Source organism: Macrosteles quadrilineatus, unplaced genomic scaffold (assembly GCF_028750875.1).
Source record: "Macrosteles quadrilineatus isolate MER2022 unplaced genomic scaffold, UCM_ALF_1.0 Scaffold_2__2_contigs__length_208266976, whole genome shotgun sequence".
NCBI classification, from domain to species: Eukaryota; Metazoa; Arthropoda; class Insecta; order Hemiptera; family Cicadellidae; genus Macrosteles; species Macrosteles quadrilineatus.
In genome coordinates, this window is record NW_026542595.1 from 27,767,746 (window position 1) to 27,895,891 (window position 128,146).

At 35.8% G+C, this 128,146-nt stretch overlaps 4 protein-coding genes across 5 annotated transcripts; 2 read left to right on the forward strand and 2 right to left on the reverse strand.

Annotated features, from left to right (window-relative positions):
- The first annotated feature begins 7,322 nt into the window (after positions 1-7,322).
- Positions 7,323-86,767, forward strand: LOC128987591 (uncharacterized). The gene is made up of 8 exons (XM_054408523.1): positions 7,323-7,857; positions 12,614-12,702; positions 20,338-20,536; positions 29,154-29,280; positions 35,325-35,509; positions 45,824-45,940; positions 46,214-46,376; positions 86,692-86,767. Coding segments are annotated over exons 1-8 (1,134 nt in total). The 5' UTR covers positions 7,323-7,604; the 3' UTR covers positions 86,693-86,767.
- Positions 50,109-76,830, reverse strand: LOC128987590 (myosin regulatory light chain-like). Of its 2 annotated transcripts, XM_054408521.1 has the most exons (6): positions 76,618-76,830; positions 65,098-65,418; positions 54,578-54,706; positions 54,000-54,136; positions 50,784-50,832; positions 50,109-50,695 (listed from the first exon to the last, which is right to left on the reverse strand). In XM_054408521.1, the coding sequence occupies exons 1-6, from the start codon at positions 76,639-76,641 to the stop codon at positions 50,534-50,536; spliced, it is 822 nt and encodes a 273-aa protein (XP_054264496.1). In that variant the 5' UTR covers positions 76,642-76,830; the 3' UTR covers positions 50,109-50,533. The 2 variants fall into 2 exon arrangements, with proteins under 2 accessions (XP_054264496.1, XP_054264497.1); XM_054408522.1 differs by lacking the exon at positions 50,784-50,832 and having other exon boundaries at positions 76,618-76,816.
- Positions 86,768-103,790: 17,023 nt separating the features above from the next.
- Positions 103,791-104,735, forward strand: LOC128984017 (uncharacterized protein K02A2.6-like). Its single transcript, XM_054403299.1, has one exon. The coding sequence runs from the start codon at positions 103,791-103,793 to the stop codon at positions 104,733-104,735; it is 945 nt and encodes a 314-aa protein (XP_054259274.1).
- Positions 104,736-116,729: 11,994 nt separating this feature from the next.
- Positions 116,730-123,846, reverse strand: LOC128985607 (myosin regulatory light chain 2). Its single transcript, XM_054405247.1, has 4 exons — positions 123,708-123,846; positions 120,732-120,938; positions 119,483-119,736; positions 116,730-117,120 (listed from the first exon to the last, which is right to left on the reverse strand). The coding sequence occupies exons 1-4, from the start codon at positions 123,708-123,710 to the stop codon at positions 116,964-116,966; spliced, it is 621 nt and encodes a 206-aa protein (XP_054261222.1). The 5' UTR covers positions 123,711-123,846; the 3' UTR covers positions 116,730-116,963.
- Between the last annotated feature and the right edge of the window lie 4,300 nt (positions 123,847-128,146).

Genomic DNA, 128,146 nt, shown 5'->3' on the forward strand with positions numbered 1-128,146 from the left:
TCCATGTTTATCACCTGCGAAAATCCATCATTACATTATTTACTATGGCAAAAGAATGTTTACTATCTATTTTAGATTTTGCCGACGTAAACAAACAAATATTTGGTATTACCTTATCAAATGTTTCAATTTTCCGAAAAGTAACGTTCAAAACACAAGTGAAAGTTGGTCTATACATATTCTCGACCATTTAAAGTGCTCGATAAATCTCGCACTTCAAACATGGTCTCAAATATGTAATGACTCACTTTCTACTCTTGTTATGAAATATACTATTACATGTATGTACAATTTTTTGGTCGTGTAAAAATCGCGTATTACATCTACGATTACACGTCTATCAAAACTATCTAATTGTCCTTTATGGTGGTCAGCCTTCTTGCGTTTTTTTTCTGGGTGTACAGAGTTTTTCATCCGGAGTTTGTTTGCCGGTTTTTCTAATTCGTTTAGTAGTTTTTTCTGAAACTTAGTTCTTCTCTGTCACTTACAATAGTTTGCGGCACGTTCTGATGCCTTTTCTATCGGCACTAATAACTTTTTTTCTTTACATTCATTCTCACGACACTCGATCACCCGTCTAATTAAATCCCTCTCTCCACTATATGTATAGTAGCACCACGTTTTCTTATATCCATAGCTGCAAGGACCGTCCAAAACAAAACAGAACTCAATACGCAAACATACAAGACTGCGCTGAATCAAATGACGTGACCACATGATGATAATCCACTTACTAAAACAAAGATATGAGTAGCCTAATTATGTTTACAACAGTTGTTTACAGACAGACATCGAGACGAGGCGCCCAGATGCTTAGCGCCTGCAAATAGTGCGCGATACCCTCCAAACATAGCTGCGTATCGCTCTGGCTCAAGGGACTTCTTTACTCTCGCGGACAGTAGTTAAGAAATTTATTTCCTGATCAAACCTATTTCATCTTTATTCCCAGGTTATTTTGTAAGAGTAGCCGTTGAGGTTATTTCAATTCATGCCAAATATTGATTATATACAATAAATAAAAATTATAGGCCCTATTATATACAATTATATACATACAAAAATTGATATATACAATAAATCTGAAAATTTAAAATGTTAGTTAATTTACAAAGAAGGTGTAGAATAAATCTACAGTAGAACATGTGTTTTGAAATATAAACAAAGCAGAAGTTTTCCATCTTGAATCGTTAACTATTTAGTCAACGTGGTTATTTCATGTTAAACGTTAAAAATACACAAATTTGAAAAGTTTCACAGTAAAATAATTTACTTCAACATTCTATAACCCTAAAAAGTCTTAATTAATATAGGTAACCTTAACCCTGGTTTTATATAGTATACAGTATGTTGTAGAATTGACTAGCAAATGGAGTAATCCAAATGTAATTTTGCATACTGACTTAAAGATAAATCACGATCAAAAAGTTTTGGAATTTCACTACTGGTATTTTTCCCGCCGTTACGGGATTGAGACCTTTAATTTGAGCCCTCTCCGGTCGTTCTACAACTTCCCAGTTGCCCACAATTTTGACGCAAAGAATCGGCTTACGTCATTAATATATAGTTGTGTCATAATTTAAAAAATCCGGTACTGCAGTAAAGCAGTATAAAAAAATCAGGCTAAGAATCATGAAACAGTCTTGTTGCCCATCCGTGGGGCAGGACTAAAATTGAAGTTTAAATTTTGATTTTAAAATAGCCACCTAAGTAATCATTCTCTAATTGTTATGGAATATGCTCAGGTTCATTGTTAATAAGTATGTGCAATATTTGATATAATACTAAAATTTGAAGGCTTTACTTTCAATGTCCTTTATTTTATTGTTATATTTAAAAGTTATTGCTAAAACTAATATTTGTAATTGTAATTTATAACATTATAGATTCCGTGCTTGCAATTATACAGGTAGTAATAACGTTTAGTTTTTGAAATCCGAATAGAATTAATAATAAATAAATAAACGGTATCAGCATTCTGACACATACTTTCTCCCATAAGTTTGTCAACAACCTTTATCATATTGTGTAAGCGGTGAGAGTAAATATACGGAATTGGGATTAGTATAATCTTGTTAAGAATTTAAAGGACTACATACAAATTTTTTTTTAAATCGTTTTGGGCCAGTTTAGTGAAAATCCGATTTTTCCGTTATTTTATGGGTTTTTTTATGGGAAAATAACATAATTTACAATAACTTTTGAACCGTAATTTTTACAGAAATGGGATTTGTACCATTTTGTTTAGAATATAAAGGACTATAACATACCAAATTTTTATCAAAATCGTTCTTGCCGTTTTGGGAAAATCCCATTTTTCCGTTATTTTATGGGGTTTTATGTGAAAATTCCCATAAAAAATTAATTTTTTTTAATTGAAAAAAACTATCAAAACTTTAAGGACCATAACATACTATGTTAAATTGAAACTGGAATTTTATTCTAAAATCCTATTTTTCGTTATTTTACGGGGTTTTTATGGGAAAATAACATAATTTACCATAACTTTTGAACCGTAATTTTTAGAGAAATGAAATTTGTACCATTTTGTTCAGAATTTAAAGGGCTACAACATACTACATTTTTATCAAAATCGTTCGGGCCATTTTTGAGAAAATTCGATTTTTCCGGTTTTTTATGGGTTTTTATGGGAAAATCCCCATTAAAAATCAAAATTTCAAAAAAATGAAAAAAACGCCTGGAGATACCATGGATTAGAACCTACATACCAAATTTCATCGAAATCGGACCACAGGTGTAGTCCCTAGCTCTGTACACATCCAGACACACAGACACACACACACACACACACACATACACACACACACACAGACATCACTTCGAAAACCACTTTTTTGGGTCCAGGGGGACCCAAAACGAATATATCCACTCAAAACTCAAACTCGAAAATTTTGACGAAAACAATACTTTCTCCATATACTATGGTATAGGGGGAGAAAGTAAATAAACGGTATCAGCATTCTGACACATACTTTCTCCCATAAGTTTGTCAACAACCTTTATCATGTGTAGGCCTAAGAGCGGTAAGAGTAAATGTACGAAAATGGGATTAGTACAATTTTGATCAGAATTTAAAGGACTATAACATACAAAACTTTTGTAAAAATCTTTCGGGCCATTTTTGTGAAAATCTGATTTTTCCGTTATTTTATGGGGTTTTTATGGGAAAATAACATAATTTACAATAACTTTTGAACCGTAATTTTTACAGAAATGGGATTTGTACCATTTTGTTCAGAACATAAAGGACTATGACAAATTAAATGTTTATCAAAATCGTTCGGGCCGTTTTTGGGAAAATCCTATTTTTCCGTTATTTTATGGGGTTTTTGGGAAAATCCCCATTAAAAATCAAAATATCTAAAAAAATTGAAAAAAACTATCAAAGTCGTAAGGACCATAACATACCATGTTAAATAAAAACCTGACTTTTTTAAAAATCCTATTTTTTGTTATTTTATGGGGTTTTTATGGGAAAATAACATAATTTACCATAACTTTTGAACCGTAATTTTTAGAGAAATGGGATTTGTACCATTTTGTTTAGAATTTAAAGGGCTACAACATACTAAATTTTAATCAAAATCGTTTGGGCCATTTTTGAGAAAATTCGATTTTTCCGATTTTTTATGGGTTTTTATGGGAAAATCCCCATTAAAAATCAAAATTTCAAAAAAATGAAAAAACGCCTGGAGATACCATGGATTAGAACCTACATACCAAATTTCATCGAAATCGGACCACAGGTGTAGTCTCTAGCTCTGTACACATCCAGACACACACACACACACACAGACATCACTTCGAAAACCACTTTTTTGGGTCCAGGGGGACCCAAAACGAATATATCCACTCAAAACTCAAACTCGAAAATTTTGACGAAAACAATACTTTCTCCATATACTATGGTATAGGGGGAGAAAGTAAAAACAGTATTTTCTACCACTTGTAGCTACGGGCCACCAGTTCTGGTTACGATAGTACAGTAATAATTCCCTGTGTTGGGAGGGAAACGCCACCGAGCGTCCTTACTCGATATAATGGGGGCGAAAAGCGACGAATTACCCACCCAGCCGTGGCGCGGGGATTTCTGAAGCGTCCGTCCGGGTGAAACACCATTTTGAGGGTGTCCGCGTCAAACACGTCCGGGCTAAACACGGAGCCGTACTTCTGTGCCAATGAATAACCCTCTAGTACAGTTTTGAGAAATTGGTTGTGGGGTTACTGTTAAAGCTGGAATTCCTTGACATGGGGGATGTCAGTTAGTTGTCTCAGCCTTATCAATTACATAAAGTTGTCAATATAATCTCTCTACAGAATGTTAGGTGTAGTGGAATATGCTTGAAGTGAAGTTGGATTTTATTCTTGAACGAACTGTTAGGGGCCTCCTCATTTATATGGTCGTGCGGCTTCATTGGCAACAAATAATGCAAAGGACATGATACAGAAGAAAATCAATTTTAAAATCAGAAAATAACATCGAAAATACTTCTTTTTGACAATTCTAACTCCCAATAAATGTGTGTTGTTTAAAATACAATTTTAAAATTAACAGCTGTTTCATTAAAAAGTATTATCCACATGGCCAAAACGTAAACAAATCTGTCGAGGGACCTTTAAAGGCTTCTGGCACAGACAATGGAAACCAGAACAATTAAAGTATTATATTGTCTGTGCTTCTGGGGCAGAGCCCTAAGCGAATTTACTTCGTTTTTCTTTTGATAACTCATCTACAGACCAATACCTTTCTTTGGACACCTCTACCAAGTTTCTACGCCCAGTCGTTCTCTCAAATTAGTGGGGATAAAGTTTCTAATTAAATATTTAGATTCCCCCATGTTAATCTTATGGGATAAACTCCAACTTTGATGGCCCGTGGGGCAAAGCCCGAGGACCTTTATTACAGGAATTGTTGAAAGGGGGCGTCTACACAAAAAATACTTTATTTTGACAAGTCGTTTGTAAAGATCCGTCCATTATTAACGGAAGAGTAGTGTTTCGTAGAAATCGCCTTCACGTATTATAAGGATTGGGAGAACTTTTGACAAAAATCGAACGAAATTGGGTTTTTGGTGGTTCGTTGTTTTCAAAGAAGCGAGGCCATGTTTTTATAGCTAAAGACACTCTCACCAATCCGGTAAATACAGAAAAATGATTAGAACCTTGATCGGCACTCTAGTTTTCTAGGAGTAGGCCGCGTAAAATGACATTTTGGCGTTACAGACGGAATCACAGAATGGACAAACAGACATACAGACAGAAATTGAGATAAGACTCGTTTCGGCTTTCTTAGGCTATGAAACGTAAAAATAACCAAAAACTGCATGATTCTAAGCAATGTACAGACAAAACTGCAATTTTATTTATATAGATAAAGTGCGAATTGATGATCTGATGTCACCTGTCTGTCATGTTATCTTATGGGACGTCTGTCACTAAACCACACCACTTGTGACGTTGCCAATTCTACAACTCTACAAGGCCAAGGCCGTGGCCTGTAGTTAAAGGTGGCCGTGCGTCAACCCGCCAACTCACACTTGGGCGACAACGTGCCACCCCGACAACCCACCACCACACTAAAGAGGTAGCGGGTTGACGTACACGCATGGCCACCTTATCAGGCCACGGCTTAATAGAATTGGCAACGTGTTTATAATTTTTTTTTGTTAAGTTTATAATCTTATTTATATTTTTTTAAGCAGTTTTGTTTAGCGCCAGACGTCCCATAAGATAACATGGCAGGCATGTGACATCAGCTCACTAATAGCATTAGCATAGGTATTATCTATGGTATTATCAAAACATAGCTGGTATTATTAATTTAAATTTCTAAACATAAAATGATTGAAAATAAAACATATAGAATTGAAAACTAAATCTAAATCTATATGTTGTACAACACCGTCACAGTCCCGATAATTTCATAATAATTATTAGGACAGAAACGGTCCACCATAAACATATGCAAATGACGTCACTGGCCTAATCTTTATGCCTACTATAAAGGTAACACCTGATTTGGACGTTTTTGACAGAACCTAACATTTTAAAAAATGTGTTTATTTTTGGGCCAGTGACATAATTTGTTTATTTTTATGATCCACCATTTCTGTTCTCTTATTCGTGGGTAATTTGAAGTATAACATGCGGAATATAATAATGGAAATAAGTCCATCAATATGAGTATGATTCGTCCCTCTTGTTATGGGATTAACGTGGATTAACTTGACCCATGAGTTGGGCCATAGATTAAACATACTCGTATGTTTAATCTATGGTTGGACCAGCTGGAGTAGACAGCGACAGCACTCAGCAAACGAGCATCGAGCACTGAGCTATAATTCTAACTGGAGGTAGCACTGAATGTCAAAGATGCGTGTCGCCAGCCGCCATGTTTGCGTGAGGTGGGTGTCCATAAGAAGCCATATTATTGCTATAACTATTATTATACTTGGCTTAAAATACCTACTTTGTATGGTCACCATTTCAAAGAAAATTATTAAAGTATTAAAAGTATTCAAGTATGACAAAAATACTCACTGCTATACCAACCTAGTTATAAGAAGCCATGTTATTGCCGGTGGGACACACGGGAGGGACTAAGGCTAACATATCTTGTGGTGTCAGCGTTCACCGCTAGAACTGATAAGTTGAAATAATTTAATTTTTTTTAAATTTTTAGTTGTAAAATTAACTTTTTAATTATAAAATATTGTTTCAAATTATAAAATAAATTTTTAATTTTTTAAATTAAACTGTCATAACATAACCTAACCAACCAGACTTGCTGATAATATAAAAACTATATAAGATAAAAATCTAATTAATAATTAAATAAAATTAATTTTAAAATTTAGTATTATAAAATTAAACTGTCATAACCTAACCTAACCAACCAAACTTGCTGATATGAAAAATTTGTTGACAAAAAGTTAATGCTGCCAGCGGGATTCGAACCCGGGACCTCCTGAACACCAATCCGAAACGCTACCAACTATGCCACGAACGCCGCTGAAATCACATCGTTTCGTTACGGTAATCGTGTCGCCTCAAGAGAAGACATTAGCCACTAGAGATATGACGTCACTACACCTTTAGCCTTAGTCCCTTCCGTGTGCCCATTCCATGTTATTGCTATGGTAAGAAAACTTACTGCTATACCAACCTAACAAAATCAGCGACTCGCTTTTGACAGACTTCTGCCATGGCAGTGCTACCTCCAGTTATAATTTTAGCTCAGTGGCATCGAGCATCCCATTTTCCCATTCGCAAATCGCAACAAGAACGGCAACTGACGGAGGAGGACCAGGAGACAGCGCAGACTGAATGTGATTTTTTTTAGTTGGAGTTGGAATGAATGATTGTTTGTTAGGCCTATTGTTATTGTTGGGATTTGGGAATTTGAAAATTTGAGGTTTATCCTAGTTAGTTTACATACTTTAAATAAATACCAATAACAAATCTAACAGATATGATAACCGAACTAGTGAAGTTTTTAGGCCTACAACAATAAATCAAATGTTGAGTATAGATGCAGCTCCATGCTCCATATTTAGTTATAATTTTGTGATTTGTATAAATGTCAAATGTCTTCAATATTAGCATTTGGTTTCAACAAATTTCAGCAACTCAATTGTCTTCAGTTATTGTTATTAAGTCTACAGGAACAGGAAATCTCTGATCATTATTGCTCCAGAGAATGTTCTTCAGCTCGCCCCTTCAACAAAGTGTTTAATTTAAAGCTGGATTATTGTGAAAGTCCTTATATGATTAGAAATGAATATCCTCAAGTAAATAGCCAGTTCCTGTTTTCGTGGAGCTATTGTCTTGTTATAATTGGTGAGTGTGTGCACATTTTAATCGTAAAAAACCATGGTAAGGCCTAGGCCTGCATATAGTAAAACCATGTTAGACTTCATCATTAAAGCCAGGTTAAAGCCTTTTAGATGAGTCATGTGCCAGGTAGTGATGTGCGTATCGATACGTATCGATACAAGGACCGCAAAATATCGATATCAATATGCCCGTATCGATACACCTATAGCCAATATCGTATCGAATATCGTTGTTTATTTATTAATATAAATCTTATTTTTATGGTAAGAAATTTGTCTTCCCATCTTCCTCCCCTCAAAAGTAGTAGTGGAAATTTGGGTACTTTCCTGTTAAAGGGAACATTCATTATTATCGATCTGATTTCTTTCGATATATCGATATTTTTGTTTTCCTTTACGATCCATTCTTACCTTCTGTTTTAATATCTTCAAACACATTTAAATTACAAATTGACAACTGATCTTGTTTAGGCAAAACATAAATAAGTAAAACTGTTCTAAACTAACCTAACATAGGCTAACCAACCAAACTTACTGGGTTTGCTGTATCATTTCAAAATTTCATTTGATAACAGAAAAGTCATGTGAGTAATATGAAACGATATTTGGAGATTTTACAGCAAGTTTGGTTGGTTAGGTAAGGTTAGCTTAGAACACTTTCATTATAATATTTTTAACTTGTTTGTTGATAGTGAACAATATTTACTTATCGTAGTTGTCAGCTGACATCTCGTTCATTATCGGATCAAAAATAGAATATCGATGTATTGGAATGAAATCATCGATAATAATGAATGTTCCCTTTAACAGGAAAGTACCGAAATTTGATAAGTTATTTTACCCTAGCATCTTCAAAAACACTGATAAAGTATTTTCAGCTATGTTTTATCAAATAGCCTCAAAACTAGGGCCACCATTAATGGAAGTGGGGACCCTTATATATTATACATATATTAACATATATTACATAATATATTTGTTATATATTATACTATTTAATGCATAAGTGGCATACCCACTATAATTATTAGTACTTTTTGGTTCAGTTAATTATCTCTGCGTAAAAACTAGGAAAACAATAACAAAATGATTTCCAATTTTGAGGGTTTACCGGAATTTGGAGGTTATGTATGTATGTTTGATATAAATAACTTAAAAAGACACAGGAAGGAAACAGCTTTTCTGAGGTAAGATTACATTACAAGCACTAAACCTCTTTACAAGCTTGTAAGTAACATAGTATTTACAGTCTATTCAGTTTGTATAGGCTATTTGAGATATTTAAATTTAAAAAATTATAAAATAAACAATATGATACGATATTTTGTCCGATACAGATAAAAATCGATACATGAGGATACGATACGATACACCACGTTCCGATATGTATCGATACGCAGTATCGATACATTGACCCGTATCGCACATCACTAGTGCCAGGCCTATTCCCTCCTAGATTGAGCTAGGCTTACATAACTTAGTCTTCAAGTTAAAAAGTGAATTTGATGATGTAATTAATTTAACCATTAGGCCTATACCTTAAATATAAATGCTCCCAAACGTTAAACGCCTAACTTAGGCCTACTTAAAAGCCTTGTGCTAAAAAAAGTTGCATAATGTAAAGAAGGGTTGGCCTGTTTTAGTATTCAGGTGTCATTTAACCCTAGATCTGGCGCTGGTCGATTATAGACCACTAAAACGCGAGTCCTTAGTGGCGCTGGTCGATTATGGACCAAGAAGACATGGGTCGGGTTTTTCTATTAAAATTATGTAAACTGTTTTAATCGCAATGAATTTTATACCATCAAAAAGATGAGATTCTGAGGATTCATTTTCATCTAACATTATTGAGCGAGTAAGTTATTAACTTATGTAAGTTAGCGAGAAACATAGTTTGAGAGTTAAAAATAGATTGTGGGGGTGGAAAGTTTTGTTTACCTGACTACAAAAACACTCTTTTTTTGCCGATCCATAATTAAATTTTATACAATATTATTAGACATAGGCTATTCTGAAACTACAATAAATTCCCTACAATTCCCTCTGAATGTATGAGGTTTATTGTAAAAATTGTATTTAGTTTTAAAATGTCATAAAAATTATGTTTTTGTAAAAAATCTTCAAAATGTTACATTCCGACGTTTAAATTACTCAGAAATGTTAGAATTCATCTAACTTACATATAGGCTAGGCCTAACTATAGCCTATATTTTCAAAGGTCTTTTATTTTCCACTATGCAGTAAGTTATCATATTATTTATTTTCTGTTGATGCATTCAATTATTTCCTAATACATGACAACAAAAATTCTGTAGTTTTTCAATAAAGAAAATATATGTAGGCCTAGGGCCTACCTATGTAGAATTTCTTTTTCCTACAGTTACCTAACAATGTACATGTTCTCTCACTGATTTGAAAAAGCAAAGTGGCCAATTCGCTCATCAGTGAGACAATGTTAACATTGTCTCACTCTAATTACTTTGTCTCACTCCAGATTTGCAACGTGAAGGCATGAAATAGTGAGCGCATAACATGCAGACAAGGTCGTATGCGCGCAAAATACGTTGGCAGCACTGACTGTAAATCAGCTGGTCAGCTGTTGTACTGTTGTGTCATTAAATGTCATATTAAAAGTCCATTTCCGTGTAAAAATATGTTACGTTTCTTTACCAATTTATTTGTTTTATGGTATCTGTAGGAAAAATATAGCCTAATGTGCAACTCGAGTGCAAAGTGCAATTGCCTCACTCGAGAAACCATTCCTCACTCGCCTACGGCTCGTGAATAAGTATTTCTCTCGAGTGAGTCAATTGCTCACTTGTTGCACAAATAACTATTTTTATCATTCTATTTTAATGATTATTTCAAATACATTGATATTTCTACGTAGGGAATTATATTTCACACAAACCTTTTACATTTAGATAAAATGTGTAAAAAAAAATTTGTGATTTTCTTGTGATGTTGCTTTTGAAATTTCTAATTTGCATAGGCTAAGAAAATTTGCAAACCTTTTGCTACTACCTACGCCTAAATGCATTGCTAGAAAAAATTATTTTTATATCATCATATTCTACATTTATCACTGAAACAGAAAATATATTTAGGTAGGCCTACTTATATTCACAAACAATCCTCTGTGGCAAAATAAATGGTACCAATACATAGGGCCAAAATATACCCGCCACTGGTGAATAAAATGACCCCCAGATCTAGGGGTTAAAATATATATTTGTACAAAGAAAAATTATAGGGCCTACTGTTAGTTATAGGCTAAACTTTTAGACCGCCTTCTTATTGGTTGCAGCCACTTATCCCCACTAGATCTGTAAAATTGCATTGAGTGTCATGGAGCCCTTCACACTATCAGGTCACAGCTACCCCGTCACCAAAGATCTGTGTCGCAGGTTGCTGGCTGCCATAGCCTAGTGCTTTTTCAGCTACTCAACTTGTAGCGGGCTATTGTAATGCATTAGATGGCAACGACCAAGCTTTCGGGGATGTAAGGACCTAGCTCTCGGGGATGTAACAACCTAGCTCAGGTGAGTCGGTAGTGTCACGGACTTCGAGCCCGAGGCAGCGATGTCGTGGGTTCGGATCCTGGTCATTGCCAAAAAAACATTTTATCAGTACAGTTCACCAGTTGTACTGTACCGGCTCACCCCTTGCTTTGCTGGATACTGTACGTTCCACTCATGGACAGTTAGTCTATTTGGACGAGCAAATAATGCAAGGTTAAAAGAGGCAGCCAACCTCTTAAAAAAAAAGAAAACGCTCTTGGGGATGCGTGCGAAGTTTGTTTTGTGGTCGAATGCCTTCCCTGTACAGATCATTGTACAGTATCTGTCACTGATGTCCACGTGTTTGAAGCCGCACACAAATATATGATAGGTACTTTCTTGTTTCGCAGCGGGATCGATTTACTTTTTCATTTTGATGTCTCTTTTTTTACTTGTTTGTGGATATAATTTAAATCAAATTTGGCCATATTTATTTATTTTATAGGCTACCTACTGTAGGTACATTAACATTCAGTCAAAAATACTTACCGGAATTTACCTTCCTCGTAGCAACAAATCTAAGTAGGCCTACCTATCTACTTAAATGGGGAATAAATATGTCATGTTTACGGAAATATGTTAGGAAAAGTCCAATCAGACCAATTTAAATTTGCTTACTCTGCAGATTTGCTGCTGCGGGGTCTTAGAGCCTTATTGCGAGGCGACGTCGACAGCGACGAAACTGGTAGGCTCAGATTGTGATTGGGCATTAATTCTTACGGATGTTATTACATGAGGGTAGCCACACTTTGCGACCGACTGACTACCGAGCCCTGTCGCCACTACGGTTGCCACTGTTTTTAAAAACGGAAATATTCTGGCTACTGAACAGGCTACTAGCATTGACCTACTAGGTTACGTAGCCAGTGCGTCGCCAGCTACTGTTGCTGGTGATGTTGCCAGGCTCTTAAATAGGCCTACTAACTTAAATCTGTCGATAAACCAAAGAAGAAAGGATAAAAGCAAGAAGGTTGATTCCATCTTGAATGAATAAATTTATTCGACACAAAGCAGTACTTTTTGCCAGAAGATCCCAGCCTCTACATGGTAGTCACCCTGGCCTGAGTGAAGGGAAAAGCGTGGCTGCGACCTAGGGAGAAGGCGGCCTTACATCATTTTAAGTTTAAATCTGTATGTTATGGGTACGGTACTTAATTTATTTACATGGTTTTATAGTTGAGTGAGACCTAATTGTTTCAGACAATACACTCTTCTTATGTGGGTTTTTAGGAGGAATAAGCAATTCCTCTAAGTCATTAAAGACTCCAAATGGAAAGACTATTTGTCAGGTAACTTTAATAAACTTGTAAAAATTACAGATAGTATACTATCTGTAATTTTTACAAGTTTATTAGTTTTGTTAAAGATTGCTTAAGGTCAGGATTTTTGAGGATTTTATAATGTATAGGTTTAACAGCAGGCTGATTTTGCTGATGGAAATAGAAGAAAATGCACAAATCATCAAAAACACAGAATTTGTTAAGCTACCTACTAGTTCCTTTTTCAAAGTAGAGCCCTTATTCTTGTGGAGTGTTCTCCGTGTTTACTAGGATGTGAGAACCCCCAAAGCAGAACTACAGGCAACAGTGTGACATTGTCGCAGAAAGACGATGAGGTCAGCATAAAGCCCAGCCTGCCTTATTGGTAGTATTTTATTTATTTATTTTTAATGAAACATTATTTATTGTTACAGGCAAAGTTACGTCCACATGGCCCTTTCTTACACTTAACATAAGTATAAGTTTCTGCAGAAAGTGCTACATGAGTGAAAATTTAAAAACGTACGTTTTCATGTCCCTGGCCTTTTACTTCGTAGATACTAGATTTTTACTTTATTATTATGTGTTTAAATATTTTTTTGGACGGGTGCAACATGTTACACACATTTATTTGGTTTTAAATAGGTTCTAGGTATTTTTTTCGTATTTTTAAAGTCTCGAAACACACGACCATGACGTGTCCCTAGGGTACATTTTCCAACTTTCACGCTGTTTTTAGACTAATTATTCATGCCGAAAAAATTTAAACCAATATTTTTATGTTATCAATAGTTGTTAAACTTACAAAAAAGGAGCATATTATAATTTTATTGTCATTGCAAACTGACTACCATGACAAAATAAGTCTGTCCCTTGATTTGGCGTCACGACCATTTGGGAAAAATTTTCAACTTTGGAGCACGACAGTGGCAAGCCTGGCGTCGATTGCGTCAGTTCGTTTTAGAGACTAGTTCGGGGTGTACGTCAAGTTTTTTGTGCCAGTCGTTTTGTGTTGAAAGAAGTAGTTACAAGATTAATAAAGGTAAGTTTGTGTTTTTTGTAATTTTGGTGTGTCCATGACCGTACGTAGTCATTTGATGAAGTAGACATGGTGTTAATTTTTGTTGATATGATATTTCAATTGCTACATTAACCTAGAAGTCCACTTTGTATCCTCGAACATGAGGTGCAGGGCTACCGCCAGAACAGAGCCAAATAACACGTAATGTCACGACCAAAGATTCACGACCACCGCAGATTTTTTCCCGACCAATCCAGCCTTATGGATTAGGGCCTATACTGTGTTTGGTCGTGACAATAACAATATCATTCTAAATTGAACAGTTTAGTTCAATTTAAACACATATTTTTATTATAACTTACAGTATAATTAAAGGATTGTTTAGAAATATTTAGATTATTCCAGACAATTCACGACCGTACCGCTTGTCCCTGACCATCGCGTTTATGATTTCTATCATAAAAATTTCAAAAATAAAAATATCATCATATTTCAATGTTTTATACACAAAAGAAGAAAAAGTACACCTCTATAAAAAATTACGATTTTTCGGGTCTCAAGTAAGTTTTTTCGGAGTTATACAAACTTAAAAAGATTTTATTGGTTTTTTTCAATTTTTGGAGTTTTTTTATTTTTTTATAGAAAGACCAAATATACCAAAAGCTTAGTGAGCTGTTTATTGTATAATGGTCATAAAAGTAAATTAATTTGTAGCAAAACATAGTTATACAAATAATATTAACTATTTTTAAAATTCAGTTTTATGTCCGTTATGGTCGTGACAAAATTTTGTGTCTTTCCATCAAAGATGGATTAATGGATTAATAAAAAATCACCAAAGATATTGCGTTACCATAGACATTTTATGAAACTTCAAATGTCAATGAAATAAAAAAAATAAAAAAGTTTCAAAAAACGGAACAAAAAATTTTAAAAGTGCTTTTCCTGAAATCGTACGTTTTTAAATTTTCACTTACATAACCAGATATAATATTTTGTTTATAAAATATTTCTATTGTAAATAAATAAATAAATAATTCTTTATTGTCGCATAACGTTTTAAATCATAGCATAGCTAAAAAACAGATGACATTGTCAAGATTGTAGCCTAAGTCAACAACTTTATTTTCTACAGAAAAACTCTCCGTAATGCTATAAAACATCATGCATTACATTAATGAAAGCTGCAACATCAATATTCTGTGCATTGATCTTAAGAAAGATACATAGAATATAACCAAATCCCCGAAGCGATTTGAACAGTAGGGTTTCGAACCGATACGAGCGTTAAAAAAATTATTTATTTCCAAATATTCATTGGAACTATAAAACACGTGGTTAATTTACATGCAACTCAGACGGCGTAAGCCCGCAAAATATTTTTGGATTTTTCCAAGTCCGTTGCAGAAAGTTTAAAAACGTTCTGCTTTGGTGGTGAGAACACCCTACAAGAAAAAAACTCTTTTACTGAAAAAGAAGCTAGTAGCTCCAAAAATTCTGTGTCAACCTGTTTATTTGTGCATTTTCTTCAAATTTTGTCTGTAAGGTAAACCTGCTGTTAACCCTATCCATTACCAGATCATCAAGTTTATGCTTATTTACATGGACTAGTTAGTATGGTTGAAAGCTTTGAATGTGTGAATTGTCCTGTTATTGTTTGTATATCTGTGCTCATGTTCTTCCATTGCAAAAGATACCGACATACCGGTAGCCTTTATTTTGACATACATGTACATTAAATGTATATTTAAGAATTCCTACTTCAAACATCACCTCTTATCTTTTCTTTATTACAGCTTACAATAAATGGTTATGTTGTGTTGGATTGGATGATGTTTGATTTGGTTCTTTACCAAGGGACGTAAAACGCTCTGTTGTATGCATTAAAATTTTCCTAAGCACTAGGTTAGTTACCTCATAAACCCATGCTAAAAATAACTCTACTATAATGTTTATGAGAAACCTAAGCATTATCAATAATTGGTTGTAGCACACTTGCTACTACACTACACATGCTAAAATTCGTTGGTGGGACCTACACTATCAAAGCGGAGTTGGCTGACTCCATTCAAACTTTCATATTACGCAATAGCCGTAGTCCTTTCAAACTGACTAAGAAGGAATTTCCCTTAAAAGCTAACTTTTCCACAACTTAAAATAAGGTAGGCCTACATGGACAGACGCTGACAAAGGAAGGATTGAACGTGCCAGACCCTGTTTTTTTATTACACATTAAGTGTTTTTGGCTTTGTCAAGGGTGTTTTTTTTTGTGAAAACTATATCTGTGTAAAAACAAAACCATCAAAACAAAAATAGTTTATGGCCATATTATTACTTTGAACATGACTTAAATCAACGACGCACTTACTACGCAGAACTGTATGTAACTGTACCTCAATAAGTGGGATTTTAGAAGGATTCAGTGCGAATGCTTCGCACGGGTTGGCTAGTATATTATATAAAACACATATGAATTTGAACGGATGGTGTTTTTTGGCCTCTAGGGACATAAAAAAAAGTATATCAGGTCTTACCAAGAGACCTACAGTAATAGCTAATCCCTTATATGGGATATTCGCTAAAAAGAGGCGTAAAGGTGGTTATGGGAATGGTGGATTGAACATTAAAAAGTTGTATTTTTACTCACAATAATATTTTTACAATAGAACTTAGAACCTCTATTAACTGTCACCCTCGGGACCGGGGGCGTAAGTTGAGCAAATAGAAGGAGAACAGTAAGTTGATTTAAAAGGTTTTTGGAAAAAATTTAACCCTTTAAAAGTGAATATAAAATATTTATATTAAAATTACTTACATACAAAAGCAATACAGGACTGTTATTTTTATGTTTTACTCGTTCAAAGTTCATACAGTGAAATAAAATCATATTTAAAAATAATGTAAGTAGGTACTGTAGAGGGGCGAAGGATAACGGAGATTGAAGGTTAAAAGGGTGATGGTTAGGCTAATCAAGGCTCTACCGTATCTAAATATTAAGAAAACATACAGTACCTATCTCAAATATGTCCTGATCAGGGAAATTAACAGAAAACGGTCAGGGAAGGTCAGGGAATTAACTTAAAAAGGAACCCTGAGTCTAACTGGATTGCGCCTTAGCACGAGAATAAAGTGCTGAAAACGAGCCGGCGCTCAGAAGGCTACTCCCACCAATGGTGGGTCAACGGATGGGCCTTCAGCACTGAAGTAGTATTGTTACCGCAAAAATATCACACTTTTTATGATCACTTTGTCAGTAAAAAGTTTTGAATTAATTTCTTGCTTTTAGCGAATTTCCCATATAAGGAATAAAGCTATAACATTAGGTCTCTGTGAGGCCCCTCACTACAAAGTGTGCCCTGACATCAATACATCGGATGAAGAAAACAGCAAAGTAAGACTCCAGCGGATCAGGAGTAGAGTGGAGCCTATTTTATAACAGGGTACAGAGGGGCCTACAGTTAGTCGCCGTCCAGTGTACTTCTTACTGCTAGAGAAATCCGAGCAGTACCTCTTCCTGCTAGAGAAATCCGAGCAGTACCTCTTCCCTTTAGAGAAATCCGAGCTATACTTCTCCTTCTAGAGAAATCCAAGTAGTACCCACTATCACTAGAGAAATTCGAGCAGTAGCCTCTCACACTAGAGAAATCCATGCAGAACCCACTCCTGCTAGAGAAATTCGAGTAGTACCCACTACCGCTAGAGAAATCCGACCAGTAGCCTCTCCCACTAGAGAAATCCGTGCAGAACCCTCTCCTGCTAGAGAAATCCGAGCAGTACCTCTTCCTGCTAGAGAAATTCGAGCAGTAGCCTATACCTAACGTGACCATATATTTTGGAGTACGAAGCGGGACACCCTGTTCCGGGGGGTCTGGGGGTATGGAATACCCCTCAGCTGAAAGGGGGGGTCCGGGAAAATTTTGAAAAATAATACAGTAGCTGTAAACTAGCGTTTTTATGCAATCTAGACATAATAATTTTTAAAACATAAATTGGTTTTTAATTGAGTTTTTATTATATTTAACCTATTTGTAAGTTCATTGGCAGAAGATATCTTTACTTAGAAATCTCCTTAAAAGTGGATAGCTTCACCAAGTGCACGTAAACAGCGGGAACTGAGCCTGAGCGAAGGACGCGAATTTACAAATGGCGGATACATCACTTTTGTTCGTCTCAAACTTGAGTTTAATAAACGGATATTTTGCTTGTAACTCACTATTCTAATGTGCATTTCCGTTTGGTCATTATCTAATGCACAATTGAACAGTACAATAATCCAATCACAAACAAACCTTCTTCGCACCGAATTTTATCTAAAAGTTAAAGGTTAAGGTACTGTAAACAACTTGACAGTTTAGTTTGCTGACAACACTGACAACCTGCGTCTTTTGAGGCCGTAGTAGCCTACGGCGCTTCAACACTCGCGGGGAAATAAATTGTACTATTATTTTAGTGCAGATTGTTGACGAGTATAGTATAGATGGTTTGAGCTCACGCGATCGAGGATCGATGAATGATGACGTGCTAATTGTACAGTTAACCAAATAGGTTAATAGGTTGGTTTCCTTTAGTTTTCCTTAAAATTACTAACACGATAAATCTTACGATAATTCTTACTCAAACTAAACATTAGTGTGGAAAGGCTAAATTTGATATTCCATATAGTATTTCAATATTTCAAACGCCTGACCTCCAAAGCGGGACATTTAGGCGTCCCCCGGCCAATTGTGGGGACAGCGGGATAACTTGCTGTAAAACGGGACATATGGCCACATTACCTATACCACTAGAGAAATCCATGCAGAACCCACTCCTGCTAGAGAAATCCGAGCAGTACCTCTTCCCGCTAGAGAAATCCGAGCAGTAGCCTCTCCCACTAGAGAAATCCATGCAGAACCCAATCCTGTTAGAGAAATCCGAGCAGTACCTCTTCCCCCTAGAGAAATCCGAGCAGTAGCCTCTACCACTAGAGAAATCCATGCAGAACCCTCTCCTGCTAGAGAAATCCAAGCAATACCTCTTCCTGCTAGAGAAATCCGTGCAGTGCCTCTTCCTGCTAGATAAATACGAGCAGTACCTCTTCCTGTTAGAGAAATCCGAGCCGTACCTCTTCCTTCTAGAGAAATTCGAGTAGTACCCACTCCCGCTAGAGAAATCCGAGCAGTAGCCTCTCCCACTAGAGAAATCCATGCAGAATCCTCTCCTGCTAGAGAAATCCGAGCAGTACCTCTTCCCGCTAGTGAAATCCGTGCAGTCTCGGTATAGAGAAATAAATTTTGATAACATTTGGTGCAAACCTGTAAACCTTTGTTTATTCTAACAAGTTGAGACCAGCTATTGAATAGGACTATGGGAACTAAAGCGTCTATGGGGTAAAAATAGGCTAGATTTTTCTCACTTTGACCTCCAAAACTTATATTTACAAATTTTTTTCTAAATAATCTTGTAGAGCTTAAAAAACTGATAATGAAGTATGCTAAAGCATTTTTGTCCGTGTAATAGTTATGGAGAAAATAAAATGAATAGTAAATTTAAAATCCAATGGTATTCTTATGGAGAATAAATAAACTGAACAACACCTTGTACGGCCTGAAGATGGTTACTTAGCTGAACCAAAACTATAGTTGCCATAAGCAGCAATTTTGACTACTGAATGCAGGTACTTATACCATTATAAATATTCAAACGTAATCCAGAGGCTAACAACGCTTGGAAATAAATAATCTGTTGTAGTTTGCTTGTTTATGGATATATTTTCATTAAACTTGGAAAATAGATTTTTTAATACTAAGCTATTAACATTTCAATGAAATGTTCACACTTGCAACCTTCCCTGTTGCATCAAACCTAAGAAGAAACGGTCAAAACCAAAAATAGAAAATCTCATAACGGTAACTGAAATTAAAACTTAAAAAATTGAATCCAAAATCTCAAAACCCAAGCTCGAAACCTTTCTAGTTCTAGTTGCCCTGTCAAGGCTAGAGGTCAACTGTAAGAAAGAACCATGAGATATCCTAAGTTCGCCTCATTAAAGAAGGATTTTCATTTCAAGGCTACAAAAATACAGGTACCGGTGCCGGTAAAAAAAAACAAAAATATTGATCTTTTCTTAAACAAAAAATCAATATGTTCCTTTCAATTTTATTTTTTCAATGATTAGGTACTCTAAAAAATGTTGTCGTGAAATATTAATATCTGCCATATTTGATATTTTTAAAAACATATAGTTTTTTTACACTGTTTAGTGCTACACAAATAATGTTAACCATTCATGTAAATCTTCCGAGTTTTTTTTTTTTACTGAATAAGTAAAGTGGTTGGTTTAGGTCTTACCACCAAAACCTACAGACCGAGATCTACTGGACCCAGCTGTTCCTGATCATTGGGCTTTAAATAAATGATCCTGGCTAATGAAACAGCTGATCTTAGTCAGTAACAAAGCTACACAGATCATCTCACACCATTCTACACTCATCCTTCGCTCATATTTGGGTTAAAATATGCACCTAAGTGTCGTCCCCATCTTAATGATTGATAATTGATTGATACAGTAATAGCTTATTCCCTATATGGAAAATTTTGTTAAATGTTAAATTTAAAAAAATTGAAAAGGCTTAGCTCTAATTCTAAAAGCTTTATGTTTTTAGGCTAGCTGCAATCGAAGACAGGTGTTGTGTGTGACGGAGGATGGGTGTTGTTGGCAATACAATGTTGAGACTGATCTGTGGAAGGATTTGACCAACATTCTTCTCTCAGACGTAGACATATGTGATGAAGACACCTCTCCAGTCATCATCACTAAAGTTTGCTGTGGAGAGCTGGTTACTGCAATACTCACTTCAAAAGGCAAGGCTTATTTTATCTGTGTAATCTTCAGCTGAGTTGTAGCATAAATCAAAATGTTACATCTGACTGGCCCACCTCTACATCTAGTAAACTTGAATAGGTCAAGAGATCATTGACTCTCATCAAGCGTACTTACATACAGGTATATAGGCCTACCCAATTATTTAGGATAATTGATGTTCTACTGTGTAGCAAAAATATATGATTCAAAGCTAATGTAACCATTAAAAATCCATATTTTTAGCCCCTGAGCTGATCTTGTGACTAAATCAATAAATAAGGTTACCTTCGTCAATCAGCTCATAGAAATTGTAACATTGTTACGGCCGTTTCAGCATATCCATGCCATCGTCAGACGTTCAGCCTTAGTGGCGTCGTTAATATACAAAAACACAAACTGTCACACGCGACGTACACATACATTAACATAAACGGGGGTTTTTGACTAAACAGGCCTGTTGATTACACATATCCGCACAAGAGCAAGTAGCAGACTCAGCTACTTGCTCTTGTGCGGATATTGATTGAAACGGCCGTAACAATGTTACAATTTCTATGAGCTGATTGACGAAGGTAACCTTATTTATTGATTTAATGTAATCAAATTAACAGGTCTGAAATTGATTGTACTTAAGACTTACCTACTTGTAAGTACAGTAGACTCTCTCTTTTCCGGACTCCTCGGGACCGAGGCCAGTCCAGTCTGGATAACAGTTTTTCCGGTTAAACCGATGTCCCCAAAGATTTGTTAAAATGGACTGTTTAAAGGCATACTGTATACAGTATTTAACTTAAATTTAGGTGTGTGTTTGTTTTGTTGTGAACTGATGTTCTTGAAATGATTATTTGATAGAAAAAATGTAGATTAAATTAAAAACACTGTGATGTGAACAAAAGAATGTGTATTATTACTGAAAACTGTTTACAAAAACTAATAATGAATATAACATGTGTTAATAACATCTGTTAAACAAAGTACAAGAGAAAAATTTATTTACAGACCAAGGGATGAAATTTAATGCTTTTAACATAACTCCCCCGCAAAAAAGTGATTTAGTAGGAACTTTTAACAACTTGTTGATTGGTCCAACAAAACTTGTTCCATTGTCATCTAAAAATAGATTTAAACTTGAAAGTTTACTGTGGGTTTCACACATTTCTTCTTCTGCAAACATAATATTTCTTCAGCAAAATGAATTTTTTGAATTTGTTTGACAATACATAGAAGAGCATTGTCTAATTCATTTGGGGTAAGTGGTCCATTTTGTACAGGCTGTTTGAGATTGTTTATAAATCTTTGGCAATAAGCAGTAACTCTGGTGGCTTTGGCGTATGAACTAAATTTTAAATACCACTCATCAGTACTGTTTTCCATGAGTAAAGCACATTTGACGGATCTTTTCTTTCAGGTACATATGCATTTTCATTATGAATAGGTTCACTCATTTTCATGTTTGTATCCAACAGACATGAAGGTCCAAACCACCACAAATCCTGATTGATAAAATTGTTTCCTAAGACACCTCTAGATGCTAGGTCAGCAGGATTATCTTCTGAACAAATGTGATTCCAATCTGATGTGTTGGTGAGGTATTGAATTTGTGACACTATGCTGCTTACAAATGTTTTTTCCTACAGTCACCCGACAAAGTTGGCTTCCTTGTACTTTTTATAGTACAGAAAGCTGCTAATTGCTGCATATTTATACTTTGCCGTACGGTTTATACTTTGTCGTACGGTTTATACTTTGCCGCACATCAGGATTCCAACTGAACAACACAAAACAGCGTGGTTCTATTATGCAAGTAATCCGTGTACGCTTGGAAATAGGTTGGCAACACTTAAAGATAATAATACTATGAGCAGCTGATTGACTATTATAACTACGATTTAACCTGTCATTTCGTGTTTATAGTTTCGGTATTTCTGAACTTTCTGAACTTTTCTTTTAAAAGTTTTTAAAACATTCCTACGATCTTAATAAACAAGAAAATACCTTTACCTACGACCGTTTTTTAAAGTAGCCATTTCAGTCCAGTTCTTAGAATTTAAAAGTTTCACTTTACAGCTGTTTACTTTCATATCCGCATAGTTTCATTTCATATCCGCATAGTTTTCTCATATCCACACAGGTAACGGACCAATGAGGTTCAAGTATTGAGAGAAAAGAATTAAAATTGAAATGCTTCGAACGTCAAACTAATCAGCTGATCAGCTGATCAGTTGACCAATTTAATTGTTGATCCGACTTGTTCAGTGGCAATGACAATACACGAAAACATAACCTGTCTAAAAAGTTATCAATAGTGATTGTTAGTAATTAAATCCAGATTGATAGTAATTAAAAAACGGTCGTAGGTAAAGTAGTGTACGCAACTCGCGTTAATAGTCTTTACGACACTCGTAGAAGTTTTTAAGGCACTCGCCAAGGCTCGTGCCTTAAATTTTCTACTCGTGTCGTAAAGACTCCCTTAACGCAATCGTTGCGTAAACTACTATTAAAGCATTTTTTTAGGCGCGGAAACCTCTTCAAATTACAAAAACATACGGAACTATATTCTCAAAACGCGGAGCACATTTCTTGCCGAGGAAAAATAGCGGAGTGATACGGACCGCGGGTACTACTTTCTCTAGGGCACCATTTGTGTTGCCAGCTGAACCTAAAACCGTGTTGTATAGTGTTTGAAAGACTAATTATTTATATGCTTTATAGTGACTGTAGGAAAAATATAATGTGTAACACGAGTGAAAAAGGCCTTTGCTGCACTCGAGATCATTCCGCACTCGCCTGCGGCTCGTGCGTAAACATTGCTCTCGTGTGCAGCAAAGTGCCACTTTCACCACTAGTTACACAAATAACTATCCATGTGTTTGGGGGTTTTGAAATCCATGCTAGCACAACTGTAGAGTCAGTAAATAAATAAGTGTTTGAGGTAGGTAAGATTGGTTTTACTTTGTCAACTAGTTGAGCTAATAGCACTGCGCCACATAATTCCAGCCTGGGGATTGAAACTTTCTTAAGTGGACATACTCTTGACTTAGCACAGATCAATTGCACTTGTACATTTGATGTTGAAACACTTCTGAGGTATAAGACCGCAGCGTATGCCTTTTCTGAAGTATCGCAAAAACCAAATAATTCATAGATAACTTCAGACCCAAATAAAATCAATGGTCTGGGTGTCTGAAGATTCTTGAGGTGTGACAAATTGTTACAATATTGAACAAATTCATTGGATAAATCATCATCAGAAACTGTCTCGTCCCAACCATTATTGCATAACCAGGTTTTTTGCATGATGAGTTTTGCTTTGGTTATTACTGGACACAATAGACCTAATAGATCGAATAGATGGGCAATTTCAGATAAAATTTTACGTTTAGTTATTTTGCTTGGTAAGTCAGGTAAATTAATTGAATACTGATAAGTATCACTTTCAGGATTCCACAGAAGTCACTTTGTCGTTAGATGACCACTTGCGCAATGGAAACCCTGCTTGATTTAGTGTTTGAACTAGTTCATTTTTTATGGATAAAGCTTGATCTACAGTATTGGCTCCACTTACAAGATCGTCAACATAAAAGTCTTCTTTCAATATCCTAGCCACTTCAGGAGAATGATCCTTAATGTGGTCAGATAGTTGATGTAAACAACGTATGGATAAGAATGGTGCGCATGATGTTCCATAAGTAACTGTGTTAAGGCCATAAGACTTAATCGGTTCTTCTGGTGATGATCTCCAAAGTATTCTTTGATAGCATTGATCAGATTTGCTCTCTAAAATTTGCCTGTAAAACTTCTCAATGTCTGCCGTAAATACAATTTTATGCAATCGAAATCTAATTAGCAAAGTCATTATGTCAGTTTGAAGTTTTGGACCAGTATACAGATGATCATTCAATGAGGTACCTGATGTGGTTTTGCATGATGCATCAAAAACAACTCTGGTTTTAGTTGTTGAACTCGAATCTCTATATACTGCATGATGAGGTAGATAGTAGTGTTTGTTACAGTCAATGGACGATAATTCTGTGGGTGTTTGATGCATGTGACCTAAATCAATGTATTCTTTCATGAAAGACTGATAACTTTCACGTCTGTCAGAAGTGAGTGTAGATTCTAATCTTTTAAATCTGCTTAATGCTGTTGAATAAGAATCACCAAGCTCAGTAATTGATGGCTTAAAAGGAAGACAAACACAAAATCTTCCGGATTCATCTCGATTATGTGTAGTCAGAAAATGATTTTCCCAATTGTCGTTATCTTGCAATTGAGAAGTAGGTTCATGACTGACCTCTTCTATCTTCCAAAAACGCTCTACTGCAGTGTTTATGTCATTGTTTTGAATAGATAATCTGAATGAATTAATACCTTCAGATGATGGATCTGATAATCTTCCTGACAACAAGTAACCTAGTTTGGAATTGATAGCTGATGGAGTGTTTACTGGCCTCTAACTATACCATCTATCAATAGATCTACGTAAATGTCACCTCCTAGAATGATATCTATTTGACCTGATTGGTAGAAGTATGGATCAGCAAGTTCAATGTTTTGAATATGAAACCAATGATCAATGGATGTGTTGAGTGAGAAAACGTTAGTTAGCTTGTTCAAGATGTATGCTGTAACTTGAATGTCTGTATCTTGCTTGGTTTGAATGAAAAGTTACGTTAATCCTTAAAAGTGTATAACCAGCATGGCTGTTACCTACTCCGTGGACTGAAACGTTGAATGGTTGTCGTGATAATCCTAACTTTTGAAAACAGGTTTGAGAAATGAAGCTTCCCTCACTCCCGGGATCTATCAGAGCCCTACAGTATTGATACTCACCCCAGCAGTCCTTTACCTTGACCCTGGCTGTGGACAGCATCACTCTTGTAGGAGAACCAATGCCTGCTGATAATAGTTTTGTACTATTACCACCTTTTGAATTCTTCTTTTCTTCTGATTTGGTGGAATCACTGTTGTGTGAGCTAACTTCAGGTTAGGGCTTAGCTTGAAATCCTGTGTCAAGTTTATGCTTAGAACTAACTTTAGGGTCTAATTCTGGCATATACTCTTTAGAAATATGTAATAAGGTATTGTGAGCTCTGGAGCAGACCTTGCATTTGGATGCTTTGCAAGTGTCAACCATGTGAGTAGCTGATAAGCAATTGAAACATCTATGAAGCTGTTTGATCTTTTGAATTCTATCATAAGGTTTGAGACTTAAAAACTCTGTACATTTAAACAAGAGATGATCTTGTACACATAAAGGACAACTCTGTGTAGTACCTTTAGATATTACAGTTGAATTTGTTCTAATGTGTCTAAATACATTAGTACCTTTGCTGGTATCTTGACTTATTTCTAAAGCTTGAATATACTGATTAAGAAATTGTTCCAATTGTGTGAAAGTGCCTACTTCTTTGGTTGTATTACTCAATTCCCATTTGGTTCTTAAATTTTGATCTAATTTTGATGTTAGCAAATGAACTAGTAATACATCCCACTCCTCAGTCTTGTACCCAAGGTTGTTTAATGCCCTCACATTTACATTGGTGATGTCTAATAAAGATTTCAAATCTGATAGTGAGTTTACATTGGGCAGTGAAAACAAAGCTTTAAGGTGAGTGTTAACAATTATTTTCTTGTTGCAATACCTTTCTTTTAAGAGTTCAATCGCAACTAAGTATTTGGACTGAGTCAGGGGCAAAGTTGAAAGGAGATTTAAAGGTTCGCCTTTCAAACATGACTTGAGGTAGAAAAACCTTTGCACATCTGATAAACATTGATTTGCATGAATCGTTGATTGGAATAGGTCGTAAAATGAAACCCAATTTTCATATTTTCCATCAAATGGTTGTAAATTGAATTTAGGAAGTTTTAAAAAATTTGATTCTTGTGACACATTGCCAATTGAACTACCAGAACTTGAATGATTCAAATCAGGCCTTGAAAGATTCTTATTTGTATCCAAAATTTCCTTGAAAGCTACTTTTACCATGTAGTAATTTTCTTCAAATTCATCAAAACTGTTGTCAGTTTCATCTAAAGTGATTGCAACTATTTTGCTATGAATGTCTGTGAATTCACTGTACAACTGTTCTAACTTTTCATTTCTGATTTCAATATTTAATAAATTACCTGTATTTATGTCAAAACTGTTCACAAAGGTCTTCATTTTTGAGAGAGAGCCTTTGATTGAAGCTCTCTTGTTTTGTAGAAGCCTAAGTTCTGCCATGATTGTTTGAAATAAAAATTAAAACTTACTGTAATGATTCAATGAACTGTAGAGAAATAAATCCGGCTCGAAGGACCATGTTTGTTTTGTTGTGAACTGATGTTCTTGAAATGATTATTTGATAGAAAAAATGTAGATTAAATTAAAAACACTGTGATGTGAACAAAAGAATGTGTATTATTACTGAAAACTGTTTACAAAAATTAATAATGAATATAACATGTGTTAATAACATCTGTTAAACAAAGTACAAGAGAAAAATTTATTTACAGACCAAGGGATGAAATTTAATGCTTTTAACAGAGTGCATTGTATTTAGACACGTAATAACTGGTCTCAAATATTTCCCACGAGAACAGTCGTTTCAGTACCAACTACTTCCTGCCGATATAGTCCGGTTAAACCGATGTCCGGTTAAAAGGTGTCTGGATAAGAGTGAGTCTACTGTACAGCAATTTTACAGCCATTTTATAACTTCCTTAGAATCCACTTCTGCACTTAACCCTTACTCATTGCATTAGGGCCATAACCTTCAGTCATCTGAAGATGAATGACGGCATCGGATATGTTTCTTGTGGTCTAGAAACATTTAAGGCCCAGCGCACACGGTGTGACTGTTTTACAACAACTGTTGCAAACCAGTTGCGTCTGGAACCAGTTTGCAACTGAAACAAAACTTCTGTCCGCACATGGTGTGACTGTTTTACAACTACAGTTGCGTCTATTGTGCAATCAGTGGAGTGCAAATTTAGTACAGTTACGTTATTTTAAGGCCTTAAGTGCGCTTACTACGTCGGACTTAGACGAAGAAGACGTTATTAGCTATTATCAATACCGAAGACAGCAAAGGGTTCTGAGAGAGCATTGGGTCCACCCTTATTTGAGCAAGAATGTTAGTACTAGGCTGTTTGTAGCAGCTAGAGCTATTCGGATAGGAAATTATAAACACTAAAAACACTATACGGCCGTCAAAATTCCACCAAAATACCCCCAAACACCACAAAAACACCCCGTGGTCTCGTGCAACTGAAGTCTGCAACGCAACTGCAACGTCGGGCTCATGGTTGCATGTGACTGGTTTCAAACTTTTTTTGAAATCGCATACAACCAGTTGTGTCGTGTGCGCTTACCCACTGCAATACATTGCCGAGGTCTCAAACCAGTTGCACGTGCAACTGGTTTGCAACGAAAGTTGTAAAACAGTCACACCGTGTGCGCTGGGCCTAACTGACCTTTTATGGCATGCGGCGGGAGATTCAATAATTTAAAAATTGTCTAGCCACTCAGGACATGTCAGCTACAGAGCTGCAAATTGGCAAGAGCACATAAAAATGACATTTAAAAAATGTCAAGAGTAAATTACCTAATTTGGAAACTTAGAGATTTTGTTAGTAATGAGTATACCTTTGGATTACTTAATTTGATTTTTTTTTTCAATCACATTTTTCTTACGGGATTATACTATGGGGACACTCCCCCCACATCATGAAATTCTTTTATTGCCAAAAAAGTTATGTGAACAATCATTTTGGCTGGCCCTGTGGATAGCTGTCGACTTCTTTAACATAAACCTTAAAATTATGAACTTAGTAAATTTGTATATTTTTCACTTACTCCTCTACACTAAAGCTAATCTTCATCAATTCACTTGAAGAGAGAGTATACATTCTTACAATACAAGAGAAAAATTCAATCTAGATATCCCTGCCCATAGATTGGCCAAAACAGATAACTGTCATAAAATAAATTGCATTCGGTTTTTTAATAAATTAGATCTGGCAGCAAAACTGGTTCCTTTTAATAGGTTTGAGTCCAAATTTTTTGAGTGGCTCATTAAAAATCCATACTATTGTATAACAGAGTATTTAGTTTCTAATGTTAATATTGATTTTTAATTTAGAACCCACTATTATTCTAGTTTTAGTTTTTATTTGTGTTGACTATGTCTATTCCTTGTAAAAGGTCAACGACAATAAAGCTCTTGATTCTTGAAATGGTGCCATTTTGTTCACAAATGATGCCAGTAAGTGGCGAGGAGCTTCATTGGCGTACACACAAACTAAAAAGCTGTACGTACAAACAGGCTGTCCTTAGAAAAAAACCCTCATATTTATAGGTCTTTTACAAAGGACTAAATTAACGATTTCACATATTCTGCCCATCATATTTTACTGTTTCTTCTAACGGATCCAAACAATACCACATCCAAATATGATTTAGTTCCAATCAGGTAAGTAATACTGCAGGTAAAGTTAAACAAGTAAACTTTGTGTACCCTAAAGAAATTAGTTTTGAGTATCGGTATGTTATTTTAAATCTTAAACTCTTTTTGTGTAATAGTAGAATATTATATAGTTATTCATCTATGCCTTAATAATAATTTGATGTAGGAGAAGTGTTCAACTGGCCCAATAAGCTGACTCTACCTAGTGTGAAGGTGAAGGACATAGCCTGTGGTAGAGCTCACATCATCTTACTGTCAGACAATGGTCAAGTGTTCTCTGTGGGAGAGGGAAGGTTAGTAATGTTTAATTGGCCCAATAAGCTGACTCTACCTAGTGTGAAGGTGAAGGACATAGCCTGTGGTAGAGCTCACATCATCTTACTGTCGGACAATGGTCAAGTGTTCTCTGTGGGAGAGGGAAGGTTAGTAATGTTTAATTGGCCCAATAAGCTGACTCTACCTAGTGTGAAGGAGAAGGACATAGCCTGTGGTAGAGCTCACATCATCTTACTGTCAGACAATGGTCAAGTGTTCTCTGTGGGAGAGGGAAGGTTAGTAATGTTTAATTGGCCCAATAAGCTGACTCTACCTAGTGTGAAGGAGAAGGACATAGCCTGTGGTAGAGCTCACATCATCTTACTGTCGGACAATGGTCAAGTGTTCTCTGTGGGAGAGGGAAGGTTAGTAATGTTCAACTGGCCCAATAAGCTGACTCTACCTAGTGTGAAGGAGAAGGACATAGCCTGTGGTAGAGCTCACATCATCTTACTGTCGGACAATGGTCAAGTGTTCTCTGTGGGAGAGGGAAGGTTAGTAATGTTTAACTGGCCCAATAAGCTGACTCTACCTAGTGTGAAGGAGAAGGACATAGCCTGTGGTAGAGCTCACATCATCTTACTGTCGGACAATGGTCAAGTGTTCTCTGTGGGAAAGGGAAGGTTAGTAATGTTCAACTGGCCCAATAAGCTGACTCTACCTAGTGTGAAGGTGAAGGACATAGCCTGTGGTAGAGCTAATAACATCTTACTGTCGGACAATGGTCAAGTGTTCTCTGTGGGAGAGGGAAGGTTAGTAATGTTTAACTGGCCCAATAAGCTGACTCTACCTAGTGTGAAGGAGAAGGACATAGCCTGTGGTAGAGCTCACATCATCTTACTGTCGGACAATGGTCAAGTGTTCTCTGTGGGAGAGGGAAGGTTAGTAATGTTTAATTGGCCCAATAAGCTGACTCTACCTAGTGTGAAGGAGAAGGACATAGCCTGTGGTAGAGCTCACATCATCTTACTGTCGGACAATGGTCAAGTGTTCTCTGTGGGAGAGGAAAGGTTAGTAATGTTTAATTGGCCCAATAAGCTGACTCTACCTAGTGTGAAGGAGAAGGACATAGCCTGTGGTAGAGCTCACATCATCTTACTGTCAGACAATGGTCAAGTGTTCTCTGTGGGAGAGGGAAGGTTAGTAATGTTTAATTGGCCCAATAAGCTGACTCTACCTAGTGTGAAGGTGAAGGACATAGCCTGTGGTAGAGCTCACATTATCTTACTGTCGGACAATGGTCAAGTGTTCTCTGTGGGAGAGGGAAGGTTAGTAATGTTTAATTGGCCCAATAAGCTGACTCTACCTAGTGTGAAGGAGAAGGACATAGCCTGTGGTAGAGCTCACATCATCTTACTGTCGGACAATGGTCAAGTGTTCTCTGTGGGAGAGGGAAGGTTAGTAATGTTTAATTGGCCCAATAAGCTGACTCTACCTAGTGTGAAGGAGAAGGACATAGCCTGTGGTAGAGCTCACATCATCTTACTGTCGGACAATGGTCAAGTGTTCTCTGTGGGAGAGGGAAGGTTAGTAATGTTTAATTGGCCCAATAAGCTGACTCTACCTAGTGTGAAGGAGAAGGACATAGCCTGTGGTAGAGCTCACATCATCTTACTGTCAGACAATGGTCAAGTGTTCTCTGTGGGAGAGGGAAGGTTAGTAATGTTCAATTGGCCCAATAAGCTGACTCTACCTAGTGTGAAGGTGAAGGACATAGCCTGTGGTAGAGCTCACATCATCTTACTTTCGGACAATGGTCAAGTGTTCTCTGTGGGAGAGGGAAGGTTAGTAATGTTTAATTGGCCCAATAAGCTGACTGTACCTAGTGTGAAGGTGAAGGACATAGCCTGTGGTAGAGCTCACATCATCTTACTGTCGGACAATGGTCAAGTGTTCTCTGTGGGAGAGGGAAGGTTAGTAATGTTTAATTGGCCCAATAAGCTGACTCTACCTAGTGTGAAGGAGAAGGACATAGCCTGTGGTAGAGCTCACATCATATTACTGTCGGACAATGGTCAAGTGTTCTCTGTGGGAGAGGGAAGGTTAGTAATGTTTAATTGGCCCAATAAGCTGACTCTACCTAGTGTGAAGGAGAAGGACATAGCCTGTGGTAGAGCTCACATCATCTTACTGTCAGACAATGGTCAAGTGTTCTCTGTGGGAGAGGGAAGGTTAGTATTTTGTATTTAACTCTGAAAAATTGCTGTACAAGTTTATTCTTACAAAAAATTCAATTTTTAATTTTTGTTTACTCCCATTATGTAAAATTCAATTTTTTTTTCTTTGTTCAGCCAGTAAAGTACTAAGACCTCCTCAAACCTTTTGCATAGATAATGGACAATACTGTAGCTGGTAGATCCATGATTTTTTATTCTTTTTACAAAATTTTATCAAATTTTGGAGAAGAAAGCTGGGACCGATTAACTTTTTTATTTTGATCTCCATAGACCAAAACACTATTCGCCCAAATTTTAATGTATGTTTGAACCTATAAACACATGTGTATGTTTGAGCCTAGTTGAACACATTTTGAAAAACTAGTATCCTTTTAAATTTATCTTAATCACCAACTAATAGTTTTAACTCTTAGGTCAAATCATGTTATCCTCATCATCTTAAAAAATACAATAAAAGAAAGAGATTTTGGAAACATCAATCCTCCAAATCAACTTGATTTTCCAATAAAAATTATTACGACATCTGGAGTAGCTAAAGTAATAAAAGACAATTTAAACTGCAAAAAAGCCTCTGGTTGTGATATGATAACAGGTATTGTGTTGAAAAGGTAAATGAAAAGGAATAGTTTTCCTTACAGTACTTTTCAATGCAGTTTTATGCCTTGAATACTTCCCAATACAGTGGAAGGTTTCACAAATTGTTGTTATTCCGAAACCTGGTAAAACTTTATTTTACAAAGACTCCAAATTATAATTGATAAAAAATTATTGTTGCCTTCCCATCAGTTTGGATTCCATCGAGCAAGTGCATAGAATAGTGAATGTAATCAAATGAGATCTTGACCGTTTTTGTTCATCTGCTATTTTGGACGTAGCCCGGGCGTTTGATAAAGTCTGGCATACATGATTATTGTTCAAAATTAAAACTTTGCTGCCTCATACTTACTGGAGTGTTGAAGTCATATTTGTCCAAACGCTTTTTTCAAATTACAATATAACCTCGCTAATCTGTCTCCTACGGGACCGGGAGCATGGTCGGGATAGCAAATACCCCCGCCGCAGCAAACCTGCAGACTTAGCGAATTTTCATTTGCCTGATTGGATTTACACTAAAATGTCACCTTAAAAATATCACAATTACTCCCTATTTAAATAGAATTAGTTTAACGAGTACTTAGGTTTGCTGCAACAGAAAAAAAAAAATTTCTTTTGCTTTCTTTCACCTGATAAACTGTGTACCCCAGGATACATGTATCACAGTTTACTATGGATACGTTGAATCCATCTTGAGGTATGGAATCATACTGTGGGGAGTGTCAACAGAAGTCAAATCCCTACTAATTTTACTGAAAAAAAAGTTATTAGAATCTTAACCAAATCAAGAAGGAGAAAATCATGTAAAAACCTGTTTAAAAATCTTAGAATTCACACCATTTTTGGATTATACATAAATGAAATTCTAAATTGGATACATAACACTAAGGAAAATTTGTCAGATGTAGTCAAATTTACACATAATTATAATACAAGGAAAAACCTATTTTTACCCCATAAACCCCCGTTTCCATAGTCCGATCAAGCTGGTTCGCGAACTCATTCAAGTTTATCCCGCTTAACACCTAACTCTTTTCATCACAGCTATCACAGACCTAGTAATCGATGTTGGTTAATGCCTCGATGGCCGAAAGTCGACGTTAGGTAAAATAAACGCGGGCCGAAATACCTAACGCCTATTCTAACCCCGAGCGGTGCAATATACAACTATTGCACCCGCTTCCTAAACGTACGGTGCAATATATAACTATTGCACACGTTTCCCTACCGTTCGCTTAAGTTAGTGCCTCGATGGCCGAAAGTCAACGTTGAGTAAAATAAACGTCGGCCGAAATCCCTACCGCCTATTCTAATCCCGAGCGGTGCAATATATAACTACTGTACCCGCTTCCTAAATGTACGGTGCAATATAAAACTATTGCACACGTTTCCCTACCGTTCGTTTAAGTTAGTGCCTCGATGGCCCGAAAGTCGACGTTGGGTAAAATAAACGTGGGCCGAAATCCCTACCGCCTATTCTAACCCCGAGCGGTGCAATATATAACTACTGCACGCGCTTCCTATGCGTACGGTGTAATATATAACTATTACACACGTTTCCCTACCGTTCGCTTAAGTTAGTGCCTCGATGGCCGAAAGTCGACGTTGGGTAAAATAAACGTGGGCCGAAATCCCTACCGTCTATTCTAACCCCGAGCGGTGCAATATATCACTATTGCACACGTTTCCCCTACCGTTCGCTTTAGTTAGTGCCTCGATGGCCGAAAGTCGACGTTGGGTAAAAATAAGCGTGGGCCGAAATCCCTAACGCCTATTCTAAATCCCGTGCGGTGCAATATATCACTATTGCACACGTTGCCCTACCGTTCGCTTTAATATCGTACGGTGCAATATAATAAAACTATTACACACGTTTCCCTATCGTTCGCTTTAATACCGCACGGTGCAATATATAACTATTGCACACGTTTCCCCTAAACTTACCTTACTCCGTGTTAGCGGTGCCCGCACCGTACGAGTGCTGGGTCTTGACTCTCTTACCACCGTACCCAGAGCCCTTTATATACCCTCCTGTGATGGCAGGAGCAGTGCAAAGGTCGCGAGGTATTGTACAGCGGCAGGTTCCAGCGCGCTTGGACGGGTGGCTCGACGGTGCACTGCTCGCCCGCGCCTTATCGCTCTTAACAACTGATAAGTCTCGATGACAACAAAGCCCGTCTCAGCTTTAAGAACAAAACATTCTTCTGTTTTAAATTAAGCATTTATACTTGACGAAATAATAAATACACCATAGGGTTAAAATCATATTTACATTTACAAAAATAAAGCTATCTTCTTAAGTAAAATAACATTTCCATCAAAATCAAATAAAATCATCTTTTGAATTAAAATAAAAATCCTTTCAAAAATAAAACTCTTACAACCGACACATATATATATATATGTTAATAAAGGAAGAAAAATGTGCGAGCGTGGCTGTTGGTTGAATTAAGAATAGCAGGCCTTGTTTTAATAAATAATTTTACTTGGGTACTAATTTTATTAATGTTTAATTTCTTTTTATATATATATATAAATATATATATACATATATAAAAATTTGAATGAATTGTGTTTTTGGCCTCTGGGGACATCAAAATGAAAAAGTAAATCGGTCCCGGGCCTAGGTCTTACCATGCCACCTACTGTAATAGCTGTGTTTCCCTATAGGGAAATTTGCTAAAAGGTTGAATTATCAGAGGAACGTGTTTATTGACATAAAAACATAGTAAAATTGTGTTTTGAACAGACCACAGATAACTGAAAACCACGGTTTATCCAACAGGACATAAAACAGTCATTTCTAACTCATAATCAACTCCTAATACTGTATAAATGGTCTTTAAAGTGATAATTTGCATATTATATCATCAAAATACAATTAGTAGACTATTGCGCAATCATGATAATTATGTTTTTTAAGTCATTAACTTTGGTTCAGTAATAAAAACTGTAACGTTTAAAATCACAGCTTTCTCAAACTTTTACTCAAAGAAAGTAGTTCAATTTTTTATACATTTTTTGTATGTTAGTGCACTTGTTGGAGTGTAATTAACTCATCTAAAATTGTCATGAAATTTACTTATTGTTTTTAGTATAGAATAGATTGTAAATAAATATTTATTAAAAAAAGTTTTTTCTATTCGAAGTAGGAACACATATATGGCCTAAAAAATAAAAAAAATATATTTCGTTAGATTCTGAATAGTTGTTAGTAATTTTTATAAGTAATTGACAATACACGATTTTAGCCGAGGACAACTTGGCCATGGAGAACTGGAGGCAGAAGAAGAACCTCGATTAGTGGAGGGGTTGGCAGGCCTGACTGTGGTGGCAGTAGCTTGTGGAGGTTGGCACTCTTGTGCAGTGACGGCCGATGGAGACTTATATACCTGGGGTTGGAACATGTCTGGGCAGCTAGGCTTACAAACTTCCAGTAAGTTGTACATATTTAGTATAGGCCTAGTAGAGTCCAACTTATCATAAATAAGACTAAAGATTAGTACAGTTTCACACATTAGCCATACTGTTATTTTTCAAGATGTTCTACCTAACAACAAAAAATTAATTAAAAATAGCCAGCTGCTACCTTCCTACACCAAACCCAAAATTTCAAGGATTTTCAAAAGTAAATATATATAAATACCAGGTATAAGCGTTAAAAGTACCTAAATAAATTCATATCAACATTATATCTTATAACATTAAAATTACGCATGATGATATATCAATAATCTCCAATTATTGATGTACCGTGGTTAATTCATTACAGAAATTTAATAGAAACGTTCTTTTCCCGATACACAAATTATGAGGCCAATGAAATATAGTCACGATAGATAGTTGAGTAATTTTGAAATGATGAAATGACCATGCTCATTATAGTAAATTGAGGGCGGTCTCTTCACCTAACACATAAAAAATGAAATTGTTATGCAAATAACATTTGACATTATAAACCGACAAAACACAAGATCAGGTAGCCACTACAGGAATAAAGAAAACTAGATAACTTGTAAATATAATAAAGAACGAAAACATAAACAGCTAGGGACCTCAATCAAAGCAACCTCTGAAGTTAGTTAAAGACGTATTATAAACATATGAAAATATTATGTTAAGTAATTTACAAGGCTAAGGAAGTGTATCCAATGACGGATCTATATTGGATACGTGTCTAACATTAGTATTAAAAAAACAACTATAAGATTTCTTTGGCTAGGTGGTTCTGCAGTTTTATCTTTACAAATAGCTGCAACCTGTACAGGTCCCCCCGTGCGGTACCGGGTTAGAATAGCACCGCAGCCTTCTCGGGCGTGTCGTAAGAGGCGACTAAAAGGGTGACCGACGAACTCACTGGGAGTCCCTGGGAGTGCCCCTGTTGTGTTGCAGGGGTTGATGTGTGCTCTGCACTGCCGATGGGTTTTATCAGTGGGTCGTGAGAAACCAGCCACTTCGGTCCTTGGTCAGGGAGTGCGGCATGGATGCAGAGGTCGGGCTCTGCATTGCGACGGGCGACCCCCGGCATGTCAGGTATCTGGTGCTGGGCAAACGGAGGTCGGGCCCCGGGGAACCGGGGTAGGGGTTTTTTGTCCCCGAGGGTATACCCGTTCCTGACTGATTCCGGGCCGCTCCTTGCCGCACGATGCGCTGGAGAAAACACGATGAATTTGAATAAAAACCCTACAAACACATCATTGAATAGGAGCTCCAATGAGCAAATAGAAACGTCTGAAGTGGAGCAGAACCCCTTTGATCGAAGCTCCAAGCTTAAGAGGTCGCCACCACCGAAAAACGTAAGGACATCTCCGCCACCTGCACCTCTCAGATATAATTAATAAATGTTTTGAATGTGGTATTTTCCCGGAAAAATTAAATTCTCTCATATTACTCCGATATACAAAAAAGGGGCTAGAACCGATATAAATAACTACCGCCCAATATCTGTTTTAAGTAATTTTTCAAAGATATTTAAAAAAGTTATCAATTTCCGGCTAGTAAACTATTTTAACAGCAATGATTTGTTTTATGAAAAACAGTTTGGGTTTAGAAAGACATTCAGCACTAACAGTGCACTGATTGAATTTATTAATGATGTTACAAAGGCTTTGGACAGGTCTGAAACTACTGCTGGTGTTTTCTGTGACCTGTCTAAAGCCTTTGATTGTGTGGATCATTCAATTTTGCTTTCTAAATTAAAAGACTACGGTATAAAGGGTACAAGTTTTTCTTTATTAGACTCTTATTTACAGAACAGAAAGTATAGAACAATAGTGACCAAAAACGGTGTGAAACATATGTCAAACTGGAATTTATCTAATTATGGTGTACCTCAAGGGTCAATATTGGGCCCTCTGTTTTTCCTGATCTTTATTAATGACCTTCCAAAAGCTATTGGCAGAGATTTAATCTTATTTGCTGATGATACAACAGCAATTATAAGAGAGGATTCAGTAAATAACTTAGTTGTATCAATGGAAAACACTTTGGATTGTATGAAAAATTGGTTTTCAGATAATGGTTTAAAGCTGAATATTGACAAAACTCATATAATCAAATTATTTTCTTTAAAAAACAATGTAATTCTTGATAAAATTCCAAATTTAGTAGAATCTCATAGATTTTTGGGTGTATTGCTTGATACTCATATTAATTGGAAGATTCACATAGATAAGATGAAAGGCAAACTAAGATCTATTTCTTTTGCTTTCTTTCACCTGATAAACTGTGTACCCCAGGATACATGTATCACAGTTTACTATGGATACGTTGAATCCATCTTGAGGTATGGAATCATACTGTGGGGAGTGTCAACAGAAGTCAAATCCCTACTAATTTTACTGAAAAAAAGTTATTAGAATCTTAACCAAATCAAGAAGGAGAAAATCATGTAAAAACCTGTTTAAAAATCTTAGAATTCACACCATTTTTGGATTATACATAAATGAAATTCTAAATTGGATACATAACACTAAGGAAAATTTGTCAGATGTAGTCAAATTTACACATAATTATAATACAAGGAATAAATATAATTTCAGATTACCACATCACAAATTGACGACTTTTAGGAACGGCCCTCAATATATGGGACTTAGATTGTACAATGAATTACCCCTGTATCTTAAAAATTTAAATGCTACTCAATTTAAAGATAAAATAAAAGATAAAATAATTGAGAAAGCCTACTATTCACTTGACGAATTTTTGGAGAACCCTATAGTGTAGATAAAAATTCTCTGATATCCTACATGAGTTTATTTTAATTATTTTAACTATTAATTTTACTATAAAATACATCACTATGACGAAACACCTGTTCTTATGTATGAAATGTCCTTTGTAAAGAACGTTTTGTGTAAATAAAATATGTCTTATGTCTTATGTCACCTTTCAAGTGCTCTACGTTCCCCCCGTTAGGATCTCCTTCGGAGAGTGGAGCCGGAAACAGCACAGAAAATGTTGGCGATGTAGATGTCGAACTGGCATTGCCGGGAACTGTTGTAGGGATGCCGAAGGAAACCTTCACAGCGACGTCGCGGTCGGAAAGCTAGGAGATTGTGCTTCTACGTCAGGAATATCTTGACGCAGATAGTAACATTGAAACCCGGCTCCGTGACATGGAAAAGACAATTAAGGCTATGCTGGACACATTCCGGACCCAGAGAGCCGTAAATCAGGTGGTAAAAAATGGAATGGCAAAACTAGAGGATGACCTTGGCTTCGTCTTTGCCTGCCGTCTGGTAAGCAAGGCGACCATGGAAAAGATTGCCGAAAAGGTGGTGTCCCTGCCCGATGAAAGAGCGCCGCCTTCGAAGAAACGTCGGAGGCCTTCCACATCGGAGAGTCCTCCAAAAAGAGAAGAAGGCGTCCAGACCAAAAAGACCACGGTAAAGGCCAAGGCGACTCAGACGGACCTCTCGTCTGCTGTGCCCAGACCCTTTTCGGACGTAGCTGCAGCTCGAGCGAGGCGCCAACTGGCACAGCAACCCACGACCCCTCTTCAGGGAAGTTCCCGAAAGGGGTCAGTGGTGGAGACACCTGGGGCTGTGTGGGAAAAACGCCTTTCCAAAAAGGAGAAGAGGCAATTGAGGCGGGCGGAGGTCGCCTCCATGAAGAATGAGGCAGTGAAGGCACAGCCAACTGGCGTGGCCCAAACTGGGCCCGGCTCGGTGTCTGCACCTAAAAGGTTGCGGCCAAAAAAGCCCAGGATGGAGGCAATCATTGTCAAACCCTCAGGGGGGAGATCTTTTGCCGAGGTCTTGGGTGCAATTAAGGCCAATGCTAAGCCAGAGCAGACCGATACGGTTGTACGGCCGATTAGACAAACCCGGGACGGGGACGTTCTCCTTGAACTGGGTAGGTCGAAAGACAAAGCAGCCTTTACTGCCGAACTGAAGGCAGCTGTTGAAGGCCAGGGCACCGTCCGTTCTCTTGAGCCAAAGACATCAGTCGAGGTTCGAGACATTGATTGTGTGTCGACGGAGGTTGATGTTGTGGAAGCCCTGAAGAAAGCTATCCCCGAGCTTGGTGGGCAAACGGCTTTTCTTAAGGTGTGGCTCACAAAACCGAATAGGAGAAAGCAGCGGATGGCGGTCGCCGAAATGGCAGACGCACATGCCAATAAGGTGCTGGCACTCCAGCATCTGAGAGTCGGCTGGGTCAACTGCAGGCTCAGACGGAGAGTGGAAGTAAAGAGGTGTTTTAAATGCCTCTGTTCCTGCCATTCCTCCCGAAACTGCAAGGGACCCGACCGAAGCAAGAACTGCCTTCGGTGCGGGGAGGTCGGTCACAATCAATCAATCAATCAAATATTCTTTATTCACAAAGTTTAGACAATATGTCTTGAATAGTGTCATTAAACTAACATAAACAAAAAATTATAAACTAAATAATTAAAATCATTCACAAAGGATTTATATAGTAAAACTAAAAATGAGTGCTATAACTTTAAAAGATCACAAAATCTTAGAAGGTTACGTTAGAGTAAAACTAGGTAGTAACTGGAATTCAAATGGTCGTTTCGAGATTACAATTTAAAAATTCTTTGATGGAATAAAATGGGTTTCTTATCAACAAGTCTTTTAGTAGGCTTTTGAATCGGTTTGTATTATTTTCTTTTTTAAGTGAAATCGGTAATTTTTGAAGAAATTTTAAGCCTGCATATGAAGGTTTTTTGGTATAGAATTCTAAATTATGTCTAGGAAGGTTTAATTTGAAAGTGTGTGTTATATTTACTTGCAGTGGATAATAAATGAAATTGTTTTGCATAAATTATTGTCTCATAAATATACAAACTGTAAACTGTTAATACACCCAATTCAGGAAAGATATTTTTAACTGAATCTGTTCTTTTTAATTTCATGATCACTCTAATAGCTTTTTCTTGTTTTATAAGTATTTTATCCAAATTTGCCTTAGTTGTTGCTCCGTAAATGGCGATTCCATAGGATATGTGGGAATGAATTAGAGAATAATAGATTATCCTAAGAGTTTCCAAGTTGCAAACCTTGGACATCAGCCGCAAGGCATGAATGCCAGATGATAATTTATTTACTACATAGTTTATGTGATTATCCCAAGATAGATTTTCATCAATAACCAGTCCCAGAAACTTTGTTTGGTTTACCTGATCAATTTTGTCTGTTTTTATAAAAATATTAGGTTCAAATGCTGTTATTGATTGTTTAGTTGAAAAGGATATTAGATTTGATTTTGTTGTGCTGATAAGCAGATTTCTTTCATCCAAAAACTTTTTTATAGAGAGGAGACTCCTGTTTGAGGATTTTTCAATAGTTAAATTGGATTTTCCTGAAAACAAAACATTAGAGTCATCAGCATACAGACACATAGATCCATCACTGACCGGGATCATCTCTGGTAACCCCTTAATGTAACAGAGGAACAAAAGAGGCCCCAAGATCGATCCCTGGGGTACTCCATATCGTAGTGTCTGCCGCTGAGATCTAAAGTTTTCAATATATTTAGTATTTCTTTTCTCTATTACGTAGTCCACTTCAACAAACTGTTCTCTGTTTTCTAAATATGAAGTGAACCACCGTAATTCTTTTCCTATTATTCCTAATTCATCTAAAATATTCACATCCGTAAGGACTGCCAAGTCGAGTCCTGTTTTCTTTGCAAAGAAAATGGGCTCACTGAAAAACACTTGATTCATATAGCTGGGTCTGGAAAGTGCAGTGTATTTAAATCTGCACTACAACAAGCAAAAGCCCTCCCACAAAGATAAGAATCCTTCAATGCAATCTTGAGCGATCCAGGACGGCTGACGCACTTCTATGTCAGCTTGCCCTAGAACACGATGTCGACGCGCTTTTAGTCAGCGAACAGTACCAGTACCGTGATAGGGACCCAGCTTTTTGGTTCCCTGATAGTCTTGGTACTGCTGCAATCTGGGCGCGTAATGCAGCTACAGTACAAGTACGGGCACGCGAAGGGCCGAGGTTTCGTTTGGGTTCGGTGCCGGGATGTCACTTACTTAAGTGTCTACCTCACTCCCAATGAGGCCATCCGTGACTTTCGTGAGAAGATAGACCGCCTGGAAGAGAGCGTGCGCAATACCACAGGACACGTCGTCGTGGGTGGGGATTTTAATGCTAGGGCTGTCGAGTGGGGAATGGCCCTCACAAATTCCCGGGGCAAGTACATTCTGGACTTTGCTGCCAGAGCCGGACTCGTTGTCGTCAACGAGGGCAATACGCCAACTTTCCGGCGCCCTGGGATGCGGGGAACGATCCCAGACATTACCCTTGCATCTGAGTCTCTTTTGCCAAGGATCAGAGCCTGGAGAGTCCTGGAGGATTACACGGCCAGTGACCACCAGTACATAATTTTTGACGTCCTGGATGGTCATCAGAGACAAGTGGCAGCGTTTCGTCAAGTGCCCGTTCGATGGAACATTAAAAAACTGGACGTGGCAAAATTCAATGGAGCCATCCTACGAAGAACGCCGGTGGTTCATCCTGCAACTGGCGTGCCTCATGCAGAGGCGTTAGTTACATCCACGATGAAACTGATTGTCTCGGCCTGCGATGAGTCTATGCCTCGCAGGAGATACCGGTGCAATAAGCGTCCTGTGTGCTGGTGGACTGCCGAGATTGCGGAATTGCGTCGAGCGGCATTGAGGGCCAGAAGACTTGCTATCAGGGCTAGAGAACCCCTAGACAGACGGCGTAAGTCGGATGCTTATAGGGTGGCTAGGAGGTATCTTCGTCGAGCCATCAATCGGAGTAAACGCAGTTGCTGGGATAAATTAAGGGACGATGTTGATTCCAACCCGTGGGGCCTGGGCTACAAACTTGTAACCAAGAAACTTGGAACCCGCTCTCCACCTTCCGTCATGGACAGGGTCACTATGGAGAGGATGGTCGAGTCCCTTTTCCCGGCTCACGCGTTGCGCCCACTGCGGGATTTTGGAAGGGTGGACGACGTCCCACTTTTCAGCCCTGAAGAGCTGGTGGCGGCCGTCATATCCCTGAAGAACAACAAGGCTCCTGGTCCCGATGGGGTACCCGGTGAAGTCCTCAAGAGGGTTTTGACTACCAACCCCTTGATCCTTTTGAGCATGTACAACGTCTACCTGGTTGAAGGGGTTTTCCCCTTGTGCTGGAAGACAGCTAGGCTTGTGCTTGTTGGGAAGGGCAAGGGAGACCCAGATCTGCCATCCTCTTACAGACCTCTGTGTATGTTGGATACGGCTGGCAAAGTCCTCGAGAAATTGATCCGTTCCCGGCTAAATTCAGCCGTTGTCGCTGCGGGGGACCTCTCCCCTCGTCAGTATGGATTCAGGATGGGGCGATCAACGATTGATGCGATTGAGGAGGTGAAGCAAGCCGTGATGAGAGCTGAGGATTTCAACCACTACTCTCGCAGGGTTGTGCTGCTCGTAACGCTCGATGTGCGAAATGCATTTAATTCTGCGAGGTGGTGCAATATGCTGGACGCTCTGGAGAACACCTTCCACGTGCCGGCATACCTCATGCGCATCATAGAGGATTATCTCCGGTTTCGCCTCCTAACGTATGACACTGCGGAGGGCCCGCGGACGATGAGTGTCACTTCTGGTGCTGCCCAAGGTTCCATACTCAGCCCAGACCTCTGGAACGTCGCTTATGACAGCCTTCTAAGGTCTGAAATGCCTGAGGAAACGGTTTTGGTTGGGTACACAGACGACGTTGCAGCTTTGATATCTGCACGTAGCGTTGAGCTGGCTCAGCTAAAGCTAAACCGAGTTATGCGTACCATTAACGCATGGATGGCAGACCACGGTCTCTCGCTTGCTCTGAGCAAAACCGAGATTGTGATTTTGACAAAAAAACGGATTGACACCATCCGTGCCGTTGAGAGTGGGAGCCGTCGAGGTTCAAACTGTTCGTTCTGCCAAGTATCTTGGGGTCATGGTAGACAGCAAGCTTAGCTGGCGGGATCAGATCTTCCGTACAGCGGACAAGGCCGCTAGGGTGGTTTCTTCTCTTAGCCGGTTGATGGCCAATGTCGGAGGGCCTCGGTCCAGTCGTAGAAGGCTGTTAATGTCTTCGGTCCAGTCCGTACTCTTGTACGGTGCGGAGGTGTGGGCAGACGCACTAAATAAGGAGGCATACAGGATGCGGCTCGCCCGAGTGCAGCGTCAGGCAGCGTCAGGTAGGCCGAGGGCATCTGCCTACCGAACAGTGTCCGAACCCGCCGTCCTGGTGATTGCTGGAGTCATCCCCGTCAAACTTTTGGCGGCGGAGGGAAAGGCAATTTACCGGCGCCGTGGGGAGGACGAGGCACGAACAGAGGAACGCACCCGCACCTACCAGCTGTGGCAGGAGGGCTGGGAACAGGAGACACGGGGACTCTGGACCAGGCGACTGATACAGCAAGTCCAACCTTGGGTGGATCGGCGGCACGGAGAGGTGGACTTCTACCTCACCCAATTTCTGACGGGACACGGCTTTTTCCGGTCGTACCTGTTCAGGATGGGCAAAGCCGTGTCACCCGACTGCATATACTGCCCAGGCATTCTCGATGACGTGGAACATACATTTTTCCACTGCCAGCGCTGGGAAAGGCCCCGCCTGGAGGCTCAACAGTTAGTAGGACTGCTGTCGGTGGACACGGTCATACCGATTATGACGGAGGGTGAGGACAATTGGACCTGTGTGTCACATTATATCCAGGGTATTCTCCGCGCCAAGAAGGACCTTGACCGGGATGCGGTGTAGGTCATTAAGAATCTAAATGCCAGAAACGGCGCGAGTCCTGAGGGCTTAGGTCACATGTTGGCCTGACTTGAAGTAATGTGACAAACAATTCCAGGTCTGTGTCCAACAGAGTAGAGGGGGTTTTTTAGTGAGTAGTCTGATAATTTTCAGGAGTCTCACACTACAGGCTGGCTACCTGTGTGCGTAAAAGCATTTTCCCTCCCCTCCCTAAGGAAAAAAAAAAAACCCCTGTACAGGTAGCATAATTGTAACGACATATTATGCAAAGGAAGAAAAATGTGCGTGCGTGGCTGTTGGTTGAATTAAGAATAGCAGGCCTATAATGCTAGGTAAATAGGCTAGGTTTTAGTTAAAAAAAAAAATATATTTGGTGATTTCCTGAACCGTCCATATATTACTCATGCTTCAGTTTAAGGAGGAAATAATTTGCTCATTTCCTTAATCGTCTTTTTACTATTACTCTAGTGTTCCAAAGAATTGGTTTGCGACAAATTTTGTTCAACTAAAGATCTCACAATAAGGATGCTATTCTCAGAAAGTCTTTAACCGATCCATTGCCTTCTCAGTAACGAAAGCGTTTCCCCCAATACCATTGCCCTTCGCCTCCCCCCTGGGCACCAACGTCATCATTCTCTCTTACCCACAGGCCAGGTATATTTGGGGAATGTGCGAATTGAAGCCTAATGAATTGTAAAAGGGTTCGGGCCAGATTAGGTCCACTGGTTTCCTATTTTCCATTTCCCTTTGCTGCGGCGGGGGTATTTATTATCATCCCTGACCCTACTCTTTGTTGAAATAACCTGGGTAAGTTTGGCTAAATATCTTCAGTGGTTATTGCGTTATGATGTAAGAAAGTTTGCATTAAAGTCGATCCCAAAGACCTTCGCTCCCACTGCCCAATTAAAAAGGTTCTTCAACCCTATCCCATGTCAATTCTATTAAGTGATGTCCCTTCATATCTTTGTGATGTGACCTCTGCATTAAGTGTAGGAAGATGCTTAAAAGTTGTTATAAGAAAATAAAAGATTTAAAAAGGAGCAGCTGAATTGAATGGTTTTAACCAATAGATTGCAAAATAAAGAATAAACAAACAAAAAATATAGAGGTAGTATTTACTAAGTGCGGTAGGGATTAAGAATTCATATTTAAGATATTAAAATATAATTATGATTTCATAATTTTTGTCTGTAAGTACAAGGCAGTATTCTGTAAAAAAAGAAAATAAATTTACTTAAAACTGTAATTTACAGTATCTGAAAAATATTTTCACTGATGATAATAGTCTGTTAATAATCACTGCTTCATGTGCCACATTTCTGGAAGTCAACTACCATGTGTAAGCAAGTACTATCTGTATAAGGACTCCTAGATCAATGCATCTGCGTCTTAAGTATAACAGCACAAAATATTAATGTCCATTTTATGTCAATTATTAAAATGTTACTGATTTGTATTTCTTCATTGTAGTGTTTTCACTGTTTTTAGCTACAGTGGGTTGACTAGACTTGTGTATTGTTGTACAGAGGCAGGCAGTGGCGTGTCAGTACAGGCATTACCAGTTGCTGTGGAATATCCACACAATGAGGATATAAAAGTTATCTCAGCAGCCTGCGGTGCCCGACACACTGTTTCACTAACAGGTAAATTATTTTTACCTTAATTTAAGCCTTCTTTAAACATAAAATGGTTGTTAATTGACTAGTTTTGCATTTATTTGCTTTAGTTCCTTAACCATTGTCAGGGTATATTTAAATTTCCTCCTCTCTTATTTATTGTCATTGCTAATTTACATTCAATCTGATTTATTTGATAATGACTTGTCAGGAGAGTTTTTATTGTTGGATGAATAAGATGATAATGTGGACCAGATGATTAGAGGGTAATTGTGCATGACAATCTTTATAATTTGACAGAGGGTGGTGGTGTTTGGGTGTGTGGCTGGAACGGTTATGGACAGCTGTTTCTGCCTGATGTGGACTGTGTGGACCAGATGACTCAAATAGTTGTGCCTGACAATCTACCTGTGCGACAGATATTGTGTGGGCCTTGGAATTCTTGTCTCATCACCCAATCTTGGTAGGTTATAGAGCTATAACCGACTATTTTTTGAAACATGAAAGATGATTGTAGGGGATATGTTGCGGTCCCATCTGTAAGTACCAACTTAAACAGAATGCACAATAAATTAGTACCTGAGAGTCTAAGTAGGGCCTTAAATAGGGATGGACGGGTACTGAAATTTAAATAAATTTTGGGGAAAATATATTTTAAATCTTCAGGCAGGATTGCATTTTATTTGGGATTTTCTTGTGATGGCATTTGTTCCATCTTCAAGTGATTTTGCCAGAATCACATGAGATTTTAGAAGATGTTTATTATTGTCCTGGTTTAAAATGCTGTTGAATATGAAGTGTCATTTGAGAAACGCAATATAAATCACACTTCATATTCAACAGCATTTTAAACCAGGACAATAATAGACTAAAGGCAGGAGTACAAAGGTCAGATGATAACACCGCCACACCAACAACGATGCAGGATTAACCCCCAGTCGGCATCTAGCTCTGATCATGTCAACCGGTAACGTGTGTGCGACAGGCCTGTTAGTTTTATTTTTGTATACTTGTATTCGTAAAATGCATAGTTGGGAAAGTTAGTAAAAAATTCTAACTAGTTTGAAGTTATAAGTTAGTCCCGTAAAAAGTAACTGATAGAAGTTATAAGTTAGTTAGTTTAAAAAGTAACTGATAGAAGTTATTAGTTAGTTGAAAAACTAACTGATAAAAAATAAAGTTAGTTTTAGTAGAAATTAGTTGTTCGTTGGGCAGTTGTTTTAAAGTATTTTTTAATGTCACATCTTGGTTACTAATATATACTATAATATGAGTAAAGATTGCGCAAGATATGATTTAAAAAATGGCTCCTACTATTTCCTCCAATTTCAATGCTATTGAAAATTGCTTGTATAATACATTTGCATTGTATGATGTAACCAAAGGGATAATTACGACTGTTCAAAAACATTAAGTGTTTTACTGCAAAACAATACACACTGACATTGAACTAAAAATCTAAAGGAAAGGCCAAGGAGATTTGTATTTTTCGACGATGCACCGCACGAATTGACAAGTTATTACACAATCCCGTAATTATAGTTGCAACGTTCCACGATCCCAGTGACTTAATGCAATAACGGTCGTCAGATAACAGATGTTATGTATCATGAGTTTTATATTGATTGAAGCTTATTGTGGGCATTTTATAGATTGATCGTCCAGATTAAAAAGTTTTGTAGACTAAATTGAGGATAAGTGGAAGTATAACAAAAACGAATTGACTTTACTACTTAATTAATCGTAGTAAGACTGAAAATATTTGTAGGCTTATAAGCTCTATTTTTTACCTCTTGAACAAATCAAACACCTCGAGCAAGATCGGTCCCCTGGTACTTGTGTTTTAATCAAACATTGTCACATTTTACATTACTACAACATAAACAAATGACATAAAACTTGTCAGATAATGAACACCAACTAAAGACAATGTTTTGACACTTGAGATGATATATCAATCACCAAACAAACATTTCCCCTTCCCACCCATCAGTGCTTGGGGTGTTGATAATGGCCGTCACTACCCTTCCACAGGCCCACTGCATTCCAAAGCAACTGGACTTTGACTTTCTCTTTCCCCACCCCCGCGTTGTTTGTCTACAAGGGTGCTGACCTCTCACGGCCGCATGCAACCCTCACTGATCACGTGAAATAAATAACCAGTATTTGAGATGCTTCCGCATAATTGGGAAAGTTAGTTGAAAATTCTAACTAGTTAGAGGTTATTAGTTAGTCCCGTAAAAAGTAACTGATAGAAGTTATTAGTTAGTTAATTTAAAAACAAACTAATAAAATATAAGTTAGCCAAAAAAACTAATGAATAGTGCTATTCGATAGAATTCTATTCGTTATTCCCAAGTATGGTAAAATGTGTTCGTGTTCGTGTTATGTGTTTCTACTGTGACGACGCTGCTTCAGCCGAAGACGTCTGATGATGGCATGTTAATGCCGAAACGGCCGTAACAGAAGTTACAACTTATTGAGCTGTAGACAATAGATAAATACAATGTTTTAATATTCCTTAGACACAGCTGTTAATTAATAATAATGAATAAAGAAGTTTGAATTGAATTGAATAACCCAAACAGCTAATGGCAATTAAGGGACCTACAGTTTATAGTGGAATCCGAACCACATTTTTCCTTGGTATACACAAATTGGACCAATTATCAGGATAGTACTGCAAATAGTCATAGTACTCACTCGTGCGGACGTTAATACACATCAGGGAGTATCGCATCCACAGTGCATGCCTATAAATATCCACAATTCGTGACCTTCTATTCGCTGGATTACAGGTAATACAGATAATAATGATAGTCCCGTGCGTGACCATGGATTACAGTCATGATAAGATTGAACTGTGCATTAAGTACTGAACATTAATTTTGTTTGTCTCTGTTAATGGTAAGATGGTGTCAAACGAGGTTTTAGTGGAGTGTGGAGTGCCTCAGGGCCCGTACTTGGACTTAGTATGTTTTCAATTGCTTGATCTTCCAAGTAACATTTCAAACCTACTAAATCTATTTTATATGCAAATGATACAACTTTCTTTTCAAAGGGCAGTACAATAGTGGAATTACAACAACTAACCCAAACTTCTTCTTCTGAATAACAATAAAACTCAAAGGTTTTTAACAGTTCAGTTTTACCCACAGATCAGAACCAGAATCAGAATTGGAATCAGGTGTTTAGTGATACACAACGAAGAGTAAAATTCCTAGGCATGTATATTGATAAGTTAACCAGTTCAGTCGGAAAATCCACATAGATTATTTATCCACGATATTATCTTGTGTTATTATCTAAATAAAAGATAGATCTCACTTGTTGACAGTAGCTTTATAAGAATATCTTATTTAACTTTTTCCAAAGTATTTATCCCTATTGGGAATATTTTTGGGGATATTTTGGGGAAGCAGTTGAGGCATTCATGATATTTTACTTATTTAGAAAAATATTGTTAGAATTATTTGTAATGAACATCCTGATTATTATTGTAAACTATTTTTACTAGGCTTGAATTCCAAGCTAATAGGTATTTATTTGTACATTTATAATATCATAGCTTACAGCCTAAAATAATACCCTATCAAAAATTATATAATGAGATCCATTGTCACAATACCAGAAACCATTTTGACTATTGAAAGGTTTTTTAAGATTAAGTTTGAGTATAAAAAGCCATAATAGTGATGTCAAGAAAATATATGACAAAATCAGTAAAATTGTGAAATTCATCTCACTCATAGAATTTTTTCAAACAAATTCTATAGCACACTATTGAAAAATCCCTTTTATTACCTGTCGAAGTTTTGAAGGGGAATATTGTATTTTAGTTGATAATCCTGTTTGTATTTTATGAATATGTTTTATGATATTTATTAGTTATATTCTTTGATATTGCTAATATCTATACATAATGTCTATGGCAAATAAAGATTTGTACTCTATTCTTATTGTTATTTGCACGAATTTTGACTCAAGGTTTTAAAACCTAAGTTTCCCCTATTGCATGGGAAGAAAAGTTCTGTCCCATTCCAGTCCCAAAAATCAGTAAGGAATTAAAAATCCTGACCTTTTCTGAACAAAAAGTACTATCCCGTTCATCCCTAGCCTTGGATGAAGTATAAAATATAACGATTTGGTATATTAATATTCTGTAAAGAGATGTTTCAGTGGAACACAAATAAGCTTTTAAAATATACATATGTTATTATTTATTAAAAATCAAAACCGCATAAAAATATTTTTACTTGGTACTTGTACCTATTGTTGTGACAATCATAGAAATACATACATGCAGTAATTTGTTTAGTTAAATTGAGGTAACGTAACTACAAAATAATTCTCCTTCCCTTCCTCTATAAAACCTCCACTTCGCCCTGGTGATGTTTGATTGACTTACCAACACAATATAACTAATGGATGTTCAATCAATTAAAATTTATTGGATATTTAAAAAAAAAAATGTTTTACAACAGGGAGTTCCAAAAACACTTCTCTGCTGCTTCCCACTTCAAATCAATCTATGAATACACCCAAACACTTCAAGTATGGTTTTTGCTGTTAGAAAAAGTGTTAGTTTTGTAAAAAATTCTTATGTGAAATGTTGGTTGTTCAAACAGACACGTCTAGACCATACTCTTCCAGAGAGGGGTCTTGCTTTTTCTTGCGCAGTCCACACAAGATGTGACAGTACTTGCCATAGTCGATCATGCGGATGTCTTTGTAGAAGCCCATGCCCTTGGTGACTGGTGCATCCTCCAATGCCATATCCACCTGCCACAATACATGCATATCATACATTGTTCAAACGGCAAGTATCCAGTTGGAATAAACATTTAAACCATCAATATCTGGTTCTTACCTCCTTTGCTGAGAATTTATCCCCCAAGTGCATCAAATCATGACGAAACCTGAAAGCATAAAATGTTCAATTTCATTGTAAATGAGATACTAAGACTAGATTCTATACCACACTACGTATTTCAAATACCAATACTCTTTCCTCAAAGTCGAAGTAAAAAATATCTTTATTAATACAATTCTTCAAAAACTACAATAGTATCAAGTAAGTTTTTTTTTATTAACTTCTGGTTTACGGTAGATCTTCTCTCCTCTCAAGAAATTCATCTAGGGTGTAAAAAGGTCTTTTCATCAGCCATATCTTCAACTCCATCTTGAGGTTGTTCCCAGTGAAGTCTCTCATGGATGCAGGATGGTGGTTTTGTAGCTTGCAGCCGCTGTATGGTAGTTTTTTCTCAGTAAGTGTGGTACGGTGAACTGGCAAGTTGAATCTTGGACCGTGACGGGTGTTGTATGAGTGGAAGAGTTGAATTTTGTCCATATGCAGGATACTTTCTTGAATGTATAGAGATACAACTGTCATCATTTTGAGGTCCTGAAACGCCTGCCTGTAGGTTTGGCGTGGTTCAAGGTTTTCCAGGATTCTGACAGCTTTCTTCTGCAATCCGGTTCAAGTTTTGTGATAATGTTGCTCCCCAAACCAATAGACCATAGGGGTTGAGGGATCTACTAGTGAGAAATATGTGGTTTTAGCTGCTGCTAGTCCTGCAATCGACTTAACTCTTTGCACAACATATCATATATTACGTTGCTAGTCCTGAAAATAGGTGTTTACCAGACAAGTGTGGTCGTTCCCGTGCGAGACAAAGTCGAGTGCGGGATTACCATACGAGTCCGTTAAACACATTTTGGACGAGCGACATACGATATTTTACGCCATACTATTCTAAACTAACTTAACAATAGGGGAGCGAGCTGAGCTAGTGGTTAGAGCACGTGACTTTGGTTCCAGAGGTCCCCCCGACTTTGGTTCCGACTTTGGTTAAAATCCTGCCAAATCACCAATGGATTTTATCAATGTGATAATGCCGCAACCCCTAGGTCTAGCCTGAAGTAATGTGAAAAAGAATTCCGGGCTCGTACCTAACGTCCTAGGACAAAAAAATAAAAATAATAATAAATAGCTAACTTGACAACAAAAATCTTTACAAATCCTTATATATTCTCACCGATTAAAGGACAAAAAATTTAAAGTGAGGTTATGTTTTTGTTTATAACCACTCATTTCCAAATATAATCAGCTGGTTGGTGTCTGGTAAAAACTCATCACAGTACAGTGAGTAGTACGTAATGAAACCCCATTTGATTAATTGGGCATGCGGCAAACAGCTGTTTTATAGACTAAATCCTTGAGTGGAAAGCTCGTTATAACAGTGTAGTGTGGTGTAAATACTTGTGTAAATACTATGTGATTATAGGTGCATTTTTATCAAGGAGATCATTTATGGTACTACTGTATTAAGTTCACTGACCATTAAATCAACATGGGTAAGATTTTCAGTGTTGTTCTACGGTATTTGCTGTAGGTCTAAGATATACCATGCCTCATTCATATTCTTGAAATCCCTACACCTAACGAATTTTGTCTGGGGCTTAGGAGTTTTAACTGAATACACACAGTAGATAAGGTTATGCTGGGTACTGCTGTAACTGGAAGCTGTCCGTGATGTAAAATTTCTTGTGGGTCAGAAACAATTATTAGGTCCAGGAGTGTATCAGACTCAGCAGCATGATGCACAGGTTCAAGTGGGAGTATAGTTAAGTTGCATGAATTGAATAATGTAGTCAGATGTTTGTATTCATAGTTTTGGTTCCTCGGGAGTAATTTTGTATTAAAGTCACCCATGATCAAGACATGACTATACCTAAACATAAAGGCCAGGCGCACACAGGCTTTTGAGTCTAACAGTTGCCCGACCAAAATGTTCAGAATTGTTTGTTTGTTGAATTGGAGTGCGCACACCAAGGAAACAGTCTAGGGATAGTCGCGCAACTGTTGCAACCGTTGTTCTTGGACCCAATTTGCCAGAGACAGCTCTGCGACTCAATTGTCACGGGACTGTCACTCCAGGCTTGGTATCCATTGAAACAAATCTAGATGCGCACACATACGACTATAGTGTCGCTCAGTATCAGTTGGAAAGGAAAGTTTCGTCAGCGGCAAAGTTAGAGAGCTTGGGTTGAATCATAACATGTATTTTTTTGAAAAAGTTATGATGAGTGGTTTTGGAAATAAGGTGGAAGAGGAAGCGGAATTTGTGTATGGCCGACGCTCTGGCGCTGCCTTATGTCGCTCACAGTACGCCTACACACACAATAATTTATTGATAATCTAGATGTTTTTATGACCACATATTTGTTTATATGCGTTCTATATTCACTCTAATTCATAAGTTTTTTGTATAAGTAATATTTTTATTTCATGCAATAGCAATTTTATCCGTACTATTATTGTTTCGTGTATTTAATGACTATCAACCACAAAATCCAAACCACAAAGTTAACTAAATCATCATTGGTACGTAGCCATATGAGCTTAGTTATATATTAGTAATGGGTTGGTACTTAACTTCAAATGTCGGTTCCGTCAGTTTTTGGCAAAAGAACCGGAACCGAGAAGTGATGGTGAAATGTCAGTACCGTTCCCGATAATGGGAATTTGCTGAGCAGAGTTTTCCATGGTGAGGCAACTGGCTGACGCAGAAGCTGGGAGGTTAAAACAGTTCAATATTACAGACCCTCCTTTTATATTTGAAATAAAGCAAAGCTTTTGTGACGGTATTGACAGGGTTTCCTGAGGATGTATCTAAAAAAAACCTCCCCAGCTGATATGTAATGGGTCTGGGAATTTTTTGAAGCCGTCACAATATGTTTTTTCACTGGATTGTTTTACTTATAGAATAACTTGTTGCTATTCTAGACCCACCTGACTTTTTGGATGGTAAAGTATATGCCGATTTTCAGAATAATGTGAAACATATATTCAACATATTTACTCCTAATCCTCCATCGACCCACCCAACTCGCTTCTGTGACCAACTGCAACCCATAATTTAAAAACGCTGGGTTATTCTAAAGATCAAGATATTGAATTAAAGGGGTTTAGAATAAAAGAAGTTGAAATAATAATGTTCCTCTTAAGTTGAAAGCTAGAAATAGCTATAATCAAGCGACTGGATGGATGTGTTGCAATTTTTCTCACTAGATAAAAGCTTACTTTTCCTCTGATATAAGTCCAGAGCCGTCGTAATCCCAGCGGGATAATGCATCTCTCAGCACCTCCTCAGAATCCAGCTCTATAGTCCGGTAACCCAGCAGCATTATGAAGGCGTCAAAGTCTAATGGCTGGCAAGCCTGTAACAGTTATTTTTACAATAAGATCATATTTCTTAGAACAAATCTTAAGGTTTTAGCCTAATATCTGTCTTATCTTGTTACATGATTATTATTGCTTAAAATTGTCGTTTGTCACTTAGACCCTACTGTGCTTTGATATTTTATATTGTTATATAAAAACCTCAATAAAACTTTGTTCCCATAGTCTGATTACGCTGGTTTGCAAATTTGTTTGATAAAACATAGGTTTATCATTTATCCATTTGTACTAATTTATAGAAAATTTGTACTTAAGTTATCGTGCCAACGGTCAACGGACACACACACACACGAACACATATATATATAAAACACATATAATATTTCTGATCTTCTCCTACATTGTAAAGTTTTACTGTGACAATGGTATTTTATAATTGAAAGTTGACATATTAGTATTCATCTTAAAATATGTCTTACCTCAGACATCATTTTATCAAGCTCTTCCTCATCAATGTCCTGGATTTCCTGTCCCATGGCAATTAACGACTTTCGCAAGTCTTCTTTGTCTATCACACCATCACGGTCAAAGTCAAATATCTGGAATGCCTAAAAAACAACAAAAATAATACAATTTTATAAATACTGTATTATAATTGCTTTAAATTTTATTAGGACTAGGCTTATTACAACTCATGGATTTCCATAAAAAAATTATGTTTTGACTAGCAGAGTACCCGTCCTTCGTACGGGGTTGGCATATAAGTATAAAATGCTTATTGCAGGTATACTCAAGCTTTGTGTTTGCAATGGGGGAGGACACAGTTTGATAAAATTTGGTTCTTTAAATTTACGGTATGATCATAGACAAAAAGAATGAAATATAGACTGTCAGCCGTGCTGCGGTTACCATGGTTACCATAAGTCCGGCACACCGCTGTAGTTTAAGTAGCGCGTACGCTGTAACTACCGTGGCGATCCCAGCGGTTTGCGCCAGAACTTATGGTAACCGCAGCACAGCTGACGGTCTATATTTAATTCTTTTTGTCTATGGTATGATACAGTACAACACATATACCATAACCATAATTTTCTACCACTTCACCTAAACAATAGAACAAATAAACTATCAAACATTTGCACAATATCAAAAATTGTTCATTAACCTACATTAAAAACATACACATAACTGTATCAATTATCAATTATCAATCATTAAGATGGGGACGCCACTGAGGTGCGTATTTTAACCAAAATATGAGTGAAGGATGAGTGTAGAGTGGTGTGAGATGATCTGTGTAGATTTGTTACTGACTAAGATGAGCTTTTTTATTAGCCAGGATCATTTATTTTAAGCCCAATGATCAGGAACAGCTGGGTCCAGTTTTGAACCATCAAAAAGCTACTGACTTTTCTCAGGATCGAACCGGCGACCTTTTGATTAGTAGGCGAGCACTATAACCACTCAGCTACCCAGCCAGTTTGACAGTTTAACAATCCTACTTTGACAGTTCTCATTGTGTATCAAATTAGCTGTTGTCATATATGCAAAAACAAAATAATAATAGTGCTCCACCCTGTTGGGAAACCTTATAACTTTTTAATGCTATTGTATAGACAGACAGACAGAAAATCTTTATTTGAAATCTTAAAGATTTGAAAGGCGTCAATACAATATTAATACAAAAATGAGATGAATTATTGTCAAATACAATCAAAATTAGGCCAGTCCATAAATTCTTTTATGCTGTAGAATGGCATCTTGCAGAACCAACGGGTGAGTCGAGCTTTCAAGGTTTTAGGGTTGTCATCTTTCAGCTCTCCTGGCAGCATGTTGAAGAATCTTGATCTGGCATAGGTAGGCTTACGTTCGAAAAGTCCAAGGCGATGAGCAGGGAGGTTGTAGTTGGTTCTATTTCTCGTTTTATAGCTGTGTACTTCTTCATATCGCTTGAGATTCCTGGTTGAGGCCAAAATAATGGTTTCTGTTATGTAGAGGGTGATTACTGTAAGAAGCTCATTGTCTTTGAAGAAACCTCTAGAACTTTCCAGTAGTCGGATCTCATGTAGTTCGAATGGCTGTCAGTTGGATGTAAGGTGTTCATGGGAGAGGAAATGCTAGGGGGAGCAACCCCTACTTCCTCAACCGAGTAAGGGAGGTTTTTACTTTTTACCCAGTGGTACATCCTAGTGATACCAGGGTGGCAGAGTGACTGGTGAAGTGCAAAAAGCTTGTCATCACAATTTATGTTTGTGACAGCTCCACAAACGCGTGAAAATGCATCTGCGGTGACGTTTTCTTTACCTGGTCTGTACTGTATGTCAAAAGAATAAGGTGACAACTCAAGACGCCATCTAGTGATTTTCTCATTTTTTATTTTACTAGTATGCCGACTGTTGAACACAAACGACAAAGCCTGTTGATTGGTGATTAATAGAAAATGTTGCCCAATGAGGAAATGTCTTCACTTCTTTAGAGATTCGACTATGGCTAGGGCTTCCTTCTCAATAGACAAATGACGTTTTTCACAATCTGTCAATGTTTTTGAAAAGAAAGCGACAGGTCTACCCTTTTGACTTAACGTGGCAGCTATAGCGAAGTCAGATGCATCTGTTTCCACAACTAATGGAGAAAGATCATTAATCACGGTGAGTATTGATTTTCCTATGTCTTGTTTAATTTCCTCAAAAGCCAAAGCTGGCAAAGATGAGGGCAATATAGGAAAACATTTGCAATCAATCAGAGGCCGAATCTTGTTTGAGAACTTAGGAACCCACTTTGAGTAGTGAGAAAATATTCCTAATGCACGTTTTAATTGAGATGCATTAACTGGCAATGGCAAGTCTAACAAGGGTTTCAGACGCTCTGGATCTGCTTGCATAGACTGGTAGCGAATTTGATATCCTAAGATTGATATTATGTCTTGAGAAAATGTGCTCTTCTCATTGTTTAGAGTAATATTATATTTCTTAGCTACCTTTAAGAATTTATTCAGCCTTTCATCATGTTCTGACTGAGTTTTTCCGGCTACGGTTATGTCATCAATGAAAGCCCACACCCCTTCTAGTTTTTCAGTGGAAATAATCTTATCAATCGTGCGCTGAAAAGCAGACACCCCATTTGTTACACCAAATGGAACCCTACAGAACTGATAAAGTTTTCCTGCTGCCTCAAATGCTGTGAAGCATTTTTCTCATGTTCCGATATTGGTATTTGATGGTAAGCCTCCTTTAAATCTATAGAACTGAATACTTTATTTTCTGCTATTTTACTAGCTATGTTTTCAATATTAGGCAAGGGGTAGACATCTAATAGGGTAAACTTATTATAGTTTGACTATAATCTATTACTAATCGCTTTTTATGAGATGAGCTTTTGGTAACAAGCACTTGTGCACGCCAGGGAGATGAACTTTCTTCAATTATACCACTTTGAAGGAGTTTTTGCACTTCAGAGTTGATGAACTTTTCATCATCATTAGAATACCTACGAGACTTAGTTGCAATGGGCTTGCAGTCAGGTGATGGATTATGAAAAAGGCATGGTGGTTCCACAGAAGCACGGGAAACATTACAAATGGACAGAGGTAACTTACTTAAAATCATGACCAACCAATATGTCAGTGCACAGATTGTCAATAACAAACAGTTGTACTCTCCTCATAGTTATGGTCAGAGAACTCTTAAGTTCACAGAAACATAACCTTTGATAGGTGACTTTAGGTTTGTGGAAGCCATAGATACCTGTTTCCGTTCTGGAATTAAATGAAAACCATTTTCAATTACCTCAGCTCGATTTATAAAACTATCGGTACTTCCAGTATCAACCAAAACTTCAACAGGTATTTTATTTGCATAAATGCGGGGTTACTGCTTTTGACAATCCATTGGAGGCAGCTGCACATGAAAGCGTGGTTACTACCAAAGAAGAGGCATTAAAGGTCTTACCTTGAGCTTTCATCAACCTGCATACCTTCACAAAATGTCCCCTTTTCTTACAACCAAAGCAAGTGGCATCTTTGGTAGGACAGTCGTTTCGAGTAAAATGACGCTGGCCACTGCAGTAGAAACACTTCAGTTTAAAGTTTTTCGCTACAGCTGCTGAAGTAGGAGACTCTTCAGGATCTATATTTTCATCCAGTTGATCTGGTAGTGTTGACGAAGTGTTGCAATATGTGACTTCAATTTGGTTTGAAGATCTATATGCTTCGAAGCTCTTCTAGTAGTCTTTGTCGAATTTGGGGGTTCATAATTCCACTTATAAAGGCATCTCTAACGGCTTCATCTCGATAAGTATTTCCATCTATGGCACGAAAATTGCAATCCTTACTTAGAAGTTTAAGCTCTTGTAGATACTTGTCTATGTTTTCTTCTTTCTTCTGCTTGTGGTTTGCTAGCATGTGTCGAGCATAAATTTCATTCTTCTTAGGATTATAAATAGCTTGCAAAATTTCAACTGCTGACTTAAACGTGGGACATTCAGAAATATACTCGTAGACATTGTAAGAAAGAAAATTAATCAATACGTTGAGTTTCCTCTCTTCAGTAACTTCTGAGTCAGATATGAAATTTTCAAGTGTCCTGAACCAATGTTTGAATGCTCTACTTGCAGAAGGATTTTCATGATTAATATCAAACCTGTATGGTTTTAAAAGTCTTTCCATTTTGATTTTGATTATTTAATTATCTTGATAAGTTTAAGTTTATTAAATTTGTTGTGAATAACTGAACCTTTTTAGAAAATAAGACTTTAATAAACTTAAATTCTTACATAGCTGGAAAGGTAAACAAAGCTCTAATACAAACAACAAGTAAATAAATACTTCAGCTGATAAGATAAGATCACTCTTTTTTAAATCACTGTTTTTGTTGATCATCTTGAAGTGTGGTAAAAAGTTGTAATAATTAAGGTACTTTGGTTGCAGTTTAATTTATTCAATTTGTTCTTGAATGGTTTGCAGTTGTAATAGGTCATTATTAAATACAAATCAATACAAAATATATGAACACAACTCTTGATACATGTTTATTTCTTAATAATGAAAGATAAACATTGAATTATTTACAATGTGAAATTATTCCAGTCATATGATTAATATTAAAATAAAAGATAGATTTTTGGGATATTCCTCCAATTCCTCCCTACTTATTTAAGAAGATCGTTCATTTATAAGTTCATCCTTTTAATTGCTTGTACGATTGCTTGTACTTGACGCTTCATTGTTAGTTATAGGGCTTTTTGTCTCACTATCAGGCATTGAGTTTGCTGTAGGACTCGATGTTTCAGTGTCGTTCCTTCCCAGCTTGTGGTGCTACTTGAGACATTTTCTGTATCATGCGACCTTTCTTAATTGCTTTTTGATTTTCTTAACATGCCGTACCTTGTATGTCCCATGAATGGAGGTTGTCATCTTCACCAGGCCTTAAGAGATCTAGTTTGGTTCTCAAGTTCCTGCCAAACATTAATTGTGCTGGGGATGCACCAGTACTCAGTGGTGTAGCTCGGTACCGAAATAATAGTGCACATAGTTTTTCATGTAAAGTGCCCTGTTCAAACTGCATGCACCTCAGTTTTGTCTTGAGTGTTTGGCAAAATCTTTCCGCCTGACCATTAGTAGAGGGGTTTCCTGGTGCAATGAATCGTTGTCTTATTCCTTGGCATTTGCAGAATGCTTGAAACTCTGCTGATTTGAAAATTGTAGCATTGTCAATGATATCCTCTATTCTTGGTATTGGGTAACGACTGTCATGTAGTTGTTGGTTCACAGTTACCTTGTAATCCGCGCAAATACGGACCGATCCATTTGCTTTTGGAATCACAACAATTGGTGTTCCCCACTCAGATTGGTCCACTTTCTCTATTATGTCTTCCTTTTCGAGTTTATCTAGTTCATTCTCAACAGCTTCTCGAAGGGCATGAGGTACTGGTCTAGGTTTTAAGTACACAGGTCTTGAATTATCCTTTAGTTTTAAAGAGCATGTAAAGTTGGGTGTTTTACCAATACATTGTTAAAAAACGCTTGAAAATCTTTGCTTGATGGATTTGACAACAGTGTTGGTATCAACCTCTGGTTTCTTCATACTAACAAGATTAATATTGTGTAAGTTAATTTTCAATTTTCGAATCCAATCCCTTCCAAGAATAGCGTTTTTAGGTAGATTTACAATGTATAGATCTTCTCTGCAAGATCTCCCTTCGTAAGATATGCTTAGGGCACAGACCCCGATTGGTTTGAATATTTGTCCAGTATAAGATCGAAAAAGAGCACTTGTTTTGCAAACTGGAACATGTAAGTCTAGTTTCTTGAAGTCATCATTGTTTATTATGCTAACACGACTTCCAGAATCACACTCGAAACGTTGCTGTTTACCGTTTAGAGATACGTTTATAATCATTCTGTCATCTCCTTCGTCATTCATCAATACATTTATGATCTGTTGGACGTCGTATTCATATTCAGAATCAATTTCATCAATTCTTTTTACATTTATCTTTGAATACTGTAATTCCTGTATTCGTTTCGCTATACAAACCTTTTCTATGTGTCCATCTTTATGACAATACCTGCAATTTAGCTCATCTATCAATCGGCAATTTTGTGTTTCATGGTTATTCCTTCCACAGTGCAAACAGACATCTGAAAATCCCAGTCTTTGTAGCCTTTTGTTTTTGTTGTCATTCTTTTTGCTGGAGAAGTCATTAGAGAAATAGTTTTTGGTTGATAAATTTTTGTTTTTAGGTCCAATTTTGTTCTTTGTTGTTTTACTGATTTTGTGAATGTCATTCTGATTATTATTAGTATATAAAATCTGATTGTCAAGGTTTGATGCCTCTATAGGCAAGGCGATTTCTAAGGCTTTTTCAAATGATATTTCACCCAGTTGTAAGAGTTTTTCTCTGATGTCTGAGTCATATAAACCTCTAATGAGTTGAGCCCTGAGCATAAGATTTATAACTGATTTTGTACATTTTCCTTCATTACACCCAGATTTGAAATCTGCTGAACAAGCCAGTTGTTTGAGGTCTGTAACATAATTTGTGATTGATTCATTTCCATCTTGTAAACGAGATAAGTATTTGTGCTGTTCTGTAAGTATGTTCTTCTTTGGGCTTAGGTGCTCATTTAGTAATATCAGTAACTCTTGATATGTTTTTGAGTCTGGTTTGTCTGGAGATGTTAGACTACAGATCAGATTGTAGTGCTTAGCACCTAAGCAATTGATTAAAAATAAACCTTTCAATTGTTCTGTCTCTGAATCCTTGTCTGTCAATCCTTTTATTTAAAAAAATATTTCTAAACGCTGAGTGTAGCTTTCAAACGTTTCCTTACTTTCATCATAAGCATCAAACATCAAGGCATTGCTCTGTAGTAGGTCTTTGGTACTATGTTTTGATCTAGGGTGTTCTATCTGTTTAATTGAATGTTGTGTCATTAATGTCATAAAATTGTTCAAAGTAGATATAAGGTCTTGTATTTCAGTCATTTTCTTCCTCGTCGCCAAATTATTAAATACAAATTAATACAAAATATATGAACACAACTCTTGATACATGTTTATTTCTTAATAATGAAAGATAAACATTGAATTATTTACAATGTTAAATTATTCCAGTCATATGATTAATATTAAAATAAAAGATAGATTTTTGGGATATATAACAGTCATGCATTATGTTAAATTGTAGAATTAAAAAGTAAAATTTGATAAAATAGTAAAAAATATAACTATATATACAACAGCTTAATAGTTTTTCAACCCGGTATTGTTTGTAAAAATTTACTATAACTTAGGTTATACAAGTTTGAATGAGTTATGAAACACAAATTATCTTTTGATAAGATTAGGTCTTACCTTAGCAATCCTAATGTTGTTGATCCAACGAAATTGATTTCATACTCAAAGTGTTATAAGATAAAATAACACTAATTAAAACACAAATTCAAGTTAGAATTTGTGTCAGAAATTGTGTCAAACCCTTCAGGTGGATACAACTTTTTAAATTTGTTCAACCTAAATCCCGACTGATGATGAACCTTCGGGTTTGAAATCAATTTTGTTGGATCGACAACATTAGGATTGCTAAGGTAAGGCCTCACATATCAATCGTATATTCGCAATCCAGAGGCAAAAATGATTGAAAAATTATCTTAAAATTAAAAATGATCATCAGTCCAGGTAGAGAGTGGATGTAGGCTATCTATGTAGAGCAGCAGGAAGTCAAAGGTCAGAACTGGCTCTTATATGGTTGACCGAGACCAGTCTGGTAGGCTAGAAACAATTAGTAACTTAGGTTTATATTTTCTTCATGTAAATTAATTCATTAAATACCTTCTTTCTGTAGAAAAAATAAAAACTGCACAGTTTAGTACCAAATTTTGTATTAAAACCCACTTTTTGACTCTGGACCCCAGATTAGACACACATAAGATTATCTTTGCCAAAAACATGGTATAAAGCTTTGATTGTGAATACAACTAAACAGTTCAACCATTGACTATTGGATACAGAAGTAGACATCCCATCTATAAGGAACAGCTGTCGCAAATTTTTTACTAAAAAAGAATGTATCTGTGCGAGCCAATCACAGAATGCAGTAGTGTCTAAAATTCTATTTTCTACCTCATTTTTTGTTGCTGACATAGTTTATGGGTCATAGTAGTTGCTATAGCTCACAATAAGTCATTCTATTAGTTTGATTTGGTAAAATAGTGTGTGTATTCAACAGAAATTAGTAATTTATTTCAGCAAAATGTGCCGGTGGCTCACATCAACTACTACGATTTTGATAAAAAAACTGGCTACAGCTTTAACATGGGGACGGAATGTCTAAGGTTCAACTAACTATGTTGAAGGTGTAGTCAGTTTTAGAATGGATAATTAACATATTCAAAATGAACAGCTGATAGGGTGTGCTGGTGTAAATTACTGACCTATGTCAAATATGAACACTTTTTAATCAAGCCAAACTGATAGGACAACATTGTTAACTAACAATACTATAAAACTGTCACAGTAGCCTACACTATTAGAATGGACATGCGTTTTATATGAGGTAAACATACAGTGTGATTGAAAAGTCCAAGAACAGTGTAATATATTTTATACTATTATAGATAAAGAAATTAAACTTGGTAAATCAATGATAGCCATAAATGTCTTCTCTTTTAAGCTATTATTACTTTTTTATCCCTTAAGGGGGACCCATGAGCCCACGAGGCCCATGAGGAGTCCCATGATGAAATTCTTTAATAGCAGCATAGGTCGAGTTTGGTATAAAATTGAACGTCTGTAAAACACAATGCCACAAATCCGAACTCAAACGGACAATGGAGTAAAAAATGACAGCTGTTCGAAGATTCTTTAAATTTTCAATGCTTATTATTATACTGAGGGGCGCCCGCTAGAAGTCTGAAGAAAATTATAAACGTAAGCATAGGTCGATTTGCACATCGTATTACAGGTCTTTATTCAATACAATGTCGCAAATTTGAGCTAAAAATAACAGCTACGTAAAAAATGGAAGTTCAAAGATTCAAAATGATAGATTCAAGAAATATTTGAACGGCTGACATTTTTTACTGAGTTGTCCATTTGAGTTCGGGTTTGTGGCAATGTGTTTTACTTAATAGGACCTTTAATTTGATACCAAACTTGACCTATGCTGCTATTTGAGAATTTGTCTTACTGCTCGTGGGAGACTTAAGAAATAAAATACCCCCCGCCGCAGCAAACCTGCAGACTAAGCGAATTTCCATTTGACTGATTGGATTTACACTGAAATGTCTACTTAAAAATATAACATTTATTCCCTATTTAAATAGAATTAGTTTAACAAGTACTTGCATCAGGGAGGGTAAAACTGTTTTTTTTTTTTTTTTTTTTTTTTTTTTTTTTTTTTTTTTTTTTGTAAAATGTTAATAGTAAGAAATAAAAACATTTTCCAAAATTTGATCAAAATATGTTCATAAACAAGCAAACTACAACAGTTTACTTATTCTCCATAAGAATAACATGGGAATTTTAAATTTACAATTTTTTGGAATTTTATCCGTAACCATTAGGCGCATAATAACGCTTCAATATACTAAATTATTTGTTTTTTTAAGCTCTACAAAATGGTTTGGAAAGAAATTAAATTGCTAAATTTTATGTTTTTTGGGTCAAAAATGGGAAAAACCTATTTTTACCCCATAAAACCCCCCGTAAACCCCCGTTCCCATGGTCCGATCATGCTGAATCGCAAACTCGTTTGAATAAACGTAGGTTTACACGTTTGTACCAAATTTCATCAAAATCGGATCATTTTTGCTCAAGTTATCGTGCTAATGGACACACACATATATATATATATATATATATATATAAATATATAATAAAATTAAAACATATATAACAAAGTACCCTTTTAGTAATTATTTTATTTTATATAATTATTTTATTAAATATATAAATATATAAATATAAATATATATATATATATATATATATATATATATGAATTTGAATGGATGGTGTTTTTGGTCTCTAGGGACCTCAAAACGAAAAAAAAAATCGGTCCCTCGTCCAGGTCTTACCATGAGTACTACGGTAATAGCTTATTCCCTAAATGGGAAATTTGCTAATATTCCCTATATGGGAAATTCGCTAAAAAGTAATAATAGCTTGAAAGAGTAGGCATTTATGGTTATTATTGATATGTCAAGTTTTGTTACTTTATCTATAATGGTAAAAAATATACTGTATTACACCGTTCTGGGACTTTTCAATCGCACTGTATTTAAGTTGATAACTAAAAAACTGAAAAAATACAGCTAATGTTTGGATTTGAGATTTACGAGATTCAGATTCACCCCGTATATAAAAGCTTTTACTTGCAGTCTATCTCATATGTTTAGAAATGTTACAAGTTGCTGTTTGATACTAGTTAAAACAGTCGGTGAAAGGGACGTAATTGAGACAACTACACCCAGTACGGTATGGTACACAATTAGGCTCACCTCTTTCAGCTGGTTAAGTTTTTCATCATCTATTTCAAGCTCCAGACTTCTTTTTGATGGTTTTCTCCGTGGTTTAGGCTTTGGTTCTTCGTCATGACTTGTAGGGTCTTGCATCGGTTGTTCCTGAGCTGGTTGGTTGACCTCTGGTTTAGGAGGTTCCTCTAATTCTATTTGCTTTACTTCTTGGGCCTCGGTTGGTGTCTTTTCTTCCGGTCGAGCTTCGTTGGTTTTGGGTTCTTCCTGGACTTTTTCTTTTTTCAGTGAAGACTTTTTTGCTTTCTTTTCACCTTCTGAAGGCTTTTCTTTCTTCTTTTTTTCTTTCTATAAATAAACTAACTGTTATTAATGATGTGGTATCAAAAGTAAGTCATGGCTTACAACATTAAAAAAAACCTAAATGTAATAGCATATTACTTTTTTTAGTATAATTTATAAGTTAGAGATTGTGTGATACAGTGGATCTACTACTTGTTTATAATTGATTTTCCTTTATAATAATAGGAGTAAAATGACTACACTGTATGGTTTCTAAAGTCCATAGTGGAAGTGATGTTTATTTACAACAAATTAATAAACATAGCAATCACATGGCATATAATTAACACATGACAGCTGCTTCTAACTTAGTACCAAGAAGGCAATGAGGAACAAGATTATAAATAAATTCCAACACCCCTCCTTAATCTTGATCCTTCATTGGGGTAAGACCAAGGTCGGTCATGAAACCATCATGCTTGATTTGCCAAGTGATTTTGTCAAAATGTCCGCTACTATCCTGGAAGTTGGAACGTAATTCAGCACAACTAGTTTTCTCTTGATTATGTCTCTGACAAATAACTGTTTACGAATTATATGTTTGGTCTTGTCATTCACGGTTCTCTTCTGCAAAATCTTCATTGCTGGCATGTTGTCACAATGCAAATGCTCAAGAAATATTCCCAGCTCTTCCAACAAGTGCTTCAGAAACATTGCTTGCTTGCATGCCTGAACCATTGCTACAAACTCTGACTCTGTTGAGGAATCAGTCATACATCTCTGTTTCTTACTTCCCCAAGACACAGGTCCTTCACTCAGTTTAAAAACATATCCCGTACAACTTTTCCCATCAAAGTTGTTTTCATGACTGGCATCAAAAAAACCATGTAGAGGTTCTTCATCAGCTTGCTCCTCCACAGCATGCTTCCACAAATTCTTATTCGGATCTTCTATTGCCTCTTGATAACTACTTGGCTCTAGATCCTCACAGGTAACCATGTAGGTAACAAAATCAGGAAACATTTTAGGTTTTCTTACTCTTAGAGGGTACCTACTTCCAACATTAATTTCAACACCTTCCTCATCATTTCCCAAATCCCCTTCAGTGGATCCTCCAGTTCCAACATCGTCATCATCTTGCTCAATGTTGATATTATCAAGAATGAAGCTCTCCTCTTCTGCCTCAGGATTCCTGGAAGGTTCATCGAGTTTGGCGGTCTGGATGCTTACTAAAGTCTCGACTGGTTGAATAGTTTCATCACCATTATTTTCTTCACGCCCATTATGAAATAAGTTTTCAAAAAACTTGACATCTCTAGAATAAATCAATCTATGGGGAGACTCAGGATCGACCAATTTGTAACCTTTGACATCCTCACTGTAACCTACAAAAATGTGAGGAACACTCTTATAGTCCAATTTGGTCCTTCTCTCCTTAGGCACATGCACATAGCCTATGCACCCGAAAACTCTAAGGTGACTGAGGTCCACTTTCGATCCAGTCCATTTCTCCTGTGGAGTGACTCCAAAAACAGCTTTTGTAGGACTTCGGTTCTTAAGATAAATAGCTGCCTCCACAGCATACTGCCAGTAACCCTTGCTCAAATTTGAGTCACTTAGCATGCTTCTAGCCTTTTCAATAATAGTTCTATTTGCACGCTCTGCTACCCCATTCTGCTCAGGACTATATCGAGTAGTAACCTGGTGCCTTATTCCAAATCTATTACACACTTCTTCTAGTCTCGCATTCATGTAATCCCCGCGTTCATCTGACCTAACAGTTTTTATAGTCTGGTTGGTCTGATTTTCAACTAAAGTCTTAAACTTGAGAAAACATACAATTACTTCATCCTTTGATTTCAAGAAATAACCAAAGGTCTTTCTGGTGAAGTCATCAACAAATATTAGCATGAAGCGATTACCTTGAAGAGACTGAACATTCATAGGCGCACAGACATCCGTATGGATTAGCTCTAGTTTTGCCTCAGCTCTCTTACTTGGAGTGGTTGGGAAAGATTCTCTGGAGTGTTTCCCCTCTACACAGGGAATGCAAGATTCTGGCCTCTGATTAGGAAAATCGATACCCAAAGCCATCCCCTTTTTCAAAACACCCATACTAACATGATTCAAGTGACCCAACCTTCTGTGCCATAAATTGTGAAGGTCCACACTAACTGACTGGTCAACTTGAGTAGCCATAGCAAAATTTCCATCATTTGGATCAATGTTGCATTTACTCTCTGTATCCAACCGATACAGTCCGTTTACATTTGTTCCAGTTCCACAAATTTCACCTCTTACTGAAAACCCATCTTTTATGTAAATATTACACCCTTTGTCATCAAAAACTAAAACTTGCCCTTTACTAGCTATTTTGCTCACAGGTAGCAAATTTGTAGATAAACTTGGTACATACGTCACATTCGATATCACTCTCTCACCAAAGTTTTTAAGATTCACAGAAACTTTCCCAGAACCCGCAGAGTAAATTTTGGTATTATTAGCGACAGTGACCTCTTTAACTCCTTCATTCGAGTTAAACGTTTGAAAACTTTCTTTGCTTTTAGAAAGATTGTCAGAACAACACGAGTCTAAGTACCAGCTTTCAGGTTCTACCTTTACATTCAGGGCAGTTATCCAACCTACATTTTTATTTTTGTCTTTACCATCTGACTTACCAATTTTGGAAATTGACCCTATCTTTGAGCTATTACTGATATTAGCTTGATTATTTTCAGGACAATCCCTTATCATATGGCCTGCCTTTCTACATTTGTAACAAGTAGGAATAAAAGGTTTCCTTGTCTTTGAGCTTTTATTAGAATTAGCTTGATTAGTATTTGATTTTGATAGAAAAGGCTTCCCAGTATTGCTTTTAAAAGTTGAAAATACTACAGAGGACTCAGTGGTATCCTTTTCAGCCATGCTATTTAATTTTTCTAGTACTTTACTATATTCTACTTTATCTGTACTCTCGACTGCTATCCTAAATACCCTGTAAGACTCAGGCAAACCTCTTAGAAGTAGACACGCCTTCATTTCATCATCCACGGGTTTCTCTATGTCAGCGAGATGAGCATTGAGGTCAAGAAATTTAGAAATATACTCACTCATGCTGTTGCATACTTCCAACTTCAAATCTAAAAGCTGGTCCAGCAGGAATATTCTCCTGTTTGTGCTCTTGACTTCATACTGCTTTGCTAAAATGTCCCACGCTTCCTTCGCTGATGTGGCCGTCCTGATATGTAGTTTTGGAGCTGCCTCCAGGTGCATGGCAATCTTGGCGAGTGCCCTCTCATCTTTGTCTGGATCCACAGTTAGCGGTGTCGTCTCTGTAGTAGTCCTTCGTGGTTCAATACAATTCCACAATCCCTCATACTTTAGAGCCATCTTCATGTCAAATTTCCAACTGGCATAGTTGGCTGACCCTTTCAACTTAGAAATTCCAGGGGCTGATGTGGAGTATATAACTTTGTCTCCCATCATAGTAATTAATAGCCTAAGTGTTCATCCAATGAAATTTACTATATTTCTTAAACACTTCTCTTCAAAAATTAAACTGTTCAAAATAGGCCACAGAGAACAAGTTACAATAAAAGTGAAACTGGGCCCATAACCACTTGTTTATAATTGATTTTCCTTTATAATAATAGGAGTAAAATGACTACACAGTATGGTTTCTAAAGTCCATAGTGGAAGTGATGTTTATTTACAACGAATTAATAAACATAGCAATCACATGGCATATAATTAACACATGACAGCTGCTTCTAACTTAGTACCAAGAAGGCAATGAGGAACAAGATTATAAATAAATTCCAACACTACATAGGATATGTCATAGCCTGGTTTTCAGACATTTCTAATTATGTAGTCTGTTAAGCTGTGTTTTAAAAACTAGGAAAACTCTCAAAAGGAAATCCAGTACACTCCCAATTAACCGGGTTTGTTGGTACTGAGACTACCTCCCCAATGATACTTCTTATTTCCAAAAGAAAACAAGCAAAAGCTCATTTCTTTCCTAGAATATTTTAAAGGGAGTTTACGAATTATATACAAAAGTTGCTGTATAATAAAAAAACATCCCAGGATGTTGAACATGAAAACCAGAAATAAATGTTGGGATCTTTACCGGGCTGAGTTTTAAATATTTTACAAATGATTCTTTCTGGGCCTAGAACTTTCAAATTTGAACAAATAATGCATTTGTACGTCCTCTTACTTTTGTCATGGTATTTTGAAAGACAAGTGTTACAGAGACACGGTCATTTCCTCCGTATCCATCACTTGCGAACAATGAAAACAACGACAAATATGTGAGCTCCAGAGTGATGACTGACCGCTCGTGTAAACGCTCTCATATGGCTACGTGTACTGCTACACCGTGACACACATTGACTAGCTAGCTGCGATGAGTCGCGACACTAGGCTAGGAAGCAGGGCCTGGCGATGGTTTGCGACACCAAGCTTGATCGCGGCTTGATCGCCGTTGCCGTACACTTGTGTGACGGATCCATTTCAACCTGTGATCCACCACCTAGTCATGCGGACCTAGTCAAGCCTAGTCAGCTAGATTTGTCGCTCGTGTAAACATGGGCGCTCGCAGGATTTGAAACAGGGGGTGCAATATTTAGGTCTAACGAACATGTGGGGGGGGGGGGGGGTCTTGGGCCTTTCCTGGGAAAATTTCTCTAAATATAGTGTTTTAAACATATTTTTACGCTAGCCTATTTGGTAACCCATAGAACCAACCAAAACAAAATAGTAAATTGTGCATCAAGGCGTCATCGTTTTCTATGCCAACATTAAAAATTAATAAGGCATTTGAAGTTATTATGTATAATTTACATAGTTAAATCCACAAGCCAAACAATTATAAAGAAAAATATATTTACAGTTGAAAAAAGCCTAGACAAACACCACGGAAGTTGAAGTTTTGTTTTCTGAATAGTTTTTAAAGTATAAAAGAATGGTACTTCTGTGATTTAACTACTTATTTGATTTAAACATTCAACACCATTACGAACGTAATTTTATAAATTTCTTAAAACCCACTTTTGATTAATAAAAAGTGATAACAGAACATTATCAGTATTAAATTTATTTGTTATTTTTTAGCCAGGGGGGTGCAAGTGCACCCCCTTGCACCCGCCTGTGGGCGCCCATGCGTGTAAATCGTTTGTAACACTATCTTTACATGATGGTTGGTCCAACTACTATAACTGTTCCTTGAATTTGTACAAAAATGTCTTTCATTTATTGAAATAGTAATAGAAGTTTTGTTAAGGAAGAACATTCACACAAACATATTATAATACTAGACACAAAAATAATTTCCAAGACTTCTTTTAAGTTTGGTAGAAAAAACCCCTTTATGTTAACCACTTATTTATCTTAATAATATTTTTCATATCGTATCATTCAAAACCAAATTAGAAGAGTAAATTTTCTAACGTATTATTTTGTTGAAGAATGTATGAATGATCTATTTTTAATCTTCCGATTAAAAAAAACGTTTGCAAAACTTATGACAGCTAGCCTGACCATACTACAAGACTGAATTACGTGTGGGTTGTACAGTACCAAAATAACGGTTATTGGTCCTATATGTGCAGGTTTTATTTGTATTTTTTTTATATTTACGTTAATTGGGTCAAAAATGGGAATTAAACTTTTCTTATGGAGATTTAACATGGGGCCAAATTTTTAACTTACGACAGCCATACTACCATACTACTAGACCGATTTACACACAGGGGTTACCAAACAGATAAAAAAAGCTGGATAAAATTAAGCTATTTATTGAAGAGTTTAAACGCTTAAATATGTCGCGGAGTTAACGGAAAAATTATTTCCCTACTGATATAATTCGCTCTGAATATCTTTAGGTGAGGGATGATATGGTGGCAAAGCGCGGGGCTTTAGTCTGCAAGGTCCCAGGTTCAAATCCTTCCAATGACCAATGGGATTTTGCTATGTAATAGAGCCACGACCATCATGGCCTAGCATAAATTAATACTGTAGGTGGAACTTTTCGGGTCCCAAAAGAAATCTAAGTTGCCTAACAGCATTGAGGAAACTAAATGAATGTGTTACAAACCTCAAATCCCAAACCTACAATTTCTTATCTGGCTCTGAAAAATCAACCTTGAATCAAGCTCGAATCCAACAAATCAGAAATCATTAAAATCGATCCAGCCGGTCTCGAGTTACAAACTGTTGAACTAAAACGACTTTGTTATATATATATATATATATATATAAAATGAAAGCAACATCCTTAACATAATGCAAACACAAAATTTAAACCCAATTTATGATAAAATCCAAGAATTAAGACAAAATGAATAAGTAAAACCATTGGTATAACGATATTCTTAATTATATAATTTTCTAAGTCAAGATAGATTTAGTTAAAATTTAAACATGTGATTGTATTTATTTTCTTTGTTTACATATTAGATTTAATAACATTGTAAAAGACTGTGACCATGACCTTAGTGTCGAAATGCATCAGTCATCTATATATATAAAATCCAATGTATGTTTGTATATTTGTATGTTTCTATATTTGTATGTTTGTCCTTTATGGACTCCAAAACCGCTCGACAGATTGTAATGAAACTTTTAGGCATTATTAAGCATTATTCAAGGATGGTTTGTGTAAAGTTTGGTGCAGATCCGTCAATAGGGCTCCGCCCCAGTGGCTCTGGAGTTTCCCATGTTAACCTTATGAGTACTCATATTTAAATGGAATTAAAGAATCTTAACAGCTGGTGCAGCTAAACAATTTGATTCTGTGATGTTCAATAGCATTAAAAAGTTAATAGGTTTACCAACAGGGTGCAGCACTATATTTTTTTTTAATTTATAAGAACAGCTAATTTGCAACCAAAAGGTGAGTGAGCGTAGCGAACGAACTTCAACCTGGAGGCGAGTTAGCGTAGCGAACGAGCTAACCCGAAGGCAAGTGAGCGCAGCGAACGAGCTCCAACCTAAAGGTGAGTGAGCGTAGCGAACGAACTTCAACCAGGACGTGATTGAGCCATGCGAACGAGCTCATCTTGAAAATGAACGAGCATGTGACATAAAACCACAATAGGACAGGACGACGTCTGTCGGGCCAGCTAGTTAAAAATAATTTAAAAAAAGGGTACTATGGTGTATTATTTATTAATATATATATATATATATATATATATATACTAGCTGTAACCCGCGGGCTTTGCCCCGTTTAACTTCTTAATTTTCAAGATGATCTCGTTTGCATGGCTCAATCACGTCCTGGTTGAAGTTCGTTCGCTACGCTCACTCACCTTTAGGTTCGAGCTCGTTCGCTACGCTAACTCACCTTTAGGTTGGAGCTCGTTCGCTGCGCTCACTTGCCTTCAGGTTACCTCGTTTGCTACTCTAACTCGCCTCCAGGTTGAAGTTCGTTCGCTACGCTCACTCACCTTTTGGTTGCAAATTAGCTGTTGTCATAAATGTAAAAGAAATAATAGTGCTGCACCCTGTGGGTAATCCTTGTGACTTTAATGCTATTGAACATCATAGAACAGAACCAACTTGTTTAATTGAAACAGCTGTTAAGATTCATTAATTCCATTTCTCATAAGGTTAACATTCAAAAAATTCAAAATTAAATTGAAGCAGTACTTCATCAGCAAAGCTATATATTCTTTCGATGAGTTGTAGGAGGTAATGTCAATTTTTGCACATATTGTTAATTCTAAGATACCTTTGTTTTTCATTTTTCAATACCTGTATATTTGACACTATTTATGTATGTATTGTATACTGCTAACAAATAAAGATTATTTGAATTTGAATTTGAACATGGGAAACTCCAGAGCCACTGGGGCGGAGCCGATTGGACGAATCACGAAATTGATGGTGTATAAACCTATTCCATGAAATTCTACATGTATGTACCAAGTTTCGTGGCAATCGGTTCAGCGGTGTCTGAGTTTATCACTGCCAAACAAATATATATATACAAACATCCTCTTTTATACTTATAGATATATATATAATTGTATTAGGATGTATAATAGTTTAGATATATAATATTAGTAGGATAAGTCACAGAGTGTTTTTATAACACTGAATGAACTCTCAGACTCATTAATAGGACAGTTTCTCTCAGAACTATTATTTCAAAGAAAAAGCCGCTCTGGCGCAGTACAGGTCTGATTTTGGGTGGTAGATTTAAGTGATGGCGCAGTACGGGCCTGCTACCTGGACCCTCTGGCGCAATACGGGCGCCCCGGCGTGACTTGACCTTGGACTGCTTCAACTATAATTTTGTCAAATGAACTGTGATGTTTCAAAATCAAAAACAATAATTTGGGACCACACTGCATAACAATAATGGACTGCAATTGTTGAACATACAATCCATTTATTTTTTAACAAACTAAGATTATACGATTCAAATACAATTTTAAACATTATCTTGGTATTTTACTTGGGATAATGAAGTTATGTAGGCTAGTGTAATTCTCGGTTCATCAAGGTTCTACTGAATTATGTTTGGCAGTGAATAAGTGTAGAATGAAATTTATAAATTCAGGGGGTACTTACGTATTATACGGAGGCCACTTATTTTACAGCGCGCTGCGGTGGTTAGGTTAGGTTGGTCTATTATAAATATGTTTGTAGGACTTTCCTACTTTCGTTATGAATCGAACCAGACAAGTCATAAAAGCTTCATGATGACCAAACCTAACCGCCGCAGCGCGTTGTGTAAGGGTGGCCTCCGTATAATACGTAAGTACCATTCAGGGATACACACCTATTACAGAGCTATAATTATAAAGCCTAATTGCCCAACATCAAATCATGAGCTAGAGCCCAGCTTAGTGCATTAGTGATGTTTTCTAAACTTGGCAAACCCGCAAAATGCCACTTAAGGCCAATAATCGTTCCAAAAACGTAAGGAAACACAATGTGAAAATAAACTTCAGATAGAACTCCTTGTCTTGTGAGAACCAGGAAACAACATAAAACATAACCTCAAGTAAACAAGCCCAAAAGTTTGACATCAGTCCTGCTGAGCTAAAGTGTTGTGTGAAGATTTTGGCTGCTAGTGTACTTAATTCAAGCAACCAACTTTTGAAAATAAATGTTGTGAATTGTGATTTTCAAGAGAGAGAAAACTGTGGACGTGGCTAATTTGAAACTCTATAATTCAAAATCGTCATTTAAGTTTATTTACACAGCTTTACATTGTTTTATAGGTTAAACATACATATGCAGCTTATTATTAACCGCGCCGAACTATCCGAATCCGAAAATATCCGAATCCGAACCTCCCAATATCCGATCCGATCCGAACCGAGCCTCAACTATCCGATCCGAAATGAAATTTCACTATCCGCACACCTCTAATTTGGAAACAGCAAATTGTATTTTTAAAGGTTATTTTTGTTTATATCGACGCTTGCTTACTCCGCTCAATTGGCGGAACTGAGGCCGCATGCATGCCTAGTTTTAAGTGTTAGTTGTCAAGTGTAACACATCTTTTTGTAAGGTTATTTAGCAATGTAACACACTCAGTTCCTTGATTTGAAATTCACAAGTATTCGCCTGGTAGGGAAAGTGTTAAATAAAAATAATAGATTTTAATCCGACTTACAAATAATTTTACTTTTAACATCTTTTTCCAACCTAATCAAAATTATTCAATGATTATAAAAAATAAAATATAAAAAATCATTTACATAATATTTTTTATCAGTTCCCAAATTTTCTTCCTTAAATCAACTCTTTACAAGGATAACCAAACAAAATGTGGTACTTTCCTGTTAAAGGGAACATTTATCATTATCGATGATTTTTTTTCGATATATCGATATTAACAAATTGAAACATATCAGCTGACAACTACGATAAATATTGTTCAGTATGAAACTGTTCTAAAAAAATAACCTAACATAGCTAACCAAACTTGCTGTAACATTTAAAAATTCCGTGTTTAACTTGCCTTTTCTATTATCAAACCCAAACTAAATTTTTAAATGGTACAGCAAGTTTGGTTGGCTATGTTAGGTTAGATTAGAACAGTTTCATTTCTTAATCCATGTATTAGACTATTTAGCCTAAACAAGATCAGTTAGTTGTTGTCAATTTGTAATGGATCGGATCGGAAAACAAAAATATCGATATATTGAATAAAATCATCGATAATAATAATAATTGTTCCCTTTAACAGGAAAGAACCCAAAATGTAGTAATCTATACTAATATATAAATATCTATCTATCTTATTATTTGTCAACCAACTTATTATTTGTATATCAAAAACATGTCAAATTTATATAAATAAGGGTTTTAGACAAGAACAATATTTAAGTTTGGTGATATTCTATTAACTTACAAATTTCTTAACTATCAGGTTTATATTAATCCAAAATAAAATATTGTTTTGACATTTTAAAAAAGAAAGGATAATCTGATTATATATTTTATATTTGATTTTGATAAATACTCAGAAGAGTAACTTATAACAGCAATTTAAACTTTAAATTTATTTGATGAACGTTTTAACTTTGTTTACCCCAACAAGAAAATAATATCATACCACTCACATTGTTGTTTTCAAAAGCAATGTAACACTTCAATGAACAAATACATTTTTGCTTGTACAGTATTGTTAAATATGGTGTCTGTTTGTGCAAATAACTTTAATGTTAAAACTTAGCTACAAAATAAAATGTAAAAATTATTTTTTTCTGTGCATAGCTTATAATAAACTAATCCTTGACTATCAATATACTTTATTTTATTTGAATTACTTACCTGAAGGTATAAATATTTGGTACTTAACAATTATTTTTAACTATTTTTATGTATTGAGGTAAAGAAATTTGTAAACATTTGATTATATCAAATCCAAACAATCCCACAATAATTATAGTAAAAATCTGTAAAAAGCAAGGTTTATAAAATAAACAAAATAAATCATATGTTGAATAAATAAGTAAATACCACCATAAAATAATAAATCATGAATAAAACCTTATATGTTTCATACAACAAAAAGTATCTAGCTGTTTAAATAAGCTAACTTGAACCTCAGTGGCTCATGCATAGACTTTTGGACTTAAAAAGTATGTATTTTCTTATTTTACAACCAGATTAATTGGGAAAATCTTTAAACTAAACAAACAATTATTTTTTGTTTTAAATAATAGTGGGTATCTTATTAGTAAAATTAAATTATAATTATACTGTAAACTCTGTAGTGAGGATAGAGATGCATACCTTGTCGGGTGCTGCATCTGCCATGGTGATATCTCCTACCTTCCAGCTGACGGAACTGTGGAACACTGACGAGCATTCAATACCACCCCTCCACTCTAAACTTGCCTAATTAATATCTGACTCCACAAATAATTTTGGTGACCTTAGTGTTTCCAGAATTATGTCTCACTTACTCCTCGCATCATTCATGGTTCTTAAGCACTTGAGAAACACCGTCATTAATCACTGTCACGAGAGTCACCAACTGGATAGGTAAACAAACTGTCAAGTCATTTCTGAGATATGAGAACAAAATGTGGATTGTAGAGTACATTCTATGAAAACTCTCCAAAATACATGGCAGTAAAAGTTTATAATAAATTGTACAGCATTTTACAAAAAAATAATTCCAAAAACTTAGCCCTTACATCTGTACATAAACTTCTCTTACAAAAACCATACTACACTGTAGAAGAGTTTTTTAAGGATACTTTTTAAACTGATACGCTGAATGATAAGGTCTTTTCTAGTTATATGAGATATTTTACTTATGTTAACTTTATTATTTTTAGTTTAGTTTTAGTTTTAGTTTATATTCTGACGACACTCCAATCTTTTGTACCTTGTGCATTATAAGATGTGATGAGTAAATAAAGAATTTGAATTTGAATTTGAATTGTATTTTGTTAAAATATTTCAGGTAGTAAACTATCAATACTTAAGCTTCGTTAACATTAGTTTTTTCCTCAAGAAGCAAAACATGAGATTTAAAAACTTGAGATTATGTCTAACACTTAAATAAAAATCTTGCAGTGATCTTCCCCCTAAGTGGAAACTTCTGTAAATACTCCTTTAACTGCCAGTAAATGTCATATTAACTAAAGTGTCATAGTAAATTGTTAAGATTGAAGTTTAATATGACTCATAATTACCAATTTAAACATTCTTTTGGTACTATTAATAAGAGATGGAGTACTGTAGAACATTGCAGCATGGAAAAGTGATTGCGAGGGTCGAGCGCGCACGTCTCTGTATCACCAACAACTCTTATCTATTAACTTCGACCTAAAAGATAAGACATACCTCGCTGACAGATATGACATAACTGTGATGTCCTGAGCGATCAAGGCAAGAGCTGAGCTTATCAACCTCAACTTCAAACCATGGCTTGTAGACAATTATCATTTGTGCACTCTTTGTAATTTACAAGAGAAAGAAGATGTTTTTCATTTTTTATCTGTTTGTCCCATTTTTAAGTCAATAAGGAAATTTTATTATGGCTGTCCAATTTTGACACAGGAACAATATATAGAGATATTGAATGGGTGGGATTGGCGGGCCTTAAGCAATTATTTAAAAGATGCTTGGTCTAAAAGATGGGGGTTAATTCAAGAATTTAATCTGTGAGAATCATTTTCCCAAATGTCATTACTTTTAAAATCTTTTTATTATTATTTATTAGTTTCATTAAATTGTTATTATTAATCAGTTTTGTACAAGTGCTAACCAGGTACGCCAGCCGCAACAGACGGGCTACTTTTGTCCATAGTTGTTAGTGCTAAGAAGTTATTTTTGTTCACTTATTTGTAAATAAAATCACTTTTTCATTTCATTCATTTCATTTCATTTACTGTAGAACATTGTTCTCACCAATAAATAAATAAATAATAAACTCTTAAGCCGCGTTTACTGAAGGCCTGTAGGAAGGCAGATTACGGGCCAGGTTAAAAATCCAATACTCTTATATAAGCAATGTTTTTTTGTATGTATGCTTGCCCAAAGATTTCAAAAACGGCTTTGACAATTCCCTTCAAATGTTGTAAATAATTTTATATCTAGCTTATAAACTTGTTTACTGCAGTTAAAACTGCCAACAAAAATCTAATTATGTAAAAGAAATGAAATTATTGTAAGTCTAAACTTTTTAACACCGGTCTTATGGGTTGCCAAGTAACCAAAAGGACTTGTAACATGTGTTTTTAACAAGCTATCCACTTTGTATACTAGTACAGAGGGGAAAACATCAGTTGTTACTATTGAGTTAAGATTACACTGAAGATTGCTAAATATAGGGTTACCAATGGAAATAAACTAAGAGCCATGGCTCAGTACCCAGGTACTTGTTTATAAAAGCAATAGCTTGGAAGCTTAGTTAGATAGCTTTACACTTTTTAACTTCCCCCCTCTATAAAAATTACATGGAGAAAGTATAGTTAGGTATGTCAAAATGTTTGAGTTTTGTTTGGACATACAGTATCTATTTTGGGTCCTCTCTGAACCCCAAAAAAGTGGATTTCAAAATGATGTGTGTGTGTGTGGGGATCGATGTGTACAGAGCCACAGATTACACCAGTAGTCAGATTTTTATGAAATTTAGTATGTGTGGGTACTAAACTAATCCATTGTATCTAAAGGTGTTATTTTCATTTTAGAGATTGGTGAATCCTCAATCTCAATGATGGGGGGGGGGGGGGGGGTGTTTGTATATTTGTGGTGTGTGTGTAATCGTATTGAACATTTTTGAGCTGAGCAAAGCGAAGCTCTTATGCTACACTCCTACTTTTGTTTTAAAAATACTCCTGAAATTTTGCACAAAATTTTGCACAGTCATAGTAACCATCCATGGGAAGGTATGAATCTGAAATGATACCAATCGGACCACAGGGCTTTTCTCTTCGTGAATTTAAAATTTTTGGAAATTTAACATGGGCCTTATGGTTTAATTGGTTGCCATGAAATTATTTGCGAGATAACAATAAAAAGGTAAACTAGAGTCGCAACATATGTGTTGTGCCCTTAAATATATTGAATTAAAACCCATTTTGTTAGAGCCACTTCTTTCATTGTATTTAATAACAAAAACCAAAACTTAAAGTAAACATGAAACAATAATATATCAAACCAGATGACAAGCAAATAAACAAACTATTAATGTAGACCTCAGGACATCTCCCTCTTAAAGTTCTTCTATGAACCTCTTGGCAGGTTTAACAATTCTGGTAGGTCTGTGTATGGTTGAAGAATGATTATGTAGGTTGGATATTGGTGTATGTGTCTGTCTTGGAGGAAGTGTCTGTGTATGGGGGTTTTCTTTATCAGGATTTTCTCTTTCTCCAGAGGAGAACATAGGGAATAAGAATTTTGAATTCCTGTTATATCTTCCTCCCTTTTTTGTTTCAACGTTATATTTCCTGTTCTCTAACTTCTCCTTGATTACCCCTTCTTCTCTTCGGTCCGATACCCAAACTTTAGCGTTTTCTGGGTAATCCTTGACCTGGGTCACTCTATGTCTTTTATTGAACTGTTGTTCCTGTTTCCTCTTTTCTTCCATTTGTCTAAGTCTATATCTATTGTGATTTGGAGTGGCTGGAAGTAGAGTTGCTTTATTCACTGGTAGATTTGTTCTTAAAATCCGTCCCATTAATAGTTGTGATGGGCTATAACCACATTCCTTTGGCGTCGTATTGTATGCCAATAAGCCCAGATGTCTATCCTTACACTTCTTTAATATGTTTTTGAAGATTTTCACACCACTTTCAGCTTGACCATTGCACTGATGATGGTATGGTGAACTAGTTTCCACTGTGAAGTCGTATTCTGATTTGAATAGTTCCCATTCTTCTGATAGAAATTGCACACCTGAGTCTGATCTAATTGACTCGGGGATGCCATGCTTTTCAAACGATGTCTTCATTGATTTAATCAATATTGCCGTTGAACAGTTAGATACCTTATATACATCGATGTATTTGGAATAATAATCCATGAGAATTATGTATTTATCATTGTTGAATTCACAAAAATCTACTCCTATTTTCTGCCAGGGTCTTTCAGGAACCTCTGTAGGAATCATAGGATGGCAAGGAGGCACTCTGTCAGCAATGCATTGCGGGCAATAGGTTACTTTTTGTTCGATGTGATGATTAATTTTGGGCCACCATACTGACATTTTAGCCCTTTCTTTACATCTTTTAATACCTTGATGACCTTCATGAATATTATCTAACATTTCTTTTCTCAAGGATGGAGGAATCACTATTTGATTATTTCTCATAAGTATATCTTCATTGATCGACAATTCTGCTTGATGATCCCAGTATTCTTTTAATCTTTCATTTAATAGGTTCTTATTTTTAGGCCATCCTTGAATTGTAATATCTAACAATTCCTGTAATTCTTCTCTTTGATTTTTTATTATTATATCTAATTTATTAGATGATACTGGGATTGATTGAACTACTGTTCTTACACATGCTTCTGCTTCTTCTGCAAGTTTCTCAATATCTTCCTCTTCAGTTTTGTTGATTGGCGCTCTTGATAACGTGTCGGCAGTTGTTAATTGTTTTCCTGGTACCCACAATATGTCGTACGAATATCTCATTAATCTCATTTTAAATCTCTGAACTCTTAGCGGCAGTTCATCCAAACCCTTACTACTTAAAAGAGGAATCAGAGGTTTATGATCAGTTTGAATTTGAAACTTCAATCCTGTTATAAAATTTTTGAAACGTTCACATGCCCATACTATTGCATAAGCCTCCTTTTCAATTTGTGCATATTTCTGTTGAGTCGGTGTTAAGCTCTTTGATGCGTAGGCCACAGGTTTTAAATGTCCTTGATGTTCTTGCAAAAGTGTTGCACCCAAACCATAAGCTGATGAATCGGCCGAAATTATAGTTCTCCTTTTCAAATTGAATGGTATTAAGGCAGGAGTTGTTTGTAAACTCTTTAAGGCTGTTTTAAATGATTGTTCTTGACTAGGACCCCAAACAAAAGCCCTATCTTTTTTTAGTAGTTCCCTCAGTGGTTGAACGATATCAGCAAGGTTTTCTATGAATTTTCCGACATGATTCAACATCCCTAGAAATCTCCTAACACTTCCCACATCACTGGGTGTGGGGAAATCGATTATTGCTTGTAAGTGTTTGGGATCTGCTTGAATCATACCAGAAGAAATAATGTGACCTAAGAATGAAATCTTTGTTTTTCCTATTTCACACTTGTCATTTAAGGTAACTCCTTCTTTTTCCAATTCTTGTAACACTCGGTCTAGTCTGCTGTCATGCTCGGGTTTACTTTCTCCGGTAATTAAAATATCATCCATTTAACACAAAATTCCTGGGATGTCTCCAATAATACTTTTCATCCTGTTACAAAATATTCCCGGGGCTGTTGAAATTCCGAAGGGAAGTCTTTTAAAACAAAATCTACCAAATGGTGTTATAAATGTTGTCAATTTTGAGGAACCCTCATCTAGCGGTATTTGCCAAAACCCCGAATTAGCATCTAATTTTGAATACCATTTGGAATTCCCTAGACATCCAAGTAAGTCCTCAACAGTATTAAAAACGTTATTTTCTCTCTGTAAATGGTTGTTTAAAGCTGAAGGATCAATGCATATTCTTACACTGCCATTAGGTTTAGGTCTTACTACCATTGGATGACACCACTCCGTAGGTCCGCAAACTTCTTCAATGATTCCCGCTTCAACCATTCTTTTAAGTTCATTTTTCACTTTTTCTCTTAATGGAATAGGTATGTTTCTAGGAGTTTTTAACTCCATCGGTACCGCATTTTGTTTCAGTTTAAGTTGAGCTCCTTTCTTCATCTTACCAATCCCATTAAATAAACTTGGATATTTATTCTTGATCTTCTGTAGGTCTGTGTTGATATTCTGGTTGCTACAATATTCACTTGACTGAATGTCATTTTTAACTCCTCTGATGACCCTTAAGAACCCTAGGGCTGAGATGCATGGTTTCCCAATCAATGCTTCCTCTTGACCATTGATCACATATATTGTTTGACGAGTTGTTTTATTCTTATACTGAATTACACCTTCAAATTTACCTAAAACTGTTAAATACTTCCCCCCAGGTGTTTTTAAAACAATGTTTGATTTAGTCAATAATTTGTTTCTAGCCATTCTTGGAGGCACAATCGTCACGTCGGCTCCACTGTCAATCTTGAAATGTTCCAATTTCCCATCAAGTTTTACATCAATTTCAAATTCATTCTGTTTATTGTAGTTCCTTGTTGTCGCTCTTATTTTCTTAACTTCAGCTCTGTTAATGTAATACCCGTCCTCGCTTCTATTATCCTGTTCCAATCTGTTCTCGGTATTTTCCTGAATTTGATTCAGGGTTGGGTTTCTGTATTTATTGTTCTGATTTCTGTATTTATTATTCTGTCTCTTTTTACAACATCGGCTGAAGTGTCCTTGCAATCCACAGTAGTAGCATTCAATATTCTGAGCAGGACATTCCTCCTTAGGATGCCTCTGTCCTCCACAGTAAAAACAATTAGAAGTATATTGTCTTATGTTTTGTTTCAAGTTCGGATGTTTTTTCACTTGGTCTATTTCTGCAAAATCTTGTTCTCTTGATCTGTTAACAGTAATTTGTTGGTTCTTTATAATTTCACTTTGTTTCAATCTATTTATTGTTTCATGCAAGGTTAGGTCAGCCATCAGTTGAAGTTCCTTAGATAACTTTGAATCTGTTATTCCAACAATGAGTTTATCCCTAATAAGGCTGTCTTTCATGTCTTTGTAATCACATGAAGAAGCTAATTGATGTACATCTGTTATAAAATCGGATATCGGTTCATTTTGCTTTTGTACTCGTTGATTGAATTTCGCTCTCTCATAGGTCAAATTCACCCTTGGTGTAAAATACTTATTAAGTTTTTCCACCACTTTATCATAAGTCTTTTCATCTTCTTCTGTTACTCCTGCTGCTATTAATACATTTTCTGCATTATCACCCATGGATATTATAAGGAAATTTACTTGCTTTTCTCCATCTATTTGATCTAAATTGGTAGCATTTCTGTACCTATTGAACTTTTTTAACCATGGGCCCCAATCTTCTGGTTTAAAGGAGTATTTATCAATGAAGCCCAATATTGCTGAATGTTGTGTCATTTTAGATGTTTGTCTTCTTACTGTTATATCTGAGTTTTCTGAGTCTGACATTGTAATGCAGCATATATATTAGACACCCTGTTACTCAATTTATTGGGTCTTTACCGCTGCCACCATGTTGTGCCCTTAAATATATTGAATTAAAACCCATTTTGTTAGAGCCACTTCTTTCATTGTATTTAATAACAAAAACCAAAACTTAAAGTAAACATGAAACAATAATATATCAAACCAGATGACAAGCAAATAAACAAACTATTAATGTAGACCTCAGGACAATATGTTAGTCAACGAATCTTCTAAAATAGCACGTTACAAACCATACATAGGAAAGAACAATCGGATTAATATCATTGAGCGTAATTTACTACAAAATGAATAACCAATAATAAGGGTCGCCGGAATTAGGCTTAAGCACCATTGACTTTAAATACTCCAAATAGCCATTCCATTTATGTGAACTAAATATATCATTGCGTTTGGATACTGCAAACAGACTTCCAATGTATGTGGACAAGACTTACCAGACTTTGAATAGGGTACTGCAATTCCTGTTTGCAGTCTGCAAATAGAAATTCCATTAATGTCAACCAAATATACCATTGAGTTTTGATACTGCAAGTAGACATTCCATTGATGTGAACCAGACGTACCATTGACTATGGATATTGCAAATAGGCACTCCATTTGCCATTGAGTTTGGATACTGCAAATAGCCATTCCATTTAAGTGAATCAGAAGTAAGCCTTTTATTGACTTTGGATACTGCAAGTAGGCATTTTATTTATGTGAACCAAATAAATGGACCATTGATTTAGGATACTGCATGTAGACAATTCATTTACATGAACCAAATGTACCATTAAGTTTGGATACTGCAAGTAAACAATGTTAACGTGAACCAGACGTACCATTGACTTTAGAATCTGTAAATAGACATTCCATTTAAGTGAACCAGGCGGACCATTGACTTTGGATACTTCAAATAGGCATTCCATTTATGCGAACCAAATACATCATTGACATTGGATTACTATAATATGCTAGCTTCGCTCAATATTGCAAGCAGACAACTGCATTGTACACCTAGTATATTTGGGAAGCCATGTACTTCAACAAATTCTTTTAAGTGGTGGTAAGATCTTGATGTGAGGTATTCTTTTAGTCATTTATCAAATTTGATGTTATTGTCTATGGATTTTAGGTTATTTGCTGTCAAAAATAGAGCATATCTTCAGGTCTGAATGTCTTGCTAACTATCCCTCATGGTGGAGATAGTCAGGAGATTTAAAAACATAAAACAACTATCACACACAAGACTATACATTTTAAAATTGGTTGACCATATTAGATTGAGCAATTAGCATGAGATGCAGCACCGGTGGAAGTTAAGTCCAGATTATTATCAATAACAATTCCTAACATTTTAAATCATTTACTTTATTGACTTTAAAATTGTCTCATTGGTTTTATTTGTATTTGTACAGAAAGAAATGTAACTACTTTTATTTCCATTAAAAAGTAAATGTTTCCCATTAAAAAATGCTTAAAAGTATGACTTGCATGAGGGGTGGTTAAGGAATCTTCAAAATAAAATATCCAACCAAACAACAAATCTTTATACATCATCTCCAGATTATCCAATTAATTATTTTACAGAAAGTAAATAAATGATTTAAAATAATGGTAATTCAAATACAAGTACCGTAGCTGCGTTATGCTGCCTACATCACCACTTTGACATTGTAAGTTGTAGTTGGATGACAGGTGTTTGCAGCAAGCGTGGGCAGAGATGTCAGATATAATTAACCGGCTGGGGAAATACTTGGTGTCTTCCCCAATTTCCACTCTAATTACACATTTCCCTCAATTTTATTTATAAGAGCCGTGTAACTTTGATGTTTCATGAACAGTTTAACCATGATTTGATATATTTCATAAACTGAATGTTGTAAACTTTATAGCATATGTTTTCACTTCATTGATTTTCCTTTTGATCTGACTGTTATATTTTTCTAAACTACTGTGTTTTGTTTTACCACATGTTAAATATTTTGTATTGAATTAATTTAATTGTTTAAAGGTTGAGTTAAGACTTTGGAATAAATAAAGAAGCCTACTAAATCTGTTTGTGAAATAATTATTTTATTATTTCTGGTAATTATTTCAAGATTCAAAACATTTTAGCGACCGTGAAAGGATATTTTCTTTAATTTAAGACATCTGGGTTATTTGATAGTTTATAATAATATGGAAGGCCTAGAAATTATGAAAAAGAAAAGAACTCAGATTAGAAGGCTATTCACCAAAGTTTATAATTAACTGGAAGAAGCATTTAATAATGAAACCTGTCAATGAATGATAAAGAAACTCAAATAAAAGTTAACTTTTCTCAAATTGAAGACAAAATAACAGCATTAATGGCAATGGATGGAAAAATCTCTGATGAAATGCTGATGAAAGATGCTTCTGATGCTGATCTGGATAATGAACTGGACACACAAGAAGAATACAAGAAGAAATGGTACCTGATGAAGGCTAAGTATGAAATGTTTCTTAAAACACCTACCAACAATGGTGAGTCAAACATTTACAGACCAAACCGTAACTTTCATTTGCCTAAATTGCAATTACCTTCATTTGATGGGGATGTTAGGAATTGGATTGGGTTTTGGGGTCAGTACAAAAAGATTCATGAAGATAGTGAAATTAAACCTGAAGACAAATTTCAATATTTAATTCAATCCTTGAAACCTGGTTCATCAGCTAGGGAATTAATAGATTCTTTACCTCCTTCTGGTGAAAATTATATCAAGGCTATTGAACAATTGAAATCCAGTTTTGCACGTGATGAACTTTTGATTGAAGTTTATGTAAGAGAATTACTAAATTTAGTTTTGAAACAAGCCAACAAACAAAGTATCATGCCACTTTCAACCCTTTCTGATAAACTTGAGACTCAACTTCGTGCCCTAGAAACACTCGGGGTCACATCAGATAAGTATGCTGCCATGCTATACCCACTGGTTGAATCTGCTCTACCAACTGATACTCTCAGAGCATGGGAGCGGCACAGAACAACAAACAAAATAGGCTTAGGTGAATTTAAAGGTAGCGAGTCATCTAATTCAAATTATTTACAGTTATTGTTGAATTTTGTACGTGGACAGAGACACGACACCAAGTGACACCCAGCCACAGAAGAGACAGAAGAGTCTGGTAGTTACCGTCATCAACGTCCTGGTATGAAAAGTGAGTTTGAGAAAGGACTACCTTTACCTACAGCATCTACAATAGTTGCTACAGACAGCTCTTCAGTGGTGAGTAAGCCTACATGCTTATTTTGTAGTAAAGGAAATCACAACACTCAAGACTGTTCCGGGTTACAAAAGCTCACTTTGAAAGAAAGGAGAGGGTTTGTAACAAAAAAGGGAGCTTGTTTCTCATGTTTAAAGTTAGGTCACAGCAGTAATAAATGTAAAGTGTTTGTATCCTGTGCTATCTGTAAAAGGAAACACTACTGCTTAATGTGTCCTAGTTTAGAGAAAATGGTGCACAGTAATACTCATGAAAATGATTCTAACAAATCAAATGTCATTGAAAGTGTGCAAATTAATGACAAATCTGAGTCCTTGATTGCAAATCAAAATAAGGAAACCTTATTACAAACTCTTCTAGTAAAAGTAATAGGACCTGACAAGCAATCTTTACTAGTAAGAGCATTGTTGTATTCTGGATCTCAAAGGTCTTATATCTCAAAGGACTGTGTAGAGAAATTTAAATTAATAGAATCTGGCTAGGAATCAATAGTTCATGGTTTGTTTGGAGGTATTAAAACTAAAGAGACTCCACATAATCTTAACCAAGTAGAGTTACATGACACAAAGGGTAAATTTGGCATTTCAGTTAATGTGCTTGATCAAGACAAGATTTGCAATTACATACCCAGATTAGATACAAAAAGGTATTTTCCTATTTTAAAGAAGAAGCTGAAAGATATACCTTTCAGATATTGGGCAAGTGTATATAAATAGAACGTATAAGATATCTAGATCACTGAAATTATTTACCATTTACCATTTACCATGGGTCCTCCTCTTCACAATCGTTGAGACTGGAGAGTCGTCAGTTCTTGATGTGGGAAGTTGTATTTTGTGTGTGTGTGTCTAAATGGTGTTGTTTGGTGTCTTAGTTGGGTTTAGTTTCTGTTGTGATATTTATTTACTCGGGAGTTGTCCTTGAACACTTTCAAATCAAAAATGAAAACATATTTAATACAAAAATGCCCGTATACAGTGGAGGATTTTTTCACATGTCAAAATATTTCTATTTAATTGTGCCTGTATTTTATATGTATATATATAATTTTTTATTGTACTGTCTTATTATATTGATTGATTACATGTAAGTATTCATTTGCTGTATTTAATAACAGCATTATGTATTTTGTGACGATTGTTAATGCATTGTGAAATGTCTACAACAATAAATTGATTTGATTTGATTATGCTCCTCATAAAATTCATTCAGGTTATAGTATGGTCTATTTAACAGGTAGGTTTTGGGGGTTTTAGCAAATTTGTTGTTGTTGTTTATTGTTTTGATATTTTCTGGGAGTAGATTGAACAATTTTATTCCCATGTATGAGGGTGTTTTGCTTGTTTTTTGGAGTCGATGCTGTTGAAGGTTTAGGTTGTTCCCTGATCTGACATTGTATTTGTGGCATTGATGTCGGGATGGGGGCGGATTTAGTTTGGTGTGGATTATGGTGTCCAGGATGTATTGAGAAGTCAGGGTCAGGATATGGTGTTTAATGAAGAGCGGTTTACAGTGGGCTTGGTAGTGAGCCTTGTCTATCAGTCGTATTGCCTTTTTCAGAAGTAGAAAGATTTTTGTCAAGTGTGTTTCGCCAGCTCCTCCCTAAGCTATATTTCCAAATTTAAAGTGGGATGCAAAAAGCGCATGGTATGCCATTTTGGTAGTTGTTGTATCAGTGATTTCTCTGATTCTTCTCAGGGCAAACAGGGCCGTTGATAGTTTTTTATGGAGTTTCTCAAGGTGGGGTTGCCAGTTTAGGTTTTCATCCAGTATTATGCCGAGGAATTTGGTAGATTTTGTGTCTGAGTCTGTTCTATTGTTGGTTGTGAATTTAATGTGGACTGTTTTGGATTTATTTATGGTTAGGTTGATATCTTGGCAGATGTCGCTAGTGGTTTGTATTGTTTCATCTATTTTTTGTTTTTCTGTTGGTTTGTCAGGGACGATGATGGTTGTATCATCTGCGAACATGATGCAGGTGTGATCCTCAGGAAGGAGTGTTGGAAGAGCGTTTATGTAGATGAGAAAAAAAAGAGGTCCAAGGACCGACCCTTGGGGAATTCCAGTGATGGTTTTTTGAGTTTGGATCTTGATTTTGTTTTGATATTTTTTGAGTGGTATTCTATTTCTACAAGTTGTTCTCTGTCTGTCAGGTAGCTCTGTATCCAGGATAGTGCATTGCCGGTGATGTTGATAAGTTTGAGTTTTTCAATTAAAATGCTTCTGTCCAAGCTATCAAACGCCTTTTCGAGTTCCAGAAATATACCATTCGCTTGTTGCTTTTTTTCCCGAATTTCCGTGATTGAGTTACACAGTTGGCTTAGAGCGGTGTTAATGGACTTTTTTGTCTAAAGCCATGTTGATTGCTGCTCAGTAGATGGTTTTCTTCCAGGAATGAGATTAGTTGGTGGTTTATAGCTTTTTCAAGGTATTTAGATAGCACTGGCAGCACCGAGATGGGGCGGTAGTTTTCCATAAGTCGGTCATCTCCTTTCTTGTATTTGGGGTAGACCAAAGCTTGTTTCATCGCTTGAGGCACTGTTGACTGTATAATTGATGCGTTTATGATATCTAGAAGGGGCATAATCAGTTTGTCTTGGCAATGTTTTACTATCTTATTTGAGATTTCGTCTAGGCCTGATGAAGTTTTGGGGGGTAGGTGTTTGAAAATTTGCTCCAGATCCTTTTTTTATATTGTTTTGAAGTGTGTGAGGCTTGTTTCCCTGTTGTCTCTGGTCGGTTGTCTGTGCTGTTGTTGTGTTACTAGGGTTTGTGAGTGGTGGTTGCTGCCAACGCTGACAAAGAATGAATTGAGGCTATTGGTGATTTTGTTCGGATCAGTAGTAGGTTTTCCATTTATGTTGATGGTCATATTTGGGTTTTTGAGCTCTTTATTTTTCCGTTCCCTGTTTATTGTTCTCCATATGGTCTTATTTTTGTTGGAGGCATCTGAAATTGTTTTAATTGTGTGCTAAAATTTTTTTGTTTTAATGTTTTCATAATATGTTTTTTTGAGAGTTGCATATATTTTTTTATCTTCATCTGTGTTGCTTAGTATGAATTTGTTATGAGCTGTGCTTACCAGGTTTCTCAGATGAATTTGATTTTGGTCCCAGAAGATGTGGTTGGGTTTGTCCTTTAGGGTAATGTACCTTTTTGGCATGGTGTTGTTTATTTCATGTATTAGTATTCTTGTGAAATTTTTGTATTTTTCTTCAACACTTGGTGTGGAGTAAACTTCCTCCCAATCCTGGTTTCTGAGTTCTGGTTTCCACTGGTGCAAATTTATATTTGTGTATAAAAAGTGCGCAATGACTGTTTGTGCTCGTAATAAACACAAGATTTTTTCCTAACACCATAATTAACTTAACATAAACTTACAGATTAACTTTTAGTCGTATATAAAATGTTATTTATTTATTTATTTTTGCTTTTGAAGGTTATGTTATTTTCTTACTGAATGTTAGTGTTTGATAGAAAATGCCAACAATGAAAGCTGATTTAGCGAGCGAGAATAGTCATTCCCACTCTAGAGCAGAAATGAGCTATTTTTTGTACTGTTTACAGGTGTAGCAATGTGATAATTTCCATGCAGTGGTAGGAAAAAAATGTAAACTTTTCAGATCCAATTCTTAAAGTTAAATAAAAAATGACTGAATGATTCTTAAAACGGCTTAATTACACTTATTTATTCATATCTTAATTATATCTTACCCTAATAAAATTCCCTGGAATGGTGATCAAAGGGTTCTAATTTTATAGGCTGTTAATTTGTTGGAGACAGAACTCAAATGTCTCTTTTATTTAAGAAATCATCGTGAACTTCTTCCTACATGATTAGTAAAAGATTTTTATTTTTCTTTACTTTAGTGAAACAGAAAAAATTCCCGCAAATATTTCTTAAATAACATAAACTCACCATTACCAAACATGAACTTTAATCAAAGTGTCTCATTGTTGCTTCCCCTATTATTAGCTTTTTAAACTTACCTCAAAAGAGAAGTTAAGCTGCAGCTGGTTGGGAAGCAGGAGTCTATCAAAACACTGGTTCATATAAAATATTTGAACGCATACACCTGTTCCACTTCCTGTCTTTCCACATCCGTCATTGGTGCAAATTTAGCCCTTGCTCTCGTCTGGATGTGGTCACTTGGTGGCATATTTTATGTCAGCTATTTCAGGACCTACGTCAGGAAGCAGTGTGACTCCATAATCATGACATACTGTAAATCAAAAACTCTCAATCGTTATTCTTACCTAATCTTTGTTATCTATAGATATGAACATGTTTAGTGATATTTTATTTAATGTAATTTGACAATGCCTATTCCTATGTACAACTTGGTCAATGGCAATAAACTTTCTTATTCTTATTCTTATTCTTTAGTTTCACAAATTATCCACAAATAGCCTAAAGTATTCTTATATCACTGCTAGTCCTTACTTTGCTTACAACCAGATATTCAGAGGTGAAATCACTTAAAAAAGATAAACACTTGCAAAAGTCCTAATTGGGTAGAAGTTGATGGTGGCGGCGGTAAAACATAGCAAGTCATAGCCAGCAAGGTATCTAATTAAATTCCCAACATCACTAACTCACACACTTATCAGTATCCTTCATGAGTGATGAATGTAAACTTTGAAGTAGTTTAAAATAAGCTGCAGGAATGCAATGAGAAGGGATTTATAGATAAATCAGGTTTAAAACTATTAAAAGGTAGAAAAATGGAAAAAATGTACAAAATTTCTCCACAAGTGGATGGTAACATTGACTATTGGATACAGAAGTTGTATTAATAGTCAAAGATAGTAAGTAAGTTTAGCCTTTGAACCTATTTAATCCAGCTTCAAACCTTATCTTAAAGTATTCAAAGTGTTTTGTGCAGTTTCAGTTTGTATTGACCACTCTTACTTTTAAAGAATTTCCCATATAGGGAATAGGCTATTACTGTAGTACTCATGGTAAGACCTTGACCCGGGACCGTTCTACTTTTTCGTTTTGAGGTCCCTAGAGGCAACACACCATCCGTTCAAATTCATTTATATATGTGTCCGTTAGCACGAAAACTCTAGGAAAAATGATCCGATTTTGATTAAATTTGGTATAAATGTGTAAACCTACATTTATTCTAACGAGTTCGAGGGGGTTTACGTGGTAAAAATAGGGTTTTCCCATTTTTGACCCTGAAAACACAAAATTTCACAATTTCTTTCCAAACCATTTTGTAGAGCTTAAAAAAACAAATAATTAAGGAACGCGGCAGCGTTCCGCCCCGCCAAGTCCCCCAGCGGTACACAGCTGCTGCAGTGTATATATACATGACGTGACAAAGTGGCTTTTTTACTCGTCTATAGCTCTGAAGAAACAAAAGTTATTAAAATAATTATTCATCTACTGGATAGGCACTCATTCTCAACAAAATAAAAAAAGAATTCAAAAAACGGTTGTGTTTGAGCCAAGAAAAACTAGTTTGAAAATTCACAAATTTTCTGTGTTCTCCTTCTCCTTGAATGTTGACGGACCTACAGCCCAAACCACTGGCTCAATTTTAATGTTTTTTATGTTGTTTGAAAGCCCTTAACGTGTAGATGTGCCTTTTGAGGGTCTCAAGTCGGTGCGTTGACCCATAAACCCTTGGCAAGCCCTCAAAGTACGATTTTGGCCCTTTTAAATAACATGGGATTAAAATCAAAACAAAAGAAGGACCAGCTGCGATTAAATCTTAATTAATTTAAATGTTGTTAAATGTACACTGGTACAGCAGCTCGTCATTTTTAACAGTTTAATACTACTTATCAAAACATATAAAACCTAGGAACTTGAAACTTAGTAGGCTACTAGTACTAAGGTTTGTTTTATGTTTTGATTCACTAAAACAATCGGGAAAATCACTTTACGTATGTTAAACAAGCAATTAAAAAGTGATATGTAAATTTAGGATAAATGAGTTTTTCAATATTTGTTTTGCCTTATGCTATTTCTAACAAACCTAATCTTTTTTTATTACATTTTTACTTCTCAATTTACACTACCTAGTCTTTAGATATACGGGTTTAATTATCAGAACACTTGAGTAACACCAAAGCATTTTATGTTGTTCAAGATGACCATTGATGAAATTTGAAACTGAGTTTAAGGTCAGGGGGTTTGTTAAATAGTAATTTTGGTACGTGTGTCAAAAAGTTTTTAATCGGTTTAAAGCAGATAAGACCAAAAATGTAGAATTTAGTTCTACACAAACAATATTATTGAAATCAAATTAGATGTAGTTGTGCCGTAGTCTATATATCAGAGAAAAGAGGATTTTTATTTTAACTGTTAATTTTCTACAAAAATAAATAAAATCTAACAAAAAACCATTAAGTGGTAACACTTTCCCCGCCAAGTCAGCAATCCAAAAAAGATAATAAATCATTACTATTTCCGCCAAGAAAAACAATGTAATGTATGTAAGATTGGCAACTTGGCGGCAGACTTTTGCTCGATCACTTTAAAAAATACCATAAAACTAGTTTCATTGAGCAAGTATCTCTCCCATTAGTACATTGCTAGGTGAGAGCTTATTTTACAAAATTTGACCTTATTTGTGCCACATTTCATAAAATCATAATAGTGATGGTTTTATATTTACTGATTACCGCAAAATTATTATACTTAGTTGGACTAATTAATTAGAGAAGTTGATTTGTGAAATTATCCACGAACGTAACTTTAACGAAAAAAAACCAAGCAAAAGTCTGCCGCCAAGTTGCCAAACTTACATACATTACATTGTTTTTCTTGGCGGAAAAAGTAATGATTTATTATCTTTTTTGGATTGCTGACTTGGCGGGGAAAGTGTTACCACTTAATGGTTTTTTGTTAGATTTAGTATATTGAAGCGTTACTGTGCGCCTAATGGTAACGGAGAAAATTCCGAAAAATTTTAAATTTAAAATTCTCATGGTATTCTTATGGAGAACTAGCTGGCCCGACAGACGTCGTCCTGTCCTAATGTGGTTTTATGTCAATGCTCCTTCATTTTCAAGATGAGCCCGTACGCATGGCTCAATCACGTCCTGGTTGAAGTTAGTTTGCTACGCTTACTCACCTTTAGGTTGGAGCTCTTTTGCTGCACTCACTCGCCTCCAGGTTGGAGTTTGTTCGCTACGCTCACTCGCCTTTTGGTTGCAAATTACCGTAGCTGTTGTCATAAATTAAAAAAAAATATTGTGCTGCACCCTGTTGGTAAACCTATTAACTTGTTAATGCTATTGAACATCACAGAATCAAATTGTTTAGTTGAGCCAGCTGTTAAGATTCTTTGATTCCATTTAAATATGAGTACTCATAAGGTTAACATGGGAAACTCCAGAACAACTGGGGCGGAGCCCTTTTGACGGATCTGCACCAAACTTCACACAAACCATCCTTGATGGAATAATGCTTAATAATGCCTGAAAGTTTCATTACAATCTGTCGAGCGGTTTCGGAGTCCATAAAGGACAAACAAACATACATTGGATTTTATATATATATAGATAAGTCAACTGTTGTAGTTTGCTTGTTTAAGAACATATTTTGATCAGGCCTGTTCTAACAAAGATGACCGACCGCACAGGTAGCAAGGAAATGTTTAATTGTTTTATGTATTTATTCGTGTTCGTACTGTGTTTATCTTCTGACGATGTTAACAACTGATCAACTCTACATTATGTACCTGAAGCTGACGATGGTGTTTTAACACCGAAACATGTCCTGAATAGACATATTTTATTGAGCTGTGACGGGAATTACGTAAGTAATTTAGTCTTACATGATGTCCAACAGCTCAGGGGCTACACACATGGATAAAAAAAATGGATTTAAACATAAACCATCTAAATTATTAAATAATCTAGTCACCTATGTGTCGTGACTTAAAATATTGGTGTATTTCTACAGTACTGTATGTAGTTCCTCTGATTGGCAGTAGGTAGCAGCTAAGTTCAGACGGAGAGCTATATTAGTACTCTATATGATTGCTATGAGGCAGCACTTGATGGTGGACTGTTTAAAAACTAAAGCCCCAGAATATTTCAAACAAATATAAAAGCTGCGTGTCACACTTAGTTTGTTTTGAAATATACATTTTTTAGCGAATTTCCCTATTCAGCTATTACTGTAGGTCTCATGGTAAGACCTAGGCCCGGTACAGATATACTTTTTCATTTTGATGTCCCTAGTGGCAAAAAAAAAACATCCATTCAACATGTTATATATGTACCTATGTATACTCATCTCCATTCATACTTGGCTTGAAATACCTACTTTGTATGGTCGCCATTTCATTGAAAATTATTATACAGATTATAATATTATTATTATATTATACAGATGTGGTACATGAAGATAAAAGAAAACCAATCTGCTATATCCTTAAAGCCCTTCACAAAGTAAACCCACATCAAAACCCTATCTTAAGAAATTCTGAATTGGCTCACCAGTTAGTTGGTACACTTAAAACAAAGTTCCCCTCTGGTTTAAATTTAATATAGTAAAAAGTGATTCAGTTCAGCTGAATTTTAATTTTATTTTATGATGATTTTATTACTTTTCTTTGATCTGTACTCAATCACATGTTCTCAAAATTCAACTACTGTATTTGTAAACTGTTCATATTTGTTTATTTTGTTCATTTTTTAACAGTTTCATTTCTTACCCTATATAGAGGGTGTCCCACATAAGGTGTCTCAAATTGATTACGGAAAAAAATTATTTTTGAAAATTTGCGAGAAGTTGTTAAGAATTAAAAACCCTATGAAATGATATGTCACGTGTATTGACATAAGTTGCTATTAGAAAATTTTGAACAATGGGCATTTGCAAATTTCAAAAAATCAATTTTTACATTATTCCTTGAGGTTGATTTAGAGGGAAAAATTTTGTTTCATCCTTGTACGTTAAGCCGTTTTTCCGTAATCAATTTGACACACCTTACGAGGGCCACGTTGTATATATATATAATTTTAGCCTAAACAAGATCAGTTGCAAATTTTTAATTTAAATGTCTTTGAAGAATTAAAACAGAAGGAATATGGATTGTAAAGAAAAACAAAAATATCGATATATAAAACAAAAATCTTACCAGTAGAATCGTAAAAGATTCTGTGGAGGTTAATTGTATAAATTATGTAAAAAAATATAAAAAAGTTTTTAGACTTGTTTGTAAGAAAGCAAAAATGTTATGCAACTCTAAAATTATAAGTGGATCAGATGATAAGACCAAAGCAGCCGATAGTCAACAGCGAACTAGGTGTTAAAAAATGTGATCTAAATATCCCAGATTGTTTGGTGGACAATAAGAAGGTTACAGATGGACAAGAAATATCCAACTTATTTAATGAAAGATTTGCTAATATTTCTCAGATGTTAAATACAGTTTCCTCGAGGTCAAAATCAATTCAATTACTTCAAGTAAATAACAAAAACACCCATCCTGAGTTTTCTTTTTCATTGGTATTAGCTGCTGAGGTGGCCGGGACAATAAATTCATTCAAAAACAAAAAATACCCCCGCCGCAGCAAACCTGCAGACTAAGCAAATTTCCATTTGCCTGATTTGATTTTCAATTAAATCCATTCAAATAACATTAGGTTTAACGAGTACCTAGGTTTGCTGCCTACAGGGTAATAAATTGTGTTTTTTGGTAAAATATTAATAGCTTAGTATAAAATAAATAGATTGATAACCATACAAAAACACTTCAATATACTGAATTATTTGTTTTTTAAGCTCTTCATAATGGCCTAGAGGAAATTTGGGAAATTTTATGTTTTGAGGGTCAAAAATGAGAAAAACCGATTTTTACCCCATAAATCCCCCCATAAAACCCCGTTCCCATGGTCCGATCATGCTGGTTCGCGAATTTGTTCAAACAAACGTAGGTTTACACGTTTGTACCAAATTTCATCGAAATCGGATCATTTTTGCTCGAGTTATCGTGCTGACGGACACACACACACACACCCATATATATATATATATTATTTTCTTGCATTTTTAGGGCTACTAATATAATAAAATTAAAACATATATAACAAAGTACCCTTTTCGTAATTATTTTATTTTTCATGACGACATGTTTCGGAACTAAGTCCATTGTCAAGTCATTTTTACCATAACCTCATTCTTTAAACTAACAAAATTATAAATATAATCATATGTAAAAATAATAAAATATGTTAACTAAATCTTAATACATTTTGGTATTAATTTTTTCATTATACTATATGAATGTTTTTCTTTCTTTCCTTAGTTTTTCAATTTTATCGTAGATAGGTTGGTTTAATTTTGGAATCATTGTGTTGAGTATATTGTTGGGGTCCTTTTTGTTGTGTATATAAATATTTAGCTCTTCTTTTACATTAAGTTTCTCACGTTCTTTTTCAAATTCTAAAATTGTTAGATTTTCTTTCATGTTTTTATAACTGTGGTCTGTGTTCATTATATGGTCGGTGAAGTTCGACTTCATTGATGTTTGATTTTTTGATTTCAATGCTTGTAGATGTTCCTTGAATCTTGTTTTAAAACTTCGAGATGTTTGACCTATATAATAATTGCTACAGTCACTACAGTTTATCTTATAGATTCCTGATTTGTTGTACTTTTCGTCTTCATTATCTTCTGTGTGTTTGATTTTTTTATTGATTAATTGGAATATATTGTTCTTAGTTCTGTAACTTACCCTTATATCCGAATTTTTAAATGTATTTCTTACTGCTTTAGTCATATATTTGTTATAAGGTATACATATATATTTCTTTTTCTCTTCATTTTCCGTTGTTTTATTTTGCTTTTGTATTTTGTTTTTCAATTTCTTCTTTATCATATTGTCTATCATTTTTGCCCTGTAGCCATTTTTCTCTGCTAAGTATTTAATGGTATTTTTCTCTTTTTTGAAATTTTCTTTATTCAAGGGAATATTAATAAGTCTGTGGATAAGTGAATGGAAAGTAGCGATTTTATGACTCCAAGGATGATTAGAATAGTATGGAATAATGATGTCTGTGGTCGTAGGTTTTCTAAATATGTTAAATGTATGTCTGTTGTTATTTTTTGAGATTGTAATATCTAGAAAATTTATTTGTTCTTTTTGAATCCCTCCTGTAAATTGTATTTTTGGAGATATGTTATTAATATATTTTAGTAGATTATTAGCTTCATTTTCATTTCCTTTGAATAAACAAATTATGTCGTCTACATATCTGTACCAGTATTGGATTTTATCTTTAAATGGGTTACAATCATTCATTATTTTGGTAGTTTCCATTTCTTTCATGAATATATCTGCCATTATTCCAGATAGAGGGGAACCCATTGGTACACCATCTTCTTGCAAATAGAAAGAGGAATTGTAGCTGAAATAGTTTTGTTTCAGTGTCAATTGTGTAAGCTGAATAATATCTTCAATTTCTTTTTTGTTTAATATATTTTTCTCAATTAGTTCTTTTCTTAGAATATTTAATGTTTCTTTTGTTGGGATATTTGTGTACATGTTACAAACATCAAATGATTACTGATCTCATTTGATGTTTGTAACATGTACACAAATATCCCAACAAAGGAAACATTAAATATTCTAAGAAAAGAACTAATTGAGAAAAATATATTAAACAAAAAAGAAATTGAAGATATTATTCAGCTTACACAATTGACACTGAAACAAAACTATTTCAGCTACAATTCCTCTTTCTATTTGCAAGAAGATGGTGTACTAATGGGTTCCCCTCTATCTGGAATAATGGCAGATATATTCATGAAAGAAATGGAAACTACCAAAATAATGAATGATTGTAACCCATTTAAAGATAAAATCCAATACTGGTACAGATATGTAGACGATATAATTTGTTTATTCAAAGGAAATGAAAATGAAGCTAATAATCTACTAAAATATATTAATAACATATCTCCAAAAATACAATTTACAGGAGAGATTCAAAAATAACAAATAAATTTTCTAGATATTACAATCTCAAAAAATAACAACAGACATACATTTAACATATTTAGAAAACCTACGACCACAGACATCATTATTCCATACTATTCTAATCATCCTTGGAGTCATAAAATCGCTACTTTCCATTCACTTATCCACAGACTTATTAATATTCCCTTGAATAAAGAAAATTTCAAAAAAGAGAAAAATACCATTAAATACTTAGCAGAGAAAAATGGCTACAGGGCAAAAATGATAGACAATATGATAAAGAAGAAATTGAAAAACAAAATACAAAAGCAAAATAAAACAACGGAAAATGAAGAGAAAAAGAAATATATATGTATACCTTATAACAAATATATGACTAAAGCAGTAAGAAATACATTTAAAAATTCGGATATAAGGGTAAGTTACAGAACTAAGAACAATATATTCCAATTAATCAATAAAAAAATCAAACACACAGAAGATAATGAAGACGAAAAGTACAACAAATCAGGAATCTATAAGATAAACTGTAGTGACTGTAGCAATTATTATATAGGTCAAACATCTCGAAGTTTTAAAACAAGATTCAAGGAACATCTACAAGCATTGAAATCAAAAAATCAAACATCAATGAAGTCGAACTTCACCGACCATATAATGAACACAGACCACAGTTATAAAAACATGAAAGAAAATCTAACAATTTTAGAATTTGAAAAAGAACGTGAGAAACTTAATGTAAAAGAAGAGCTAAATATTTATATACACAACAAAAAGGACCCCAACAATATACTCAACACAATGATTCCAAAATTAAACCAACCTATCTACGATAAAATTGAAAAACTAAGGAAAGAAAGAAAAACATTCATATAGTATAATGAAAAAATTAATACCAAAATGTATTAAGATTTAGTTAACATATTTTATTATTTTTACATATGATTATATTTATAATTTTGTTAGTTTAAAGAATGAGGTTATGGTAAAAATGACTTGACAATGGACTTAGTTCCGAAACATGTCGTCATGAAAAATAAAATAATTACGAAAAGGGTACTTTGTTATATATGTTTTAATTTAATATATATATATATATATATATGAATTTGAACGGACAGTGTTTTTGGCTTCTAGAGACATCAAAATGAAAAAGTAAATCGGTCCCGGGACTAAGTCTTACCATGAGACCTACGGTAATAGCTTATTCCCTATAGGGAAATTCGCTAAAATTTGCAGGTTGGGATGAAATACCTTTGAATTTAATGAAAATCACTGCCCATTCAATTCATAGACCACTCAGTCAAATTATAAATCAATCATTCTTTAATGGGGATTTTCCCGATAAATTAAAATTTGCAGAAATTAAACCATTGCATAAAAAAGGGAGCAAGGAAATTTTAGACAATTATCGTCCCATATCAATCTTGCCATCTTTTCCCAAAATTTTTTAAAAAATTGCTTTTAATCAGATAATAATTTTTTTTGAAAATAATGGATTGTCAGGAACAATTTGGTTTTCGTCCCGGTCGAAGTACAATATCTGCTGTTGCATATTTTGTTGACCAGGTTGTTGGTGCTTTGGATGGATCACATAGCACTATGGGAGTGTTCTGTGATCTATCCAAGGCATTTGATTGCATTGAGCATGATATTCTTTGTGAAAAACTGAAATATTATGGATTTAGTGACTCGGCGGTGTCCTGGATAAGATCATTTTTGGACAGTCGGTACCAAAGAACGATAGTAATTAAGAACAGCTTTAAACACGTCTCAAAATGGCAGAGGGTTAAATTTGGTGTACCACAAGGCTCGATACTAGGGCCTCTGCTTTTCCTTTTATATATAAATGACTTACCTTTAAATATATCCTCAACTCTTACACTTTATGCAGATGATACATCAGCAATATTAAAAGAAAATTCAACTAATGACTTAAAATTAGTTTTTCAGAATCTATACTTATAAAAGGCAAAGCCCTCACTGACACACTCACTCACTCACTCATCACTAATTCTCCCACTTCCCATTTACCTAGGAGGCTGAAATTTGGCACACCGATTCTTTAGGTATTAAATAGGAAAACTAAGTTGTTTTTATTCTGATCGGACCCTCGGGCTCCGCCCCAGTGGCTCTGGAGTTTCCCATGTTAACCTTATGATTTTTCATATTTAAAAGGAATTAATGAATCTTATCAGCTGTTTCAATTAAACAAGTTGGTTCTGTTCTATGATGTTCAATAGCATTAAAGTTACAAGGATTACCAACAGGGTGCAGCACTATTGTTTTTTTTTTAATTTATGACAACAGCTAATTTGCAATCAAAAGGTGAGTGAGCGTAGCGAACGAACTTCAACCTGGAGGCGAGTTAGCGTAGCGAACGAGCTAACCTGAAGGCAAGTGAGCGCAGCGAACTAGCTCCAACCTAAAGGTGAGTGAGCGTAGAGAACGAACTTCAACCAACACGTAATTGAGCCATGCGAACGAGCTCATCTTGAAAATTAAGAAGTTAAACGGGGCAAAGCCCGCGGGTACAGCTAGTGTGACATATTATTCTGTCTTAAATCAGCTGATGTAATCAGCGACGTAGGAAGTGGTGAAGGAAGTAGTAAAGGCGAGTTGTTCGGGGTATGGATATGGGGTATGTTGTTGTATTAATAGTCAAAGATTCTATTAAAACCAGTGTTCTGTACCAATAAATAAAATATAATTTATGAAGCTTTATCATTGGTGGCAGCGGTAAAGGTAATATACAAACTGAAATAGAATAATGGATCTTGTAAAACCTCCGTCAGCTATTGATTTAAATAGCAACACATTAAATGAATGGACTAAGTTCAAGCAACAATTTCTGTTGTACCTGGAAGCAACTGAAAAAAAGTTGGGGAAAATCAAAGTTGCTTTACTGCTATGTTTATTGGGTGATGGTTGCCTAGACATTTTCAACACCTTTGAATTGGATGATGGGGAAAAAGACAATTTGGACACTGTAATTAAATGTTTTGACAAATACTTTGAGCCTAAAGTAAACACTGTTATTAATAGGTATACTTTCTTTAACCTCAGGCAAAAGTCCGACGAATCAGTTCAGTCATTTGTAAATAGTCTAAAAAATCAGGCAAAAAAATGTCAGTTCGGGGATCAGGAAGAAAGCCTTGTAAGAGATCTATTGATAATTAAGATGAAGCGTGTAAAGAAAGGTTGTTGTTGACGAGTGATTTGAAACTTGATAAGGCAATTCACTACTGCACGGCTAGGGAGGAGAGTAAAATACAAGTGCAACTAATGAAACTTGATTCTAACAAAACAACTAATGTAGGATCTGAAATTCATAACACTACTTTACCAAATTCGAGTAACATTACAAATAAATGACAAGTTAAAGTCTGTTCTAAATATTTAAAAACTCACAATTATAGAAATTGCCCTGCTTGGGGAAAGAAATGTGTAAAATGCATGACATTTAATCATTTTGCAAACGCCTGTAAGTCCCAAAGCATGCATAACATTGAATCTAACAAGGACATTGAACCTAAAGGCGGTTTCACACTGGCGAAATTATCGTCCGCGGACGGATGAAATGATTCGGATGGATGCTACGCACCCCCTTCACATTGCGAGCTACGTTTCAAGCGTCCACTCATTCGCGCATGCGCATAGGGAAGTTGGCAATTCCTACTACAATCATAGATTAAACATACTTCCTCTTACAACTCAGTGGAGGTGTGCAAAATGTTTGAGCCTTCTGTCCCATGGTGTCAACCCGGATTTTCTGTTCTGTGGCTTGATTCAAGTAGTGATGATAGTGACGACGAGGTTGTACTTTTGTACTCATTAAGGAGAAAGTGGGTTCATCCGATTAACAGTAAGCGGCAGCGATTTGGTGAATCATTGTAATAATGCAAATAATCATAGTAATACAAATCATTGTAATAATGATTTACTGTACAGTAATTCGTATAAATATACATGGTTATTGGTTAGGATACTTTATTCTCTTTGTAATATCTTTGGAGTGTAGTCGCAATTTCCAACCAAATTTTATCTTTCTCTTGTTGATCTCTATAAATTTCTATAGTTGTATCCCAGATAACTGGGTAGGCACGGACAGCCTCAATTAATTCAGCCATAACAAACAACAAGGGAGGACACAAAACAACAACTAGATGAACACTATGACTGTAAACACAAACTACTAAACACTGTGATGCGAGTGACACATGCCTCGCTGAGAGCTACACGTGGTTTGGTGCTCTGTCTGCGCATGCGCGAGGGCGTGATCGTCCGCGGACGTTTTAGAAAAATTGCTCCCAGAGCGATTCCGCCAAATCGTCCACGGACGAATTTCTGCATCCGCGGATGGACGCTACGTTTCAATGGGCGGTGTGAACGGTCCCATCTGATAACATGGGCAGCGATTTATTTTCGCATCCGTCCGCGGACGACGTCCGCGGATGCCAGTGTGAAACCGCCTTAATGAAGTGGGAATTAGCGGTGAGAGTCAGGACATAAGTATTGAAACTATTGTTGTCAATACTGTATATTCCAAGCATAGTTGGCGTCAGAATATTACCGTAAGTGGGGTTGACATATCTTTTAAGATCGATACTGGCGCCGACGTCAATGTTATTCCTTACAAGCTTTATCAACAATTAGCTCCTGGCGCTAACATGACGACTCCAGGTAGGTAACATCAAAGTTGTAGGTACTTGCCTTCTAAATTGTACACTGGGGGGTTCTAAAACAAACTTTTTAGCAACATTCTACATTATGAATGACGATGCCTCTCCCATATTAGGGCTTAAAACATGCCAAGAACTGATCTCATTTCTAGAGTAAATAGACATAAACATGCTACAGAAAGTGATGCCACACTAAAGCAAGTACGTTTTTACATAGAACATGGGTGGCCTAAACACAAACAAAATTGTGATGACAAAGCTCACCCTTTTTGGGGAAAAAGGTATAAATTACATTTATACGATGATCTGATATATATGGAAGACCGACTTGTTATTCCGAGTGAGCTGCGACCCGACATGCTGAGGCAACTACACGCTTCACACCAAGGAATTAATTCGTGCCAAAACAGAGCACAGATGGCTTGGTACTGGCCAGGAATGATGAGAGACATAAAAAACACAGTAGACCAATACACAACATGCCAGGAATACCAAAGATCAAACCCAAAAGAACCTCTTAAACCATATCCAGTGCCAGAAATCCCATGGGAAGAAATTGGAGTTGATTTCTTCAAAATTAACAATACCAATCACATGCTAGTGATTGACTATCATTCCAAATTTGTGGAAGTAAAGAAGATGAGTACAACAACTGCTGATTCAGTAACTGCAGGATTGACACAGATATTTAGATCTCATGGCCTGCCTAAGAAATTACACTCTGATAATGGCCCTCCGTTCGATAGCCACAAGTTTGCCACGTTCACAGAACGGTATAAAATTGAGCATATAACTTTGTCTCCGTACTACCCAAAATCTAACGGGATGGTGGAGAGGGCTATACAAACTCTAAAGTCAATGCTATCTAAAACGCTAAAGACCAAGGCAGATCCAAACCTAGCCATAATCGATTACAATAATACTCCTAAAGCTAATCTCAGAGCACCTGCTCAAATGCTAATGGGAAGACTACTAAAAACTGTTCTTCCTGCTACTAAAGATTCCATGAGACCACTCTTCCCCACCAATGAAACAGTTCTAAATTTGAAGCAAGCCCAAGAAAAACAAAAAACATATTATGACAGATCGGCTCATCCACTTCCAGAATTAAAGGAGGGTGAAGAAGTTTATGTTCAAAAGGGAACTCGAGAATGGGTAAAAGGAAAAGTTGACAAGAAACACAAAAGCCCGAATTCCTATTTGGTACAAATTAACAGCGGAGCAGTTCTCAGAAGAAACCGGTGCCAACTGAGACAGTAAAAGAAAAAAGATTGAAGTTTTTGAAAAAAAGGACATGTGACATATTATTCTGTCTTAAATCAGCTGATATAATATTTATTTATTATTGTTTGTTGTGTTTATATTAGTTTAGAGTTTTTATTGTGAGTCCTATTAAAACCAGTGTTCTGTACCAATAAATAAAATATAATTTATGAAGCGCTTTACCATTCAGAATACACTTAGAGGACTTCAAAATTGGTTTTCAGCTAATGGTTAGTTTCAGTCTAAAACACATTTGGTAAAATTTCAAACTAAACAAAATAAAAATGTAGATGAAGACAATTTTATATTTCAAGGGAACTTAATGGTGATTCACAGCTCAGTTAACTTTTTAGGGATACTGATTGATTCTAATCTTAATTGGAAAACTTTTGTCAATAAAGTATGCAAGAGATTAAACTCTATTTGTTTCCAAATGATTGTTCTTCGAGAGGTTATCGACTCAAAAACCAGGCTTATGATATATCATGGTCTTTTTTGAGTTCTGGGGAATGTCATCTCATGCACAAAATATTTTTAAGATCCAAAAAAAAGTACATCCACCTCATGACCTTCTCAAAGAGAAAGTCATGTACACAATTTTTCAAAGAATTTGGTGTATTAACTGTTCCCTGCCTATATATTTTCAGATGTCTGATGTTTGTTAAAAATAATTTTGTAATTTTAAGTAAAACTCAACATAGGCACCATCATGAAACTAGATTTCAAGCAAATTTTCAGTATCCAAGACACCGTCTGACACTATTTGAAAATACACCACAATTAATGGGGAGGAAACTGTACAATACACTACCCAGTGAGTTGAAGAAAATAATAAAGGAAAACAGCTTTAGAAAAAAGTAAAGGATTTTTTTATTTAAAAAATGTATTGTTCAGTTGACACATTTTTAAATGATAAGTTTTAGAAAACCAACTTGTAAAGGGATTATTCATGTTCTTAAAATTATTATTGTGAGGTTTTATTAATTTTGTTCTCTAGATACTTATTGCTAGGTGTAACTACTTAATTTACTGCATTGACAATGTCATCTATTCTGTTCTAGCTTTGCTAGTTGTTAAAGAATGTACTTTCATGACAATAAAGATATTCCTATTCTTATTCTTATTCTTAAATAATCAATAATAATGAATGATCCCTTTAACAGGAAAGTACCTTGGTTTTTCTCATTTTTAACCCTAAAAACACAAAATTTCCAAATTTTTCTCTAAACCATTTTAAAGAGCTCAAAAAACAAACAATTTAGTATACTAAGGTGTTTTTGTACAGTTTTTGGCTACGGAGAAAATTCAAAAAAATAAATATTTATAATCCCATGTTATACTTATGGGTAATATTGTAAAATATTGTAGTTTCTTCAAAAATGAAGAAATTAGAAGATAAAATAACAGTAGAAGATTCCCAGCGCCTAATAACTGAGAAAAGGAGACTCCTTTCAAGCCAATTAATACACCAAGACGAGTTTCATATAATAAAAACAAATTGGCAACTACTAAGAGAACCCATTTCAGTGTTTCCTTGCAAATAGCAAAAAGCAAGTTGAGGAAAGAAACACCAGAACATCAAAGTCAACCACAACAAACACAAAATCAAAACATTGAACATCCCAAGGCCGCCAAAGTCCCAAAAAGAGTTTGCTCTACTTTCAAGGGCACTATATCTCCCCCAATCAAATCAACTAAACCAAAGAACACAGGAAAACCCCCGATCTCCGCCAAGCTTCTTAAGTCGAGAGAGACCATTGAAGACTTCTTTTGGAAAAAATATAGACCTATATAAAAAGAATACTCTGTCACACACCAAGCGACTAAACATGACCGAGATGGACTGCCTCTCTTACCAAGGAGAACAGAAACACGAACAGCTGCAAGAACCCAACTCAAGTCAACAATTCAATCACTCTACAGTGCCCCACACTATAACCTCTTTTTTAGAAACAAACAGCCTGAAAAAAGCAAAAGAAAAATCAGCAAATCTCCAAATAATTCTTGTGTAGCAATAATGCACCAAAATATTAGAGGACTTGCTACAAAGACGGACAGACTACACCATATTCTCAATGACACAAAACGAAACATTCTAGTCTTGACTGAACACGGACTGAAAAAAACAGAACTAGAAGCTACCAAAATTACCGGCTACTCTTTAATTACCCACTTTAGTAGAGAAGAACATAAACTTGGAGGTGTAGCAATATATTCCAAGGAAACCCTTGCTGATACAGTATCAGCTATTGACATATCAAACACATGCCAGGAGTTAATTTTCGAAGCAGCAATGATTCGCATGCAGACTGTTCTGTATGCAATTAGAACTAATAATAAATGTATTTGTAAAAGTACAATTTTAACCAACTTTATTCAACACAAATTAAAAACAAAGTGAAGAAGTAAACATTATAACCAGCTGGTGATAGTTATAAAATAAATAATCAATAAGTAAAGATAGACATTTAGGATGTAACACTTCCCCTTCTTAAGTGAGCTTCATAAATTGAGTCTATCCACGGGTTTATGTGTCCTTTTTGAACGTCTCACTGTAATAGTGGGAGTTGGTGCCACTGGAACATCTGATATGTTGTGATCGTTGGCCTCTGGAACATCTGATATGTTGTGATCGTTGGCCTCTGGAACATCTGGTATGTTGTGATCATTTGTTATGTGGTTTTCGGTTGGTATGTTGTGATCATTTGTTGCGTGGTTTTCGGTTGGTTCCTCTCTGACTCCTCCAAAATGGACTCCTCCAAAATTTGTTGGTATGAATACTTGATTTTGCTCATTCCTTAATGAAAACTCACACAAGTTTCGCCCTGAACGTCTAATTTGGTCTTGATGACGTCTGATTGTGCCACTGCTTGTGGATATTTCATAATTTCTTGGTCCTTCTTTTCTATTGATCTTTCCAAAGCCCCATTTGTTGCAGGTCCCATATAGGCGGTAAGCAACAGGTTCTTGAGCTTTAAATGATTTTTGCCTATCAGAATACGATTTTGAGTCAAAATTTTGGTTCATTTTTTGTGACAAATCAGGATACAATAAATCAAGTCTTGATCGAATTTGACGTCCAATAAAGAGATGTGAAGGAGACTGTCCTGTAGTACTATGTGGAGCTCTTCGATAGGCCATTAAATATCTCTGTAATTTCAACTCAATTGAGCCTTCCTCAAAGTGCATGGCTCTGATAGTATCTTTCAAGTCTTGTACATAGCGTTCTACTTGGCCATTAGTTGCAGGATGGTAAGGTGCTGATCTTTTGTGTCTAATTCCGTTAGATTGAAGAAATTTTTCAAACTCTAACGAAACAAATTGCCTTCCGTTGTCTGACACTAATATGTCAGGGATTCCAAAAGAGCAAAAGAATTTCCGCAAAGCCTCAATGGTTTTATGTGAATTTATAGTTGTAAGTGTTACAATCTCTGGCCATTTACTGTAGGCATCCACAATTAGGAGAAAATAATGGCCATAAAATGGTCCTGCAAAATCAACATGAACTCTTTGCATAGGCCTTGAAGGATATTCCCAGTGGTGAACTGGTGCTTTGGGTGCTTCATGTTGTACTCGTTGACATCCCAAACAATTTAAGGTCATATTCTCAATGTCTGCATCAATTTTAGGCCACCAAACATACGAACGAGCTAGTCCCTTCATGCGAACTATACCCACATGAGCCTCATGAAGTTCTTTCAAAATTCTTGGACGAAGTTGTTTGGGAATCACCACACGATTCCCTTTTAATAAGCATCCAAGCTGAATTGACCATTCTTGTTCGTTAGAAGACATCGGGTGATAGATTGGCTCCCCTCTGATTAGTGATTGATAAATATCTCTAAGATCTGGATCAGATTGTGTATTTTTTGCTATTTCTTCAGCTGTGACAGGTAAAGTATAGATTTGTTCTATTTCATGAACATCGGCTGAGTCAATAACAGCAGCTTCTTCAACATTTTTAGGTAGTCTTGAAAGTGCATCAGCATTAACATTATCTTTGGTTGATTTATACTTTATGTCAAATGAAAATGCCTGAAGGAATATAGCATAATGTTGTAGTCTTGTTGCGGCCATAAGTGGTATTCCATTTTTCGGTCCAAATATTGATACCAGGGGTTTGTGGTCTGTAACTAGGGTGAAATGACGTCCATAAAGGTATTGGTAAAAGTGTTTAACTCCAAAATAAATTGCCAGGGCTTCTTTTTGTATGACACTGTACTGTTTTTGTGTTTGTGATAGTGTTTTGGAAGCAAATGCAACAGGTCTTTCGTTTCCATCCGGAAACACATGAGAAAGAATTGCCGAAATTCCAGATTGACTAGCATCTGTTGCTAGAATGAGTGGTAAGTGTGGGTCAAAATGGCATAGTATATTCTCTGACATCATTTCCTCCTTCACCAATTGAAAATCTCGTTCACATTCTTCAGTCCAATTAAAAGGTACATTAGCTCTTGTGAGATTAATAATAGCTTGCATCTTTTCACTTAAGTTTGGAATAAACTTTCGATAGTAACTTATCAACCCAAGGATTTGTCTAACTTCTTTCACATTACTTGGCCTCTTCAGGTTTCTTATTGCTTCAGTAATATGTTTACTTTTACTTATTCCCTTTGACGAGACATGGTAACCAAGAAAGTCAATCTCTGGTACAAGGAATTGAGATTTAGAAACATTAATGTGTAAATCGTTGTCTTTGAACCGATTTAATACAGCACGGAGTCTTTTCAAATGTTCTTCCTCACTGTGGGCTGTTATTTTGACATCGTCAAAGAAAACATCAACACCATCAATACCTTGTAGAATATTTTCCATTGCTGATTGCCAAATAGCAGGTGCACTTGCAATTCCGAATGGTAGACGATTTACTCGATATAGACCTTTGTGTGTATTGATTGTGAGCAATTCTCTGTATTCTTCTTTCACTGGCATGTGTAGGTAAGCTTCGGATATATCAATCTTTATAAATTTAGTCGAATTACCCATTCTGGCCAAAATATCATCAATGCGGGGCATGTTGTGTTCTGGTATTACCAAATGGGGATTGAGGGTTACTTTGTAGTCTCCACACAGTCTGATATTCCCATTTGCCTTCATAATCGGTACAACTGGAGTAGCCCAAGAACTCTGATTCACCTTTGTAATTATACCTTCTTTTTCTAGTCTGTCGATTTCTGCACTAACTTTTGGTAACAAAGCATAAGGTAGTGGTCTAGCTTTTTTAAAAACTGGTGTAGTGTCAGGCTTTAAGTTAAGAAGTGCTTCTCCCCCTTTGAAACTTCCAACTCTTGGTTCAAATATGGATTTAAATTCCATTAAAATATCGTGTACTTTGGGATTTGAGTGTTTAACTCTATTCAAGTCAGCTCCGTGAATGTTATTTATGTCTGACCAATTTATTTTAATCGATCTCAGCCATTCCCTACCAAATATCGTATCTCTATTACCATCGACTATATACAATGGAAGATATTTGGTTTGATTAGAGCCTTTTCAATTACTTGAGCCATGTCTACAGCTTTTTCAAAACTCAAATCACTGTCACTTAGAGTAATTAACCTTGCCTGTATTTTTTCATCCCTTAGCCCGAGTATGAATTGGTTTCTCAGGGCTTTTGACAGAAATGTGCCAAAATTACAATATCTAGACAACTTTCTAAGATCCAATGAAAATTCAGAAACGTTTTCTCCTTCATATTGGTGTCTACAATGAAATTTGAATGTCTCTGATACTTCATTTGGTTTTGGTGTAAAATGTGAATTAAGAGTTTGAACTAATTCAGCATAGGATTTAGTTATAGGTGATACAGGATGCAATATATCCCTAAGTTTACTGTAAGTGTCTGATCCAATACAGTGAAGTAACGTAATTTTCTTTTTGTCTTCCGAAATGTTGTTATAAATGAATGATATCTCTAGTCTTTCCATATACATTTCCCATGTTTCATATCTTTCATTAAAGGGTCCAATCAATGCTGAGTTAATCATTTGAATGTTTTGAGATGTATTTGAATTACTTGTACTCACCTCCATCGTCGCCAAATTGTTCTGTATGTAATTAGAACTAATAATAAATGTATTTGTAAAAGTACAATTTTAACCAACTTTATTCAACACAAATTAAAAACAAAGTGAAGAAGTAAACATTATAACCAGCTGGTGATAGTTATAAAATAAATAATCAATAAGTAAAGATAGACATTTAGGATGTAACACAGACAACAAATAAAAAGGATATATCTGGGAAGAATGTTTCCTCTAGAGGCCACCAGAATAACCCATGACACAGCCACTTCCATAGACTGTATATGCTCAAACATACCATATGCGTATATTACTGGACAAGTTGTGCATACTGGTCTATCTGACCACACTGCGCAGCTGTGCCTGTTGAAACGCAGCTGTGCCAAGAAGACACTTCCCAAAGATTTGTAATGAAAAGAAGCCTAAACAACACAAACCTAAACAAACTGAAGGCTCACCTCCATCTACAAAATTGGGAACATGTTTACTCTTCACCCAATCTTGAAACCTCCTACAACAAGTTTCATAATATTCTCCAAACAGCACTAGATTATACATGCCCATTAAAGAAAACTAAAATTTGTACAAACAAAAAACATATGAAGTACTACGATCCCGAAGCAAAATACCTTAAAGAGAACTTTTTGAAAGCTATGCAAAAGTTTGAGTTAACAAACAGAAATGATGACAAAGTAGAAATTATTAATAGAAAAAGGATATACGACATGAAACTAAGAAACCTAAAAATGTCCTCAACAGCTAGCTTCATAGAACAAGCTGACAACAAACCAAAAGCGCTATGGCAAGTTATAAACAAGGAAAGGAAAGGAAAATGTGAAGAGAAAACCCTTACAGAATTGGAAATAAATGGCAAACTCACAAACGACACAAAAGAAATGGCCGAACACTTCAACACATTCTTCTCGAATATAGCAGAAAATACCCTTGACCAAAACAGAGCAATCGTTATAGACCCTGAAACAGTGCTGAATGGAGAGGAACCAGTCTGTCCAATACACCTTACCTTAACTTCAACGTCCTATAAAGAAGTTGAAACGATAATAAACTCCCTGAAATCCAAAACATCAAGTGGAATAGATGAGTTTTCCTCTAAGATGATAAAGCACTGCTCCCAAGAACTCATCTCTCCTCTGGTTTATCATATAAATAAATCATTTAAAGAAGGCCTCTGAATTTCAGTAAGAAAAAAGACATATAGTCCCTCAATTAGAGGATGTAACAATAGAAAACCATACAAAATGTCTCGGTGTTATCCTTGATAACAAACTAACATGGAAAGAGCACATCAACCACCTAAGCAAAAAAATCAGTGCCGGAATATATGTTGTCAGAAGAATAAACTACATAGGCGGACTCTCTGTGGCCAAAACAGCTTACTTTGCACTGGTAGAGTCGCATATTAGATATGGCTTGACAGTGTGGGGAGGAACTTCAACAAAAAATATGAATCGAATCCTTGTTCTTCAGAAGAAAGCCATAAGAGTCCTCGCCAACCTTGTCCCACCACAGACTTGCAGACTAGCATTCGCAAACCTAGGAATCCTCACAGTGGTGTCTCTCTACATACTTGAAACCATAAAGTATGTGGATGAAATAAACCCCCCAAGAAACCAAGGCCTGCACCACTACAACACCTGTCATGGCTCCAAATTTGCCCTACCAGTTCACCGAACAACTCCTTGGAAAAAAAACCTTCCTACACCGGCTGCAAACTGAGGAACCATCTACCTGACTACCTGAGAGACCTGACTGGCAACAAGCTACACTAGAAGTTGAAGAAGTGGCTAATCGCAAGACCCTTCTACACAATAAAAGAATTTTACGAAAATTATGGAAATTAACACATACAATTCACTATTGTAATTCTTAACGAATGAACAATAAAGAATATTGTATTGTATTGTATTGTATTAGTTTGCTTATTTATGGATATTTTTATCAAACTTGGCAAATTTATTTATGTAGCTCAGACTCTTTTGCGATTTCTTTTTTGATTGTTTTTGTGGGGATCACTGTATTGGAGATTTGAAGTAAGGTTTCAACATTGATTGTGTTTATTTCTTTGCCAAATGTTAGTTCAGATGATTTTTTTTTAATTTTTATTATTATTACTAGCTGACTTTTTGTTTTTATTATATGAAACTCGTCTTGGTGTATTAATTGGCTTGAAAGGAGTCTCCTTTTCTCAGTTATTAGGCGCTGGGAATCTTCTACTGTTATTTTATCTTCTAATTTCTTCATTTTTGAAGAAACTACAATATTTTACAATATTACCCATAAGTATAACATGGGATTATAAATATTTATTTTTTTGAATTTTCTCCGTAGCCGAAAACTGTACAAAAACACCTTAGTATACTAAATTGTTTGTCGCAGCTCACTCGGAATAACAAGTCGGTCTTCCATATATATCAGATCATCGTATAAATGTAATTTATACCTTTTTCCCCAAAAAGGGTGAGCTTTGTCATCACAATTTTGTTTGTGTTTAGGCCACCCATGTTCTATGTAAAAACGTACTTGCTTTAGTGTGGCATCACTTTCTGTAGCATGTTTATGTCTATTTACTCTAGAAATGAGATCAGTTCTTGGCATGTTTTAAGCCCTAATATGGGAGAGGCATCGTCATTCATAATGTAGAATGTTGCTAAAAAGTTTGTTTTAGAACCCCCCAGTGTACAATTTAGAAGGCAAGTACCTACAACTTTGATGTTACCTACCTGGAGTCGTCATGTTAGCGCCAGGAGCTAATTGTTGATAAAGCTTGTAAGGAATAACATTGACGTCGGCGCCAGTATCGATCTTAAAAGATATGTCAACCCCACTTACGGTAATATTCTGACGCCAACTATGCTTGGAATATACAGTATTGACAACAATAGTTTCAATACTTATGTCCTGACTCTCACCGCTAATTCCCACTTCATTAAGGCGGTTTCACACTGGCATCCGCGGACGTCGTCCGCGGACGGATGCGAAAATAAATCGCTGCCCATGTTATCAGATGGGACCGTTCACACCGCCCATTGAAACGTAGCGTCCATCCGCGGATGCAGAAATTCGTCCGTGGACGATTTGGCGGAATCGCTCTGGGAGCAATTTTTCTAAAACATCCGCGGACGATCACGCCCTCGCGCATGCGCAGACAGAGCACCAAACCACGTGTAGCTCTCAGCGAGGCATGTGTCACTCGCATCACAGTGTTTAGTAGTTTGTGTTTACAGTCATAGTGTTCATCTAGTTGTTGTTTTGTGTCCTCCCTTGTTGTTTGTTATGGCTGAATTAATTGAGGCTGTCCGTGCCTACCCAGTTATCTGGGATACAACTATAGAAATTTATAGAGATCAACAAGAGAAAGATAAAATTTGGTTGGAAATTGCGACTACACTCCAAAGATATTACAAAGAGAATAAAGTATCCTAACCAATAACCATGTATATTTATACGAATTACTGTACAGTAAATCATTATTACAATGATTTGTATTACTATGATTATTTGCATTATTACAATGATTCACCAAATCGCTGCCGCTTACTGTTAATCGGATGAACCCACTTTCTCCTTAATGAGTACAAAAGTACAACCTCGTCGTCACTATCATCACTACTTGAATCAAGCCACAGAACAGAAAATCCGGGTTGACACCATGGGACAGAAGGCTCAAACATTTTGCACACCTCCACTGAGTTGTAAGAGGAAGTATGTTTAATCTATGATTGTAGTAGGAATTGCCAACTTCCCTATGCGCATGCGCGAATGAGTGGACGCTTGAAACGTAGCTCGCAATGTGAAGGGGGTGCGTAGCATCCATCCGAATCATTTCATCCGTCCGCGGACGATAATTTCGCCAGTGTGAAACCGCCTTTAGTTTCAATGTCCTTGTTAGATTCAATGTTATGCATGCTTTGGGACTTACAGGCGTTTGCAAAAAAAGTAAACACATGTCATCTTATCTTATCTTACTACTCTTATAAATGTGAAAGTTTGTGTGTTTGTTTATTTGTACCTATGTTTGTTTATTCGTTTATTTGTTTGTATGATGTTCAATCACGCATTAACTACTGGACGGATTGTTCGGTATGATGATAGCTCACATTCCCGATTAACATATAGACCTATTCTTATCTCAAAAATCCTTTTGAGCTCCGCCCCAGTTGCTCTGTAGTTCCCCATGTTAACCTTATGAGTAATTATATTTAAAATGAATTAAAGAATTTAGTCAGCTGTTTCAACTAAACAAGTCGGTTTTATGATATGCGTTAGTAGTATTAAAAAAATTATAAGGTTTACCAACATGGTGCAGCGCTATTATTATTAATTTTTTGTTGCATTTATGACAGTAGAAGATAATTTGAACTAAGCAGCAACAGAAAGCTGTGATACATTATGAGAACTGTTAAAGTAAGATTGTTTACAGTTAGGGTATGTTTATGTTTTTAATTTAATGAATAATTTGTGATAGATAATTTATTTTTTTGTTTAGGTGCAGTGGTAGAACATTATGGCTGTGGTAGGTGTGTTATTCTATAGCATGCTGTAAATTTAAAGAACCAAATTTTATCAAACTTTGTCCTCCCCCATTGCAAACGCAAAGCTTGAATATAACTGCAATACACATTTTATACTTATATATGCCAACCCTGTACGATGGACGGGTGCTCTGCTAGTTGATAATAAACATAACAGGTTGCAATGGTGACAATAACTTCATGTTCATAACACTAATGTTACAATCACTACCTACTGGAAATACCAGCTCCAGTCTGTACGGGATTAACCTGAAACTCCCCCCATTATAGAAGTGATTTGTAAAACAAAAGCAGGAGTTTAGTATAGGAGCTTCGCTTGCTTTGCTCCCTCTGCTCAATAATAACCTACATGGGAAACTCGCTAAAACACTGTTTACATTTGTTTGTTTGGATTTCTAATTTAAGTCTAGCTGTTTCATTTGCAATTCCACTAAAACCAAATATAGCTGTTTTTTACCAAATTTCCCTATAGCTACCCGGGCCCGGTACGGTGGCTATTACTGTAGGTGGCACTGTAAGACCTAGACCCGGGACTGCTATGCTTTTTCATTTTGATATTTCTAGAGGCCAAACAAGTTTAGCTGGAACAAATCTGCATCTATGTGTTTTATGCGTTTTATGAGTGGACCATCAGTTGATGATATGTTCAAATAAAAATTTGAACAATAATACTCATTAAAATAATACTCTGGTCAAAAAATGTGGGTGGTTTTAGGGGAAGAAATCCATAAAGCAGAAAAACGTTATATGGGAACTTCCCCTGAAAACACCAAGACTGGAGACAGCATCATAACCAAGAATCATTAAAAATTCACACATTTTTTCTACAAGTTAAAAATATTTCAATGTTGTATATACAGTGTTGAAAATTGGGTATCTATAAAGAAAATTATATCATTACTGATTTTCAAATTCTTGACCCCTTTTTTGATAACAAAGTATTTCTCAAACTTGGCACTCTCAATAAACATTACGCCAAGTTTGTGGGACTAATGTTCGCATGGAAATTTCACTTGTTTCATTCTGTAACAATATTTATGATAAAAGGCAATAAGGAAAGTCGAAAACTAATGTTTCCAACACCGATTCATGTAATGATCATGACATGAGGTTCACTATGGTACCACATATATCACACTGTGCTGGTAGAGATCAACGTGAATTGTGTCAAATATAATTTATCACGGTGGTATGTACCATTTGCAAGTCCTAAATCTTTTAATTCTACTCATCAACACATCTTAGATGGTAATGTTTTGAATGGAACTTTAAAGTTAAACTTTTTCAAATAGCAACCCCGCTGCCTTAAGGCTGTTAAATAATAATGAACTTCCTATAAAACAAAGGATATAATTTTTGTCTAAGAGACTAGCTTTAAATTCACATGAGTAACTCGGGAAAGAAGAAACGATTCATAGTTTAGGAAATTGTTTCTTTACTGCTTATAATAAGAACATTTAGTGCTAAATTCAAATCTTGCTTGACATTTTCACTCATATTAATTCCGATAAGTACACATACGAAGACATCTCACCACTTATGTTAAAAATAAATAAACCGAATAAATGTAGTTGAAATTCAGATGTTGCGAAGTATGTAGTTGGTTGGAGTTGGTCGCCTCATGTTGTTGTTGTTGTTGTTGTTGGTGTTTACTCTTCCTCCTCTTCATTGGAGGCACCGACCAGCAGCTCAATGAGAGCCTCAGTGTCAATGTTGCCCTTCTCATCAATCACCATGGCCTCAAATGCGTCGTCTACCTCCTTGGCGGAGAACTTCTCACCCCAGGTGGTCAGGGCGTGTCTCAGCCTGCACAAACACAATCACTTAATGTGTACAAGTATACTATTGCTACAGTTTTTAAATGTTTAATCATCATTTAAGTGGTTTAATTAACATTCAGATAGGTCGGTGTCAGGTTATGGTTCATGTTCTCACGTTGTATCAAATTCGGAACAGTTATCGGATTGACATCATTCAGCAACCTATCTTTTGAGTTTATACCTTTAGCTACTCACTATGTAAGTCATTAATACTTGTTCATTATTTACTCATAGGAAAGTTTGTTTATAACACTATCTTACTTTTTTTCTGATTTCAACATCAAGGACTACTTGTTGGCTTAAAAAAGCAGTAAACAAGTTTAAGCAGGATGAGAAACATTACTATTGTTACCTTGACAAAATGAGCTTTTAAGTGTTTCCTACCATCAAATAGTCGGAACCCCCAACATGTGCCCCTTGTCTTGAACCACAATAATCACTAACAGACAGTGGCGTACTGTCATAGTTGGGGGCCTGGGGCGGCTTAGATGAGAGGGCCTTTTTTACATACATATATATACAAATGAAATAATAAATACCATAGTAGGCCTACCCTGTTTAAAATCATTTTATGTTTAAAATTATTTTAAACAGAGGGTACCATGGTGTTTATTAAAAAAGTAACCCTAAACAGTGATTAGAACTAAAAAGAAATATACGCTTTTAATGTATTTTGTATCGACTGATTAAATGAGCTTACTTCAACTATTTTAAATGTAATCTATTTTTGTATTTGAGAAAAATTTAATGATGCTAAATTAAGTTTTCCTTTGAGTTTTTAACATTTTAAGTTTTTATGAGTTGGAGATTCGAAATAAGCATGAGCACTCCAAGAAGTAATACAAATCAGGTTTTTTCTGACACATCTTTAAATTTTTTTTTATTTAGGAGATAGACCTACTATTTTTGTATAAAATACATTATATAATTATATTAGCCTATCTTTATATTATACATTATATTTTAATATAATTGGTCCAAAATTCTGTGTCCGACTTCTGTGATCGGGGCAAAAAAGAACGATATTATCCTCGGTGAAGACGAAATCGTGAGCGCCCGTGTTTGTGGGGTTGTAATCTCCGTCTCCCGCGGTCGCGCGGGTTATCTCTGAGACCGTGGAGCATTCGTAAACATGTCCTATGTTTACGGTGGAATAGTGAACATCTTTCGCGGATGCAGGGATATATTCTACATGCCAAAATCGTTAACATCTCCAGCGAACGCGTGGACAACATTATCGTCCCCCGCAATCGCGGCGAAATCGTGAACACAGAACATCTTTTGCGGTTGCGAGACCTTATTATCGTCACCTGCGATCGCTGATAGTCGTGATTTTCGATCGGGCAATCTTTGCAGACGCTTCACAGTGATTGCGAGAACAGATTATTATATTCAACAGCAAAATCTATTTTCCAATTTTTGAGACCCAAGTAAGGCCCCTTCCTAGGCCAAGAGGCCCTCGGCAATGGCCGTGTTCGAAGTTAGGGGAATATGGCCCTGATTTGGGGGCCTATGTTGGTGTGGGGCCTGGGGCGGACTGCCCCCGCCGCCCCCCGTCGGTACGCCACTGCTAACAGAGAGTTCTCTATGCACATTGTAGGCCTACATAATCCACAATAGACTTGAATAAGTATGGGAAGCTCATGTTGCTAAATTATTAAGAACTGATGCTTCATCAAATACAGTAGAACCCCTAATATTCGGCCTTGGTTTTACCGGTCCTCTGTTTATCCGGCCCCTTCCAGTAAGCCAATATCAAAATGTTTTTCTCCCAGCTTACAGACGTTAAGATGCAAGCACCAGTCATTGTGACTGCTCAAGTCATAAACTAATTGTTCTCAACATTTATCTATTTGTATATGCATTTATTTGCTGTGCCTCTATACTCAGTTGAGCTAGTGGGCCTAACCTCTGATCAGTTGGTTGATTATTTACAAAGCGGGGTTAGTACAGTACCGGTACATTAATTTTTGTATTTAACAAAATGGATAAGAATGTTGAGTAGAAGTGCATGTACCATTTGTCCTAATGATCTTCAAGTTCAATTTATTGTAATTTACCTCTATTTAATAGTTTTTGTTACCTGGAATCATAATATTTGTATGTTCATTACTTAGCAACTTTAACCTACAATTTACAAACACGTTAATTTTTCTAAAAATAATCCCAGAACAGACTTGAATGATACTTTTGACTGCAAATATTATTATTATTAGGTATGAATGGTCATTTTTATAGTAGGTTGGTTTATCTGGCCAAATCGTTATCCGGCCAGGGGCTTGGTCCCGTCGTGGCCGGATATCAGGGGTTCTACCTCTCAGGGGGGTACCTCTCTTATCAATACTTACTTCTCACCGTCGATTACACCATCGTTGTCGAAGGTCCTGAAGGCAGCGATGACAACATCATCCTCATCAGCCTGTCCTGACATGCGGTTGGCGAAGAGAGTCAGCATCTGAGTGAAGTTGATGGGGCCAGGAGCCTCACTAACCATCTCATCCAGCTCCTTCTCAGACACCAGCTTGCCGATCTGGTTGAAGGTGGACCTCAGGTCGGCCTTGCCGATGATGCCGTCCTTGTCAGCGTCCATGAAAGCAAAGCCCTGGAAAAGCATTGTGATGATAATTTCTGTCATTATGTCATCTAGAATTCTAGATCACTGATTATTAATTATCAAGTAATTGAGATGGGGACGCCACCTAGGTGTGTATATGCCACCCAAATATGAGTGAATTATGAGTGTAGAATGGAGTGAGATGATCTTTGTAGCTTTGTTACTGACTGGGATAAGCTGTTTTAATTAATAGCCAGGAACATTTATTTAAAGCCCAATGATCAGGGACAGCCGGGTCCAGTTTAAAACCATTAAAAAGCTACTGACTTTTCTCAGGATTGAACCGACGACCTTTTGATTGTTAGGCAAGCACTACAGTTTAATTGTTGACCTACAGATCAGTAATTAAGTTTACTCCTATGAATGAATCTTTAATAATAACTAGAGCTAGATTTTCCGCATTGTTAAAGTTGTTTTCAGTCTTAGAATAAAAATGAACCAAGTTGAATTTAGCCATTGACAGAGTGTTTTGATATAAATACTAATTTATATGAAATACGCAAACTTTTTTAGCAAGCCATACTAACAGGACCACTTATTGTAAAATATAGCATATTAAAAGTCACATCGACTGACTCATTAACAAAAATAAAACAGGAAATGAATTTAAGACACTATAACACCTAGAGTAGCTCTCAACATATTTCTTTTTAGTGATGGTTTGATTCCAAAATTATTGACTCCGATTATGATACCTTACCTCCAAGGTTCTCAAGATAATGACAGGTGGCTCTGGTTTTTAACATACATTTTCATTATCAAGCTGAACTCCATTTTCATATAATAGTTTGTGATTAATCCTCACAAGCAAAAATGGATTGTTCCTAATGACTTGGTTTTTTTAGTTAATAGTTGTATAGTAGTATGTAGTTTTATAATAAAAATTTAGGATAACTAGTGGTCGCCTGATGATAAAGCAGGATCACTTGACAATACAACACATAAACTAGAAGGTTTATCAGAAGCTAATTTGAAATACTAACTTCCTTGAACTCAGCAATCTGTCCCTGTGAGAACATAGAGAAGACATTGGAGCCGGATCGCTTGGCAGACTTCTTGGAGCCGCGGGAGCTGGCCTTGGTGGAGGCCTTGGATGGAGCAGGCTCTGGTTCGGGGGCTGGAGCGGGCTCTGGCTCTGGTGGTGGTGCTGCTTCTTCCTTCTTCTTCTTCTTCTTCTTCTCCTTATCAGCCTGCATGCCAACATATGTTATATTTTTAAAGTGTTAGGGTTTCAAAATTGTATTTACTTAAGGGTCACATAAGTTTAAGGAGGTGTGTGTTTTGTCCTGAGTGTTAATTGAGATGTAAGAGAATACATTTTTGTTTCTGTTCAAGTTAGTGTTGGTTTGCAGAAAGAAATGTTTAAGAAAATCAAAATGAATGAATGCCAAGTGGCAATAAAACAGATTGTATCAACATTTTGATAGAGGAAGAATTGTGTCGAAATAGGAATCTGAAAAACTTTACTTTCATGGGAATGTATCTTTATTATTGTAACAGTACAGAGTGCTTTTCAATGCTTTGCCAAACAATCCAAAAATTGAGTCAAACCCTGCGGTTTAAAAAAAATCACTTTGAAAATTACTAGTGTCTAAATGTTACTACTGTGTCCGTGAGTTTAATGCTGACGGGTGGTCGGAAACATATAGTGTGCTTTGTTTATTGATAAATCAAATGTAAATATTGTTTAGTTTAAAAGTTATTTTCTAGTTTATAAGACAGACTGTATTTTTAATGTATTTCTAACTTACCCAATGCATTAATGTAAATCTGGCCAAATAAATGACTTATTGACTTATTGTTCGTCAATATTTTTCAAGTGTATTGTGTCTTTTTGTCTTATGTAAGTTATAAAGTTTTTAATTTTTTGGACTTAAATAAAGCCAACTAAAGGGTGTGTACTGTACATATTCATTTGACTACCTATGGTAAAATCATTCAATGTTAGTAAGCTGCAAAATGAAGTAATACAATTATATATTACTTGTCTACCTATCTAGCTTTCCATAAGAATAATAGTTGAAATTGTTAAAATTTCAATTACAGTTTTTAACGAAAAACAAATTTTTTCAGAACAGTGGCTAGCATGGATATTGTTTTTAGCCTGAAACTGAGATATTCCAAACAATTTAGAGGGAATCATAGGAGCCATTTTTGAAATCATTGTGCGCAAATGTTACTCGTATTATAGTATAAATTAGAATTGTTATTACCACCTCTTAAAACAGTATTTCAATATTTTCCGAGTCGTCATTGAATTTCTCTTTGCCCTGAATTGGGTAGATATAGAGCAGCGTAGTAGAGTCCAGAATAAGCCAGCCGCCAGCCCACCACAAATAGCACCAGCGGCAGAGTGCCAATGTAACACTACTCTTACAGAAATAAACTTGCATCTTGCTCATTCCTTTTCTTATTTTTAACCTTCGGCCTATTTCAAAACGTTTGTTCTGCTTTCAGTTTTACATCAGCATTTTCTGGATGAATTCTGTTCTAAAACATTTATCTATTGAGCCATAATAAAAAAATAAGTTAAAAAAACATTATCAGACAAACCAAATTAAATTTACTAGATAGGTGGGCAATATGATTGGATATAAAGGCTTTGTAAAAATAATAATCTTAAAAAAATCCTTAACAAATTTTGTTGGACAAAGCTACTTTAAGAAAGTTTTTAATTTATATGCTTATTTCATTTCATTAGGTTGTATGTAAATCATAATAATAGGTTGCATTTTATTTATTTAATTCAATCTCAATAGCTACATAGGTAGGCTACATTTAAATGTTTTAAATTACTACTTTAATTGAATTGCATTTTCATTTTATTAAACTGTAACAAGGTCCAATGTACAAAATTTAGTTATGGTCATCGTTACCAAATTCTTTACCCCTTAAAATTGTCTTTTATTAGTCAACTATTTAGTTTTGAGTAAATAGAAAACCGATTTCAATCTCAAATGCTTTGTTTGGAGTGCTTTAAAAGAACTTTACTATTTACTTTGGTTATGTTGTGTATTTAGTCCAAAGACCTAGACTTTGTATGTCCGGGTTTAAATACAATTGAAAAGTGTACTTTTATTATAGTACTTTCATTTATTTGAGTTTTCCCGAAGTAAATTAAAGTTGAAAAAAACTAGTATAATAAACTCTTATGCAGTTGTATCGCATGAGACACACTGTACTTGTGACTTTGTGTTAGTAGTAAAGGGTCAGTAATAAAAGGTAAATAAATATTAACTTAATGCTTTTGCTGTTACAAATAATTATTATTTAATAAAAAAAAATACTTAAATGTAAAAAAAATATGTTTGTGTGCCTAATTTATGTTACAAAACAAAAAGTTGAAAGGCTACAAAAGTTAAAGACTAATTAGCATTAACTTACCACGGTAATAGCATGTTTGGCTCAATGTGCTCACAATCAAATTATAATTTTTTTGTTCCTAAACCTCTATTAGTTGTTACTTTATAATAATGATTGATTAGTCCTTTAACTGTTAAGATAAGCTATTTCCATTAAATCTGGTTTCAATTTTCAAGATAAGGTCCATCATGTCCAACTATTATCACCTCATATAACAAACTATTTACTACATTTGTTAATCATCAGATTCTTACGATGATTTTAAATTCCTTTTGGAAAGTATAATGCGGGTACTATAACAACAATATTATAGGTCACCAAAGGTACACTTGAACATAAAAATCTTTTTCCAAATAACAGTTACTGTACCTACGTAATTCAGAATCTGGCAGTTTGATATGCTAATCTAGTGCGGTACTATCATACTATATTAACTATTTATAACACTTTTTCACATGTGAATCATTTACCATCACATTTAAAATTTATCAAACAAGTTAGTTATATTTTCTCAGTGGAATAAAAAAGTAGGAGTCAAATGATAAGGCAAACACAGTGGTTGATGATGACTACTATTAACTATTGTCAGTACTCACCATTGTGTTAAGGTGCTTGGCGAGTCAACAAGAGTGGTGTACGGTCGGCGGTCTGGTGCCGACTGGGGTCTTGATCCACTCTCTTCCAATACCCACTGTTATCCTCCGGGGGTGGTTAAAAATAGCCAGCATGGATCTCGAACAAAACCTCCCATTGCTATCCCAGAATTCCATCAGTGAGTGCCATAAAAGGCCTACAGACCAGGAGGTTCACTTTGCCGAGCCGACACCTACCCCTCCTCCCAACGCTGATTGTACAAAAGCTCGGAACCGTGTAAGACAGCAACTAGGTCGCTCACGAGGGTCACGGCCAAAATTGTTTACTTCTATCCTGGGAGTGACTCAAGGATATGGAATTTGACTATTTTATAGAAAACGGTGGGAAAGAGAATGATTTGATACCATAAATTACTCTCCAAGTCTTCTCTTGCCAAGTGTCATGCTCGGCTTGCTAGCAATTAACCATGCTGCGTTCTTAATCTGGAGGATTTAGTATTTACCCTAATTATATAAAGTTCCACTTACTTACTTGCTTTGTTAAAATTTTAATACCTTTACTGAATTGTAAGTCAATATTAAGGCTGATCACAATCATTATTAAGTCAAAGAAGATAACAGTACAAAACTGTATACCATTTCAAAATTGTGTGGCAGCTGCCTAAAATATTAACACAATGATCACATCAAGTTACATGAATCAAATTGTACTAGCTAAAGTACCCAACCTTCGTACGGGGTTAACTTATATTTGTATTGTTCTTGTTGACGTTATACCGATATCTTGCGTTTGCAATGGTCAGACTTGGAAGGAGACAATTTGGTTCTTTATTGAAGTCAACTCTGGTAAAAATAATCTTACGACATAGAGCATAGAAAAATAATACAAAACTTTCACTACCTTGCATAAACTAAACATAAACATATACCTCTATTATTAACTATAATATATGAGAATTCCGTCAATATATAAAGTCAAACTTCAACCAACAACATATACAAACAGTTAAAAAAACACTACTGTTACATGTTACTCTAATATTAATATTTTGATCAAACTACAATGTTTCAGCACTGCACCTTAGCTATAGAAAAAAGTCAAACGTCAAAATGATCTGCAGTTTTTAAAACATTTTTTCAATCTAATTTCCAATGTACTTTAAATATTATTATGGAACACATGAGGTTATACAGGATAATTTACCATTGACATTGATTTTTAATAAAGAAGATATCCCAACCATATAGACTAGGTGTATCCTATTTTTTATGCAGAACATAAATCATCTATATCTATATATATAATACGCTAAGCCGATTTTTTTGAACAGAACTCCTCCCTCATTTTTGGACCGATTTTGATGATTAAAGTGTCAAAAAAATGGCCCTGATCTGTAGTTCTGCAAAGTCTTTTTCGTTTTTTGAAATCTTTATTAGTTTGGGCAGAATCTTCCATCAAGTTGGGTTTTCTCCCATAAGATTAACATGGGGGGAATCTAAATATTTAATTAGAAACCTTTTCTCCACTAATTTGAGAGAACGGCTGGGCGGAGAAACTTGGTAGATGTGTCCAAAGAAAGGTCTTGGTCTGTAGAATGATTTAACAAAAGAAAAACTAAGTAAGTTCCCTTAGGGCTCTGCTCCAGAAGCCTTCAAAGATCCCTCCACAGATTTGTTTCATTTTGGCCATGTGGATAATACTTTTTAATGAAACCGCTGTTAATTTTTAAATTGTAATTTAAACAACACACATTTATTGGGAGTTACTGAATTGTCCAAAAGTAATATTTGCAATGTTATTTTCTGATTTTAAAATGGATTTTCTTCTGTATCATGTCATGTTTTGCAATATAACGTTCCATTACAATATCTGTGGAAAATCCTTTATCACAGTAACTTATTTCTTATTGAACTATCTTATATCTACTTTAAGGGTTGGTGTCTGCCTTTTTCACCACTTTTGCCTATATTTTATCATATTATTGTAGACAGATCATCATATAGGTTCATGATATTATTGTCATACATGTTACAAACATTTTACAATATTTGTGTAGAAATATGTGTATGATTTAGAAAGTCAAGCTGGAAAACTGCAATATACTGCAGACTTTTCAGAGAGGTTACTTTGATGTATTCATTCAGCTTAGTTAAAACATAATATAGATATGTGCAAATAAGAACTTGAACTCTTAAAGAGCCTTATTTCGAATGTTATAAAACTAACGAAAAGGGCTGTGCAGATTTACTAGCGCTACTCAGCAACAAAAACCATTTAATTTATCCCTAAAAAATATATTCTTAAAGTGCACTGAGCAGCAGCCAAAAAAAATCTCTGTAACTTACCCATATAGTTACAAAATGCTCAAAATCGCATTGTGACATTTATAATTCGGCTTATATTTCTCCAACAGATAATTCATCTGCAGAAGAAGCTTATTGTGCTCTTACCGTGTCTAACAACATCCAAATACAGAAACGTTGCCTAAAACAGTACCTATCTTGACAAATTATTTGCAGTGGCCTATATTACGGACCGTGGCCCACTGGGTTAGTAACATTGAAAATAACACGACATTTTAGGCTGTAAAAAATATCACAATCTATCTATATATATAATACGCTAAGCCGATTTTTGTGAACAGAACTCCTCCCTCATTTTTGGACCGATTTTCAAGATTAAAGTGTCAAAAGAATGGCAGTGATCTGTAGTTTTGCAAAGTGTTTTTACTTTTTTGATATCTTTATTAGTTTGGGCAGGATCTTCCATTAAAGTTGGATTTTCTCCCATAAGATTAACATTGGGATTTAAAAAAATTTAATTGGAAACTTTGTCTCCACTAATTTGAGAGAACGGCTGGGCGTAGAAACTTGGTAGAGGTGTCCAAAGATAGGTCTTGGTCTGTAGATGAATTATCAAAAGAAAAAGGAAGTAAATACTCTTAGGGGTCTGCCCTAGATGCCTTTAAAGATCCCTCCACAGATTTGTTTACATTTTGGTCATGTGGATAATACTTTTTAATAAAACAGCTGTTAATTTTAAAATTGTATTTCAAACAAAACTCATTTATTGGGAGTTACCGAATTGTCCAAAAGAAGTATTTGCAATGTTATTTTCTGATTTTAAAATTGATTTTCGTCTGTATCATGTCATGTTTTACATTATAACATTCCATTACGATATCAATGGTAAATCCTTTTATCACAGTAACTCTTACAATTATTTCTTATTGAACTATCTTTCTTATATCTATTTTACGGGTTGGTGTCTGCCTTTTTCACCACTTTTGCCTATATTTTGTCATATTATTCTAGACATATCGTCATAGGTTCATGAGATTATTGTCATAGCCTACATTTTATAAACATTTTAAAATATTTGTGTAGAAATATATGTGCAAGATTAGAAAGCTGAAAAACTGCAATATACTGCAGACTTTTCAGAGAGGTTACTTCGATGTATTAATACATCTTAGTGAAAAAATAATATAGATATGTATACAAATAAGAACTTGAACTCTTAGAGAGCCTTTGAATGTTATAAGACTAACGAAAAGGGTTGTGCATGTTTACTAGCGCTACTCAGCAACAAGAACCATTTAATTTATCTCTAAAAAATACATTCTTAAAGTGCACTGAGCAGCAGCCTAAATAAAATCTCTGTAACTTACCTATATAGTTACAAAATGCTCAAACTCGCATTGTGGCATTTTATGATTCGGATGATACTTCTCCAACAGATAATTCATCTGCAGAAGAAGTTTATTGTGCTCTTACCGTGTCTAAAAACATCCAAACACAGAAACCTTGCCTAAAATGGTACCTATCTTGACAAATTATTTGCAGTGGCCTAAATTACGGACCGCGGCCCACTGGGTTGGTAGCATTATTGAAATTAACACGACATTTTGGCTGTAAAAAAATAGCTCAATGAGTAAATACTATTTAAGCAGCTACTGTCATGACAGGAAGGTAAATTTTTCAGTATTTTTTGCTTTTTGGAAATGCCACATTTCTATGTTATTTACATTATTTGCTGCCAATTAAGCCGCACGACCAAATAAATGAGGAGGCCCATAACAGTTAAAGAGTAAAAGCCAACTTCGCTTCAAGTATATTCCACTACACCTAACATTCCGTAGTGAGATTATATTGACAACTTTATGTAGGTAATTGATAAGGCTGAGACAACTAACTGACATCCCCCATGTCAATGAATTCTAGCTTTAACAGTAACCCCACAACCAATTTCTCAAAACTATGATTGAGGGTTGTTCATTGGGACAGAAGTACGATATGAACTGACCCGACATGACGAAGTAAAAATCAAACTTACACTGTAACGGATATACCTCCCTTTGAAGTTAAAACGGGTCTTCCCAACAAACAGATTTTTTTTCAAATAAAATCATAGATTAATCTGCATTACACTAATGAAATCA

What these genes read in the sequence shown, in the direction of transcription:
- LOC128987591 (XM_054408523.1), top strand. Translation starts at nt 7,605, where the DNA reads ATGTCTTCAATATTAGCATTTGGTTTCAACAAATTTCAGCAACTCAAT. An exon ending in TTCTCTGTGGGAGAGGGAAG is followed by an intron (nt 29,281 to 35,324) that starts GTTAGTAATGTT and finishes ACACGATTTTAG; the next exon opens with CCGAGGACAACTTGGCCATG. An exon ending in GCTAGGCTTACAAACTTCCA is followed by an intron (nt 35,510 to 45,823) that starts GTAAGTTGTACA and finishes ATTGTTGTACAG; the next exon opens with AGGCAGGCAGTGGCGTGTCA.
- LOC128987590 (XM_054408521.1), bottom strand. Translation starts at nt 76,641, where the DNA reads ATGGCAGATGCAGCACCCGACAAG. An exon ending in AACTTAACCAGCTGAAAGAG is followed by an intron (nt 54,707 to 65,097) that starts GTGAGCCTAATT and finishes GTTGTTTTTTAG; the next exon opens with GCATTCCAGATATTTGACTT. An exon ending in ATAAATTCTCAGCAAAGGAG is followed by an intron (nt 50,696 to 50,783) that starts GTAAGAACCAGA and finishes GTATTGTGGCAG; the next exon opens with GTGGATATGGCATTGGAGGA.
- LOC128984017 (XM_054403299.1), top strand. Translation starts at nt 103,791, where the DNA reads ATGGAAGACCGACTTGTTATTCCGAGTGAGCTGCGACCCGACATGCTG.
- LOC128985607 (XM_054405247.1), bottom strand. An exon ending in AGATTGCTGAGTTCAAGGAA is followed by an intron (nt 119,737 to 120,731) that starts GTTAGTATTTCA and finishes ATGCTTTTCCAG; the next exon opens with GGCTTTGCTTTCATGGACGC. An exon ending in GGTGTAATCGACGGTGAGAA is followed by an intron (nt 117,121 to 119,482) that starts GTAAGTATTGAT and finishes GTGTTTGTGCAG; the next exon opens with GCTGAGACACGCCCTGACCA.